The sequence below is a fragment of the Monodon monoceros genome, unplaced genomic scaffold, assembly GCF_005190385.1.
Source record: "Monodon monoceros isolate NGI ecotype Baffin Bay Population unplaced genomic scaffold, NGI_Narwhal_1 Super_Scaffold_18, whole genome shotgun sequence".
In the NCBI taxonomy this organism is placed as follows: Eukaryota; Metazoa; Chordata; class Mammalia; order Artiodactyla; family Monodontidae; genus Monodon; species Monodon monoceros.
The window spans coordinates 155,205,506-155,318,426 of NW_021703774.1; the positions used below are offsets into that span (position 1 = coordinate 155,205,506).

General features: G+C 47.3%; 4 protein-coding genes across 10 annotated transcripts in view; 2 read left to right on the forward strand and 2 right to left on the reverse strand.

Annotated features, from left to right (window-relative positions):
* FNDC5 (fibronectin type III domain containing 5) overlaps positions 1 to 5,405 on the forward strand; it is a 7,988-nt gene extending 2,583 nt beyond the window's left edge. Inside the window, exons 1-5 of one of the 2 annotated variants that reach the window (XM_029230829.1) lie at positions 86 to 158; positions 1,724 to 1,839; positions 2,311 to 2,509; positions 2,872 to 2,961; positions 5,052 to 5,350. In XM_029230829.1, coding sequence (XP_029086662.1) covers positions 86 to 158; positions 1,724 to 1,839; positions 2,311 to 2,509; positions 2,872 to 2,961; positions 5,052 to 5,350 — 777 coding nt within the window. Of the gene's footprint in view, positions 1 to 85; positions 159 to 1,723; positions 1,840 to 2,310; positions 2,510 to 2,871; positions 2,962 to 5,051 lie in introns of those variants that run through there. The other variant, XM_029230831.1, reaches the window with a different exon arrangement.
* A 5,523-nt stretch (positions 5,406 to 10,928) lies between these two features.
* On the reverse strand, positions 10,929 to 42,691 carry S100PBP (S100P binding protein). 4 transcript variants are annotated; one of them, XR_003794294.1, is made up of 8 exons: positions 42,583 to 42,691; positions 36,523 to 36,639; positions 34,911 to 35,752; positions 34,173 to 34,258; positions 32,568 to 32,671; positions 29,145 to 29,172; positions 15,736 to 15,823; positions 13,397 to 13,533 (listed from the first exon to the last, which is right to left on the reverse strand). XR_003794294.1 is itself a non-coding variant. In XM_029227313.1 (7 exons), the coding sequence occupies exons 3-7, from the start codon at positions 35,748 to 35,750 to the stop codon at positions 13,392 to 13,394; spliced, it is 1,260 nt and encodes a 419-aa protein (XP_029083146.1). In that variant the 5' UTR covers positions 35,751 to 35,752; positions 36,523 to 36,639; positions 42,583 to 42,691; the 3' UTR covers positions 12,826 to 13,391. The 4 variants fall into 4 exon arrangements, 3 of the variants coding, with proteins under 3 accessions (XP_029083148.1, XP_029083146.1, XP_029083147.1); XM_029227313.1 differs by lacking the exon at positions 29,145 to 29,172 and having other exon boundaries at positions 12,826 to 13,533; XM_029227314.1 differs by lacking the exons at positions 29,145 to 29,172; positions 42,583 to 42,691 and adding an exon at positions 42,306 to 42,321 and having other exon boundaries at positions 12,826 to 13,533.
* On the forward strand, positions 42,275 to 70,488 carry YARS (tyrosyl-tRNA synthetase). 3 transcript variants are annotated; one of them, XM_029227306.1, is made up of 13 exons: positions 42,275 to 43,109; positions 46,241 to 46,387; positions 46,524 to 46,699; positions 54,099 to 54,228; positions 55,680 to 55,760; positions 58,660 to 58,752; positions 61,423 to 61,558; positions 62,036 to 62,121; positions 65,235 to 65,370; positions 66,141 to 66,238; positions 67,100 to 67,293; positions 67,836 to 67,977; positions 69,649 to 70,488. In XM_029227306.1, the coding sequence occupies exons 1-13, from the start codon at positions 43,053 to 43,055 to the stop codon at positions 69,757 to 69,759; spliced, it is 1,587 nt and encodes a 528-aa protein (XP_029083139.1). In that variant the 5' UTR covers positions 42,275 to 43,052; the 3' UTR covers positions 69,760 to 70,488. The 3 variants fall into 3 exon arrangements, with proteins under 3 accessions (XP_029083139.1, XP_029083140.1, XP_029083141.1); XM_029227307.1 differs by having other exon boundaries at positions 43,046 to 43,109; positions 46,181 to 46,387; positions 69,649 to 70,284; XM_029227308.1 differs by lacking the exons at positions 42,275 to 43,109; positions 46,241 to 46,387 and adding exons at positions 49,394 to 49,565; positions 49,731 to 49,762 and having other exon boundaries at positions 46,530 to 46,699; positions 69,649 to 69,882.
* Positions 70,489 to 73,209: 2,721 nt separating this feature from the next.
* KIAA1522 (KIAA1522 ortholog) lies at positions 73,210 to 99,152 on the reverse strand. The gene is given in 8 exon segments (XM_029227305.1): positions 73,210 to 73,259; positions 73,498 to 73,660; positions 73,662 to 76,033; positions 76,119 to 76,235; positions 76,812 to 76,935; positions 77,228 to 77,283; positions 77,369 to 77,539; positions 98,921 to 99,152. Coding segments are annotated over 8 exon segments (3,255 nt in total). The 3' UTR covers positions 73,210 to 73,239.
* Positions 99,153 to 112,921: the final 13,769 nt, after the last annotated feature.

The window sequence follows — 112,921 nt, forward strand, 5'->3', positions numbered from 1 at the left end:
GAGGATGCCCGCCCGCGCCCCGCGCAGGGCGGGCCGCGGGCCGGAGCGCCAGCGCGAGCGGCTGCCGCACGCCGGAGCCGCCGCCATGCACCCCGGGCCGCCCCGCGCCGCGCTCCGCCTGTGGCTGGGCTGCGTCTGCCTCGCGCTGGTGCAGGCGGGTAAGGGGGTCCGTGCGCGGGGCGCGGGCGGGCATCCTCGGGTCCCTTGCTTGCTCCCTGGGGACCCCGTCTCAGGCCCGCTCACTGCTCCCCTCGCCCCACGCCCCAGCCCCTTTCCTGCTTGCTTGACCCCCCAGACCCGACCTCCAGCTCTCAAACCCCTTCCCACCGCCACTGCCCTGGGATCCACGGTCTTGGGATTCCCCAGCCCCCTCATCCCATTGCCCTGACCCCAGGCCTTTCCTTCAGGAGCCCTAGCTCCTTTCTCTGACCCAGGGAGCAGCTGAGGACACCGGTCCCCCCACCTTGGGCCTCCCTCCTTGACCCAAAGCCCTGCAGGCCAACTCTGCAGGTTGAGCGGGATGGGGTCCCACTGTGTGAGGGGGATGGGGACCGGCACCCGAGGGCACGGGGACAGGTGGGGTGGACCCTGAGCCTGGAGTCTGGCCTGCCCCTGGGGCCTGGCCTCCTCCTCACCCCGCCCCTCCTGATGCCCTGTCCCCGTCCCTTCTGGCTGCTGCCACCTTGCTCATCTCTCCTCCGACCCAGCTCTCCTTGGCTGCTCAGTGCTGTCTCCCTGCTTCCGTCCTGTGTCTGTCTCTGATACCCCACTTGTCTGTTCTCTGGTTCTGTGTCTGCTGCCCCTGTCTGTGACCCTCTGTCTCTCTCTGCCTCCACGTCTGCCTTTGTCTCCCCAGGCCCCAGACCTATGAGGTGAGGGGTGAGGCTCAGGCTTAGGTCTTCTTCCCCTTTAAGCGCCTGCCTCTTGGGGATACAGAAGCTGTGTGAGTCCGCTGCCCCTCTCCTAGAAAGTTCTTCCTTCCCTGACCCCCACCATCCTCATCCCTCTCCTCTCATCTGGTCCCCTTTGTCCTCTCCTCCCATCCAAGAGGCCCTACCCTGTTCTCTTGACTCCACTGAGGGGCCGTGCTCTGAGTGACCCCATCTTCCTCTGCCGCCTTCCCACCTGCCTCTTGGGGCTGGCGGGGTGTGGAGAAGAGGCCTTTCCCCAGGCTTCATCCTGCCTGGGTCTCCACAGTACTGGGGCTTCTTTTCTTGGTCCTCACTCCCATCCCAGGGCTCACCCAGCTAGGCTCTTCTCGACCTCTGGGTCTTTCTCCTTCCCTCAAGGTCACTCACTTGACAGTGCAGTTCTGTAGAAAGAGCACTGGACTGGGGAGCCTTCTGATTGCTTTGCACCAGACTAACCTTGAGCTCCTGCAGCCTGGCCACCTATGTCTCCCCCATGCCTGTCTCCCCACCTCTCATTCCTCCTCCTTTAGACCTGGCCCTGGCCAGGGCTCATCAATTTTGGCTTGAAACCTAGTGGGGCCAGTTGTGGCCAGCAGGGGTTCCCACCCTGTTTACAAGGAGCCTGGGGCCTCTCAGGCCTGGCTCTTCAACCACTAAGGAACTGAGACCCAGGTGCCAATCCCACTGCAAGGCCTGGGTTTCTTCCTTCCCACCTCATGGCCATCCCCAGGTTATCTTGTCGTACTGACGAGACCATGGGCCTGGGCCTCACGACAGGGGGTGCTCAGGCTCAGGTGCCTCCCCACCCCCAGATAGCCCCTCGGCCCCAGTGAATGTCACCGTCAGGCACCTCAAGGCCAACTCTGCAGTGGTGAGCTGGGACGTCCTGGAGGATGAGGTCGTCATTGGATTTGCCATCTCTCAGCAGGTAACCCTTGAGGGTCCCTGGGAGGGAAGAACACATCAAGATAGAAGTGGTGGACGGGGGAGGAAGGGGTGCCGAAAGATAAAGGAAAAAGGAACGAGGAGCAAGAGAGATGGGCAGAAAGCTGCACACGTGGCTGGGAAGGGAGGCCCCAGAAGGGAATCCTTTGGTTGGAATCTGGGAATTAAGGGCATGATTTTGATCTTAAACAGATCTGAGTTTAGGACCTTGCTCCAGTTCTTGCTAGTTGTATGGCCTTGGGCAATTTCCCTAACTTCTGTGAACCTGTCTCCTTACCTGTAAAATGAAGATATCAATACCTACCTGCAGAGATGATGGGATGCTTGAGTCAGATTGTGGATGTCCGGGGTTTAACATGGTAGCCAGGTGAGGCCTTATCACCGCCAGAGAGGTGGACAGACGTGGGGTGGGGGCCTGGGCACTGAAACCTGGGGCCCGGCTTTTGCTCCACAGAAGAAGGACGTACGGATGCTGCGCTTCATCCAGGAGGTGAACACCACCACCCGCTCGTGCGCGCTCTGGGACCTGGAGGAGGACACCGAGTACATCGTGCACGTGCAGGCCATCTCCATTCAGGGCCAGAGTCCGGCGAGCGAGCCCGTGCTCTTTAAGACGCCACGGGAGGCTGAGAAGATGGCCTCGAAGAACAAAGGCAGGCCCGGGCCACCGTTAGCAAGGGACGGGGTGCGGGGAGGGGCGGTCAGGGCTAGCGCGGCGGGCGGCTGGAGGAGAGCGTGAGCCCCCCATCCTCCCCCAGCCCCTGCTGCCTAGCCAAGCAGCCCCTGAGAGAGGGAGGTCCACTCTGGTCCCCCAAGCTATGGGATACAAACTTTCAGCTCTGGATTAAGTCTAGTCGGTGCCACCCAAGTAGCCATCAGCATGTTCTAGAATCTCTTTTTGTTAGGTGTGTGGGCACCTGTAGAAATAAGCCCTTAATATTTTGCACTTGGCCCTAGAAATGTGGCTGGCAGGGGCCCAGGGAGTCCTGGAGCTATAGTGTCTCTCTCCACACAGATGAGGTGACCATGAAGGAGATGGGGAGGAACCAACAGCTGCGGACGGGCGAGGTGCTGATCATCGTCGTGGTCCTGTTCATGTGGGCTGGTGAGTCTGGCCCCAAGCCCTTCTTCACTTCACCTCAGGGAAGTGGAGGACCCTCACCAGACCCTTTACTCACAGAAACGAAGGGTGAGGGGCTTGGAGGCAGTGAGAGGACTTAGGAGCCTAAGCTCTGCTCTGGGGGCCAGATCTGATCCCTTCTCTAACTGACCTCTCACCAAAAAAATAGCAGTTCGGTAGCTGCCTCGCAGGATTATATGAGTGATTGCCGTCCCTAATGAATGGCCAAAGCCCCTGGCCTTCCAGCCCTGGCTGCAGCAGCCTCTCCGTATTCTTCCGGGTTGCTGTGCCTCCAGGTGCTTCAGGCCTGGGCAGCTCAGGCTTGGGAAACCCTCCTAACCCACTCATCCTTCTTGACACAACTCGGAGACCGCCTGCATGAAACCTCCCCAACCCATCCATTAGAATGTTCCTCCTGCCTCGATGCTCCCGCGGCACCCTGTGTGCTCCTCTCTAAATTTAGCCCTTCTTAGCTAAGTTAGTTGGGTTCCTGTCTTTCTCTTTTCCCACTTGTCTGTGAGCTCCCTGGGGATAAAGACGATCACCTTTGTACTCAACTCAACCAGAATTTACTGAACAGCCACTCCATTCCAGAGAGTAGTGCTATAGTCGTGACTAAGGAGAGCCATGTGCTTGTAAGGAACTCAGTCTGGGAGACGCCAGGCCCGTACTTAACAATAATTCAACGTGATGAGTGCTATAATAGAACCATGTATGGGAGCAGAGGACGGGGAATGAATTAATTCTGGGGCTAGGAGTAGAAATCAAGAAAAACACAGAGAGGAGGTGAATGGGGATTGAGCTTTGAAGGATGAGTAGGAGTTCACCAGGCAGCCAAAAAAGGAAGGGTATTCTGGGCATGGTGTGTTCAAGAAGGAAATTAAGCTCAGTCTGACTCTGCAGCTGCGACCCAAAAGAGAAGATAGAAAGTGAGGGGTAAAGGATGTTGAGGCTGTCAAGTGGACTGGAGTCCTTCTTGAGGGAATTAAACACCATGTCGAAGTTATATGAGCATCGTGGTTGAGAGGACAGGCTCTGTTTTAGAAGCATATGGAAAAATAGGTTCCGTAGACACAAAGAAAAGCAGACACTTGAAAAAAAAAGCTGGAAAAACAAAGGATTGTACAAAAGGGGAGATTTGCTTATGGTGCATTATTAGACTTGGCACAGACAGTATTCACATCATTGTAACAATATAGAATAGTGAATTAACTCGAAATTGTGAGGTAATTCTGCTAGGATGATGAGGAAGGTAGTAGAGGGAGTGGTTAGGCTCTATATGCCATGGTGGGACGTCAACAGATAATCTCTAAAACAGATCAGGTAATAGCACTATAGAGTTTCCTGTTACCTAGTGGTTAGGATTCTGGGCTTTTACTGCTGTGGCCCGGGTTCAATCCCTGGTCGGGGAACTAAGATCCCGCGAGCCGTGTGGCGCAGACAGAAAAGAAATAGCACTGTAAATCAAGTATAGAGGTAAAAATGGGGAAAACACCTACGAGAGTTGGAGGTGGTTGCCTTAATACTATTGGACTTGCAAAAAATATTAGTTTGATAGCGATAAACATTTAGGAGAGTGCAGGCCCTGGAGTGCACACCCCCATTCCACCGTGTGACCTTGAGTGAGTTATCTAAGCTCTTCATCACTGCCCTCCCTCGTAACCTGGGGATGGTAATAACCAGTGCTCTCAGAGAGCTATGAGGGCTCAGCGAGATGGAATGTCAGGGCCCAGCACAGGGCCTGGCACATGCTAGACAAATGCTATTGTTGCTCTTTGCCCTAAAGGAAAGGGGAGCCCTCTGAGGTTTAAAAGAAGGAAAGGGAGGAGACAAGATCAGAAGCATGTTGTAGGAAGATCAGCCCAGCAGCAGTGAAGGGGCTGGTGGGGAAGGGGACAGGTGGACACAGAAGCCAGAGGCCAGAGGCAGCCTCTTGCAGCAGTACCGGGCTCCAGATGGTGAGAGGCCATCTGGAGCCCGATACCCACAGGAGCTCAGCCTGGTCTAGTGGGCATGAAGTGGAGGGGCAAGGACTGGGGCTCTGGCCTCTGACTGCTCTCCCTTGTCCCCTGCAGGCGTCATCGCCCTCTTCTGCCGCCAGTATGACATTATCAAGGACAATGAACCCAATAACAACAAGGAAAAAACCAAGAGTGCATCAGAAACCAGCACACCAGAGCACCAAAGCGGGGGCCTTCTCCGCAGCAAGGTGAGGGCAAGACCTGGGCCTGGATGGGGGCCCCGTGGCTGGCACCCTGGTAGTCCCCGGGCTGCAGAAGGGGTCAGCTTGGGGACTACCAATGGGGCCTGGCATGGCTGCAGCTGGACAGAGCCAAGCTTGGCCGCTGCCCGTGTGACACAGGGGACACTGTAAATTGATTTTGGATCCTCTCCTTTTGCAGGGTGCCAGGAGCCAGTAGGGGTTTAAAAAGAGGGCAGTGAGTGGGGAGGGCAGAGCTCCCAGTAGGTGCGGGACAGCAAGAGTAGGGGTTCTGGGCTCATTCATGCTCCTGCTGTGCTGTATGACCTTGGGCAGGTGCTTCACCTCTTTGTACCTTCATTTCCTCTTCTGTAAAACAGATATGAAAACCTTTTCAGTGCTTGCTTTGAGCAGCTCAGAAGAGAGACATAGAGAACGGAAGAGAATCTCATGGTTCTGACGATGATTATCCAACAAACAAACATCTGGCTCTCTCTACATTTCCTCCTTCCTCCATCTCCTTACACCCTCTGGCTTACTGTCCTCTCTCTTGGCTTCTCTCTGGCGCTCTCCTGAAGCCTCTTATTAATCCACCATCTCCAGAAGCACCTCAGCAATGTCAGTGGCTGAGGCTACGCTCAGAGGCAGATCTGCAGGATGTGAGAGAACCAGCCAGCGGGATGCTCGGCTAGGGCCCAGGACCCAGTCCCGGCCACTCAGCTGAGTGAAGCAGAAGGCTGGGTTTGAAAGGCAGAGAGATAAGACATCCAGGCAGGGCTCCTCCTTTCCTTCCACCTGAGACAAGAGCCTGGCTTTTAGGCTGCAGCCCTGCTGCTCCCTTCCTTCTGGTGTCTTCTCCCTGTTTCCATCCTTGCAAGAAGTCTGTTCAATTTAGCCCTGGCCGCTTCTCTCATTTTTTTTTCCTCCCAGTTTCCAAACAAGCCCTCGGTGAACATCATCGAAGCATGACTGCCTGTCTGCGGGGAGAAGGATTTCATTTTTCTTCTCTGCTGGTCCCCAGGTCCATGGGCACAGGGAGAAAGAGGACTGCCATGGGGGGAGGCACAGCTAGCTGCACAGTTCTCCCTCTGCCCCCCCCATCCTAGTCTGGTGAAGAAGGCTGAACTGCAAACCCAAATTCTGCAAAAAATAAGCCACAAAACTAAAAGGCCTGGCCCTGTTCTGGAAAAGGCAAAGCTGCATGAGACACAGCCATCTTTCTGCCTCCTCGCCTCTCCTGGACTGGCTTCCTCTTTGAGAAAATGCACAAAGCTCCTGGGAGATGACAAGCACCTAGACTGACAGAAGCTGTGTCTTTCAGGGAAGCTGTGGGGCTGCCTGCCGGGCAGGGGCCTGGCTGCCATCAGGCCTTTGCTGGATCCAGCCATCAGGGACTTGTTTGTGGCGTGATGCACAACTTTGCGAGTGTGTAAGATGTTATCTGTTCTGTCTCTTTTGGAAAACACAACCGAAGGGCTTCACTCCAGAGGGCAGAGGGATTCCCCGAGCTGGTTGCCTGTGTCCTCTGTCTTCTTTGGCCCTTATTTTGACTGTAAGATCATCAGTCTGGGGTCTGAAGGAGACAAAGTGGGAAAGAGACCTGGAAGGTACTGGCTCCATTTCTTTAGGAAAAGTCTCTTGGAGTTGCAACAGTGCTGGCTTGCACAACTGAAAAGGTACATCCACATGGGACACCCTGGGGGCTGCTAAATCACCCCCTCTGGGGTGGACGCTGCTGGAAGGCAGGCCCGAGCCATTCACCATGGACAGTCAGAGCAGTCCTGACCTCTGGGGTCTCCATATCTTGCCGTCTCATCCAGGGTTCGTGAAAGCTACCCAGGGTCCTCATGTCCTTCCCTAGAGCCTGAGTGGTGTGAGGTGACGGGTCTCTCCCTCCACTGCCTCTTTCTGGTTTAAAAAACAAATGGTGCTTGCTAAGGAAGGCAGACCCTTCCCTAGGACTGACAAGTCGCGGCTGCTGGATGCCTGCATAGGAAGAGACGGACCTCTGCGTCTTCCATTCGTGGCTAAGGACAACAGTGTGGGCGACTGCGCTTGGCACAAGCCTGGCACGCAGTCGGCGCCCAGTGAGTACCTGCTGAACTGAATGAGAAGCGCGGTGACCGCCAAGCCAGAGAGCTGAAAGCCATTCCCCAGTGACCGCCCCTGCTTTGCGGTCTACAAGAGCTCTCGGGGCTGGGGCAGCTGCCACTCTGCTTTGCCCGAGTGTGGAGCACAGAGAGGGAGGAGAGACAGGGTGAAAGGCAGATGTCAGCAACACTAAGGGCTTCCTCATGGGAGGGCATGAGGCTCCACTCATTGTCTTGTGACTTCCATCCCTGCTGAATGGGGCTGCAAGGCCAAGGCTCCTTAGGGGAGAGGTCCTTACCTCTGATCCAGTTAGAGCAATAACCACTTTTTAAATGTAAAATAAAAAGATATGAAAAGGCACATCCTCGTCTTCTGGTAAATGCCCAAGTGTTGCCCTCTTTTTCTGGCAGTTGGCAGCAAATCAGGACGTGTGGAGGAGGGAGTCAGTTCTCTCCATTTTGGCCTGCAGCTTCTTAGGGACAAGCCTGCCAGCCAAGCTGGAGTTGGAAGGGAAATCTCGAACAGATGGGGGGTGCACGTGTAAGAGGAGAAAATAGTTGCTCTATCATCCCATTACTGAGCCCCCCGCCCCCCAAAACCGAGCTTGGGCTGCCTCACCGCATAGGTATGCAGGCTGGAGCTCAGTTTTTAAAACAAAGGGTTTTCCCCTCTGGATGGGGTTGGTGCTTTTCCTGGCCAAAGGGAATGCAGTCCCGCTTCTCCCAGCATGAGGGGGAAGTAAAGAGGGACTGCAGAAGCTGCTCGCTGCAGCTCAGGATCCACAGCATGCTGTTCGGGGATGTTAAAGGAACATCACTCTGATCCCGCAGCAGGCTGAAAGGTAGAGGAATGATGCCATTAGCCAATGAGCAAACCAGTAAATGGGGCACCTTGAACATTTCTGTCCAGAGCCGGGAGGAGCTTAGGAAATGTCAGGTGAGTGGGGCTTAGGGTAGGCTGTTCTGGAAGGTTCTGAGAGCAGAGGGGAGCAGGTCTTACAGGCTGGGTGGGAGAGTGGGTAATCGATTAGCACGCAGAACTGCCAGCCAAACCTCAGAGAGGTACTTCCCAGGTCCTCTGTGCCTGTTTAGTGCCAGATGATGGAGAAACTCCAAGTCAGCATCAGGTACAGACAGCTGTCAGTGGGGTCCAGGGAGTGCCGCTAATGGGAGTTTGCTGTCTTTACCTTATCTGTGCCTGTAGCACATCTTAGGGAATGAGGGGAGTGGAGTGAACAACACGCCTCACTAAACACCGTTCCCTTTAATCACCTCCCTAAACCCCCAAGTTCTACAACAACTGAACTCTTCCCGAATCAACTAGTGACACAGTGGAAGCCTATGGCTGTGACTTGGGCTGTGGTCCTTTCTTCATCCCTCACTTAGATCTGCAGATTCCCCACAGCTTGGGAAGGGCTCAGGCAAGTTGTCTGAGACTGAGAGACCTGCCCTGCAAGACCACAGCAGGTCTGTGGGAGGAACGGTGGACTGAGGCAGGAGACCCTCAGGCCAGTTACTTCTCTGATGGGGCCCTGGACTCCTTATCTGTCAAAAACCAAGGGGTAAGAACAGAGGATTCCCAGACCCCACCCACCACCTAGAGTAGGAGCCAAAGGGCTTCCTTATGGGACAGGAGACAGACCCCAGGGTCTACGGAAAGGAAGGAGGACTGGTGCTTCTATGAGGCACGAGTCTTTCTTCTCTCCAGTCCAGTCCCCTCAACCCCAGCTTTTCAGCGTAGGCCTCCTTTCGAACCCACTTTTATGATCTCTAGTTCAACCCTTTACAGAAATATTTAACATCTCACCACCCCAGTCACGTAATGTTTCAGACTTCTACTTTCTTCACCCTCTTTAAACCTATTTGACAGATTTTGGATTTTGCTTTTAAAAAGTAGCGACCAAGAACAAAATGCTTTTGTAAATGGGACACCCCACCCCCCAAGCTCCATCGGTACAATACTCCCAAACCCTCAAATGTTATTTGAAGCCGAATTGAAGGAGATCTTTGTATACAAATAATTCCTTAGTGATACAGCATTTCAGAACTAGATGGCTTTAAAGGTTGTCCAAAAGATTACATTCCACCGCTTCCCAATGGGTGCTGGGAGGGTCAGATTTTTCTGTCTGTGGCATGTTCCAGTTGTCATAGGGGGAAGACAGGTGGGGAGGAGTGACAGGGCGGGAGCTTTTAATTAAGGAATTCCACCGTTGGCCAGTTGATACTTCCTGTGACAAGTGGACATTTTTTTCCTGACAGGTGCTCTGGCCTACAAAACAAGCATACCCTAGAATCAGCTTAGGAATAATTGTTTTCTCTTAGAAAAGCAGGAAACTCTGCTTTCTAGTTTTAGGTGGTTGGGACTTTTTCTTCCCATAAAAGTTCACAACAGGCTGTTTAGAGAATGAGCTTTTAGAGAAGGTCCATTTCTCCTCCTCCTCACTTCTCCACAACATAAAACGAACTGAGGGTAAAGGACGCCACCAGCACAGAGAATCCAGCCCAGTCTCTGAAACCTTTGAGGCCTACAATAACACATTGCTAAAAAGGAAATAAGCAATTACTGGACAAAGGAACACCTACACCTGAGAGGACAAAATGGATATGTGTATGTATAGGTCAAGGGACCCTCGGATTCAGACAAGAATATTAAACAGCTGAGTATTTAGAAAATTTATATTGAGGCTTTCACCTGGACTGAAGGCTACATGTTAAAAACTTACAGGACAGGGCTTCCCTGGTGGCGCAGTGGTTGAGAGTCTGCCTGCCGATGCAGGGGACATGGGTTCGCGCCCCGGTCTGGGAGGGTCCCACATGCCGCGGAGCGGCTGGGCCCGTGAGCCATGGCCGCTGAGCCTGCGCGTCCGGAGCCTGTGCCCCGCAAAGGGAGAGGCCACAACAGTGAGAGGCCCGCGTACCGCAAAAAAAAAACAAACAAAACTTACAGGACAGTAGGACAGAGAAGCCTATCCAAATATGTTGCTACTTAATGTCTCAGCACAAGCTGAGACTGTAAAGCATTGGCTAATACAGGTGACAAGCTCTTACTGCCTTCCTTTTCATCTTTGCTCCTGGGGTGAGTCTAAGAAGCTTAGGTTCACAAAAGTGATCTAACGCTGTCTCCCACATCTACCCACACTTATCCAACCTTCACCCCAGGTTCTAGGAACAATTTCTGGAGAAGTTGGGTTAAGAACAACTATCAATTCTGGTTTCTCACATCCCTTTCAAAGGGAGAATGCCCCAGGTAGCTCAGCTTCTTCCTTATCAGTGCTGGCTCTGGAGAGGCAGAGAGACACAGGGGTCAGCCATCAGCCACAGGAAGGAATGCGAGGCAATGCCTGTGTGACGGGGCTGAACCATTTTCCCCCTCTGCAAAAACAGCAGCACAGTGATATTTAAGGCTCTCCCTATGTCACGCTCCTGATGTGCACTATATGTAGCTGCAAATCCCAATCAATTTCAACATTTCTTAACTGCTGGAACGCCTTTCTTAACACTGTAATTTACCCTCAAAAGAACAGGGAGCACACACCCTCGCCTCCCCGGTACCACATTCTACTAACTGCCGCCCCTCCCACACCCCACTAACCCACCTGCACAAAGAAGGAAGGAGCCCTCCTTCAGAGCCCGCAATAGACGGCCACGGTACATAAGCCACCGACAAGAACTTTTATTTCTTCGTAATGACATTAAACACAACTGCTACAAGGGGAAATACATGATAAAGAGGAGGCACAAAACTTCACTTTCATAATTGATCCTGACAACAACCAAAGTAAATTGGGGCCTGCATTAGATGCAAAACTAAGGTTATTTCAGGCTCTTTATATACAAGTAAACTATGTAAACAGCACATTCCTACTCTGCATTGTCAAGACCCCCGTGGCGAGAATGTCATCACAGATAAAGAAAGCTAGGTAGGCAGTTAAATGCACACAACGCTTATGTAAATAAAACAGGGCAAGAATTCTACATGAAAATTAGACTTAGAGGCCAACACTAAATGTGAGATATGTAGCTTTTAAAAACAGATTAAAACTCCAGATTCTACCCACTACCATCTTTAAGGTGAACATGCCTGATAATGAGTCTTCTTTGGCTTTGTTTTTCTTCTTAAAGAATACCATGTTAACCGCCAGGGAACAGTTCTCTCCTCCCCCAGTCCAACAGATTTAATTAAGCTGCTAAAGCTTGAAAAACAGAATTATTTGAGCAAAGAGGAAATGTGATTGTCACATTTTCTCGTTAACCCATCACTCATTTGATTTGGCAAAGGCGATGCTCCCATTACACATCAGTCTTAAACCCTCCTGTACCAGGGAGGCAAGAACATGAGTCTTAGACTTTTGCCTAAGCAAAAGGCTGTCCCTTTACTCCTTGGTTATCTGTGGGGAACAAGACAGCTGCAATGCTAATTATTGCAGCAACAATTAATTCTAACTATGCTATAGTTCCAAAGGTGGATGTTTGTCCCACTCCATCAAACTAATTTATGGAAACCTGGAGAAGTGACTGATAAAGGAAATGCCAACTGAAATAACAGATTTTGACTCTTGCCTTTGAACAGAACTTCTCCTTTGCATTTTGGTCCCAGACTCTAAACCAAATGTCGAAGGAAAAGAGAATCCTTGACTGGATAGAAATAGTTAACACTTAGGGATATCCATCTAAGTTTACTGGTAACTATGACCAAGTTTCTCCCAAGTCAGTTTCTAAAGTAGGGTAGGATGTTTAAGATGGGTTACTTGCATACAAAGATGGGGCTGATGGAACAACAAAACCAGACAGAGGCAATGAGCCCAGTATCACAGGCTGTGCTATAGCAACTAGGTACAACCGTCACACAGAGTGAACAACAGCACAAATGCCAGACTGCAAAATCTCCCAATAGATGTCTAGAGCTGTCTGTAAAGAGAATAACAAACTCCTAAGACATCCGTTAAGATAGCTGCATATAGCATTACCCTTAAGATCAGGTAATGCTTTGTGCACAGGCTTAATCAAAACTATTTTAGATTCACTTTAGTAGTTTTGTAAAACTGTACATCAGAGGTTTGACCAAGTAAGGAGATCCTGGATCAAAAGGCACCTCTTATTAACTAATAATGGAGACAAAAGACAGCTTCTCCAAAGTCTCTCCCACAGGATGGAAGCTCACTAACACGTCAACTCATACTTGAACTGGAGTTCAGCAGATGAAACTGAAGACCAACTGACACCTCTCAATAGCACTGCTTTCTGGCCTGTCCTAGAGTCAAGACTCTGGGTGGGTGGCTCTTCAATAAAGAGCACAGTAAGGCTGTTCTTAAGAGGCATATCTATGTCTAACAGGATACAGGAATATGCCGGTAGAGCCCTAAGTTCACTGGGGAAAAAAGAAGGAATATCCTTGAAGAAAGGCAGAGAAGGCAGACAGTCACAAGATCACAAATCAACAGGGGTTGTTAGTCACCAGTCTTCTGTTAGAGTTAAGATGTACACGATTTGTAAACACTATTGTGCAAAATAAATTTAATGAAAAACGAAAAAAAAAAAGCCAAAACATAAAGGCAGCTAGTAGGTACAAAAAGAAGAAAAGATTTACACTTCTAATTTGTCCTTTCAACTACTTCAGATGTCCTGGATTACCAACTTTAAAATACTGACAGGTATTCGGAGATTCAAATAAAAAAGGTAAGAGGCGTTGTTAAAAGTGACTTGTATCCATTTATAAGTCATCAGCAATAATTAACACTGGCTTGCAGCCTGATAAAGAATCCCTTCCTCATAGGAGATTAAAAGATGATTTCTTTTGGGCACCAGAAGTAGACTTCACCTCTGCATAGAGGTGGGTGTTTTGCTTGATTCTGGGTGTTTTGACTTAATGCCGGCTTTCAGGCGGCAGCCACCTTCAATTTAAATTAAAAAATTAAAACTATTATCAACTCAACACTGCTTAAATGCATACACACACATAAACAGGAAGGACCTTATACAAAAAATTTCAAGTCAGCAATGGGCATTTCCTAAAGGTGACGAGTTCTTTAAATTAAAATGTTGTGAAAAATAAATTTCAAAATCTACAAAGCACAAAACAGCAGAAGATGAGACGCTGCTCTGGACAGGACCCTGGATAGGGACCTTCACTGCTGATGGGAGGAGACAAATGGACTGTACGGGAAATCTGGTAGACGCTGGAACCGATGGTGGCTTCGCATGTTCTGGTCAACCCACTGAGTCAGACTGTATCTTTGCAGAGACTTCTGTCGGAACCGGGCGTAGTTTCTATCAGCAGAGAGGGAAAATAAAAAAAGGACAAATGAGGGTTTCAGCTGGAATGGTCATTTGTATACAAAAAAGGCCAAGAAAACTATTTAAAGAATATTGTTACTTTTGGAAATTGGATATTCATTTTATATTTCGATTCTCATAATTTTAGAAATTTTATATTATTTTCCTTATATGAAAGTCACACTATAAGTTCTATTTCCTTCCAATTTCCAAAGCCACCTAATTCCCATACAGGTATTATGGTGATATGGTCCATATACATGAATGTTCTAAGAAAACCCAATGTATAATGTATAATAATGTTTAAGCAGGAAAAACCCATTTTCTCCCTCTGGAAACATTTAGAACAGGATCTATATTTTATTGCTTGCATCAGACCTGTACCTCCAACAGGACTTCACTGTCTGACACAGCTCAAGGTTGCTCAGGACACAGCAGTTAAAATTAGAATAAAATTCCCAGAGAAGGTAAGCATCACGTGAGAATCACACTGCAAGTTTAGAAACTGAACAGACTCAAAGTTTCTTGAGAGCCTCCTTTAGTCATGTACTGGGCTGGGGTTCTGAGCAGGACCCTCTGAGATAATTTCATCCCGTTCTCAACTCCAGCTTGTCTAATAACCACCTGGGAAGCTTTAATGTAAAGATACAGATTCTTGGCCCCTCTCTCCACCCTTAGACTTAATAACTTAGAATCCCTTGAGTCAAGCCCTGGACATCTGTATTTTTAGACATCTCCATAGGTGATTATGGGGAATAGCCCAGGTTGAAAATAATTTTAACAGTACCTGGTGTTTATCTAGCCCTATATGCAAATACTTGCTGAATTCTTTAAACATCTCACACCATTTAATCCTAATGACAATCCTACCAGAAAAGCACTCTCATTAACTCCTTATACAGGATAGGAAACTAAGCCTCAGGTAAAATAACTTCCCCAAGGTCGTAGAGTGGAGTAAGTAGAAGAGCCTGGATTTGAATTCACATCTGACTGCAGAATTTAATAACTATTACACAACACTGCCTTTCCGAGTACTGCTGTCATTTTGGCAACTATAGAGAAAACACTAAGTTTAAAGGCCCTGATGTGGGAGCACGTCTGACATACTTGAAAAATAGCAAGGAGAGACTTCCCTGGTGGTGCAGTGGTTAAGAATCCACCTGACAATGCAGGGGACACAGGTTCGATCCCTGGTCCAGGAAGATCCCACATGCTGCGGAGCAACTAAGCCCGTGCACCACAACTATTGAGCCTGCGCTCTAGAGCCCGTGAGCCACAACTACTGAAGCCCGTGCGCCTAGAGCCCGTGCACCACCAAGAGAAGCCACCGCAATGAGAAGCCCAAGCACCGCAATGAAGAGTAGCCCCCGCTCGCTGCAACTAGAGAAAGCCCGCGCACAGCAACGAAGACCCAATGCAGCCAAAAATAAATAAATAGTATGAAAAACAGAAATAGCAAGGAATCCAGTGTGACTAGAGCAGAGTGAGCAAAGTGAATAGTAGAGGAGATGAGGGTGGTGAGCTAACCAAGTCAGCCTAGACCAAAACATATAGGCACTTGTGATCATGGAGATGGGAAGCCACTGGAAAACTCTGTGCAAAGAAGAGAGAATCTGACTTATGCTTTAAAAGAATTTCTCTGGCTGCTTAAGTTGAGAACAGTAGACAGGCAAGGGCAGAAGTAGGGAGACCATTTAGGAGACTTGCAACAATCCAAGTGAAAATGATTGAGAAATGATCAGGTTTTGGATATATTATACGTAGAGCTTATAGAATTTGCTAATGCACTGACTATGGAGTAAGAGAGAAAGGAATCACAGATGACTCCAAGGTCTCTGAATAATTGGATCAAGTAACTGAATAAATCTGTAAAACCACACTGCATCAAGAAACCAGAAGATTTCAGGACTAGAAAGGCTCTTTGACATCAATTAGTCCAATATCTTAATTTTACTGTTGTGAGGACCAGAGAAGTGAAGTGATTTGATCAAAATCACATAGCTAGTTAAAAAGGGCAAAGCCAGTATTAGAACCCAGGTTTCCTGAATTTCAGTCCAATTCTTATTCTATTACACTATATCACTTCTTTCTCTACCCCTGGAATTAAACAACAATGACAGCCCTACCAAAGCCCTACCACATTTCTCCTGTAGCAAAATTCTACCCTTTTCTTCCTTCTTCTAAACACCCACTCACCGCCTGGTGAGGTCCGAAGGATGCTGCCATTTGGGGTTCTGCATGTGATGAACCTGACCCATCAAGGCACACAGCTCCCCCAAGGTACCTGTGATACAGAGAGATCAGTGGTTAGGAAGCAGCTCAGTGAACTACCATGTCAGCCTAGGTCAAAACATGTACTTTCAGGGAAGGAGAAAACAGGCACTGGTCCTAATACTATCTATTTATGATTATCACAAGCAGTCAGCGCAAAAACTATAAGCCAGAGAAGAGAGCTTGCTCTTGGATGATATGATGATGAAGAAGCAGCAATAATGACAGCCACCATTCATTCATTCAACATTAATTTATTAGCTCCTATAATGTGTGAGAAACTTTACTGGGTCCTAGAATATGGTACAGACAAGACACTGGACCTGCCCAATGAAGTTTATACAGAAGATGGGCAAAAACTTTGCAAAAACGGGCAAAAACCAGTTTTCGAAAACTTTGATATGTAGTGACAGGAGAAATACATGCTGCTATGAGTACAGAGACTGGGGAGTGGGGGTTAGAGAAAGTCCCCTCCAGGGGAAGTAAATTATAAGCAGGGATCTAAAGGATGTATAGACGTTAGTGGGAGGGGTGGGAGGTAGGGGTATCCAGTAGAAATAGCTAATATAAAGGCCCAGAGACACAAGACAGCAAAATACATTCAAGAAACAAGAGAAGTTGAGAATAGAAGGCGGGTAGGGGCTTTTTGCTTAACAAGAAAAATAACTGGAGGCAATTTCTCAAACACCTGGGAGCCAGGCAAGGTGCTAGGCACTATACATGTTATCTTACTAATTCTGAAAAAATATCTTGTAGGGAGATAGATTTTTTTTTTTTTTTTTTTTTTGCGGTACACGGGCCTCTCACTGTTGTGGCCTCTCCCGTTGCGGAGCACAGGCTCCGGACGCGCAGGCTCAGCGGCCATGGCTCACGGGCGCAGCCGCTCCGCAGCATGTGGGATCTTCCCAGACCGGGGCACGAACCTGTGTCCCCTGCATCGGCAGGCGGACTCTCAACCACTGAGCCACCAGGGAAGCCCGGGAGATAAGATTTTTATTAAAATCATTTTAGAGATGGGAAACTATGGCTCAGGGAGGTGAACTTGCCTTAAATGATTATTAAACTGGACTAAAAACCGGCTCTTGTTAGATTCCATGCTTTTGCCACTATTTAATAATGCTTATTTTGCACTTACGGGCTGAGAATTCGGCTGAAGCTCACAAAACCAAAAATTGTGGTTAGAGAGAATAACTCCCCTAGACCAGTGGCTCTCAAATTTTAACGTGCATCATCATCAGCTGCAAATATAAAACAGGTTGCTGGGCCCCAACCCCAGTTCCTGATTCTGTAGGTCTGGAGTGGGACACGGGAATTTGCTTTTGTAACAAACGCCCAAGTGATGCTACTGCTGCTGCTGGTCTGGGAACCACATTTTGAAAACCTTTGCCCTAGACAGTGGAGACCCTTCTTTCAGCTGGTTTACATACTTCTCATGATCGTATCTATTCTGCTCTCAGGAACCAAGAGCTGTCAAACTAGGCGACAGACCATCTTTTCATGTTCTGGTAGAAGATATTTACTTAACTTTTAGGACCAGTATAATTTATTTGAAGCCTCAAGAAGCTCAACTCTGTAGAAAAAGTATATACTTTGGAGTTTAGGCAGACTTGAGTTAAAATTCCAATCCAGCCACTAACTAGCTCTGTAACCCTGGGTAAATCATTCCTCTTATCTATGAAATGTGGACAATAATAATATTTTGCTTGAACTTAAGTATTAGGGATATAGTACATAAAAGACCTAGCATATCTTCTGGCACTCAGGCAGTGTGCAGCAAGTGGTAGCTGTTATTATTATGGTGTTACAGCCTCGGGACTATGTTAGTTTGCAAAGACTCTTCAAAGCCTGTGACAATCAATCACCTATTTATAAGGAAAAAATGCTTATTAAGTGGATCAGTCTACATATAAACTATGACATGCTTTATAACACTCAGCAGAAATTCTCTAACCATAATGAGATGATACTTTTCAGCAAAAATTTATAGATTACATTAAATGTTTCTATGCAGTTAAAATAAAAAAGGACAACCAAGGGTAAAAGAAGACAACTGACAAAATGAAAAATGTACCTGAAGTGTACCTTATTCTGCAAAGATAAGTCTCCTCATCAAACAAAACAAAAGAGGTCAAGGACATGAATAGGTAATTCTCAAAACTAATACAAGTAATCAATAAACGTAATGAAAAGGTGCTCAATCTCACTAATATGGAAATAAAACATATTAATCTCACTTCTTGAGAAGGAAATACAAATCAGAAATGAGTTTTCCTGGGCTTCCCTGGTGGTGCAGTAGTTGAGAGTCCGCCTGCCGATGCAGGGGACACGGGTTCGTGCCCCGATGCGGGAAGATCCCACATGCCGCGGAGCGGCTGGGCCCATGAGCCATGGCCGCTGAGCCTGCGCGTCCGGAGCCTGTGCTCCGCAGCGGAGAGGCCACAACAGTGACAGGCCCACGTACCGAAAAAAAAAAAAAAAAAAAGAAATGAGTCTTCCCTTTAAGAGAGAAGCAGCTTTTGATTAGAAAATCCCTTGCCTGTTTGATTTGTTAAGCTAAAATCAACGGTCTCTACTCAAATTGCTTTTCCTTTACCATACTTTCATATCACTAGCATCCCCCTCCCCCTAGCCCCCACAAAAAGGACATTTCAATGGTGAGGAAATCAGCTTTCCAAGAATTTCAAGATACATTTTTCTTGCCAAAGCATCACCAAAGGAGGGCTGGCAAGATATGGAAAGTCTGGTGTCCAGTCTCAAATGGGACAAGATTATCTGCAGACCATGTCCTTCAGCTTACTCATCTCTTACCACGTAGACTCTATAAAACTGTCCTGACGATGGAGACTAAAGATATACCTATAAACCTCCTACAAAGAAACCTATTCACTTTAAACTAAAAGAAAAGACTGATCAATTAGGCCCAATGAGGCTTCAAGTATTCAACTGCTAGGCGTCATAATCTAGCAGCAGCAACTTACATATAGCATTTACCATGTATCAGGCAGTATCCTATGTGCTTTACATATATTAACATATTTATTCCTTACAATAATCCTATGAGATATTTCCTCCAATTTACAGATGAAGAGGCACAGAGAAGTAATTGGTCCAAGGTCACACAGCTAGTGACAGAGCCCAAATTCCAATAACAGAATACCATCATAGGGTTGAGTTTCCTGAAAAATTTTCTAGGACTGACATTTCACTGTGTGGATTAGAAAGCAAGAATCATATTGCAATATGTCTTGTATACCCAGTTGGTACCTCAGCACAGCGCTGAGTAAACAAAGGCTCAATAACTATTGTCTCGGCTTATGTACCAAGTAATGTTAGTTTTCATTAGCACTAAGAACTTAACTGATGTACCAGGGTAACCTTTATTATTAATAAGGGTTAATGATCTAGAGATAATGGGAGCTAATATTTATCAAGCATTTATTATGTGCCAGGCACTTTGCTAACTGCTTTGCATGTATCCTATCACTTAATCCTAACAACCACATGAGGCAAATACCATTATCTCCATTTTATTCATGAATAAACTGAAGCTTAGAAAAGATACTCATCTATCATCTAGTAAATGGGAAAGCCAGGATTCAAACCCATGTGGGGCTATTAATCCAAAAACCTTATTTCAGCTCATAGCTTCAATCTCTTCTTCCTCCAAATTTAGAGATGCTAACAAGAATAGAAACATTTAAATTTTCTCTTTTCATAGTTTCCAACAGATGGGCTTTCTTGGACCAACAATCAGTACCATGGGTTTATTTTAAGTTGTGGCTAAAAGGTGGTGAAGACTGTCCTTTGTTTTGTGGCTAAGAATGAAATTCATCTAAGAATGAAATTAGGAGGAAAAAACCTCAACATTTCAGAGATGAGATCAGCGGTTCACCGAAACAATCTATAAATATGCAGCTGTTATAAAGGAGGAGTAATGATAACGCTGAATGCTTGCTATGCCAATGGCCCTTCTGACAGGTCTTATACATCACCATACTTTGTACCACATGACCAAGAACAGAGACTCTCTCTGCTGGCTAATGACCTAAGATCTGGCCTGGCACCAACAGGTCATTAAGTGAATCAATTAGATACTCTCCCTTGGAATGTGAATGTGAGCTTTAATAATGAGAACAAGAGAGAGAACAGCACACAGAGGTAGGGCTCTAGGAGAGGACAGACACTTGAGATAGCTAATAGAGAGCAGCAGAAGCACTAGTCATAGAGAGAGATAAGATTAGAAGTACCAGAATCACTAACTCAGCAGGAAAACCTATTGAAAAGGAAACAAAGGCATCCATTTCTGAGGGGGCCTGGCTCTATGGTTGATTCTTTTTATTATGAGGCCAAGCTATGTAGCTGAGCCTCTAATCTTCATCTTTTCCTGTAAATCCTTAAACTCAGTTACTTAAAGGTAATCACAATGTCTTTATTCAATGCAATCAAAAAACTACCTAATACAGGGGAGGGAAGGAAAGAAAAAAAAATGTGCTACAGGGGTATAGGCTATTGCTTTTACAAAAAGATTAATAGAATAGGAATAGGGAATTCCCTGGCGGCCCAGTGGTTATGTCTCCATGCTCTCACTGCTGATGGGCCGGGTTCAATGTCTGGTCGGGGAACTAAGATCCCACATCCCACAAGTCGCACAGTGTGGTCAAAAAAAAAAAAAAGGATAAAAAGATTAAGTAGAAAGCCAGAATGCAAACATCCAGGCCAACAAAAGTGTGATGATCTAGTACAAATCTTGACTGATTTTGTCCATGCATACAAGGCAAAAAACAAAAGAAAGAAACAGGAATTATTATATAACTCATTTCTGCAGTGTTGTTTTGTACAGGGGATATTGAACAATGTATGAATGTTCTCAACAGTAATGGCAAATGTAGAAACAGAATTTACATAACCACTGCTGCTTATGGTCTTCAGTAAAAATCAAAGCAGACTTCCACTTCTAAGCATAATGAATGGGCATACCTCCACTGTAAGCAACTAGAGACTGGGCAAAATGTATGAAACAACTATATTCAGGCTGCTCAGAACTGTAATCCCTAAGGGAAGGGAAACAGTTGAGGTGAGACTCAAAACTTCTTATGAGTCTATGAGTTTATAATTTTTCAAAATAAAAAGTTTTTTTTTAATGAAGGCAAAACAAATATAAGTAAACAAAAGCAGAGAGACTTCACAACAACAGACCTGCACTATAAGATACTAAAAGAAAAAGGAAAAAAGAAAATATGAGATGGAAAGGAATCAAGAGCACTGGAAATGGTAAATATGTGAGTAAATACAAAAGCCCTTTTCTCATTTAAAAAGTGTCTTTAAAAGATAACTGTTTAAAGTAAAAGCAATAATCAGGGACTGCCCTGGTGTTCCAGTGGGTAAGGTTCCGTGCCCCCAATGCAGGGGGCCCGGGTTCGATCCCTGGTCAGGGAACTAGATCCCACGTGTATGCCGCAACTAACTAAGAGTCTGTCTGCAAGCCGCAGTGAAGATCCCACGTGCCACAACTAAGACCTGGAGCAGCCAAAATAAATAAATAAATATTTTAAAAAAACAAAAAAATAAAGTAAAAGCAATAATGTATTGAAGAGTTTATAATATATGTATAAAAACAGTAACAAAAAATGGAGATTTGGAAGGGTACTATTGTTAGGGCCTTACAGTATATGTTAAGTGGTATATTATTTGAAGGTAGACTGATTAAAGTTAAAGATCTGTATAGTAAACTATAGAGCAACAGTTCTCAAAGTATGTCCCAGGATCTGTGGGAGTCCTCAACACCCTTCTGAGGCTTCACAAGATCAAAATTATTTTCATAACAGCACTAAGATGTTATTTGTTTTTACTACTTGCAATCTCTCAAAAGTGTACTGGGGAGTTTTCAAGAGGCTACACAACATGATATGGAATGCAGATTCACATATGAGAATCTGGTAGTTTTCTATTAAGCTAGATGTTAAAAAAAATCTGCAAAAATGTAAATCAATGCATTCTTCTCCCTAAAATTTTGGTTTTGTTTTGAAAATTATAGTTATTTTTAATAAAAACATTATGTTAACATGCAATGAATTATCTTAAAATATATTAATAAATATTTTAACAATTTACCAGTTATAACTTTTAATATGGTTGCGTATAGATAGATACAATGCAAACAAACAAAAACATTTTGGGGTCCTCAATTTTTAAGAGTATGAATAATCTGTAAGAGTGTAAACAAGTCCTGAGACCAGAAACTGTGAGAACTACTACCCTAGAACAACCACTGAAAATAAAACAAAGAGGTATAGGTAATAAGTCAAGCATGGAGATAAAACGGAATACTAAAAAATACTCAAAAAAAACCAAAAACCAGGAAAAGATGAAAGAAGAAACAACGAACATATAGACAAATAGAAAACAAGTAGTAAGATGGTAGATTTAAATCCAACCGATAATTACATTAAATGTGACTGGACTAACACTTGAATTAAAAGACAGATTGTGAGACCAGGGGGAAACAAGACTCAACTATATGCTGTCTACAAGACATCCACTTTAAACATATAGATAGTTTAAAAGTAAAAGGATGAAAAAAACATACCATGCAAACACTAGTCAAAAGAAAGCTTGAATGGCTATTTAAATCAGACAAATTAAACTCTAAAACAAGGAATAATACTAAGAGTAAAAAGAGACAGGACATAATGATAAAGGGGTCAATTCTTCACGAGGACATAATATTCCTAAATGTATATGCATCTAATGGCAGCATTTCAAAATACATGAGGCAAAAATGACAGAACTGAAAGGAGGAACAAAAACATCCACAACTAGGGTTGAAGATATGAACTCTTCTTTTAATGAGAAAATCTGTAAGAATATAGAATTGATCACTACCATCAACCAACAAAACCTTATTGAAATTTATAGAACACTCTACCAACATCAGAATATATATTTTCAAGTACACATGGACCATTCACCAAGATAGACCATATGCTGGCCTATAAAGTAAGCCCCAATATATTTAAAAGGATTGAAATCACACCAAGTATATTCTCTAACCACAACAGAATTAAACTAGAAATTAATAATAGGAAGATAGCTGAAAACTCCTAAATATTTGGAAATTAAGCAAAACACTTCTAAATAACCCATAGGTCAAACAAGAAATCACAAGGGAAATTAGAAATTGCTTTGAACCAAATGAAAATGAAAACACATCAAATTTGTGAGATGCACCTAAGTAGCACTTAAAGGGAAACTTGAGACTTAGAAAGGTCTCAAATCAGTGACATAAGTTTCCACATTAAAAATCTAGAGAGGGGCTTCCCTGGTGGCGCGGTGGTTGAGAGTCCGCCTGCCGATGCAGGGGACATGGGTTCGTGCCCAGGTCCAGGAGGATCCCACATGCCGCGGAGCGGCTGTGCCCGTGAGCCATGGCTGCTGAGCCTGCATGTCCGGAGCCTGTGCTCCGCAACAGGAGAGGCCACAACAGTGAGAGGCCCGCATACCGCAAAAAAAAAAAAAAATCTAGAGAACAAGAACAAATTAAAGCCAAAGTAAATGGAAAAGAAATAATAAAGAGAAGAAAAGAAAATAGCCAACAACATAGAAATATGAAACTAAAAACTTACTTTGGGGAAAAAATTAGTAAAATTGATAAACCTTTAACTAGATTTGTTTAAGAAAAAAAAGACAAATTACCAATATTAGAAATGAAACAGTGAACATCACTACAGATCCTACAGTAATTAAAGGAATAATAAGGAAATTTTTAATGAATAATTTTATGCCAATAAATTCATCAACTTAGATAAAATGGACAAATTCCTTGTAAGACACAAATTACCAAGATAAAGAAGATAAAGAAATTCTGAAAAGCCCGGTATCTATTACATCTGTAGTTACAAACCTTGCCAAAAAGAAAACTCCAGGCTTTATTGGTAAATTCTACCAAACATTTAAAGGAAGAAACAATACCAATCCTGCACAAACTGAGAAACTGAGGAGAAAACAATTCCCAACTAAATTTATGAAGCCAGCATCACCATGATACTTAAACCAGAGGAAGACAGTACATACAAGAAAAATTGAAGATGAATATTCCTCATAAACAAGACATAAAAACCCTTAAAAATACTAGCAAATTGACTAAAGGATAATTCATCAAGACCCAGTGACTTTACCCCAGGAATGCAAGTTGGCCTAACAGTCAAAAAAAAGTAATAAATGTAGTACACTGTGTTACAAAATAAAGGAGAAACACAATATGATCCGAATAAATGCAGAAAATTCATTTGACAAAGTTCATCATTCATTCATGATAAAAACTCCCACCAAACTACAAATAGAAGGGGAACTTCCTCACCTGATAAAGAGCATCTATGATGAATCTACATCTAATATCATACTTAATGTACTAGAGATCTTAGTCAGTGCTGTAAGGCAAGAAATAAAAAAGGCTTATAGATTGGAAAGGAAGAAATACACTGTCCTTATTTGCAGATAAAGTCATGTTAACATAGAAACTTCTAAGGGGTCTATTAAAAAGTTACCAAAAGTAATAGAAAAACTTAGCATGGTTGTAGGACACAAGGTCAACATAAAAAATCAACTGTATATCTATATGCTAGCAATGACCAGCTAGAAATTGAAAATTAAAAAGTATCACTTACAATACCATAAAAAAAGCATAAGATACTTATGAATTAATTTAACAAAATATGTACAAGACCTGTACAAAAAACTGCTGAGAAATTGAAGACATAAATAAATTGAGAACTATATCCTGTTCATGGATTGGAAGGCTCAATATTGTTATGATATCAACTTTCCCCAAATTGTTCTACAGATTCAACACAATCCCAGTGAAATACCCAACAGGTATTTTTTTTAACAAATTGACAAGATGAAATTGATTTTAAAAAATTATGGAAATCCAAAGGACCAAACAATTTTAAGACTTACTATAAAGTTATAGTAATCAAGACAGTGTAATATTGACATAAGAAAATACACATATATTAATGGAACAGAATAGAGAAGTCAGAAATAAACACATGGAAAGAATAATTTTTTCAATAAATGGTGTTAGAACACCTAGATATTCATATTAAAAAAAAAGAACCTAACCTTTGCCTTAAAAAAGCCATAAAATAGTATAATCACTTTGGAAAACAGTTTGGAAGTTTCCAATACAGTTAAAAAAACACATACTAAATGACTCAGCAATTTCACTCCTAATTATTTTCCCTAGAGAAATGAACACATGTTCACACAAAAAACCCATATATGAATGTTTATAGATGCTTTATTCATAATAATCAAAAGCTAGAAACAGAAATGTCCATCAACAAATGACTAAACTGCGGTATATTCATACAAGGAAAAATTCAGCAGTGGATGTATAGAACATACATGCAACAACATGGAGTTGCTTCTTGTTGTTTTAAAAAACTACTCCAAGTAAAAGAAACCAAACACAAAAGAGCACATACTGCGTGATTCCATTTATATGTAACTCTAGAAAAGACAAATCTAATCTATAATGACCAAAAAGAAATCAGTGCTTTCCTAGAGCTGAAGTGGAGGCAGGGACAGATTGACTGGGATGGAACACAAGGGAAATTTTTAGGGGGGTGGGAATGTTCTATCAAGCTTGATTGCTGTGATGATCTCACAAGTGCATAGTTCTGTCAAAACTCACCAAGTACACTTAAAATGGGTACATTTTATTGCATGTAAAACATACCACATTAAAGTCGATTTAAAAAAAGAAAAAAAGTTAATGCATACTTCCAGATAAATATAACAGGTTGACTGCATGAGTTTATCTCTTCTTGCTCCTAACATCCCTCACTAAATTGGAAAAGAAAGGTCTCAAATGAATGATCTTAGCAACCGTCTAAAGAAACTAGAAAAAGAAGAGCAAATGAAACTCTGAGTAAGCAGAAAAAGGGAAGTAATAAATATCAGAATGGGGGCTTCCCTGGTGGCGCAGTGGTTGGGAGTCCGCCTGCTGATGCAGGGGACACAGGTTCGTGCCCCCGCCCAGGAATATCCCACATGACGCGGAGCAGCTAGGCCCGTGAGCCATGGCCGCTAAGCCTGCGCGTCCGGAGCCTGTGCTCCACAACGGGAGAGGCCACAGTGGTGAGAAGCCCGCATACCACACACAAAAAAATATATCAGAGTGGAAATTAATGAAACAGAAAAACAGAGAAAAATCAATGAAAAAGCTGTTTTTTTAAAAAAGAAAAATAATAATGTTGATAAAGTTTCAGCCAGACTGATTAGAAGAGAGAAAACACAAATGACCAATACTAAAAATGGGAAAGATGGTATCACTAGATACTATATAAAAGGTTAATAACAGAGTATTATTAACCTTAACGCCAATAAATTTAACAACTTAGATGAAATAAACAAATTCCTTGAAAGACTACCAAAGCTCACCCAAAAAGAGATACCAGTTTTTCTATACAAATTCTTCCAAAAAATTGAAGAGGTGGAAATACTTCCCAATTCACTCTGTGAGGCCACCATTACTCTGCTACCAAGACCACACAAAGAAATTACAAGAAAAGTACAGACCATATCCCTTATGAAGATAGATTCATAACAAAATTTTAGCAAATCAACCCAACACTATCAAGGATAATACTTTAAGACCAAGTGCAGAATGCTTAAGACCAGGAATGCAAGATTGGTTTAATACTGGAAAATCAAATAATACAATTCTCTAACATTATATGATTATCTCAGTAGATGCAGAGAAAGTATTTAATAAAACCCAATACCTGTTTCTAATAAAAATGTACAAATATCAACTGAATTTCCATATACTAGCAACAAACAATCTTGGTAAAGATGGGAGTAACTGGAATTCATACACTGCTGGTGGGTATATAAAATGGTACCACTTTGGAAAACAGTTTGGTAGCTTCTCAAAAAGTTAAACATACCTACTGTATGACCCAGTCATTTGAAAGCATATCCATACAAAGATTTGTACATGAATGTTTATAACAGCTTTATTTAAATAGGCAAAAATTGGAAACAATCCAAATGCCCATCATTAGATGAATGGATAAACAAATTGTGGTATATCTATATAATGGAATACTACTCAGCAATAAAAAGGAATAAACTACCAAGAAAATGATTAACTGCAAAATAATTATGTCTTAAGAAAGAAGCCAGGCTCAAAAAAGAGTATACAGTGACAGCAGCTCAGCAGTTGCCTGGGGAGTAGAGGGAGCAAGGAAAGGCAGGAGGAAGGAATCACAAAAGGGCACGAAGAAATTTTGGGGTGTTACAGTATGTTTATCTTGATTGCAGTGATAGTTTCATGGGTGTTTACATAGGTCAAAATTCAACAAACTGTATACTTTAAGTTTGTGCAGTTTATTGTATTTCAATTAAAACTCAAGAGAGAAAAAATATCTTGAGAGAGGTAAGAAATTCATAAAATAAGAACATAAAAAAAAGAACAAAACAGGAAAGAATTCTTAGAAGTCATAAATGTGAATGTAAAAATAAAGAAGTTAATAAGAATAGAAAATATCCCAGAAAATAGAATAAAGAGACAGAGACAGAAAAGGGAAAGAAAAGGTAAGAGACATAGAAGATCAATCCTTGGAAGTTCAATATCTAACTATTCGGAATTTCTTAAAGAGAGAGTAGATTATACAGAGAAGAAACAATTATCAAAGAAATATAAGAAATTCTCAGAACTGAGAAATATATATCCAAATTAAAAAGGCCCACTGAGGACTTCCTGGTGGTGCAGTGGTTAAGAATCCATCTGCCAATGCAGGGGACACGGGTTCCAGCCCTGGTCTGGGACGATCCCACATGCTGCAGAGCAACTAAGCCCGTGCGCCACAACTACTGAGCCTGTGCTCTAGAGCCTGTGTGCCACAACTACTGAAGCCCACGAGCCTAGAGCCCGTGCTCCGCAACAAGAGAAGCCACCGTAGTGAGAAGACCGCGCACCACAACAAAGAGTAGCCCCCACTCACCACAACGAAGAGTAGCTCCCACTCACCACAACTAGAGAAAGCCCGCACACAGCAATGAAGACCCAATGCAGCCAAAAATAAATAAAATAAATAAATTTATTTTAAAAAAAAAAGTAGAATGGTGATTACCAGGGGCTTTGGGGGAGTGGCAGGGGAAGGCTAGTTATTTTTTAACGGGTATAGAGTTTGAGATTTGCAAGATAAAAAAGTTCTAGAGATTTGTTTCACAACAATGTGAATAAACTTAACACTACTAAACTATACACTTAAAAATGGTTAAGATGGTAAATTTTATGTTACTTTTTTTTACCACAATTAAAAAAAAAAGACTAACGGGTCATGTCAGAAAACATAGGAGCCCGCTTGAAGGATTTCTCATTGGTCAAAACTGGGACAAATTGAGCATCAAAAAGAATACTGACTATAATTGATTAGAAGACATTGATTTTTTTAAATTCATGAGATAATAGTGATACTAAAAAAAAAATTGAAATCTTCATACAAGTATGCTAGCTAGTACTTGTAGAAGAAACAATATATTTAGAAAACAAACATTTTCTTTGCAACTCTGTGTAGTAGCTGATTCCAGCAGAGATCACCAATGAATGCTCAAACCATTAGGTGAACAACTGTTGTGGAACAGGATATTCAAATGGTACCAAGGAATCACCCCACAGATGACTTACTAATTACAAAGGGGAAAATGTACCTTAGAATGGAAAGATATGGCAGTTAACACTTTAACAAAGTGATCAAACTTAGCATCACTCTTAGTAGAACAATCTGTCATTAGGTGGTGCCTCCTTATCTGATATGGGATGAACACACAATGGTACCTATGAATTATTCCAGTTTATTTTAAACGCTTAGTCTGAATCTAATCCCTCCTCTAGACCCAACTTCCAGTTTACAGGAAATACAGGGGATGGAGGAACAAGTTAAACAACGCCACAAGGAAACAATCAGACACAATTCAGAAGGTGGGACAAACTACAAACCAAGTGACCTAGATTAAGAAAGACTAGAGAGACAATAACTAAACACATGAACCTTGATTAGATCTTGTTTGAACAATTTACAAGAAGACATTTTTGGGAAAACAGGGGAAACTGGAATATGGACTAGATATTAGATAATTTTAAGAAATTATGATTAAATATAAATTGCCAAGAAACATGTGAAAAATGTTTAACCTCATTAATTATTAAAAACAAAATGTTAAAATTTACCTGTCAAATTGGTGACAAAAATTAATACAATTTTTTTGGGCAGGACAATCTGGTAACGTGTAACGAAAGTTTTAAAAATGTTTATATACTTTACCCAGCAATTCCACTTCTAGGCATTCATCCTATAGAAATAAGAGTTGTACATAAACATCTATGAACCAGAATGTTCACTGCAGCATTACTAATGAAAATGGACATAAGCTAATTATCAAGATGGAATAATAAATGATACTTCATAATCATTAAAAATCTTAATTTGAGATATTTAACATGGAAAGGTCCCTAATACATTAAGTAAATGGAAGAGAGTAGTTATTTTTTGTGATCCTAGAGGGCAGAACTAGGAACTACCATTGGAAGTTATAAGGAAGCACAGTTTGGCTCAATGTAAGGACTAATTTTCTAACAATTAGAATTTTCTGAAAAGAATCTAAAAAAGAATGAACATATGTGTATGTGTAAGTGAATCACTTTGCTGTACACCTGAAACTAACACAACATTGTAAATCAACTATACTCTAATTTAAAAAAAAAAGAATTTTCTAAGCAATGAATGGCCTGCTTCATGAGGTGATGAGTTCTGCACTATTAGACTCTAAGCAAAGGCTGAAGGGTCACTTGGCAAAGATAATACAGAACAGATTTATATGTTAGGAGATTAAGGAGATCTTAATGGTCCTTTCCTACTCTAAGAATTTATAATCCCATATAAAGTTATCCATTAGCTGGGATGTCAGAAAGGAAGTGGTTGGTATTTCTTTGTAAATGCTATTAAAGACCCATGTGGCACTAAACTAAAAAGAGATTATACCTATATTACAATAATAGAGTTGAAGAATGATTTACATTATTGTATTCTGTTATCAATAATATATACATTATTGATAAAGTAAAAGAAGATGATTGATTAACCTAATGGAGAGGATTCAAGCTGAATTGATAGGAACTAATTTTGAACCTGCCCCCTATTAATTTCTCTGTGTCTAATAAGGAACCTGAAGTGAAATAGTGAAATAGCACTAAACATCTCAAAAAGAAGGGCAGGAGACGCTCTGCTCCTTCTTTTTGATTCTAGCTGCCCAGTAATTCATATATAAAGAGAGGAGAGAAAGAATATGCCCACACCCCCCCCCTGCAATATGGTTTATAAAATCTTTAAATGTTGGATGTATGACTATTAGGCAGTGGAAAGTGACACAGCATTTAGTATCACATTTGGTTCCTGGAAGGCAGAAGCAAGCACTGGAGGTCTATGAAGGTTTTAGAGTAACTGGTAATGTTGAAAATTCTTAGATGTAAAAAAGAAATCCCCTAAAAGATGCACTTAAAAAACCAACCAACCAAACAAACAAAAACCAACCTTTTATTATGGAAAATTTCAAATATACACAAAAGTAGAGAATAGTATAATAAGCCTCCCCCTCCCCCCCAATCACTCAGCGTCATTTATCAACATTTTTTGTAAGGCTGTTTTCTCTAATCTTTCAGGTTGAGTTCTTTCGTTTTGTTTTGTTTTTAGATTTAAAAGCAAACACCTGACATCACACTATTTTTACCTATAAAAACTTCAGTATGAGAAGATACACTTCCTTGCTAATAATACTAAATATTTAATAAATGTTAGTTGCTATGGCTAGGTACTGTTCTATGCATTATACTACTACTTACACGTATAATTTTCCCATAAACTAAGCCTCACTGTTATCTCCATTTTATAAATGAGAAAACTGAGTTTTTACTGGCTCAAGGTCACAAAGCCAGTAAGCAGTGGTGCTAGGATATGAACCCAGAAGTTAACTCTAGCCCAGACTTTGTTTTCCCGACCACTAAAGCAGGCTGACTTTTCTCTATTCTAGTTATTCTAGCCATTCGTTATGGCATATAGATTGTTGTGATAAAGTGGAAGAGGGACTGCTGAATGAGGAAGAGACTGGAAAAGATGCAATAATATGAGCAGCTGCTCACTGCTCTTCTTGTGAAATTTTCTTTTCTAAATGCCCCAAATGAGAAAGAAAAATGTGATTGGATATCATCATTGTCAACTGCCTAGGATACAAAAGAAAGTAAGTCACCTCATAGAGGGAAAGCAATGATCAAGTCTCTTCCACAGAGGTTGAATATAGACGAACTTCTTTTAATTTGCCCCTCTAATGAAAGCGGGGGGTGGGAGTGGGGATGTCTCTAGTTCCACAAGTCCTTTAGTTCAAGCAAAGTGATCTCACACATAAGGCCGAGTAATCAGTATGAGCAGTATTTGACTGCTTAATGAAATCTCTGGGTAAAAAATAAAAGGACCCCGGAATATAAAATTCTTCTGGCTGATGTCTCAGAGTTCTAAACCTTTTACTCACAGCCTTATAAAAAGAAAAAAAAACTACTAAGTAATTCAAGATTTGTCAAAGAAAGGGGAGTTCTCCTTTGATCTTCAGCCAAAAATTCTTCTAAAACCCTCCCTACTGATTTACAATAGATCTTAGAGTAACCGAACTACATCATCTTCTCTGTGGAGCCTACCAAGGGCATCCTCCTTCCCCATCTTCCGCTCTGCCCAAGCACAAACAGAAGAGCTCCTTCCCTGCTCCTACTGCATTTTATACGTAATTCTACTAGAGCACTAATCAATACTGCAGTGTAATTATCTTTTCCTCTCTGGATTATCAATTCCCAGAGGTCCGAGACCCTACCTTACTCTTTACATTTCCAATCCCTAATCTTCAAACTGAGCACCACTGAAAGTACTCAAGAAAGGTGTGCTGAATGAATAGAGAAATAAGCTAAAGATGATAGAATATGGAGTGATCTTTATAAGAAGGAACTGTTTTACCAGTATTTTCTAATCTCTACACCTTCAGTACAGTTCACAAGCTTCCCTTTAGGAATTTCCCCATCAGCCAATAGTTCAGGATGAATGAATGAAAACATGGACTATAGTCTCTTGAAGGCTGGAGAAAGAATTCAGCCGTTTTGGTTTGCAACAGCTTTTAATGAACTAGGGAGAACTCAGACTGAAGGATCTGGAAGATAGTCAAAGCCTTTCAAGAGCTTTTATTCAGATGCCAAGATGGTATTTGAAATGCCTGCTTTTTACATTTAAATGCTGAAGGCAACAGGGAAAATAATTCCAAATAAAAAACCACTGATTACCAAGCAGTGCCTGGTCGTCCACTACTAATTTTTATTTTTTATTATTTTTTTTCCTACTAATTTTTAGACAAAAAAATCCGAAGCAAAAAAATCCCTAGCAAAAAAGGTCTGGTTACAGCCCTCAGCCATGGGGGAGACACTTTTCATGTACTGGTATGAGTCTCCTTGGACCCCTCTCTAATACTGGTTAGCCAAACCACTTTGAGGATTATCTGGTTAGGCAATCCCTTGAAGTAAAAATCTTTGGATAAGAATTTATCTTTCTCACCAATTTACAAAAATTCAAGACAATCTCTCAGTTTAAGCTATATTACACTGGAAAAAAAAAGTCTCATCACATTTTTTATATGTCATTCTTTGATTACTGTGTTACCTTGGTTAGAGTCCACTGGGTCTTCTATATGAGCAATGACATTCCTGAGATAACTTTGCTTCTGCTTTTCTAGATCTGATGGTGAAAACGTCGGAATATTAGTCCTTGAACAAAGCAAACCAGGAGGAAAAACAATCAGTTAGAACCATGAATATAGTGCTTTGTACAGAGAAGACATATACAACTGATGGATTAGAACAACTAACTCTCAAAACACTCTCTAAGATCCAATGACAAAAGACAGTGTTAGTCACGTAATATGAAGCTGCAACCAAGTATGGAGTTGAGAGAAAAAAGAATAGATATAACCTGCTGTTAACAAGGCATAGGGACTTCCTTGGTGGTGCAGTGGTTAAGAATCTGCCTGCCAGTGCAGGGGACAGGGGTTTGAGCCCTAGTCTGGGAAGATCCCACATGCCACAGTGCAACTAAGACCGTGCGCCACAACTACTGAGCCCGCGTGCCACAACTACTGAAGCCCGCGCGCCTAGAGCCTGTGCTCCGCAACAAGAGAAGCCACCCCAATGAGAAGCCCATGCACCGCAACAAAGAATAGCCCCCACTCGCTACAACTAGAGAAATCCCGCGCACGGCAACGAAGACCCAACGCAGCCAAAAATAAATAAATAAATAATTAAAAAACCAAAACAAGGCATAGCAAAGACTGCCTACTCCATAGAGACAGAAAGCATTTGTTGAGTAATTCAAGGTTAGTCAGGAAATAGCTAACTTCATAGAGCCACAGAAAAACTGAATAAGATAAAGACCAAAAAGAACCAGCTGGATGTGGCAATTAAAACATTGGTGACCTTGGCAAGAACAATTTCTGGCCCTCACTCATGCTGATTACACGGTACTAAGGAGTCTGTGGATGAGACAGTGAGTTTATTACTGTTCCAAGTAGCCTTAATTTCCACTGTATACAATTCACAAAGTTCCTTCAAGTCACCAAAGCAAAACAAGAAAAAAACCCCAGAAAACTGGGATTAGGGGTGGTAGGAATAAATTTAGTATCTGTGTAATCAAAAATTTTAAAAGAATCTCGTTGTAAGGAAGCCAATCTGACTCAACCTAAAAAAACAGCTTTGCTAATTGAAAAGGCCCATGTAGAGATACTGCCATCTCCTGGCAACAAGAGAACAGATTGAAAAGGTGACCCAGATCGGCAAACTCTGTAAAATTTTCTCCCCAAGGACAGTTATATGCAAGTTGGGAGAGATGACTAAATGATTTTCTACATAGTTATATCTTAACATTTTTGTAAAACTTATTCTAACTTCCTATATCTGTGACCAAGTTTCCCCACGCGCAGGGAAAGAAATCTTACATTTATACAGTGCTTTCACTAATATGTCTTTTTTTCTCTTCAAAATAACCCTGTGAGGCAGCAGGGAAGGCATCATTAGCCTCATTTTATTGACAAAGAAACCAAGGTCAGAGAATATTTGACTTGTTCAAGGTCACACAGTTATTGGTAGTCCCAGAACTTCAAGTATGCTTACTTCTGGTGTAGGGCTTTTCCCCCACACTAAGGAGAAACTCAGGAGAGGAAGAAAGCAACTGAAGAGAACCAACAGAAACCAGAATACTTCACTATACCATTACCTTGTTTTGGTTTGCAGAACAGGAATGACTTTGCCTAGTCTTTTTTCATGGACCTTCAGCTTCCCAGAATCCTTGTCAAGAACATCCTGCGTTTTTTCAGAGCAGAAAGAATGAAGAAGCAAAGATGGCCCTTAGTTATAACAAAACATCATTTATGGAAATATTCTTGAACTAACGGCTACATAGGCATACTCGTGAACCCTAGTGTGTACCAGGCACTAAGGGAGGTGCTTTAAATGAGATAATGACGGTAATCTCAAGAAAAAAAAAACCCTAAGCGGTATGGACTGTTACACCCATTTGACAGATAGGGAATCAGGCTCAAAGAGGTTAGGTAAATTGTCCAAGATTTTTCAGCTCTTCAGTGGCTGACTCAGAGCTGTTTTATCTAATATATACAGCGTGGCAACCAAAGATTGAGACTTAGGCTGAAACCCAAAGAAAGGAGAAATAATAAAATCATCATCATCTTAGTCTATTCAGTAAATGGTTAATTTAGTACTATGTACCAGTTACTGTCAATAAATTATTTAATTAATCTTTACTATACTGTAAAGTATCATTTGCTCCAATTTATAGATAAGAAATTGTGAGGAAACAGAGAAGCTAAATAATTTGCCCAGGGTCACAGTGCTAGTCAGGATTCAAACCCCAATTTATTTGAATACAAAGCTCTGCTATACAGCTTCTGAATGAAAATAATTTCATTCCGCTCTTCACCTTGAAAAATATACTTACTTTGTTTGATGAACTGGAAACAACCGGAAACCTCATTTCAAAACTTGATTTATGTGATCCATTTCTCCAGGCTGACCCCGTATTAGGAGTCTCTGAATGGTCCAAGATCTGAGAGAATACAGGTGTAGGTTTCTTACTGTCAGACATATTTTTATCAGAGACAGTTTGTTGAAAGTTACTGTTTGAAGAAGGGAGTGGGGGCCCATCATAGGCAGAGTTACTGAGGCTGATCCCTTCAGATTCTGTGCAAATTGTGCTCTCATTTAGGCTAAGACCATCTTCTCTCATCTCTTCTCCAAGGGAGGAGGGTTTTTCAGTAACTTTGGATGTATCAGTCTTGTCCTTATCAAGTACAACATTACAAACTGTTGGATCAAATGGTGCAACTGTAACTTTTATAAGATTCTTTTCTAGTGCAAAGCGTCTGTTCAATGGTTTAGTAGGAGTTGGTCCATGACCAACTGATGTATTTAGTTGAGGTAGTTTGAAGAGGCTAGTGGTCTCAGCTTCTGGTCCCAAGCTGTACAATGAATTTTTCTCTTGGGGAGTATCAAGTGGAATTTGACTCCCTTTCCCTCCCTTCTCAACATTCCTGCTGTCGTCGTTAGGCAAGCCTCCTCCCCAAGAAAAGTGCTCATTTGATAGGTCATCATCCTTCAAGAGTTCCTGAATCTCTTCCTCTGTGAAACTGAAATGGCCATCATCTTCCCCATCAGACAGCTCCAGCAAGGAGTCATCCAATCCGTCCTCATCCAAGGAATCCCAAGAAAATGGGGCATTGTCTTTAGGCAAAAGAGAGGTACCAGAAGACTGTTCAGAGGGCACTAGTGAGCACGGCATATCTGGAGAAATAAAAGGCAGTTTCGCTGAGGAACAGGAAATACCCTTATATCAATTCCAATCTGCTCTAGAGAGTGGTGGTGTCTTAGTATTTCAAATTCTTTGCACTATGACTTGTAACATGAGAAAGTTTTAAGATATTTAAGCTTACCAGAATCATGGAAATATATATCAGAACAAAGAGATACTTTTTTTCCTATCAAAGTGGCAAAAATTAAGATGACACAGTAATCTAGTTTGGTGAGAATGCGAGAAACAAGGATCCTCACACACTATCAGTGACAGTATAAGTCAGTACAATATTTTGTGGAGAGAAATTTGGCAACAGCATTTGACCCAGCAATTTCACTTCTGGAAATTTATCTTGCAGAAGTACCTGTACAAAGGCACATAGATACATTTACAAAGATGTTCAAAGTAGCATTATTCAAAACATCCAAATATTGGAAACAACCTAAATGTCCATCACCAGAACTGTTCAGTAAAATCATGGTACACTCATGTTATAGAATACTTTACAATTATTTAAAAACACAATGAAGTGGATCTGTATATACTTTACAATTATTTAAAAACACAATGAAGTGGATCTGTATATACTATCATGGAATAATATCTATAACATACAAACAAAATAAATATGTATGTAAAATGTTTGGATTTTCACAGTTTACACTTTTTAGAAAGCAAACATGTATTACTTCTGAAAATGAAAAACAAAAAACAAAAAAAACTTTAAGCATACAATAAGATAAAGAATTGTCTTTCATACTGTGTGGAGCTGCTGGTGTGATCTCTGCCTTTGCCACGAGACCAAATGGAAAAAGGGTTCAGCTCCTGCTAGCTGTTCTTTTCAGGAGAGTTGTCAAAATGATTGACTCCCACCTTCCTGCAGGCACAAAGAAAATTAGAGGATCTTCTCATCACTTTCAACTCTGCTAATTACAAAGTCAACTGCATTATGCTTTAAGGTGCTCCATCTATTAATTTTGATCTTGATTTTTTTTAAATACCACAAAGTTGGATTTCGAGTCAAGAACATCAAAGAAAAATCTTTAGAGGAAAAATTATGCAACTAAGGAACTAATTTTCCTCCTCCCAACAATTTATACTTTCTTAAGAATATCATTTGCTCTAGTAAGATGAGTACTGTCTTGAGTCCAAAGACCTGGGTTGTTGTCCTGGTTCTGTCAATAACCAGCTGTGATAATTTGGGCAAGCCACTTAACCAGGGACTTGTTTCCTCATTTACAAAATAGGGAAGGGATGGAGAACAGGGATTAGGTGATGTCTAAGATTCCCCCAAGATCTAAAAGTTATTATTATGACCATACATATAAAAGCTATAATCATGACCATACATAATACATACAATATATGTGTTATGACCATACATATATACATATATAATTATGATCATACATTTTCAATACATATATAAACACAAAGAACAGGTCTGGAAAAATACAACGCAAAATTGATGACTGTCATAACCTGCGGGGGAATCCTGAGAGGACAAGGGGAGATTTTAGTATTTTACTTTTTTACTTGAATATTTATATATTACTTGTATAATTAAAACCTAGTTCTTAAATAGCTAATGACGGACCTAATCTCTAATTATTTTCTAGATGGCAAAGGTGACAGAAAGCTGATATTTACATATCACATGTCAACAGCTAAGAAGCTATAAGAAACAATCACCAAACTCAATAATTTGGAAAATTCTTGTAGCCTTTTAACTGTGAATTCTCCCCCAACCCACTTCCCTCCCTGAATTTTAGTTTTGGTTCATGCACTCTTTCAGGAAACATTTTCTGAGCTACTATCCTCACACAGCACTGAGCTAGATAATTTGTCTCTATAAGATTTCTAAGAAATAAAGATATGATTTCCACCCTCAAGGAATGTATAATCTTCCTACAGAGACAAAACTGAAAGTTACGTACCAATATGAGAAAATACAAAATGCTATGGACAATAAAGTACTATAGAAAGAGGGAATTCCCTGGTGGTCCAGTGGTTAGGACTCCATACTCTCACTGCCTAAGGCCCAGGTTCAATCCCTGGTCGGGAAACTAAGATACAACAAGCCGCAGGGCGGGGTGCAGCACGGCGGGGCGGGGCGGGGAGAAGTACTAGAGAAAGTTAGAAGGAAATGGGAAGGATTACAGAATTTTAGAATTAGGAGGGACTTATGTAATGTATAGCATGGTGACTATAGTTAACAATAGTGTATTTTTTATTTTAAAGTTGCTAAGAGAGATCTTAAAAGTTCTCATCATTAGAAAAAAAATTCCTAACTGTGTGAGGTAATGTATGTTAACTAAACTTATTGTGGCAACCATCTTGCATTACGTACATATATCAAATCACGTTGTATAACTTAAACTAATACAATGTTATATGGCAATTATATCTCAAAAAAACTGGGGGGAAACAAGTTAAAGAAAAAGGCTTGTCCATCTTAGAGATGAGATGGGACAAAAAGGGAAGAAATATTAAGCACCTGTTAAAAACTACAAACTGTGAGACACATTTTACAACTCTAACCCCTCAATATAACTCTATAACACAGATCTTATCAAAGAAACTAAGCTGTTATATTTAAACTTAAGAGTTGCCATGGCTTTTTATCTTATTTTACCAATATTTCAGCGATTGGGAGACAGTTCTAGGCACTGAAGCAGGTGTCTCTATGAAAAGTAATTTCTCTGGCCAGTGACTGGGTTATATTATAGAGTCAAGTTATTTCTTTAGGCAGCAGTAAGAAAAAAGTTTACTTCTGGAAAAATTTTTCTTTTACTTAACGAAGTTTGTGGGTGTCAAGCACAAGTATCACAGGCACAGGGGTTAAGGAGCCACATTTCCGAAACTGAAGCTCTTTCTGCGCCACCACCCCCACTCTCCAACTCTTTCCAAAAGGTCTAGTCCTGGGAGTTCCCAGGCAGTCCAGTGGTTATGATTCCGCACTTCCACTGCAGGGGGCACGGGATCCCAAATGCAGCATGGTGCCGCCAAAAAGAAAAACAAAACAAACAAACAAAAGGTCTAGTCCAAGCACTTGCTTAATCAAATGAAGAGTTCAATACATTTTCACTTTTGGGAAACTAAAGTTCAGAGGCATTTAGTATACCAAGTATACAGAGTTAATATGCTAGAACAAGGATCCAAACCCAAGTCTAATTCCAAAGACAATGTTTTTTCTTGTTTTTTTCTACCACCCTTGTGATAGACTTGCCCTGGATCAGTAAGCAAATGGCAGAGCCTTCTACATTCAGTACACTCTCTAATATACTACGAAGGATGCAGACATCAAAAAGGGCTTTTGGTCCCTTGGCAAAAATAATTTAAGCCACCTTATTTTGCACAGGCTTCCCTTGATTTCCCAAGTGGAATGAAATAACATGAGAAATAACTGTGAATGTGGCCAAACCTCACTGGAAGAAAAACATCACTACTTGCAAACTTTACTGTGCACACAAAGGACCACTATTCTTCATAACCACTGAAAGCATCAATTCCTATGCCACATGACATCCACAGGCACAGAGCTGGCTCTTCTGAGCTTCTCTCATAGAATGTTCCAATAGGTCTAGGAGCAAAAGCATGCAGAATACCATATACATATAACATTTAACTGGCACAAATCATTCTCTTCACAATTTTATTTCCTCATTTTTTTTTTATTTCCTCATTTTAAAAAATACTTTTTATTATAATTTAAAACATATACAAAAACAGCGTAATAGTATGAATTCCCACATACGCATCACACAGCTCCAACTATCGACCCATAGCTAACCTTGCCCCATCCACTTCCCCCTTTACCAGATTATTTTGAAGCAAGTCCCAGGAATCACATCATTTCATCTGTAAATAACAAGAATTCCTCATATAAAATATCCAGTTCATATTTCCAGCTATTTTATAAATGTCATATTTTTTAAGATAAAAAAAAAAACAGTATCCAAATAAAGGCCATATATTGCAATCGGCTGATAGGTCTTGTGAGTTTTTTAATCTACAGATTCCCATCTTTTTTTTCCTTACAATTTATTTGTTAAAGAAACAATAACATAAATTGTGTATGGATACATATATATACATCATTAAATAGGAATAAGGAACACCAAGTTCAGGATAGTGACTACCTCTGGTGGTGGGGAGGGAAGAGGAATGGCAAGGGGGTGTGAGTAGGTTCAATTCTATCTGTAATGTTTTATTTCTTTAAAAAACATTAATAAGAAAAGACCTAAAACAATAAAGCTAGGTGGTGGGTATAACAGTATTCGTTATTGTTACATGGTATAACTATAATTTTTATATGCTTGAAATATTTAATAATAAAAACATTTTAAAATTAAGAAGTCAGTGGGGAAAGATACAATGATTACATTCTGAAGTTTCAAATGTCCTCCCTTGTAAAATAGGGACCATCACAGTACCTACCTCATAAGGCTGTTGCAAGAATTAATGAGATCATGAACATCAAAGTACTTAGCATACTACAGGCACAACGTAAAAGCTAAATTAGTAGTGGCTGGTTATTATTTTACCCCACCATCATCATCTCCCTGACCCCTGAAGAGTCAGTCAGTCTTAAGATAAGCACAGTAATGGTAGGAAAAGATTGTTAAACCGACAGGAAACTTCCCCTGGTCCCTGCTTGTTAAGAAATTACTCAGTATGCTCTAATCCCTTCTAATTTAACCCAGCATCTTGTCAACCACACTGTCACAATAAATTGGTTAAAGATGAGGCCGTATGGACATTTGAAATATCAGGCAAATTCTGCAAATTAACGGTCACTGAAGTGAGACACTGGACTAAAATTCGGAGACCTCTGTATTTCACTTGAAGTCTCTGAACCTCAATACAGATGAGAACACCATTCTGAAAAATGGGGGATAATTAGTCACTGTTAACTTCGAACACAGATTATCATGAGGATCAAATGAGGGGATGTTTATGAAAGCATTCTAAACCTAAAAGCCTTATACTAATGAAAGCTGATATTTAATAAATCTGCAAGGGAGGAAAAAAAATATCGGATAAAACTGAAGTTCTAAAGTGAAGTTCCACAAGACAGCCTTAGTACTTCCCTGTCTGCCATTCCACCATCACCTGCCTTTCTTGGCACTTGCTTTGTAGTGATCTGAAATATGAGGATCTCCTTATTTTTAAAGGAAAAATATTTTCACCATCTCTCAAGTCTATCTCTTAATTCTCTGCTCCCCATCCCTTCTGTGACCCTATTCTGTCCTTCCATGTCTCTCTCACCTGTCCACCCCCCTCTTCACACTTCAGTTTACCACCCTCTCCCGCTGTTCTCTAACCTCCTGGTTGCAACTTCAGAAACTGGCTCCCTTTCTATTTTTATCGTACCTAAGAAAACCTACTGCCTTAAAGCACAAAGCCTTATTTTATTAAGGCCACGAAAACTGCAACACCAGACACAACCCCACATCCCTCTTTCAAGGCTCTAAAGCCAAGACCATTACCAAGCTGGATCTGACAGGTATGGCCAAGGGAAAGGATTATTTCCAAGAGACCGGACTTCCCCAATGACCTTTGATTTCCAACCTTTCCTACATGCAATACATGTGAGACATACAGCACTAAAGGCACTCAGTAGGCTTTATCACTCCGTAAAACGGCCATAAAGTTTAATCAAAATCAAACTGAACTGAAATTATCTGTGAGAATTCTGCAACGCGCTTTGCCGTAAACAACTGCAGGACAGAAAAACGACCCAGGGCTGGAAATCTCTGCTTGAGGTAACGTTTCGCTTAGATAAGGGTGCCAGGACATCATCCCACATGGGCATAGAGACAAAATACTTCCCAGCTGCAGCAACAGGTTTCTTTTTAAAAAGAAAATGTCTTTTAAATGATTTAGATAGGTTTGCTAAAGCTTGAAGCCTTTAACAAATCCACAGGAAACTGGAGGTCAGGTTGGGGCAGCAGGAACACAACTCAATCACTTCCTCTCCGGGGCCCACCCTGCAGTGCCAACTGCCCGCCCTCCAGCCCAGGAAGGAACCAGTACCGCCTCCAGTCCTAGAGCGCTAGGAGGAAGGGGAATCGCAGTTCACCCTTCGTAGGATACGGCTTGTCCGCCCCCAGCTCTCCCTCAGAAGCGCTGCGACACGGCATCGCCCTCGGGGCTGGGACTTCGCACTTCCCGCCTCCGGCTCCCCTCCTCCCAAAAGACCAAGAGTTCCCGCCTCCCGCGAAAGGCGGGAGAAGCGCGGGGCTTGCTGCCCACCCCTCCCCCAGCAAGAGCAAAAGCGGCCCGCCAGCAGGCCAGCGCAGTGCACCCTCACCCTGCGGATGGCTGCCCACCCCACACCTCAGCTGGACCCGGGCCTCCGCTCCCCCCTGGGGCGGCTCAGCCTCTCCACCCCCCAGCCCCCCGCTCGCAAGGCGCGGCCGAAAAGACCGCGATCTTCTGCCTACCGACACCCTCCCGGCCCCGTGGGGTAGAGGGCAGAAGCACTCCCTCCATCTCCACCTCCAGCCCCCCCGCCCCCACTGGGTAGGGAGAACGGACCTCACTCCCCCTCTCGGGTAACCAGACGGCCTCCCTTTGCCTCGGCAGAGTGAGGGGCATCTATCGCCCGCCGACGTGGAGGTGGGGGGCAGAGACACTCCCCCCCCCCCACCGCCATCACCTCAGAAACGACAACAAGCCCTTCTCCCGCCAGGGTGAGGGCCTCTCAACCCCTCAACGGGGCGGACGGCTTGCGCGGCCCTCTGGAGAAGCAACAGGCGACCCCATCCCCCTCCCAGCCGAGGAACGCCGACCCCCTCGTCCCTCAGCTGTTCACCTCCACAAGCCGGGCCCAAGCCTAGGTGAACGACTGCACCTCACTCCGCCCCCTGCGCCATTTTATCGACCCCTCCCCGACCTCCCCCACCGCGAGGCTGCCAGGCCAGCGCCAGGGGGAGGGCAAACAGGCAGTGATTGGCAGGAAACCGCCCCGCCTCTCAGAAGGTTGTGCCCCGCGCAGGCGCCGCAGCTCCGCCCTCCGCACCGCTTACCCCACCTACTGGCTCCACCCCTTTTCGTCTCATCGACCGGCTCGACTTTTCGCTGCTCCTGACTCTTTCCTGGCTGCTGGTAGGAGGACAAGGGTCCAGGCCGAGCAAGCCGAGCGACGAGTTCAGCTGATGCAACCTAACTGGACCTGCGTGACAGTTCCCGGCACGCGGCGGCGGCGGCGGCGGCGGCGGCGGCGGCGACCGAGAAAGGGGCGCGAGTGCTGGGCTCAGGGCAGGAGACGGAGGGGACAGAGCCATGGGGGACGCTCTGAGCCCTGAAGAGAAGCTGCACCTTATCACCCGGAACCTGCAGGTTGGGCCTTGGGGTTGGAAGTGCGACGTTGGGGACTGGGGGCCGGAGGTCCAGTGATCCTGAGCCCCGCTACGGCGTCATAAGTGTGTGAGGCCGGGGACTCCGCGCCGAGGCCGCTCTGAGAGAGATTGCAGTCCTCACTGCCCGTCGGTCAGTCCCACAGAAATCACAGTAGGCTCACCTCCAGTGTGCAGTTACTTGTGTTGAGCCAGGCTTCGAATCCAGGGCTCCCACCCCACCCACCCTATTATGTGCCAGGCGCGGTGCTAGGCGCTGGGGGATACGACGGGAGGACCCTGCCCTCCCAGAGCATGTCTGGAGGAAATCAGACGTTTAAAATGACCCATAATCCAAACATTTAATTACAGTCGAAACAAGTACTGGAAGGTACTTTACGCGGAGATCTTTCTTGAAAGGAAGTTACGGGGGAGGACCGGGGGCAGTGTCAGGGAAAGCTGAAGAAGTGACCTCTAAACTGCGCCCTGAAGGATGCGGATCACTTCTTCACTCCACATGTGTTCCTGCTCGTTCCAGACACTGCAGGAGTAGAAGTTAACCAGAATACTGGGGGCTAAAAACGTGTCAGGTAGAAGGAACCCAGGGCAAGATCCAGAGGGAAGAAAGAACCCTGTGGTTCAGAGAGAAGGCTAACTTGGCTGGAGTAGAGGAAGCAAAATGCAGATCAAGCACTAGGAAGTATTTATATTGCTCATTCCCTTGACTCAGGCCTCTACTGTCACGCTGCCTGGAAGGCCTTTCTTGGCCACGTTATTTAAGTAACAAACCACTGCCACCAGAACTGCCACATCCCTTGCTCTGCCTTTTTTTGTTGTTGTTTCCCCATAGAACTTACCACCATCTGACATCCTATACATTTTACGTGTTTGTTTAGGAGGCATAGGCAGGGACCAGGTCATGAGGACCTTGTAACTATGTTTAACATTGGGGTTTTAGAAAGGGCAGTGGTTACATTAGTTGGGCCACAGCTTGCTTTTCTCTTTTTATGAGATACAAGTAACATATCATAAAATCCATCCTTTTAAAGTGTGCAATTCAGTGGGTTCGTTTTTTTCGTTTTTTTTTTTTTTGCGGTACACGGGCCTCTCACCGTTGTGGCCTCTCCTGCTGCAGAGCACAGGCTCCGGACGTGCAGGCCCAGCGGCCACGGCCCACGGGCCCAGGCGCTCCGCGGCATGTGGGATCCTCCCGGACTGGGGCACGAACCCATGTACACTGCATTGGCAGGCGGACTCAAAACCACTGTGCCACCAAGGAAACCCAATTCAGTGGGTTTTGATATAGCAACAAGGTTGTTCAATTATCACCATTATTGCAGAACATTTTCATCATCAAAAATAACCTGTACCCATTAGCAATCACTGCCCATTCCTCCCACCTCCCCAGCCCTAGGGAAACATGAATCTGCTTTCTGTCTCTAATTTGCCTGTTCTAAACATTTCATATAAATGGAATCATAATATGTGGCCTTTTGTGTCTGGCTTATTTCACTTAGCATAATGTTTTCAAGTTTCATCCATGTTGTTGCACTTATCAGAACTCTATTCCTTATGACGGCTGAATAATATTCCATTATATGAATATACTACATTTTGTTTCTGCATTTGTCAGTTGATGGACATTTGGGTTATTTTCACTCATAATTTGATCTTAACCAGAGATTCTTGCATGCTTCCCCTTAGGCAGATCCTTTGTTTCCTAACCTCTCTCCATAAAATAAAGAGAGGTTGGGAAGAAATGACACACAAAGCTAGTGGCATTGACTTACTCAGGTTTTAAAGGGTAAGTGATATGACCTTTCCTTGAGTAGTGAAAACTCTCCAAGTATCCAAATAGTCAGCGGCTCAGAGGATCAGCCTCCAGCTGGCTTGGAACACAAGATTTTAACAAATCCTACTAATAGGTGATTCAAACCAGCAAAACAATTTTTGTCTTTCATGGCTTCCAACAGCCCCCCACAAACCGTCACCTGAAGAAACACTAAAATCTCTTATCAGCAGCATACTAGCCTATTAGGATTTTTCCAGTATTGTCTTAGGGCAAAATGAAATTATTATTAAAGTATTTAAATAGGTGAATGAGTTAATCAAATTTTGGTTTTTAAAGACCTCTCTGGCTTCCTTTTGGGACATGGATTGGAGAGAACAAGAGTAGATATGGGAGACCTGTTAAGAGGCTATTACGGTTATCTTGGTGTGATCTCTAATGATGGCCAAGACTAGGTTGGTGGTGTAGAGGCGGAAAGAAGTAGGAGGACTTAAGAGCTGTTTCAGAGTAACTTACGCAACTCAGTGAATGATAGTACCATTTATTGCACTGGGGTGAAACTAAGTGAAAAATATGGTTGGGGAGTGAGGTAAGAAGGTGAAAGCATGAGTTTAATTTTGCACGTGTTGTGTTTGAATGAACTGGGTTGATAACAAGTACATGTATATAGGTGTGAGCAGGAGATTTGGTAGTTACTAGTTCATAAGTAGTAATTGAAGCAACTGTAGAGGATCAGTTAGGGAGAATGTAGAGTAAGAAGAGAAGAGGTAGGGCCCCAAGGATTGCTATTATTTAAATGATTAGGAAGAAGAACAGCTGCAAAGAAATCTGAGCCCCAGCAGCCAGAAAAGTAGGAGGAAAACTAAGACAGTAAAATAGAGAAAACCAAAAGAGGAGATTGTTTCGGAGGGAGTGAGGACTAAAAAGTATTCACTGAATTTAGCAACACGGAGGCCATCTGTGATCTTAGCAAGAGCATTTTCGGTGGTGTGATGCTGTGTAGAATTCAGACTAGAAGGGGAGATAAGGAATGGAGAGCAGAATAAGAGACACCTTTCAAGAAATTGGCTGTGAAAGGAAGGAGCATGAGCTAAAAGTAGATGGAGGGGAAGGTATGGTTAGAGACATGCTCCATTCCCCTAACATCAGTGTCTGCACTGGAGTGGTACTGGCAAGAGCACCGGCTTCATTTGGCTGTCACTCAGCAGTGAGAGCCTGGCTAGACCTCCCTGCTGGCTCTGAGCCTGGACCCTCAGTGAAACATACCTTTGTTTTCCTTGTCACAGGGTAAAGGATGAGCAAGGTGGGGCACTGGCATTAAACCAGCTCTTCTGCTTCCACAACAGGAGGTTCTCGGGGAAGAGAAGGTGAAGGAGATATTGAAGGAGCGGGAACTTAAAGTTTACTGGGGGACAGCAACCACAGGCAAGCCACATGTGGCTTACTTTGTGCCTATGTCTAAGATCGCGGACTTCCTGAAAGCAGGATGTGAGGTAAGAACTAATGTTATAAAGCAAGCAGTTGCCCTTGGGCAATGGCCAAAAGAGAGACTTAACAAGACTTACCTCACTTGTTTGGAGGTACTTGGACAAATTCACGTTTTGATGGCCCCTTATCTCTTATGCCCAGGTAACAATTCTGTTTGCGGATCTTCACGCGTACCTGGATAACATGAAGGCCCCATGGGAACTTCTAGAACTCCGAACCAGCTATTATGAGAATGTGATCAAGGCAATGCTGGAGAGCATTGGGGTACCCTTGGAGAAGCTCAGGTTCATCAAAGGCACTGATTACCAGCTCAGCAAGTAAGTGCTCAATCATCCACCCTCCTTGTGGCTCTGGTGCTCCTAGCTAGTTACAGGCCTGGGGAGTCAAGGATTAGAAGTTGTTGGGCTCTACCTGTTAAGAACCATTAAAAATTGTATACACTTTGTCCTTTTAATTCATCCATCAAAAATCTGCTGACTAGTAAATGCCTCGGTACCATACTGTTTGCTGGAAATATAAGTGTAACCACAACAAAGTCCTTGGCCTTGCAGACCTCACAGCATATGGGAGAGTGGTGAAAAACTCAGTCTTACTTTCTCCTTCCAGCCTCAGCAAATAATGATAAAAGAAATGTGAAAGAAAAATTTATATTTGTAACATTAACATACATATAATTTTATGTCCTAATTTTTTAATCTACAGTTTCTTAAGTAACTGTCGCCCACTCCCCCATCCCCTGCCCGCTGCCTCATAGTTTCCACATTCTTTAATTTTTTTAACCTCTCAAATAAGCCATGTATCACTCTAATGGTCACTTTTGCATTTAAACCCTTAGAACAACTTTTTAAGGTAAGCATTGTTCTATCCTATTTCACAGATAAGGAAATAGATTCAGATTTAACTTTCCCAAGTTCATGCAGCCAATAAGTAAAAGGACCATGATGTGAACCCAGATCTTGCTTACAAGTTGATTTCTTTTTTTACTTCATCTAACTTAACTTTCTTTACATTCCCCACTGTTGGACATTTAGAATTTAAATAAAGCATATACCTCAGAGATATTGCAGGTTTGGTTCTAAACCACCTCAATAAAGTACATATCACAATAAAGGGGGTCATATGAATATTTTGATTTCCCAGTGCATATAAAAGTTATGTTTACACTACACTGTAGTCTGTTAAGTGTGCAGTAGCATTATGTCTAAAAAAAAATGTGTGTGCCTTAATTTAAAAATACTTTGTCATGGGCTTCCCTTTTGGCATAGTGGTTCGGAATCCACCTGCCAATGCAGGGGACATGGATTTGAGCCCTGGTCCGGGAAGATCCCACCTGCCGTGGAGCAACTAAGCCCATGCGCCACAATTACTGAGCCTGTTTTCTAGAGCCCATGAGCCACAACTACTGAACCCGCGCACGAAGAGCCTGTGCTCCGCAAAAAGAGAAGCCCATGCACCACAATGAAGAGTGGCCCCCGCTTGCCGCAATTAGAGAAAAGCCCGCATGCAACAACAAAGACCTAATGCAGCCAAAAATAAAATAAAATTTAAAAATAGATTAATTAAAAAATAAAAACACTTTGTTGTTAAAAAAATGCTGACCATCATCTGAGCCTTCAGCAAGTCGTAATCTTTTTGCTGGTGGAGGGTCTTGCCTTGGTGTTGATGACTGCTGACTGATCAGGGTGATGGTTATTGAAGGTTGGGGTGGCCGTGGCAGTTTCTTAAAATAAGACAACAGTGGAGTTTGTCACATCGATTGACTCTTTCACAAACAATTTCTCTATAACTTGCAATACATTTTCACAGCATTCTACCCTCAGTAGAACTTCTTTGAAAATTGGAGTCAGTCCTCTCAAACCCTGCCACTGCTTTATCAACTAAGTTTATGTAATCTTCTAAGTCTTTTGTTGTCATTTCAACAGTCTTCATAGTATCTTTTTAAATTTTTATTTATTTTTTTATATAGCAGGTTCTTATTAGTTATCCATTTCATACATATTAGTGTATACATGTCAATCCCAATCTCCCAATGCATCCCACCACCACCCCCACCACCACTTTCCCCCCTTGGTGTCGATATGTTTGTTCTCTACACTTCATAGCAACTTCACCAGGAGTAGTTTCCATATGAAGAAACCACTTTCTCCTCCCATCCGTAAGAAGCAACTCCTCATCCGTTTAAGTTTTATCATGAAATTGCAGCAATTCAGGCTCCACTTGTAGTTCTCGTTCTCTTGCTGTTTCCACCACATCTGCAGTTACTTCCTGCACTGAAGTTTTGAACCCCTCAATTTCACCCCTGAAGGTTGGAATCAACTTCTTCCAAATCCTGTTCATGTTGATGTTTTGACTCCTTCCCATGAATCACAAATGTTTTTAATGACATCTAGAATGGTGAATCCTTTCCAGAAGGTTTTCAATTTACTTCTCCCAGATCCATCAGAGGAATAACTGTCTATGACAGCTGTAGCTTTACGAAATGTATTTCTAAAATAATGACACTTGAAAGTCGAAATTAGTCTTTGATCCACAGGCTGCAGGATGGATGTTGTGTTAACAGGCATGAAAACAACATTAATGTCATTGTGCATCTCTATCAGAGCTCTTGGGTAACCAGATGCATTGTCAATGAGCAGTAATGTTTTGAAAAGAAACTTTTTCTGAGTAGTAAGTCTCAATGGTGGGCTTAAAATATTCAGTAAACCATGTTATAAACAAATGTGCTGTCACCTAGGCTTTGTTGTTCCATGTATACATCACAGGCAGAGTAGATTTAGCGTAATTCTTAAGGGCCCTAGGATTTTTGGAATGATGAATGAGCACTGGCTTCAAGTTAAAGTTACCAGCTATATTTGCCCCTAACAGCCTGTCCTTGAAGCTTTGAAGCCAGGCACTGACTTCTCTCTTGCTATGAAAGTACTAGATGGCATCTTCTTCCAATATAAGGTGGTTTCGTCTTCATTGAAAATCTGTTGTTTAGTGGAGCCACCTTCATTAATTATTTTACCTAGATCTTCCAGGTGACTTGCTACAGCTTCTACATCAGCACCTGCTTCTTCACCTTGCACTTTTATGTTATGGAGATGGCTTCTGTCCTTAAACCTCGTGAAGTCTGAAGCTCGCAAAACTCCTGTTGATTTCACTATGGCAAAAAATTTCAGCTTGTTGAAGGCTCAGATGATGGTTAGTGTTTTTTAACATTTATTAATTAAGGTATGTACATTTTTTTAGGCATAATGCTATTGCAAACTTAATAGACTACAGTATAGTGTAAACATAACTTGTATATGCACTGGGAAACCAAAAATTTGTGTGACTCACCTTATTACAATATTCATTTCCTTGCAGTTGTCTGGAACTGAACCCACAATATCCCCAAGGTATGCCTACAATATGAAAGATCACTGATCACAGATCACCATAACAAATATAATAATAATGAAAAAGTTTGAAATATTTAAGTTACCAAAATGCGACACAGAGACATGAAGTGAGCAAACACTGTTGGAAAAATGGCGCCGATAGACTTGCTTGATGAAAGGAGTTTGCCACAAACCTTAAATTTTTAACAAACACAGTATTTGCAAGGCACAATAAAGTGAAGTGCAGTAAAACGAGGTCTGCCTCTACTAAGAAATTCACCCAGAATGCAGCCCAGAGAGATGGACAAAAAAACTGTAAGCATGGTTGAGATGTGGATAAGAACTTTTGTTTCCAACAATCTGGCAGACTAGGTACTCTGACCAACCTTCCTGCTGAAAAGCATTTTTTTTTAATTAATTTATTTATTTTTGGCTGTGTTGGGTCTTCGTTGCTGTGCATGGGCTTTCTCTAGTTGCAGCGAGTGGGGGCTACTCTTTTGTTGCGGTTCACAAGCTTCTCATTGCGGTGGCTTCTCTTGTTGCAGAGCATGGGCTCTAGGCGCACGGGCTTCAGTAGTTGTGGCTCTCAGGCTCAGTAGTTGTGGCTTACGGGCTCTAGAGCGCAGACTCAGTAGTTGTGGCGTACAGGTTTAGTTGCTCTGTGGCATGTGGGATCTTCCCGGACCAGGGCTCGAACCCATGTCCCCTGCATTGGCAGGTGGATTCTTAACCACCACGCCACCAGGGAGACCCTGAAAAGCATTTTTAAAATGCTGGATAAGGGACTTCCTTGGTGGTCCAGTAGTTAAGAATCCACCTTCCAATGCAGGGGACGAGGGTTCAATCCCTGGCTGGGGAACTAAGATCCCATATGCTGCAGGGCAACTAAGCCCGCCGGCACTTTAGAGCCTGCATGCTGCGACTACTGAGCCCGCTCCCTATGGAGCCTGCATGCACTCCACAACTAAAGAGAAGCTGGCGTGCTGCAGCTAAGACCTGATGCAGCCAAATAAATTAAAAAAAAAAAAATGCTGGATAAAATATTTTTAAAGCTTCCTAGATGCTTCAAATAAATGAATTGGCAAATTAGTCAAGAATACTCAGTGGCGGGCTTCCCTGGTGGCACAGTGGTTAAAAATCCTCCTGCCAGTGCAGGGGACACGGGTTTGAGCCCTGGTCTGGGAAGATCCCACGTGCCGCGGAGTAACAAAGCCCGTGCGCCACAACTACTGAGCCTGTGCTCTAGAGCCAGTGAGCCACAACTACTGTAGCCCGTGTGCCTAGAGCCCGTGCTCCACATCAAGGAAGCCACCACAACGAGAAGCCTGCTCACCGCAATGAAGAGTAGCCCCCACTCGCTGCAACTAGAGAAAGCCCGCACGCAGCAACAAAGACCGAACTCAGCCAAAAATAAATAAATTTATTTATTTTTTTAAAAAAAAGAATACTCAGTGTCCAGAAACCAAGTGAAAGTAGAAATACAAAGAGATTTGTATTTCAGTTTATCTAAGATGCTTTCAAAAATACTGCTAATTAGAGACTTCCCTGGCAGTCTAGCAGTTAAGACTCTGCACTTCCACTGCAGGGGGCACGGGTTCAATCCCTGTCAGGGAACTAAGATTCCACATGCCATGTGGCACAGCCAAAAAAATAAAATAAAAACAACAAAAAAAAATATTGCTAATTAATCTATGACATGCCTTTATTTTAAAAAGCCACCTAGATTTCAGAGATGCTAAATGTTTAAAAAAATGTGTCTTAGAATCTGTAAAATACAAGAAGAACACTTAAGACTACATATACCTTGAGGGAGCTAGTTGAATTGTATGTGCTTGAATTTTGATTTTTGTGGCCTCACAGACCACAATGGGAAAAAAAAAAGGAAAAGATAAAACTAGAGTACTAGGCCAAAAGGTCCAATATTTGAGTAATAAGTGTTCCAGAAAAGAGAACAAAGAGTCAGAGGGAAGGAAATGAAGTACTAATTTAAGGACAATTAAAGGACATGAGTTTCCAGATTGAAAGGGCCTGTTGAGTGCCTAATAAAATGAATGAAAATAAACCCACACTAAAGTACATTGTCTTGGGACTTCCCTGGTGGTCCAGTAGTTAGGACTGTGCACTTCCACTGCAGGGGACACAGGTTCAGTCCCTGGTCTGCGAACTAAGATCCCACATGAAAAATAAATCAATCAATTAATAAATAAATAAAGTGAATTATCTTGACATTTTAAAGCACTGGAGACAAAAAAGTATTATACAAACTTCCAAAGGGACAAAAGAAGTGACATACAAAATGTCAGGAATCATAATGGTTTTGTGTTTCTCCAAAGGAACAGTGAAAGCTAAAAGGGGATGAAGCAAAACCTTTAAAATTCTGAAGGAGAGGAATTTCCAACCTAAAAATCTGTACCCACCCAAACTACCTTTCAAGTGTAGTGGTAAAATACCTGAAAATATGTATTGAAAAAAGATTATTTTCATGTTTTTGTTGGCTATTTGTGTTTCCTTTTCTGTTAATCAAGTGTCTATGCAAGTGTTTTGGCCCATTTTTTAACTTTTTTTTAAAGAGTTCCTTGTGTGTTCTATATACCAAGTCCTTTTTCATTTATATAGCATGAGTATAGAGAATTAACTACTGGAACAGAATAAAGAGTTCAGAAATAGATCCTCACAAATATGGAAGCCTGATATATGCCAGAGCTGGCATTGCAGGTCAGCAGAGCAAGAATAAACTTTTTAAGCAAAAATGGTGCAGAGACAATTGGTTATCCACATAGGGAAGAAGATGATCCCTTCATTCCAAGTAGATTAAAATTTTAATTGTAAAGGCCAAACTACAAAACATATAAAAGGCAATGTATAGGGCTTCCCTGGTGGCACAGTGGTTGGGGGTCCGCCTGCCAATGCAGGGGACGCGGGTTCGTGCCCCGGTCCGGGAGGATCCCGCATGCCGCGGAGCGGCTGGGCCCGTGGGCCGTGGCTGCTGGGCCTGTGCGTCCGGAGCCTGTGCTCCGCGGCGGAAGGGGGGGCCGCAACAGTGAGAGGCCCACGTACTGCAAAAAAAAAAAAAAAAAGACAATGTATAAAGCTGTCCTATGATCGCAGGTCAGGGAAAATTAAACCAGACACACTAAAAGCACAAATCACAGGAAAAGATAGATGAATTTACCTTCACTACAGTTAAGACCTTCAGTACATCAGAAGTAAGATAAAGTAAAAAGACAAGCCACCAACTGGGAGAAGATGTTTATAACATATATAACTGACAAAGGAGTAATGTCCAGTATTATATGTCAAAAACTGCAAAATCAGTTGTCAAAAATGAATCAATCCAGTAGGAAAAACTTAAATAGGCATTTCACAGAAGAAACCAAACAACGAGTACATTTTTGGAAAAATGCTTAACCCCCTTGGTTATTATTCAAAGAAATACAGGTTAAAATTACAGTGAGAAACCATTCCTGCTTACCAAATTGGCAAAATTTAAAATAGTGAGAGTGTTAAGTAATAAAATTGATTAAAAGCCGCTCTGTAAAATAGTTTGACATTATCTTGAACTGAAGTTCAAGATGCAAATTCCCTATGATCCAGAAATTCTACTCCTAAGCATATATAAAGGAACTTGCACATGTATACCAGGATACACATATGAGAATATTTATAGCACATTGTTTAGAGATACAAACATAAAACAGGAAAGAGATACAAAAGTTCAGGCTTGTGGTTGGTTACTCTGGAGAAGGAAGAAATGGGATTGTGGAGGGGTGCACAGGAGCTTTACAAGTGATAGGTCCCTTTTCTTAAACTGAGTGATGGGTATTCTATTCTTAATATTGTTCATTATTCCTTACATGTGTTTAAGTTAAAAGAAATTAAAAAAGACAAGGAAGATAGACTGAAGAAATTCTGATGTTTATTTAATAGGCATTCCAGAAGAAGAGTGTAGAGGGGAATGGCAGAGAAGCCCTATTTCAAGAGATAAGCAAAGAAAAAGATTAATTAAAGCCATCTTCAAAAAGGAAAAACAAAAAAATAAAGTAGTATTTATTTTTTAAAAGAATATCCTTTTTTCTGGCTGTGCCACATGGCATGCGGGATCTTAGTTCCCCAACCAGGGATCAAACCCGGGCCCCCTGCAGTGGAAGCTCGGAGTCTTAACCACTGGACCGCCATCGAAGTCCCAATAAAGTCATATTTTAAAGGAGAGGATGGACTGCTCACGTTTTAGAAATTACCAGGCAGTATGCTGTCTGAATGTCTTAAGATTGAGAGAGTAAATTAACACCGCCCTTTAGGATTAAACTGAGACCTGGGCCCCGTCTTACAGCTGTCCCCTCTTGTCTCTTCTCAGAGAGTACACGCTAGATGTGTATCGCCTCTCCTCCGTGGTCACACAGCACGATGCCAAGAAAGCAGGAGCTGAGGTGGTGAAGCAGGTGGAGCACCCTCTGCTGAGTGGCCTGCTGTACCCAGGGCTGCAGGTACCTGGGAGGGATGGAGTTGCCTGATGACCTTTTCTGCTCTAACTACTGGTCACAAACCTCTCTCAGCCCCAGTCAGACCCACATACTGGCTGTTCCTTCACCTTGCCGTAGGCCTTCCTTCCTGTCTTCCTTTCTCCCACTGCCCCTCCCCCAAGGCTTCCTAGACCACTCTTTTTTTTTTTACTTTATTTAGTTATTTTTGGCTTCATTGGGTCTTCGTTGCTGCACGCAGGCTTCCTCTAGTTGCGGCGAGCAGGGCTACTCTTCATTGCAGTGTGCGGACTTCTCATTGCAGTGGCTTCTCTTGTTGCAGAGCATGGGCTCTAGGCGTGCAGGCTTCAGTAGTCGTGGCACACGGGCTCAGTAGTTGTGGCTCCTGGGCTCTAGAGCGCAGGAGCACAGGCTTAGTTTAAAATTTTACTTTTACATTACTAAAATTTTACATAGTAAAATTTTACTATGACTTGTAAGAAAGCCTTCATTGCGCAGGCTTTCTCTAGTTGCGGTGAGCGGGGGCTACACTTCATTGTGGTGCAGCATGTGGGATCTTCCCGGACCAGGGCTCGAACCCGTGTCCCCTGCATTGGCAGGCAGATTCTTAACCACTGCGCCACCAGGGAAGCCCTTTACCAACTTTTCTAACCTCATCACTCACCACTTCCCACATCCCTTGGAGTTTGTGCTTTTGCAGACTGAATCACTCATAATTTGCCTAAACACTTCACACCTCTGTGCCCTCTCACATTCTCTTTCCTCTGCATGGTGAAAAGCATCTATATATTCAAAACCAAGCTCAGCCCACAATCTGATTCTAGGAAGCCTTCACCACCACCAGTCTGAACAGAGATAATAATTTCTTTCTTCGTGTTAACATGTTCCTTAAATGAACATGTAAGTTAGCCCTTGGCATGCTGTATAGAAATTACGTATTCACGTGTCTCTCTCCCCAGCTAGTTAATTGGCTTCTTGAAGGCAGAATCTGGGTCTGATTCATCTCTGCATCCACAGGACTGGCACTAGGCCTGACATCTAATAAGTGATAGTAACTGTTTATCCTAGTTCAGTCTTGCCCCGTTTTTCTGAGCTCTCACAGGACTTCCTTTTTATGCCAGTTATTTGACACTTGTCACAGGCTGCCTTATTCATTGGGTACTTTTGACATGACTATGATATGTCTTCTCTCCCTTCCTCACTGGATTGTGAGCTTCCTGAGAGCAGAGACTCTTCTTATTTTTTTACCCCATGACATCCACATCGAATATTGTTCACTGCAGGCATTCAGCAAATGTGTATCTAGCTCTTGAAGCCAACAGGAAGGCTGAGTGCTGCTTATTTGCTTCCTGGTTCTACCTTCGGAAAATTTTAGTGGTTTTCAAAAGTTTCTGATTTCTTGGACCCATACAGAGGAAATACAGTAGGAGTTTATGCTCATGTGTTTCTTTCCACAGGCCTTGGATGAAGAGTATTTGAAAGTAGATGCCCAATTTGGAGGAGTTGACCAGAGAAAGATTTTCACCTTTGCGGAGAAGGTTAGTGTCCTCTTTTTCCTATCTTTTTTTCTTTTGACCCGCAGAGGTGTGCATTGAAGTTTCTTCAATGTGCCAGTGCCAGCAATCATATGGTATGGTAGGTATTATTCACCTTGTTTTGCAGATGAGAAAGCTGAGGATAGAGAGAGTAAGAAAGCTGTCCAGTATCACACAGTTAGTGACTGAGCAGGAATTAGCATTCAGATCTGTCTGACTCAAAAGCCTGTGCTCTTGCTGCCACCACCAGGAAGCTGCCCCCAAAGCTGCTGGATTTGCTTCTTTTTTTTTTCTTCTTTTTTGCTTCTTCCCTAATAGCTCAGTTTCCAGGGAAAGCTAACACCAGTCAGAACTACTGTTCTTTCCCAGACCATTTGGTCCATATTGCTCTGGATCTTAAATAAACGACTCATCTCTGAGATGAGGTTTAACAGGGTTTAAAGGAGGAAATTAGCACAAACCCATAATACTTCTTTTCTGGGAAAGAACTTGAGTAAGTTGAAAGGGGCTATTGAGAAGTGGTTGGTATTTTTGAAAGCTGCTCAAAACCTCTTATTGGTAAGGGAGTAGAGAAAACACTGCTAGTAAAAAAGTAAATTCCTGATGGGTGATTTGATGACTCTAAAATGTTTCTACCCTTTGTCCAAATAAGTATACAAATATGTCCTCAAGATATAATTTTATTGTATTTATTTATTTTTTTTTTTTGCGGTACGTGGGCCTCTCACTGTTGTGGCCTCTCCCGTTGCGGAGCACAGGCTCCGGACGTGTAGGCTCAGCGGCCATGGCTCACGGGCCTAGATGCTCCGCGGCATGTGGGATCTTCCCGGACCGGGGCACGAACCCGTGTGTCCTGCATCGGCAGGTGGACTCTCAACCACTGCGCCACCAGGGAAGCCCTATAATTGTTTTTTAAACAGTCAATTTTCATGTATATTTACCCCCACTTACCCTTTCTGATACTCTTGATTTCTTCCTGCGGTTCTGTGCCTTGTGCTTCCCTCTGGGATCATTTTCCTTTAGCCTAAAGACCCCTTTGTGTTTTGTGTTTGCAATGCAGGGCTCTTGGTAATGAGTTCTTTGGGCTTTCTTTTGTCTGAGGACATCTTTCCTTTGCTTTCTTTTTTGTTTTTGTATTTTTTTCCCTTGGCTCTCAATGGGTATAAAATTCTAGGTTTGCAGTTATTTTCTTTTAGCATTTTAAGGAGTTGTCCTGTTGCCTCTGGCTTTTATAGTTTCCATTGAAAAGTCACCTGTAAGTATCATTGTTTCTCCTTTGCAGATAGTATATCTTTTCTCTGGTTGCTTTTAGTGTTTTCTCTGCCTCTGATTTTTAGCAATTTGACAATGGTGTTTTTAGCTTTAGTTTTCTTTGTATTTATCCTGCTTGGATTTTGCTGAGCTTCTTGAGTCTATGGGTTGATATTTTCATCACATTTGGGAAATTGTCCCCTACTATTTCCTTTAAATATTGTTTCTGTCCTCTTGGGAAATTGTCCCCTACTATTTCCTTTAAATATTGTTTCTGTCCTCTTGTGTCTCTCCTCTTGAGACCCTAATTTTACACAGATTAGACCTCTTGATCATGTCCCACATGTCTCATAGTCTGTTCTGTTGTTTCCCTCTGTGCTTTAGTTTGGTTATTGTCTATTGATTTTTCTTCATGTTCATTAATCCTGTCTTCTGTTAAATCCATCCAGTATTGTACTGTGCCATTTTAGAACTTCCATTTGATCCTTTTTTATAGATTCCAATTCTCTTTTATAGTTCTCCATCTTTTATCCATTTTGTCCATCTTTTCCTCTGTTTCCTTTAACACACCAATCGTAGTTATTTTGACATCCTGATCTCCTTATTCCAGTATCTGGATTATCTGTGCGTCTGCTTTTATTGACTGTTTCCTCTTGACTGTCAGTCATTTTTTTTCTGCTTCCCACTTCTAATACTTTTCAGTGTATCAGAGACACCGTAGATACGCTGTAGAGGCTCTGAATTATATTTATAGAGTGCATGTTTTCTGTTTAATTACTGACTTGTCACCTTGATTCTGTCAAGGGTGGGTTTTAGGCTTTGTTAGAATAGGTCTATTTCAGTTTGCTCTTACTCCTATAATATGGACCTTATCTTAGTATGTGGCCTTTCTGGGGCCTCAAACTGAAATCTTAGGGTATTCACAAAGCCCTCTCTGCTTTGATTGGACCTAAACTTCAACTTCTGTCTCCCCAGCACTGTGGAGCCCCTAAAATTTGTTCAGGTCTCCAGCCTCCCAGAGCCTGTTCTCTGCTGGGCTTCGTGCTGTCTCTCCGAATGAACGCACAGCTATGAGTCAATCAAGAAAGCAATGGAGAACTTTGACCTAGATTTTCGGAGGGGGCTCCCTTCTCTCTGGAACCCTCCCCAAATCCTAGCCTCCTGGTAGCCCTGAATTCCAATCTCTATCTCCTCTGCTTAGTCAGACTGCTGCTCTCTGCTTGGTCTCTTTTTTCTCAGCACTCAGTTTGAAAAAAATGCCCTCAAGGAGAAAGCCAGGGTGGATGTAGGGTCACCTAACTCCCTTCTCTCAAGATTTGTAGCCCTACACTTGTTGCTGTCTAATGTCTGCAAATGGTTATTTGCAGCTTATAGAAATGGAATATTTCTATATTTCCAACTTTTAGAGTTGTTTATGGCGGTAGGGTAAGTCCAATAGCCTCACAATGTAATACTAATAGAAAAACAGTAGGAAAATAAAACCCTTGTTAATATTATGATCACCACTGAAAATTTATATATTCAGTAGAAAAAAAAGATTGGCACGAATATATCAAACTGTTATGTGGCAGGCCAGGTTAGATGAGATCAGGGCACCGAGGAGGAATTCATACTAATATCTGCTTTCGTGTGTTTCTTTCTAACCCCCTAGTACCTCCCTGCACTTGGCTACTCAAAACGGGTCCACCTGATGAATCCTATGGTTCCAGGATTAACTGGCAGCAAAATGAGCTCTTCTGAAGAGGTAGGTTGCCAGCTCTGACTTGAGTTGAGAAATCTTCAAGAGATGAAGAAATTGAGGACTAGAAAGAATAGTAACCTGGCTAACTAAAATTCTCAAATATCTGAGCTATAAGAAATCTTAAGTTATCCAATTAATTCCAGTGGTTCTTGAGTATTGAAGGACCCAGGGAGCAGTCCTGATGAGATCCAATCATAATTTTAAGTTTTACTGCTGCTGATAAAAAGTACAAGCAAAAGGACTTCCCTGGTGGCGCAGGGGTCAAGAGTCTGCCTGCCAATGCAGGGGACATGGGTTCAAGCCCTGGTCCGGGAAGATCCTACATGCCACAGAGCAACTAAGCCCGTGAGCCCCAGCTACTGAAGCCCACACTCCTAGAGCCTGTGCTCCGCAACAAGAGAAGCCACTGCAATGAGAAGCCCATGCACCACAACGAAGAGTAGCCCCCCGCTCGCCACAACTAGAAAATGCCCCTGCGCAGCAACAAAGACCCAACGCAGCCAAAAATAAATTAAAAAAAAAAATGTACAAGCAAAAGTAGTTTCTTCACCCATAGAACTGTGATAAAAGTCAGCCTTATTAATGAGAAGGCTGTGGTTGCATTTCACCAATTAGCATCTTTTTAAAAAAATATTTATTATTTATTTATTTGGTTGCACTGGGTCTTAGTTGCAGCTGGCAGATTCCTTAGTTGTGGCTTACAGGCTCCTTAGTTGTGGCATGCGAACTCTTAGTTGCGGCATGCGTGTGGGATATAGTTCCCTGACCAGGGATCAAACCCAGGCCCCCTGCATTGGGAGCTCAGAGTCTTTTTTTTTTTTTTTTTTTTGCGGTACGCAGGCCTCTCACTGCCGTGGCCTCTCCTGTTGCGGAGCACAGGCTCCGGACGTGCAGGCTCAGCGGCCATGGCTCACAGGCCCAGCCGCTCCGTGGCATGTGGGATCCTCCCGGACCAGGGCACGAACCTGTGTCTCCTGCATCGGCAGGTGGACTCTCAACCACTGCACCACCAGGAAAGTCCTGAGCATCTTTTTATTTTTCATTTAATTTTTATTTTATATAAAAATTTTATATAAAAAGTTAGAGTATAGTTGATTTACAATGTTGTGTTAGTTTCAGGTGTACAGCAAAGTGATTCAATTATACATACACATATATCCATTCTTTTTCACATTCTTTTCCCGTATAGATCATTACAGAATATTGGGTAGAGTTCCCTGTGCTATACAGTATGTCCTTGTTGACACCAGTTAGCATCTTGATTCTTAGGGTGATGTTTAATATAATGATTTTGATAAATATGATGTCTTTTAACATTTAAAAGTCCTGCTTGGGGAAAGTGCAGTTTTGTTCTGATCACTAAGGCACAGAATAGAAGAATTAGTGGAACTCAAAGATGTGAAAGGTTGGGTTCTGAGTTCCCAAACATGGCTGATCTTCAGAATCAGCTAGGGGACTTTTAAAAAAGAGAGAGAGAGAGAGAGAGAGAGTTGATTAAGGCCCTGTCCTTAGAGATTCTGATAAAGTGGTTCTGGGAAACAACTCAGGAATCTGTATTTTCTTTCAAAGCTTACTAGTTGATTCTGATTGGAATCATTTTTGGACACTCATCTAGTGCTTTAAGTCTGATTTCTAGATCTTTGTCTGATCATGAATTGGTAAATATAGGCATAGAAACCGTTATTGTTATTTTTAAAGGAATAGACTCGTTCCTTTTTCTCTCATTAAAATGCCCTATGTGTCAGTTGTTTCTCTGACAAAGTCTATCACTCACCCTATTTAGTAACGTTCACCGTATCTTCATCCTGGAAATCAGTGCCAGCAGCAGTTCCTAAATGTGACTGCCGCAGAATCACGTGCAGAGCTTTTTAAAATACAAATGCCTGGGCCAACCCCAAGAAATTTTGGTTTATTAGGTTTGGGTGGAGCTGGTAATTTGTGTTATTTTAAGCACCCCAGGTGATTCACATACAGTCGTATGTTGACCAGAGCTTGGTAACCACTGGACACAAATGGGCGTTGAGTTCACTCACTCCAAAATAAGAAACAAAGCCTGTTACCCTAAAAAGGACAAATGGCTCTAGATAATACCTAATACCTGGTGTTGGTGATGGCTGTGAAACAAGTATTCTGACACACTGCTGATGGCAATGTCACTTGATATATGCCTGTCAGAAAACAGCTTGGGGCCTAGCAGTTTTTGGTAGCTATAATCCTAGAGAAGGCAAAAGGACCTCTGCAGAAATGTTCATCATAGCATTGTATATAGTTTGTAAAAATGAGAACATAATCCAACAGTTTAGAAATTGCCAAATAAATTATGTTGTCACTAATAATTGGGAATATAATACAGCATAAAAATTACAAGCGAAGACTAGGTAGCCACTCAAAAGTACTTATGATACAGTCTCAAGAGAAAAAACACAGGAGGTTTATTCTCCAGCTACAAATTTGTAACGATTCCATATGCTGCAAATAAGGCCTGGGAAGAAGAGAGAAAAATTAAAATATTTTTATTTAGTATTGTGAGTGGTCCTTCACTCCGATTAATTCTGCTTTTGTTAAAAGTCATTTAATGTTTAAATCTTTGTCCAAAAAAATTAAAATACAGATTAGTTGAGCATATTCTCATTTTGAACCACAAGAGGTCCTCCTTTCCTTCCTGGCTTCTAGGAGTCCAAGATAGATCTCCTGGATCGGAAAGAGGATGTGAAGAAAAAACTGAAGAAGGCCTTCTGTGAGCCAGGGAATGTGGAGAACAACGGCGTTCTGTCCTTCATCAAGCACGTCCTCTTTCCCCTCAAGTCTGGTAAGATACTGCCTGTTTTCTTCTCGGAGGCCAGGCTGAAATAGCAAAACCAGTGCTGTGATCATACTTGCGGTTTGTCACAGAGTCTTCCTCCAGGGGCTGGCTTCCCCGAATCTCTGCTCTGATTTCTCATATATTAATGTGTGATTGAAGTGGGGATATCGTTGAGTTATCTGTGTGTTTGTTAACAGGGTAGGTTCTAAGTGGGGTGTCAGGGTGAGCAGGGGTGGTAGAAATGAAGGGGTCAGGCAAGTGGACTAGAGGAATACAAAAGAGACGTAAGACACGATCGTTCCCCCGAGCTTGGATGCTAGCTGGGTATACGACATTGCCACTCATCCAATTTAAAAACAATAAAATGCCATATGATGAAGTTCAAGATATATGGCAAAAACTACAGATACCCATACATTTGGGCCAGGAATGCTGACTTGCCATTATCAGTGAGTTTGTTGGCATGGATCCTTTTTCTTACAGAGTTCGTGATCCTTCGAGATGAAAAATGGGGTGGAAACAAAACCTACACAGCTTACTTGGACCTGGAAAAGGACTTTGCTGATGAGGTAATACCAGAGGAGGAGTAATCTCCACTGAACTCATTCTGACAAATCTCTCCACGTGGCCTCGCCAGGTTTCTTGTTATGTGCCACAGGGCTCTGTCATCATGCTCTTGGGTCCATATATTTTGTATTAATGGCTTAGATTCATGTGGTTCATGGATTAGATTAGCAAATGGCACAAAACTAATATATTGGTGTCCTAATCACACTCCAAAGGACTTAACCTGGAATGAAGGGCCGACAAACTCAACAAGATGAAGCATTTCAGGGACAGGTACAAAATCAAGGTTCAGAAAAGAGACACAACTATAAAAGAACAGAATAGAGAATACTATTCATTTCGACAAACAATTTAACAAAAGACTCACTAGGTTCACATGTGTTTGGCACCATGCTAGGGGCTGGCATTACAAAGAGGATTAAATCCTCATGAAGCTCATAGTCCCTGGGAGAGGCAGACATGTAAATAAATAATCATTTACTGGTTACTGTACCAAGTACACATGGTCCAGAAATAGAACAGGAGGAAGTGATTACCTGGCTGTCTGGGAAAGCTTTATGGAGGGGACAACATCCAAACACGGTTTCACTTGAGGATTAGGAGTTCATGAGGAAACCTGTGAGGGAATGCATTGTGCACAGATGTGGTAAGATGAAAAGAGCATGGTGTCTAAGGAATCACAAGTGCTTTCGTCTGACTAGAGTCTACAAGGTGATGGGGGGGCACTGCGGGAGAGGGAGGCAGGGCCAGATCATGAAGGGAAGGAGTGATAACAGTGTGTATGGGGAATGAAAGGAGAGGTCTTGACTGACTGAATTTGGGCTGAATCAGCAATGTGACGGGGCTGTCGGAAATGTTCATGAGGTCTTGGCCTCAGTCATCAGAAATGTAGAGTCTGGTACCAGGGAGTTGATCGTCCATTCAGTTCTACATTGTTCTGAGTACCTTTGGGGTTGTGCATTCAGCCCTGGACTTCAATTGTGTGAGGTTTATTTGACAATCTGGGGTGTCTTGGTGGGGAGAGGAAGGATGCCATGATAGGGAACAGACTGCAAACTGTGTCACAAAGCACAGCTGAAAGAACTGGGCATGTTGAGCTGGGAAGCAAGTATGTGTTCACCCATCCTTGAACACAGGAAGGGCTTTCCTGGGAGAGGGGTGAGTTTCCTTCTAGTGGCACCAGATGGTTGAACTAGGGTTGCGGGTGGGGACCACAGGGAGGCTTGTTTAGGCTTGAAGAACTTTCTAGTGGCCTCAATGGTGTGGTGATGGGCAGGGCTGCCTGGCCTGACCTTGCATTCCCCATCACTGAGGTGTTCAGGCAGAGGCCAGAGGACCACTGGAGGCAAGGTTGTATGAGGGTTTGAGCATCAAGTGGAAGAAAAGACTCAATGACCTCTGAGGTCTGAGGGCCCTTAAGGCCCATTTTTTGGACATTTGGCAGCTATTGCTCTGAAACCCTTCTGTCTGCCATCTGAGGCAGCCACAGAACCCACACCGCATTCCTCAACCCTGTGAACAGTCCTTTGTGGGACTGATGAGACGGAATAGAAGAAACACTTCTGAAGAAAGAGTCTGACAGCGTAACCAGCAGCACTTTCTGTGATGGTGGACATGTTCTGTCTGTACTAACACAGTCGCCACTGGCCACATGTGTCTGTTGAACCTCACAATGTGACCAGTAAACTGAGGAACTGAATTTTAACTTACATTTAAATATGCACATGAGGCTTGTGGCTAACATATTGGACAGTGCAGGTCTAATACTTTTCTATTAAAAATGAAACATTCGGGTGCTTCCCTGGTGGTGCAGTGGTTGGGAGTCTGCCTGCCGATGCAGGGGACACGGGTTTGTGCCCCGGTCCAGGAAGATCCCACATGCCCCGGAGCGGCTGGGCCCCTGAGCCACGGACGCTGAGCCTGCGCGTCTGGAGCCTGTGCTCCACAACGGGAGACGCCACAACGGTGAGAGGCCCGTGTACCGCAAAAAAAAAAAAAAAAAAAAGAAACATTCAGGACTTTTCTGGATGGCACAGTGGTTAAGAATCTTCCTGCCAGTGCAGGGGACACGGGTTCAAGCCCTGGTCCGGGAAGATCCCACACGCCGCCGAGCAACTATGCCCGTGCGCCACAACTACTGACCCCACGTGCCACAACTATTGAAGCCCTCACACCTAGAGCCCACACTCCACAACAAGAGAAGCCACCGCAGTGAGAAGCATGCCTACTGCAACGAAGAGTAGCCCCCGCTCGCCGCAACTAGAGAAAGCCCATGTGCAGCAACGAAGACCCAACGCAGCCTAAAATAAATTTATTTTTAAAAAAAAATGAAACATTCCCGAGGAAACGAAGGAATAACCTCAGAAACAAAAACATAGGCATTGTTTTATTACATGTATTCATACCTAGGGGACGTCCCCTCAGAATATCTTAGAAGATCCTTTGGGGCCAGATTTGGGATGTAAAAGTGGTAGTCACAGGACATGAGAAGAAAAAATGGAATTACTGAGCTCCTACCATGTACTAGCACTACTCACCATTTTTACCCATGTTAAGTGATTTAATCCTTATTCTGACTCTAGCAGGTAAAGGTATTGTTATTTTCATTTTTTAAGTGAAGAATCCAAAGCTCAGAAGGGTTAAGTGCCTGGTTGGGGGTCAGCCAGCTAGCTGGGACTCACCCCAGGCTCTAACTCCAAAGCCCTGTTCTTCCTTCTTGCTCACTCAGCTCCCCCCTCAGGCTGTCTCTAGCTCCTAGCTTCCCTATGTGAATGTTTCCCTACCTGTAAATAACATGTGCTTTACGCCACTACTCTGAGCATAAATGGAGGGACTAGAAGTAGTCAATTAAAAACATTCAGCCTCTAAAAACCCCCAAGTTAGTGTGAAATTCAGTGTCAAAAGACCTGGGTCTTGGACATATTAGATAACCTTTTGAACCTATTTCCCCTTCTCTGCTCTACCAGCTTCACAAGCTTGTTCTGAGGTTCAAATAAGACTCTGCTCAGAAAACACCCTGCATCCTATATGCACATTATTCTTAGTAGATTCAGGTGTCCTGTGCCCAGTTCACCTGTTCCAGTGCCCCTTCTCACCTGGCCTTGTACACTTGCAGGTTGTGCACCCTGGAGACCTAAAGAATTCTGTTGAAGTTGCCCTCAACAAGTTGCTGGATCCCATCCGGGAAAAGTTTAATACCCCTGCACTAAAGAAACTGTCCAGCGCTGCCTACCCAGATCCCTCGAAGCAGAGTAAGGCCAGCTGGGGAGGGGTCGGGCTTGAGGGGGTTGGGTGTGACATCATCAGGTAGAGAGCCTGTCAGTGGGCCTCAGAAAAGGGTCTGTCTTCAATTCAGGCCCAAGAAGCCGGTGGTGGGGGCATGGTCTGAAGTGCAGGAATGTCATGCCCCGTTGACTGGTGGAATGGAACTCCAGTCATCTTGAATTTGGTTTGGTGGGTACTGTAAAGTGATTACATCCTGCTGTACCAACACTGCTGTGAGTGCTGGTTTGAGACATGTACTTTGATCCTTTCACAAAATCCGCCTCTTCAGTAAAGGAGACCAATTGGGTTAGACCATGAGGGTAACAGCTGCTTGGGCAGGGTCTGCGCAGCATCTCAGGGAAGCTCATCTCTAGATTTGCCCAGTTCCCTTCCACGTGCTCCTAACTGGTTCTTAGTTGGCCAGCCACGCATCCACGATGCTGAGATAACATTGACAGTCTTGTGTGGCCCTGCCAGAAAAGGAGGAATGGCTGAATATATGTGGAATGCCTGAATGGTGGCAAAGCTACACTTGGCCCCTCCCCTCCCCTCCAGCCCAATACCTGAAGGAGAGAGAGATGAAATCTGGCATGTCACTTCTCAAAGGCTGCTGGCTCTGTTTTAAAGAAGGTATAATTCAGTGGGTAGATTTTGGGGATTCTGCACTAAGTCCTGCTAGTGTCATTTGGGGGCATCAGCAGCTGACCTGTTATGGGAAGGAGGAGAGTTCTGAGCCTTGGGTTCTTCTCATCTCCAGAGCCAGTTGCCAAAGGCCCAGCCAAGAATTCAGAACCAGAGGAGGTCATCCCATCCCGCCTGGATATCCGTGTGGGGAGAGTCATAAGTGTGGACAAGGTACTCATTTTCCACCACGTCCCGGAGAGGCAGACGGGTCAGGTTTGTCTGCTTCCATCTGGAGGAAACCTGGCCTGGGATGGGAAGTAACATCCCTGAGGTCATATTGCGAGTCAGAACCCAGGCATCTAATTCCAGGCATCAGGCCTTTCCCTTTGCTATCTCTGGACCTTATTCAAACAAACACAGCCAGGAACTCAGAATACGGAGGGATGTTAGTCAGAAGGAGCTTGTTTATCTACCAAATCCAGTCTGATTGACTCACCTGGTCTCTCCCAGCTTGTCTGGACTAGCCACAGGCCTTATCTTGGATCAGCTGCTTTGTCCTTCCCTCTCCCCGCCCCAGGAAATGGTGAAGGGAGGACTTCCTTTTTCCAGAGGCAGATGGCTATGCAACCAGTGGCCTGGGACCAGTGGTCTGGGTATTTTTTTCTCCCAGTATTGATTTGCTTTTCACCATATTAGACTAACCACCAAAACTACCTTGAAATAGCTGCTGATGCTCTTGTTTCGGATGGTGAAGCCAGCAGCTGCCTCTTGTCTTCCAGTCCCCCCAGGACTGGGATTATCTGGTGCACACATGGCCATAATGGTGGCCACCCAGGCAGTTCCGGCCATTTTAACCTCTGTTAGAGGTTCCTTCCACTTCTAACAAAAGTAATTAGGCTCGTGTTACTCAAATCTGCCTCTTTGGGGCCCCTTCTCATGTCTGCTGCCTGGGATCTGGAGAGTTAGGGCTAAGAGGGTTCCTCCAGGGCCTCAGTAAGGAGTGGATGCCTGTTTCTGGAGTCAGAGGGTTCACCAGGCCCCATGATCTATTCCATTATGATGTTCTCTGAGCCTGATCTCTCCTGCTGGCAGCATCCGGATGCAGACAGCCTGTATGTGGAGAAGATTGATGTGGGGGAAGCTGAACCACGGACTGTGGTGAGTGGCCTGGTGCAGTTTGCGCCCAGGGAGGAACTGCAGGACAGGCTGGTGGTGGTGCTGTGCAATCTGAAACCCCAGAAGATGAGAGGAATCGAGTCCAAAGGCATGCTTCTGTGTGCTTCTATGTGAGTGCGGACTTGGGGGGTGGGGAGCACAGGGCCTGGGGAGGCCCGGAAGAGGGGGGATTAGCCCACATGCTGCCCTTCCACATGCCAGGTGGAGGCCCTGAGAACACTACCCAAAAGATGATGCATGGAGGGATTATTTATTGTACAAGAGCCGTGGATGAAGCACTTTACCTAAAGTTAACTTTATTAAAACAGGAATTGAAGATTCTAAGCTGTGTGCATGCTCAGGTCTCTCTACTAGTAAGAGGTGAAACCAGGATTCAGACCCAGTTCACTGGCTGTTATGTCATATACTTCCTCTCCTAAAAGCCCAGATTTTGGAGTCTCTCCTGACATAGAATTTCAGTTCAGCCCTGGTTAACCCAATGCGGGTGATATCCAGAGACGTAGCACAGCAGTGAAGTACTCCGAGGGCCCTGGCATTGAGGGTTCCCTAGATCCCATTAGGCCCCTAGGAAAAGGCCCCAGTGCATTGGCCTCCATGGCAGCTGGAGACAGTCCATAGCCTCACTCTTATCTTGTCCTGTGTGTCTTCCCAGAGAAGGGGCAAGCCGCAAGGTTGAGCCTCTGGACCCTCCTGCCGGCTCTGCTCCTGGTGAGCGAGTGTTTGTGAAGGGCTATGAGAAAGGCCAACCAGATGAAGAGCTTAAGCCCAAGAAGAAAGTCTTTGAGAAACTGCAGGTAACAATCTGCACTTTTTCCCTCATACCAGGGCCGCCTGGACTGTCTCCAGATTGCTCTGTTCCTGAATCCACACCTGCCCTTTTCCCAGCTGGGCCTTCCTGCGTCTAAGCCCCTCTCTTCCTTCTTCATTCCAGACCTGTCAAATTAGGTGCCTGAGGAGCCTGTGGGCCCTCGCAGGTACTGAGCACTGACAGACTGTTTGAGGCACTGTGTCAGGGACATGAGACATTTCCTCATTTGACCTTCCGTCTGTGATAGATTATCCCCAATTTATCTGGCAGGATACCTGCCAAGGCCACACAGGGTCACCAGAAATGATGGAGCCAGGATCAGAGCCCTCCCGGGGTCCCTCCTGCCCACCTTGATCTGAGCGCACTCATTCTCTTTGCTTCAGGGGCATTGACTCACATGGCCTGCCGCGAATTTTCATTCATTCAGCACCCTAATATATGTGTCCGGCACTGTTCTAGGTGCTTGGGCTACATCATTGAGTAAAGCAGCAGAGATTCACTCTCCTCGTGGAACTAACACTACACGTGTGGCTTTTCCTAGTTAGTTCCTTGTTTCCTCAACTAGACAGTATTTCTGGAGGGCGTTTAGAGTGGTTTCTGCCTCTTCATCCTCCTGCAAGTGGCAAATGGCTTTGTCCCCTCCCTCCTTTCCTAGTTTTCCAGGCCAGTTTTTTGAATCCACTGTTTTTTTCTAGCTATAAAATAAATTTTCATTGTAGAAGTGGCTAAAATGTAGGGGAAAATGAAGAAAATAAAACATCCATAGTCCTGCTACCTAGAGATGCTGAAAAATGTCATTAGTGATTATTTCCTTCTGGAATTTCTCTATGCATAGTAATAATATATTTATAGTTTGAGTCATACCATGTTTATTCTTTTTTTAAAAAATATTTATTTGGCTGTGTCGGGTCTTCCTTGCGGCATGTGGGATCTGCTCGTTGCTCTTTGCTGCAGTGCGGGCTTCTCTCTAGTTGTGGCCTGCGGGTTTTCTCTTCTCTAGTTGTGGCACGGGCTCCAGAGCACGTGGGCTCTATGGTTTGCGGTACGCGGGCTCTAGTTGAGGCACGTGAGCTCAGTAGTTGTGGCGCGCAGGCTTAGTTGCCCCGCAGCATGTGGGATCTTAGTTTCCTGACCAGAGATCGAACCCGCATCCCCTGCATTGGAATGCAGATTCTTTACCACTGGACCACCAGGGAAGTCCCTCTTCTTCTTTTTTTTTTTTTTAATTTAACTTTAGGGCTCAAAGATTTCCCCATCTTCTTAAATACTGAGGGGCGGGGGAGAACCATACACACACACACACACACACACACACATATACATACATATATACAGTATTATATCATAATGATCATAATTTACCCCAAACCTTATTAGACATTGAGGTGGTTCTCAGTTTTTCACTCTTAGAATGCTACGATGGATGTCCTGGTACCTAGTTCTTTGTATTTATTCATGATTATTTTCTACAACTAAATCCCTAAAATGGACTTACCTTAGGCAAAAGATAGAAATACCCTGAAATGAAAGCTTTTCGCAAACTGCCCTGTTAGAGAAGTTGAGTCAATTTACACTACTAGTAGTATAAGAGTCTTTGTTTTCTTGTAGTCTTGCCACCATCACTATAATCACTTTTGTTGTTGTTTTTCTTGTCCAGGCTGACTTCAAAATTTCTGAGGAGTGCATCGCACAGTGGAAGCAAACCAACTTCATGACCAAGCTAGGGTACATCTCCTGTAAATCACTGAAAGGGGGGAACATCAGCTAGCCAACCTGGCGTCTTCCTCCCTTCTCTCATCATCCTGAGTCACCTGCTGTCTCCTTAATTTGCTCCATCCGTCATCCGCTTACCCATCTCCCAGGACACTGAAGCAGGAAGTTTGGGACTCGGTGAGGTGCAGCTCAGCCTCCCCAGGATCCAGGATCATCCTGTCTGGCTGCAGGGAAAGGCTGACCTCCCGGGTAGTGATGAGCACGGGGCAATGCAGGGAGTGCAGCCCTACCTTCTTCCCTTGGCAGCTGACCTGACAAATCTGGTTTCAATATGATGTTAACTCAGAAAAAGTTTATGCCATAATCCTTGTAACTGGAAAAATATTGGTTTCCAGTTTTCTTAGCGTTATCCCAGCAGCTATGCCTCTGGCTGGGATCTGGTGCCTGAACTGGGCTAATTACAGCCTCTCCCCAACAGGAAACTGTGGGATTTGAAAAGGGAAGGGAAGGGAAAACAGAGAACCTAGTGGTCTACCAAGTGGTTGGCACCTTTCCCGAATGCCTGCCAACCCTGAGGCTTGTCGCTGGGGGCAGAGCCTGCCCCAGGACTCCTGGATTGCCCTTTGATCCTGCTGGGGGGACACTCCCTAAACCAGCTGCGTGTTATTGGATGGCACAGCCTGGTTCTTTCTTCAGGGAGGGTGCGGTGCTTCTCCATAAGGCATCTCAATCAGGACCACTAAGCATCATTGTCATAAATTCAAATAAAATGTCTGAACAAGGGTGTCTGGACAGGACCTGTCTGTGAGCTGCACCATCTCAGGAAAGGAGAACACAGTGTGTAGCAGCTTCTGGGCCCCTCACCCAGCCTCGGGCTGTTTGTATCTTGGACTTTTGACCCTGTAATGGGAGCGGGGGTGGACTAGGCTGGATGGCAGACACCTTGACTTCCCCTTTAGCAGTGTTAAAAAGAAGAGGCTCACTTTAGGGTCCAGAACATTGTCCCTTCTAAATGTGGGCCCAGACCACGACCTTGACCCACCCCATTAAGAAGCAGCAGCCACAGCCAAGTTTTAATCATTTAATTAATTAACATCTTCGAATGAAACCCACACAGAGCTTTTTCCATGTGTATCACTCCAGCTTCAGAGCAGAGGGAATAGATTGTTTGTACAGACATATCAAAGACTCAGAAACTTAAAGATATATATATGTGTTTGTGTATACACACATATATATATATGTGTGTATACACACACACCAACACACACACACACACTTCTCTAACATTTTTATGGAAATTAAAAATCAGAGGCTTTTGGTCTCCACGTGCACTAGGGCAAACTCATTTACCCAAGAGGACAAAAGGATTTGCCTCTTGGAGATCCTCCCTTCTCCTTTCTACTCTGTTCCACCCAGTGGGAAAACAAGCTCAGAGGAGTCTTAACTGAAGACAAGGGGCTCCAGTAACATAGGAAGGGGAGGGAAAGAAACACAGAAGGTGGGCTCCCTCCTACCTCCAGCAGCTCCGAGGCTGCTGCCAGGGCCTGGTGTCATGGAAGCTTTGGCCTGGTCTTGGTTCCTGGTTCCTGGTTCCCGGGGGGTTGAATCAGGAGCTCTGAGCAGAGGAGGGCTTACTGACTGTCCTCTTTCCCCAACTCACTGGGCAGGCACAACACATACCCAGCAGCAGCTCTCCATTACCCAAAGGGCAGGGAAGAACATTGGTTTATAGCTACAGAGAGAAGAGAATAGTGAGAGAGGGCCATAGGAACCTGGGATCTCAGACCACATCCCCTGTGTTCCCAGCTTTTTTTCTGGGAGGGGGTCAACCTCTCTCCTGGGTGGAGGAGAAGCAGCTAAAAGCAAGGTCCCTTGCCCGGCTCAAGCCTGAGTCACCGTTGAGGAAAGAGGATCAAGACCGAAGGGGTGACCTGGTGACAGCCATGCTGCAGTGGAAGGAGGCACTAGGGCCACCCCCGTGGAGCCACCGGGGCCAGTGAGGAAACCAGCTTACCGAGATAGGTGGCACAGGTTGAAAGTGGGAAGGTCAGCAAAATTCCTGGAGGAGAGATCAGTAGCAGAGGCTGATGTCTAGGGGGGAACCACCCAGCCCGCCCCTAGGAGTGCTGAGTTCCCCCTCATTGACTAGGGAAGAGTCTGTCATAGAATGCACCTTTGGCTTCCCATCCTGTCACTCAGCGTCAGCTCTCCCCAGTGGAACCACCTGTGCTGAAAGGCAGCTGCAGAAAGGACATGCTCAGAGCAGAGCAAAGGTCAGAGGATATAATCCATAGGGCCGGGTCTGGGCCCACTGCCCAAATAGGCTCTTCCCTGCCAGACCCACCCCTCCATCCATGTCCTCAGTACTTCCTGTCGAGCTGACAGGAACCCAGCTTTGCCATGGCCTGCGGCTCCGGCCTCTGAAGAGTCGTGTCCACCCACCCCAACCTGATCAAGTAAAACAGGGCCAAGTGCCCCATGACGTGACTCTCTACTCTGTTCTCCCACTCTCTCAGGACAGAGAGAGCCTGTGGACCTCCCCTCTGGTTTTTTCTCCCCCACCCATTTGGGCCCTGGCAGTCTCCCACTTCCTGTCCCCTGCATGGAGCACCTGGCAGAACCAGAAGGCAGGAGGCTGGTTGGTGGTAAGTTGAGGCACAGGAGGGCTAACCCCCGCTGCACCTTTTGTGCTTTGGAATTCCACAGCCCCACTCCTGCCTCCAGCCTGGAGAAGCCTGTGGGAATACGACGACTTGCCTACCTCCAAGAACTAAGAAAAGTTGCAAACTGGATCGGAGGAGGGGGACAGATTAGTCCCAGCCATGGGCTGGCTACTGGGGACTGATGCTGCTGCCATGTAAACAGGCCCCTGGAATGTGGCTTCGCGGGCCCTGGAGGATGGACATGCAGCCACTTTTCAAAAGTGCTTTGATTCTGGACTACAGCATGTGCATGATTTGGACATTTTAAAAAAAAAAGGAAAAAAAAAAAAACCTCAAGTGAGGTGTTCTGTTCCCAATTCTGTGGCCTTGAGGCCAGCAGGGGGCACAGACACCCACTCCCACCAGCTACCTCCTTCAAGATGAGGCTAAGGCCACGACTGAAGCGGCAGCTGCCAGAGGTGAATCCATTCAGGAAAAGGCATGAGAGCCGGATGACTTGGAGGACAGGAGCCACACCAGGCTTGCGTAAATATTGAAGGCCGTGGAGGTTAAGGCTGCAGGCGTCCTCCCTATTAGGTTAAGTGTCTGCCGTATCCTCTCAGCCTTGGAGCCGCTCAGGTCCCTGAGATTGTATTCCTGGGATGGGTCAGCAGTGCCAGCAAGGTGCCTGGTGGTCAGACCAGCTCTTTCTGTGGGTCTGTGGAGAGAAAAGAAGGGATACTCAGCAAGGGACCCCCTAGCTTGGTTCTGACCACTAAGAGCCCAGGGCACATCCTCACCCCCTCACTTTACTGACCACGACAGCAGCACTGAGCTGGACATTTTACAAACGTTCCCTCTGCCACTATAATGTATCGTTGCCTCACACTTTACAGTGAGGAACCCGAGGCTAGGATGGGTAGATAAAATGGCAAAGTTGGAATTCAAACTTCAAATTTCAGTAGGTCTGACTCCAAAGCCCAACAATCCATGCTCCTTCAGTGCAGCTCATCAGAGGTGACAGGTCACCCTTCCCAGGCACCCCGAGACCAGAATCCAAGAGCAAATCCCTAACGGCAGGACTTCTGATACCTGTTTCCCATGACCAGTGATGAGACCCACACCCCACCCCTCCCTGCCCACCGTACCTGTGCCAGGCAGGCCCAGCTTCTCCTCTGGACCCACCCGCTGCAGCACACCTCCATTCTCTGCCAGCTCCTCCTTAGTCCTGTCCTCGGCATGGGGGAGCCCATTGGTGGGAGGAGCAGGAAGGGGCTCAGCCCGAGGAAAGCTGGGGGAGGTGGGGGGGGGCAACTCCCCCAGAAGGCTTGCGGGCCACAGGCGGGGGGGCCTTAGGTGGCTTCTTTGGGGCCTGGGGTGGCCGTTGCTCTGAGACGCTCCGAAGTTCAGCTATCAGGTTCCGCTGGAGGTCAGCCTGGGTCTCAGGGGACACGGGCCGCTCCAGCTGCAGCTTCTTGGTGCCCTTGGAGAAGATGAAGCTGGCCGTAGAGGCAGGGGACCGCGGCTCTGCCTCAGGTGGTCCATTGGGCTGGGCACTCACAGGGCCCACGCTGGCAGCCAGATTGGAGGACTTGAGCCGAACAGCAGCGTGGAGCCCTGAGGAGGCAGGCGCTGGGCTGGCCCGCCCTGACAGGGCCCTTCGCAGTGGCTTCTGGGGGGCCGACGGCCCTGACGCTGGAGTCGGAGCCACTGTGGCAGTGCCTACAGAGCGCAGCCGAACCATCTGCAGGAGTGAGGGTGTGACCAGGGGTGCACCAGCATCCTCCCTGGGAAGGCCCCCACCCTTGCTGCAGCCCCCTGGTTCCCTCCGAGGGACCTTGGCCTGAAGCCCTGGGACAGAACCAGCAGCAGATGGGGCCGGCAGAGCTGGAGGAAGATCTGGGGTACCACAGGGCTGGCTCTGGAAAGAGACAGTAGCTAAGGAGGGCTCCGGGGGCCGTGAAGGGTCTGCAGGCTCAGGGCTGGCCACAGAGAAAAAGGCCTCCTCGGGTGGAGGGAAGTCAGCCATGGACAGGTCCTGCTCCTCCGGTGCAGGAGGTGGGGGTGGGGGCCAGGTGGGATCTTGGAGGGCCTCCTCAGCAGTCTCCGGGGCAGACAGGGCCTCCTCAACCACCTCTGGCTTCTTAGTGGGTGGCGGAGGGGGGTGATAAGATGGGGGTGGGGATGGTGGGGGTGACTGGTCTTTGGAGGCACCAGGAGCTGCCTGAGGTGGGGTTAGGGATGTCTGGGGAGTAGGTGGGGACTCAGGGCTGGCAGCAGTGGCAGAGATGGGCCCAGGGACCACAGCAGGGGCAGCTGGAGCAGGGGCAGCTTGGTTTGGGCTCTTGGGCTTAGAGGGAGGTGGCGAGAAGGGGGCAGGCACCTTGGGGTGAGGAGGTATGACAAACCTGTCACCCAGGGCAGTCGACACGTGCGGGCCAGAGCGGTCTGAGGGCGCCGGATCAGAGGAGGAGGAACATAGAGACGTGAGGGAGGAGGAGACCGAGGCCCCGGGAGATCGAAGGGAAGTGACACGCTCTGGTTTAGGGGGTTGGGCCTTGCCTGGGGAAGCAGGGGCCCCTGTTAGACCCTTGGGAGGGAGGGTAGGGGTACCACTTTGGCTCGAGTATCCACTGGAGGGTGAGAGTGTCCGTTCTGGGGAGCGTGGGGGACGCCGGGAGCCACCTGGAGACAAGCCAGGCACCCAGCTGCCTGCTGAGCTGGATGGACAGGGTGCTGCCCCCACCCCTTCTGACCCGCCGCCAGTGGTGGGCGGCCGGGGCAGCTGTTGCTGCTGCTTCCGCTCGGGCTTGGGAGGCAGCCCCAGGGGCCCATCATGTGCTGCTGAGCTGCGCTGATGGAGCGAATGGGTCCGGCGGGGAGGTGGCGGGGGCCGCTTCAGCTTCCGTAGGGACACACTCCGGCCGGACAACTGGCCACCGCTCCGAATGCTAACAGTGTCCGAGGCCTCGGCAGTGCTGCCCCCGCTGGGAGAGCCCCTCCCGCTGCCCCCCAGCGGAGGGGGCGCCACGTTACTGTTGGCCACAGAGCTCTCTGGCCGGCCCTCTGAGCCACCCTTAGAGGAGAGGGTAGAGCCGTCAGACACAATGGTCTCAGAGGACTGAGAGTGGCTCCAGGTGTCACTGGAGGAGGAAGGGTGGCGGCTGCGGGGCCGCGGGCTGGAGACCGAGGAAAAGTGTCCCAGCGAGCGGATGGAGGCCGGGCTGGATGAGAGCAGGCTGCAGCGGCTCAGCGTGCGCAGGCTGCAGCGGCCCAAGGCCACCACGTCCACTGTGGGCGGCAGCACGGCGTGCGGGATCAGCTTCGACAAGTAGGTGGCCTGGGGCGAGATGGACATGGCCGGGCTCAGGGGTTCTGGAGGCCCTGCCCCTCCGGTCAGTCCGGGCACTGCTAGGGACATGGGCCGGGTCAGTGGCAAGGGCCGGGCCCCCGTGGACCGGCCAACGAGCGTGTCATCCCGGTAGATGCGGTCGATGTGGCGCTGCAGCATGGCCTCTGCCTGGGCACCGGCTTCGGCCTCCGCCTCCAGCGCCTGCAGGGACACCCTGGCCCCTGGCCCTGAGGCCGGGCCTGCCGGATGGCCATCCACCGTGGGGATGCGTACAACGTCCCGTGGACCGGGAGGCCGAGGAGTACCTGGTGCCTCACGTTCATTCCGCAGGCCTGGAATGGACAAGGAGGGCGTGGGATGGTCAGCAGAGGGGGCGGCCAGGGCTGCCCGCCCACAGCCTCCTCAGCAGGCGCTCACCGAGTTCCTTCTGCACGTGCTGTGGCAGTCCCAGCACCGTGCTCCGCCGCTCCCGCCGCCGCCGCCCTGACTTTCCAGATGATTTGGGAAATGAGTCATGCGGTCGGAAGGTGGAGCCTGCGGGCAGAGTCCAGGGAGAGAAACTGTTAGAGCAGGTCTGGGGCACATTCTGCAGAGCACAACTTTTATAGAATATTAATAAGAACTCTGTGAGAAAAGATTTCCACAGTCAAGTAGGCATGGGCAAAGCTGGGTTAAACAAAGCTAGACACTTTTCTGCAAGCCTTCTGGAAGGCTTTACTAGGTCAATAATGATGATTTCCATTTAGCGAACACTTATTAAATGTGTTAGCATGCTAAACACTTGGCATTCATTCCAATAAGGTACGTATTCTTATCCTCATTTTTCTAGAACATCAAACAGAAGCACAGAGAGGTAAAGGGTTGGCCCAAGATCACACAGCTGTAAATAGCAACACTAGGCTCAAAACCAGGTTTCTCAACTCTTCACTGTCCTGCTTTTCAGTTAATGCTCATTATGAACCTCCAAGAGGACACAGGGTACTATGTTTCCTGAATCCACTGAATCACAGTCTTGGGAAACACTAGATTAGGAGGAAAAGGGAAAGCTGCAGGTGCTGGGTGCCCACCACCCCCTCTCCTGCCCAACAGTCCTGGCTGGTGAGTGGATACCTTTGCGCTGGATCATCTCAGAGCGGACGGAGAGAGCGTCCTCTGCCGTGGAGCTCTCAGCCGTGTAGGACGTGGTCTGGCTGCAGGAGGAGATGCTATCGTCATCTGGCCCGGTCCGGGAGGACTATTGGGGGAAGAAGGATCAGCCCAGAGGCGTGAGTGGGGCTTACCTTTGCCTCCTCAGGCTCCCCTTTGTAACTTCTGACTCAGATTCACCCCCCACCGACCTGCCCCAGGATCACCTAGCACTGAGCAGGCATCAGCTAGAGCTACCCTGGACCAGCCCTCGGGGGCATCTCGTCTAGCCGTTCATGATACAGAAAGGAAACAGACCCAGAAGGGTTCAAAGACATACTTGTCAGAGGTCAAGAAGGGAGAGAGGAATACATCAAGACTGAGCTGGGGGCAGGGCTCACCTGGATGCTCTGTGTGTCTCCATGGTCCCAGGTACCCTTGTTCAGTTTCTGTTTTTCTGAAAGGCATCAGAAAGGTATGTTGAGCTAGGCCCCTGACTTTGGGAGCTGAAAGTAGCGCTGGAGAGAGGAGGAGGAGGTTACCTTGGTGCTGGAGGGAACGGAGCCCCTCCTGGGCCTGCGTGTGCAGCTCTTCCAGGTGAGGCGGTCGCCCACTGGGGAAGAAGACATTGTCCTGGTGCTCATCCACTGCAGACCCTAGCCCCTGGCCTGGCCCCACACTTAGTCGTTTGTCACTCTCAGCCTTGGCAGAGCCTGCTGGGAATGGAGGAGGAAGGAAAGTGAGGCCCAAAGGTATCTGGGCCCTGGGAAGGCACAGGCACTGCAACAAGGGCGCCCACAGTCCCCAGAGTGCACAGGGCACCTGCACATACATGCAGTGCGTACTTCCCCCAGTCTGTACTCACAACCCACAGTCCTGGGGTATACACTCAATATACACAGCCCCCAAGTACATACACAAGCTATAATCCAAGTGTACATATATCTGAGCACCCACACCACACAAAGGGCCCCATATAGGGCACCATACCCAAGGCACACATGCCCACCATATATGCACACAACACCCACAGGCTTCATTCAGTATGTATACAAACACATAGCATCCAAGTAAAACCACATCTGTGTACCCACACCAAGAGCACACCCAGCCGTCACATATACACATGACACCCACAGTCCCCAGTCTACATACACAAACAGTACCCAAATATACACACAACTGTCACTCAGGGCCCCATGCAAGACACTCCAGTGTACACATAGCCCATAGCAAATACATTTCTCTTGTCTCCAGATCCTGAGCTACACTTTACAGGAAGACAAACCACCTCTTTGTACACCCCACTGGCCCAGGTCCAAGAAAAAGACACATGGGACACTAGGAAGGGGGTGGGCACTAGCAAAGGTCATAACCAGATTCCCAGGAAGTCCTGGGGTGTGGGCTAAGCCAAGGATATGGCCACTTGGGTCCCCTAATCACCCATGCAGCTGTCCCTTACTGGAAGGATAGGCTGGGGAGGGGAGAAGAGGGACCCCAGCCACTCCACTCCCCCTGAGGCAGCTCCAGCCTCTCTTTGCGGAACAGTCCCAGGTATCCCCCTCTCCTGGAGGCCCAGGGCCCTGGTGCAGAGGACCCAGGGGTCCATTACAAAGGATATTGTTACAGGCCCTGCCCATGGAGGAGCTGGGCATCTAATCCTGGGAATAGGGGCTATGTCAGCACTTTGCAGCCCCAGCCCCCCTTTAAACGGAACCCACAACATAAGCAAAAGCTCTGGCAGGGTCATGTGACCTTGGCAGCACCTTGTGGAGGGACAGGAACAAAACAAGCCCTTTAAAGGGCCACGCCCCAAGATCAGGATCTTCAATTCAGACACCTGAACTGTCCCTTCCGCCTTCCTCAGCGCATTCTTCAACAGCCAAGCTCCCGCCCAGGGAATCCTCAGGAATCCCACAAGGTCAGAGCTAGGAGGTCTCTCAGTGACCCTCCTCTCCCCAACCTCCTGATCTTACAAGTCCACAAAGAGGCTCAAAGAGGAAAGGTCTTGCCTAAGGTCACCCAGCAAATCAGAGTCAGAGCCAAGACTAAACTCCAGGTTTCCCGAGGGGACTCCTGAATCACACTCAAACTGGGGGCCCTCTGGCCCCCACATCTTAATCCAGGCCTGAAAGCCCAGTTCCTAGGAGGAGGAGGGCATAGGCCCCTCCCCTCAAAACTTCATCCCCAGGCCTCTAAACACGATTTTCCTGATCTGCTCCCCAACTTCCAGGGGTACTACTTTCCTTTCTACTCTGCTCTCCACATCCCATCCTCCCACATGCACACTGATTTGACCCGGGAGGGGGTGCACTACCTCTTGGAACTGAGGTATTGGGATGTACCCAGTAAAGCATGAGTACCCCTGGAGGAAGGCAATCTTGCCCGAGGACTGCGGGCTTCAAGGTCAGAGACACCTAGAGCCATCCTCTGAAACACAAGCAGAAATCAAACAAAGGCAGTAGGAAAGCTGCTGGACAAAGGCACCGCGGCGGACAGGGGAGTCTGGCCTCATTACCAGCCCGCATCCCCCACCCCACCGCCTTCCCGGGCCTTGATCCCCCATTCTACGTAGGGGTCTGGCAAATGGGGGTGTCGAAGACCTCTTATCTCCCCCACAGCCACACCCACTCACCCTTCTTCTTGAAGAGCCCGAGGAGCGCCGGGAGGTGGCGGCCCAGGAACACCACCATGACTGCCGATGCCACTCGGACCGTCCCCTACGTTGACCTCTCCAGAACGCCCGGCGATGCCTTCACCATAACCCAGCGCTGAGGGGATGAGTCTGCCCGCCCAGCCGCAGAGCGCAGGCTCCAGGCAGAGGAGGGGGAGGGGCTACTCTCCAGGTCCTCCTCCCACCTTCACCACTGCTCCCGCCCATCCACCGACCCCGCCCCTCAAGTGCAGGGCAGGAGCAGGCACCTTCCCAGACTCCGACAGGGAAACTGAGGCACGGAGTCTCTGGGTGCTCGGCTCTTGTGCAAAGGATGACTAGGAGGGCCAAAGATACTCAATTCCGGGGGCAGCCCACTACCCCTGTCCCCAAGTCCTTTTCTAAACAGTCACGAGCCAGAGCTAAGGCAAGGGTGCCGGCTGCCAGATGGTGGGTGGAAGAGCCACTAGACTAGACTTGGCATGGTGCCCACCCCCAAGTCCTCCTGGCTGCTGAGGGTGATTCCCTGGGGAAGGGGCTCACAGCATGGAGCAGCCAGGCAGAAGCCCAGGACTGCCTGGGCGGATGGCAAGGACACTGGCAGAGGTCCCTGGAGGAGCAGGAGCCAGCCCAGGACACAGTGCTGGGAAGCCGGGGAGATGCCCAGAGCAGAATCACAGTGGCTGGTGCTAACAACCCCTCACGTGTATGTCCAGCCCCAGACGTTCCAAAGGATTATCTTCCCACTTCAGTAATGTAACATCAACAGCCAGAAAAGCACTGTGAACTCGCCAAGGTCACACAACAGAGACAGGCCTTCAACACAGACCACTCGCTCCTCCAGCCCAGGATTCTTCTCACTGGTCTTACTCTGTGACTCAGCGACTCTCTTGGATCACCAGGCAGGGAGAACAGAATTAGCCATAGGTGAGGGCAGTAAGAGTGGGGGGCAGGAGGGAAGATACTTGGAGGGAAGTCAGGTCCAGGTTCAAATCCAGCTCCATCACATACAAGTCATGACCTCACATGGAAACAAGGCTAAGAACTCCTCTTTATAAGATTGTTGTATCCATTCATTTAATCAGCATATATTTATTAAACTAGTACTAGGGGCTACAGCTATTGGAAAACTTTTATCTTGTTCACCAGTATATCCCTAGTGTCTGGCACATACTATGAGTTCAATAAATATTCGATGAGGGGCTTCCCTGGTGGCGCAGTGGTTAAGAATCCGCCTGCCAATGCAGGGGACATGGGTTCGAGCCCCGGTCCGGGAAGATCCCACATGCTGCAGAGCAACTAAGCCCATGCACCACAACTACTGAGCCTGCACTCTAGAGCCCGCGAGCCACAGCTACTGAGCCCGCGTGCCTAAAGCCCGTGCTCCGCAACAAGAGAAGCCACCGCAATGAGAAGCCCACACACCGTGACGAAGCCCACACGCAGCAACAAAGACCTGACACAGCCAATAAATAAATAAATAAGTAAATAAATTTTTATAAATAAATATTTGATGAATACACGAATGAGGTAAACTAGCAAAATAATTTTAGATAGTGAGGGCTGAGGAGATGTGACAGGAAGCGGGTGACTTTAGGGGGCATCAAGGAAAGGCTATTGGAACTGAGACCTAAAGAAGAAGCCAACCAGGGCAAGTGCTGGGCATAGAACCTTCTAGAAAAAGGCAACAGCAGGGACTTCCCTGGTGGCTCAGTGGCTAAGACTCCATGCTCCCAATGCAGGGGGCCCGGGTTTGATCCCTGGTAATGGAACTAGATCTCACATGCTGCAACTAAGAGTTCGCATGCCACAACTAAAGATTCTGCATGCCGCGATGAAGACCCCGTACGCAGCAACGAAGATCCTGTGTACTGCAACTAAGACCTGGCGCAGTCAAATAAGTAAATAAATATTAAAAAAAAAAAAGAAAGAAAGAAAAGAAAGAGGCAACAGCAAGCATAAAGGTGTCTTGAGGCAGGAGTGGTGGGGTGGTTTTCCCAGAACAGAGAGGAGGCCAGTGGGGCTGGAATATGATGAGCAAGGGAGAGAATGGCAGATGAGAAAAGGCAGGAGCCAGGTCAGGTAGGGCCCCAGAGGCCTTGGCAGAGTCAGGATTTTATTCAAAGAGCCCCAAGAGGTCAGTACTAAAGGTTCAGCTGAGTATTGACGGTGTTAAAAGAGATTCCCCCTGGCAACTCCAAAAAGAGTAGTTGAGGGACTTCCCTGGTGGTCCCATGGTTAAGACTCCGTGCTTCCACTGCAGGGGGCATGGGTTCCATCCCTTGTCGGGGAACTAAGAGCCTGCATGCCATGCCACACGCTGCAGCCAGAAAAAAAAAAAAAAAAAAAAAAAAGAGTAGCTGAGACTGTGGAAGAGAAGATCTGTGAACTATAAAGTGCTGTCCCCCAGACTCTGAGGACACCCCTCTCTCACAGCACCTTTCTCTCTCTCTGAGTCCCTAGGGATCTAAGAATCCACAATGGCTCCCATGCTGCAAGATCCTCCTACTGGTCCTTCCCCATTTGCTGTGCCACTTCTCAGGGACCACTCATGCAGACACCTGAGCCTTTGCTCTCTAGAGAACAAAATTCTGTGGGGCTAGATAGTATATATCCTCAGATCACTGAAATCTAAATAACACTCTTAAGAAGTAGGCACATTTATTTTCTTGGCTGTGCTGTGAGGCTTGCGGAATCTTATTTCCCCAACCAGGGGTTGAACCCAGGCCCCCGCAGCGACAGTACTGAGTCCTAACCACTGGACCGCCTGGGAATTCCCAAGAAGTAAGCACTTTTATCTCCGTTTTACAGATGAGGAAATGGACACCAGAGAGGGCAAGCATTATAAAGCTGGTAAGTGGCGGGAGAGCATTCACACTCAAGACCACTTGAATCCAAAAGCCACGTTTTGCCCACTGTGCCAGCTACAAACCTGATCTGCCTCTGAAGAAGGTTTGGATGACCCTACCATCCCCCCAAATTTGAGGTTTCTTGACCACATCCTCCCCTCTTCCCTCTCTCTTAGGCCAGACCCATCCATCCCTCTTATTAGTCCCACTCAAACAGAAAAGAGCAGTAGACCGACACTTGTAGGGTGATTAATTCGTGCCAGGCACCATGCCAGGCGCTGGTGGAAGGCAGTCTCTACCCTCACAGATCTGACAACAGTCCTTCGAAGCAGGTACTCAAAGATACTCTCCTGGTTAACTGACCTGTGAGGCTCACAGAGCCAGGTGACTTCCCAAGCTCTGGCTGGTTCCAAAACTGGAGCCTTCAACCATGCAGGACAAAGGCATACTCAGCTTCTCCCAACCAGGGAAATTAAGGGCTGAGCTCTGCTAAGTCAGAGGGGGGAAACATCAGCTCATCAAGGTCCCAGGCCCATAGCTTGCAGTCAGGGTCACAGCTGCAAATTCCCCAGCAGGATCCAAGGCTCTCACACTTGATAACATCCGGTTCCCCCAGCAACACCCATACCCCCGACCCCCACCCGCACCTTGGCCAGAGCCTGAGGTCCCTCTGAGCCACCCCAGGCGCAGGTCTACACACCTGTAGCTTGTTTGGGGAGAGGCTCAGAAATCCGAGCCTCGGATGAAGAGCATGCACCTCACAAGGAAACTAAGGCCCAGAGAGCAGAAGAACCTTGCCTAAGGCCACACTTGGGAGTCCGTGTTCCAGGACTTTCAGCCCCAGCACAGTCCAGAGGTGCAGCCTGGGACTGAGGCTCACCACGCAGCCTCTGCCTCCCCTACCTGCTCAGGGGAGGAGGCTTCCTGGATCTGAGAAGACACCTTGCTCCAGGCCACGCACACCAGGAAGCACACCTGCAAGTTCCGGAAGGAGCTGAGATACAGACCACCAGCAGAAGTGTGCAGACCGCACCTCCAAAAAGCCTCACTGGGGCCATCCCTCAAAGGCGGGTGCTCTCACCACCACGTCCACAAAGCACACCCAAGCCTCCCTAGTCCACGCCCTCCCCACACCCGAGCGCCACTGCGCAGATTCATGCAGGGTCCTGCTGGGTGGCTGCGTGTACACGAGGGCAGATGCATGTACCCACTGCTCTGGGGCCCCCCTGAGCCTGGAAACAGAGAGGAATAGGAAAGGGAGCCCCTGCCCCCGCCCCCCAAGGCCACGTGCACCTGTGCGCATGCGTACGTACTGTCTTAGCAACATCCTCCACGGGGTGAGGCCTCAACCTGCCCCATTCCAGAGCAAGGGGCGGGGGCTGCGGCGTGCCCCCGCAGCCAGGCCGGCCTGACTCAGGGGAGAGGAATGAAGTGGGAGGGCACAGCTGCCCAGGTGGCCTTGCTCTGGAGCCAGGATTCAGGGTGTTTGGAGGCCCCTAAGTCTCAGCCCCTCACTTTTGTACTGGTGGGCAAACAAAGGCCCAGAGGGGACCCGGGCCTTCCCACAGGAGCAGAATCCAGAGCACGCGTAGATTTTATTCTCTTAGAGGCAAGACAAAAGGAAGTGAATACAACTCTCAGGCGAAGGCGCTTTACAGTTCTCTCAAAACACTTTCCTCTTCTACTGTCTCAAAGAAAGCGAATGAGAAACATGAGTTTCGGTGTGAGTTCCCTTCTTACAAATGAGCACAAGGCTGGAGGGACAGTGACTTGCTCAAGGTCACCCAAACAGGAAGTGGCAGAGCCCAGAACCTCGGTCTCACTGCAAACGCCTTAGTGACCCTAAGTCTCAGGAAGTTAAGGGGTCGGCGTGGGAGGGAGGGGGCCATAGCCTCAGTCACTGCCAAAAGTGGGGGAGCTCTGCACCCCACTTCTGCACGAGGGGAATCTCCCTCCTTCCTCTTCTCAGTGCGAAGCCCCAGCCTAGCCAGGGCAGAGCTGACAGGCCGGTTCTAAGGTAAATATTGGTGGGTAGGGAGCGCCTGGGACAGGAAGGGGAGGATCCCATCCTACAGGCGCCTGGGGGAACGGGCAGTAACACAGGGAGGAATTAGTTACCATAATATTAGTGAATGTCATAATGAGTTTCCGGGTCAGTATCTGCTGCCGACAGTAACATAATAATCTCTTTCGGCCAGGGTGAGATCCTGACTTTCCAAAGCCCTTTCCTTTGTTCCTTCAAGGCATGATTATCCTCATTTCATAGATGCCGGAGAGGCAGCCACCATGAAGCCAGGAGAGAAAAAGGCTGGGAGTCAGAAGGTCTGGATTCCAGGCTTTGGACAAATGAATCAGCCTCTCAGGGCTGCAGTCTCATCTGTAAAGTGGGACTAATACCCACCTCACAGAGTGCCTGGGAAAGTTAAAGCCACACAACCAAGTGTAAACACAGTGTTGTCATCAGAGGGAGCCTCTGCCTATCCAGGCATGGGGGCCTTTCCACTTTCACCGATCATAAGCCAGCATTTACTGAGTGCCAACTGACTGAGACACACATGGTCTCTCACTAAATCCTCCTCACCATACAGAGGCACTCCCCTAGGGTTAGTGACTTGCCCAAGGTCACACAGCTAATAATGGCAGAATCAGGATGTGAGCCCAGCTCATACTGGCTGCTGTTCTTCCCATGCCCCTAGAGGCCTCCTCTCCCATCCACTTCTGGAGCTCTCTTCAAATCTCAAGTGGAGTTGAGAACCACTATTAAGATAAGGTCTGATAAGGGACACTTAACATCAGCTTCCTATCAGCTCCTCAGTGACCTAGCCCTATCTAGCAGCCCTAACTGCCCCCTGTTTGGGAGGAAAGGGAATTCGGAGCCCACACCAGATATCCCATTGCCCTGGGAGTCAGAGGTCCTAGGCCTGAGCTCTCACTGCCCCTCAGTTGAAGCATGATCCTGAATCAGGCACTGCCTTCTTCTGGGCCTCAGTTTCTTCATCTGTGAGGTGGGACGGTTGGGGAGATGATCTCTAAGGAGCCCTTGGCATGTATGACTCTGCCGCTAGAAGGAGGGGAGTGGTCCCTCACTTTGGGTCAGGACCTGGGGCAGCAAGGGGGTTCAGCTTATCTCAGATCCCTCAGACCAGAGAGGGCTGGGCCAGCCCCTTATCTGGAAGCCCAGGGCTCCCACAAGCAAGTCTAGACATACAGTTGGCCACAAGTCTCCCCACCCCAGTAAAGGGGAGGAAACAGGAAGAAAGGGGGCAAGGGAGGTAACAGGAGCAGGTCTTCTCCCAGCTGCGGCCACTGGTGCTCTAGGTCCAGAGGCAGGGCGGAGTTTGACTCCACCAATGACTTAGTCCCTTCCCTCAATCTCATCTGCAGAGTGGGAACAATAAACCCTACCAGGAGGAGGGCCATGTGTGTAAGCCTGACAGTATAATGCGTGGGAACAGGAAGAGGACAGAGTGCTGGGGGTGCTCCTTGAGCTCCCAATTCACATCCTCCACCAATCCTCCGTACCTCCCAGGACCAAGTGCCTAGATGGCCTGGGGCTGGGAGGGTTGAGTTGGATTCCTGAAAACCAAGGCCAAACAATCCCAGCAGGTTACAATGTCTTTGCAGCAGTGAGGAGGCCTCTCCCTATTCACCCTCACCCTTCTCTATGGTCCAAGGGCACTTGTAACATGGGACCAACCCTTCCTTGAAAGTCAGTTTCCCCTCCCACTGCCAACGAGCTCCCTCTCTGAGCTCTTGGCGGCTTCAATGCTTAGTCCTCAACCCCTGCCCTTCCTCCATAGTGCTTCCTCCACCTGTGCACCATACGGAGTCCAAATCCCCCAGGGCCTCAGGCTTTCTTCACCCGGAGGACATGCAGGCCCCTCCGTCATAAGAGGATATCCATCTACACCTAAAATAATTAAGAGCACAGGCTTTGGAATCTGACAGGCTTGGGTTTGAATCCCTGTTCAGCAACCTCCTTGCTGAGTAGCCTTGGACAAGTGACTTAACTTCTCTGAGCTCCAGCTTTCTCATCTGTAAAATGGGAATAATAGCTTACAGCTTGTAAGACCATTGGAGGACAAATGAATTAATCAAGGTAAAGGGTTTAGCATAGCATTTAGCTCTGCTGCCACCCCCAGCCAAGCAGCCTCACGCATAGAGCCTTCACAGCACTCTCTGGCCCATACTCTCAACATCTGATTAATCCCAGGTCCTTCCTATCACTTCTGCCACCTCCTCCGCAGTGTCTCTGCAGCTGCCACTCCTCTCCACTCCCACAGCCCTCAACCTGTCCCCAGCCCTCACTTCATCAGCCTCTCCCCTGGATTACTGCAACAGCCTCCAGACTGTTCTATGAGCTTCCACTCTCACCACCCCACCCCCCAAACTGTCCTGCCTGCACCTGCCATCTTCCTAACATACCACTTTCATAGGCTCCTCACTTGCTCAAACACCTTCACTGGCTCCCTTTGGCCTGTAGACTCCAGCCCTCTCTGCTTGCCCTGCGTTCTTTCCCCCATCCTTTCACAGACTAATCAAAGGAGTAAGCACTCAAGCCCCAGTCCCATAACTGGACCTGTGTCAGCAGAGGCTGAAGCCAGGGAAGCCTTAGAATCCTCAGCACAAGTAAAAACAAAGAGATTGCGGTTTACATTCACTTTTTCTCCTCCCAGGCACAAGGAAGAAACCTCAACTACTTTGCTTTCCAGCCTCCACACTCAGTCTCAACCCCATGCCTTTGCTCACGACCATACCCCAGAGCTGAAATGCATCCCTGGGCAGGTTCTCTTGTCTAATCAACAATTCAGGACTAATTCCAACCCTACAGTTACTTCTTTAATACCAGCTCCCCAGTTTTCTAAAACTGACCACAACCCAAAAGCCTTTTAACATATAGCCTAGAATATTCCCTAGCCCCCCACGCTTTCTTCTATGTTGCCTTGACATTGCTTTCTGGGTTTTTAGGAACACCTTTAAAGCCTGGTTGACCCTTGAGTTGCAGCAGGAACTGGAAGAGCACAAGAGATGCTAGAAGCCCCAGGCCTCTTCTGTAAGGGCTGGCGGGCCAGAGATTGTAAACAGCCCTCTTAATCTCTCTCTCCCCCACCACAAATGGTCACAAGTCTGGATCCACAGTTGGTTCTCAGGAAACCATCAGATTAGAGTGGCCATACGAGGGCAGATAAAGATTCACCAGCCCCAGCCCCAGCCCCTTGGTGCCGATTCCAAGAGGAGAGACAGGTGGGCACAGCCTAGATTTCAGGATTACTGGGACAGGGAGACTACTGGAAGGTCCAGGAGTCTCTCATCAACCCAGCTTCTGAGGAACCTCAGAGAGCCTACCAGAATTTAATTAATCCTTTTCCTAATAATCATGATTATTCTTCAAACCACTGCAGGCAATGACCTTGGACAAGCCCACCTTCTCTATCAGTCTCTTTCACGACGAAATAGCCAGCCAGAACTGTAAGGGTCCCAAGAAGTCACCTAAGCTAAGCTGCCCTAATTTCACAGACAGGCCTCCCTCTAGGAGCCAGGAAGGTCCAGAGAAGTGAAAGCAATCTGCTCAAGGTCACAAGAGCCCATACCAGAGCAACACTGAGAACCCAGACACCCTAAATCCCAGCCTAGGCCCTTTCTATTGCCCCCTGCATGGAGGGATGAGATCATCAGGCTCAATTCAGAACCTCTAGGAATGTAGGCCATCCTGGGAAGTCATGGGTGGATTCTCCCACCACAGGAGGGAGGCCCCCCAAGCCACCTTCTCCAGGATTTTTTCATTCCCCAAAACCAGCAGATACCCGACTCTGTTGGAGACCCCTTATCTTGCGGGGTGGGGGTGTATCCCCACCCTGCCCCTACCCCATGTCTGGATTCACCAGGCGGAGGAACTAGGCACTTTAGACAGCCCCTCCTCCAACACCTCTTGGGACCCGGGGATACCCTGAACCGCCACACCCACTGGGGGGAACCAGGAATCCTGGCTCCCAGCCTTGGGGTTGGAGGCCTTCCCATTCTGCCCCCTCCCCCCGACTTGGAGGATGGAATGTGACCCGCGGACAGATCCCGCAGCACGCTGGGAAGGGCTGCGTTCCAGCTCGGTGGCTGCACTGAAAGGGGGAGATGCGGCAGCGACCATGGGGACCGCGGGTGGGGGGGGAAGGGGGACAGAGAGAGGCAGCGGCGGTGCGGATGGGGGTGGGGAGGGAGCCCAGAGAACCAGTCCGACTCCCGATCAAGCCAGATGGAGGCGGCTCGAGTCTCCAGCCCCTGGTTTCCTGCTTCTCCCCTCAACCTTTGTCTCCCCTCCTTCCTGCAAACTTTCAGCCTGTGCGGGCTAAAGCCTGGGGAACAAATGTGCGTGTGTGTGTGTGTGTGTGTGTGTGTGTGTGTATGTATAAGTGCTTTGGGGTCTGGCTGGTTGTGCAGTTTTGAACCTGTGTGTACATACGTGTGCCTAAGACGTTGGGCAACTGTACCTACACGAATGTGTCTGAATCTGCGACTGTGGTGGTGTTCGTGTGGCTGGGTAAACCGTATACATAGGTATATGTACCTGTATCTCAGGATCTGTGCCTCCCACAGGGATCGTGTGGGTGTGAATGTGTATGTGATTTTGTGTCTGCATGTCCATACATCTGAGTGGGTGTTGTGTATGTGACTGTAAATTGTGAACATGTACATGTGCCCGCCCGCGGGTATTCGTGCGTACATGTGTCTCTGTCTGCATGTGAGGGGTGGGGTCTGTGCGGGGGATCCCCGGCCCCCCAAACTCACACCCAACAAGCCCCAGGAGGGGGCAGCAGCGGCGGCGGCGGCTGCGGCAGGAAGACCCTCCTCCCCTCCTGCCCCGCCCCCACCCCCAGCCCCTACCTGCCGGCCGCTTCGCCGACCGCCCGAACCGCCAGAAGCTGCGGGCCCGGGGGCCGCTTGGGGCCTTCCTCTTGTGGTGTGAGTTGCCCATGGTGGGCGCGGGAGCCGGCGCGGGAACCCTAGCGCAGCCCTACCAGCCCGGCAGCCGGGCCCGCAGCCACAGGAGGGAGGCAGAGAGAAGCGCGGGCGGCCACCGCAGGCGCCCCCAGCCCCAGCTCGGCCACGCCCCCGGGCTCTGCGGCCAATGGCCGGGGTGAGGGAGGGGCCGGCAGGGGGCGGGGCCTGGCGCACATCCCGTAAGCTCCACCCCTCTGAGGACCTGGGAGACCTGCTGAGCCGCCCCGCCCAGTGCTCTGGGAAAGGCCGGGCCTGTCCAGGTGGGGCCGACGGATCGCTCGCTCTCCCAGGCCAGGGGCTGCCTCTGAGGACTGCAGTTGAACCAAGAGAACTAGGGGCCCAGGCTCCAGACAGGCGGGGTCTGGAGCCTTGCTGCTGCTAGGGCCCACCAACCACCACCCCGTGAGTGTCACGTGTCTGTGTATCTCCTGTCTCTGCTTGTTTGTACAAATACATCTATCTGACTGTATTTCTGTAGTAATGGTGTTCAAAATAACAATAGAACCCTTTTATATAGCGCTTCCTATGTGCCAGGCACTGTGATAACTGCTTTCATGCATTACTTAATTTCATGCACAAAACAATTCCGTAAGGTAGGTACTTTTATCATCTCCATTTTACAGATGGGAAAATTGAGGTTCCATGAAGTCAAATGATTAGCCCAAAGTCAAACAGCATTAAGCTACAGAGCCAGTACTCAAACCCAGACTGAGTCCAATACCCACTGCTCCAGGTTACCTACCCCACCACTTTATCTGTGCCTCTCCATGACCTTGAAGGAAGGCATGTAATTGGGCATTTGTATTTGCGTTCTTGAATGTGGCTGTGTAGTTGTGCATCTGTGACCCTGAACATGTGGTTTCCTCTCTGTGTCATCACCTGTGACTGCATGCCTGTATCCATATAACTGAGTCTGTTTACATAGGTTTGGATGTGTGCTTTTGTGTATTTGCCTATATAATTGTGACTCCCTCAAGCTGGCTGAATATCACTGCTTTTTGTGTATTTGAGTGTGTAATAGTCTGCTTGAGTGCATGTAAGTAAAAACGTTTGTCTATAAGACTGTAATTGCATGTGCTTTTCTGTATCAATATGACTGTGCAATTGTCTGCTGATATACCCATATCTATCTACCTTTGGGGAGTGGGGTATGTGTAAGTAATGGAGCATATAGGTAAACATACATGGAAGCACATGTCTGTGTGCATCTAACCCTAACTCTCTCTCATCTCCCGTTAAATAAGTCTTTGTTTTTCAAAGCCCAGACCAAGGTTCACCCCTTCTGAAAGCCTTCCAGGTTGCCCAAGGCCCCCACATCTTTATGTTCTCACAAGTGCCCTGTGTCCAGGGACCTGCCCAGGACCCCACATACTGGGCAAGGACTCTCCTTTACGATCACTCTGCCATCTCTCCAACAAGGGGCAGCATGGTATAGACAGAGAAAGAGCCCTGGGCTGGAAGCCCACGGCCCTCAGTTCTAATCCCCTTAAGGTTCATCCTTTCTGCCACCGGGGCAAGCCCCTCCACTGCACCTCACTGCCTCCTATGCCCAGTGGCTCCAAGACACCCTGTTCCCTCCCTGCAAAATGGGAGAGTTAAAGCTGAACCACACCCTCCCTGAGGCCCATCTCTTGTTAAGAGACTGAGGTTGACAACAGTGTAGTCCCTGAGGGGCTGGTATTTTATATATCCACCCAGAAAATACTTGTTGAGCATACACTGTATACCACGCTGTGTGCAGCAGGCTCCCTGCCTCGCACAGAGAAGAGGGTCCTAGTGGCAGAGCTGGATGAGACCTCAGAGATTTGCTGGTCCAATTCCCTTAATTTACAGGTGGGGAACCTGAGGCCCATAAAGGGGAAAGGTGGTATGGGGGGGGCAGAGAGAACACTCAAGGGTAAAGTCCAAATCCCTTGGCATGCATTCAGTGAGGACAGGCATGCAAAGAGCTTAGAAGGATGTCTGGAGTGTAGCAGGTACCTTGGCCTTCACAGGAGACCTTGCAGGAGCTGCCCCCGCTCACCAGTTCAGCCTCATCTCTGACCACACCCCTCTCATTCTCAGAGCTCCTTCCTCTTCCACCTTTGCCTGTCCTCAAGGCCCTGCTAGACAGTGTCCTCCTCCATGTCTTCCTTGACCCCCCCCCTCCTCCCCCAGCCCAGTTCTTGGGGCTCCCACAGGCATTAATGCTGTCCGCTGATACAGAACTGATCACACCTCAGGGCTCCCCAGCACCCTGTGTAACACCAACCCAGCACTTGTCTCAAGGCAACAGTTTGCTTTGGTATCTCCCTTTCCAACCAGAAAACAAGTTCCTCAAGGACACTGATCCTCTCACTCCTCCTAGTAGCCCCAGGCTCAGCACAGTGTCTGGCACACAGTAGGTATCCCTACATGTTGAACAGAAACTGGCAAAGGTGGTGATGATGGCACCTTGAGCACTAATGGAGGTGAAGAGGCACAGGCAAGAGAGTCCAAGGCACTCTCCCAGTCTTACCTTCTTTCACTACAAAGGCTATACTTGCTCCCGGATCCAGGAGGAAGAGTACTACCAACAAGTCAAGTGCATGGGAGAGCCTGGGAGAGCCTGGGGTAGGACTGGTGGGAAGAAGTAGATGGTATGGTAGGCATATGGACCAGAACTCCTGGAGCCACAAGGCAGGGCTTGAGTGTCTCGTGACCCTCCTGGAGGATAGTATTAAAGGCCTCGGCTGGCTAGGGGCTTAGAGGAGAGGGTATCCTAAAGCAGGCAGGAGGTCCTACTCGGAACAGACCCCACCAGCAGCCTCCTGGGAAGCATGCACTTTGCCAGAAGATTCAGGGTTTAAACCCTTGGCAGGCTGAGCTGTCTCCATCTCCCCTCCATGCCAGCACAGAGCACCCTGGGAGTGCAGCTGACAGCCTTTGGTGAACCGGCCCCCAGGACAGCAGAACACTAGAGCACAGAGTCCTGGGGAGTATAGTCATGGGGGAGGTGGACAACGAGTTCATCCCTGCTGCACAAGGAAGCTGCTTCCACCCACTTCCTCCCCCAAGTCAGCCACAGGACTGGAGGTGGCCGTCCATGGGTTCTCCAGATGGGAGGCAGAGGTGTGTACACCTGCTCTCCCCACCCCGCCACATTCACTGCGGCCTAAACAATATACAATGCCTCCTCTCATTAGTTTTCTTCAGCATGTGACAGGCCAGGAGCAGCTGAGACAGCTTTGAGGGTTCGGGGAGAGGGGAATTTCCGAGGGGCGGGTGGGGGAGGGGAGGCGCTCCCACTGCCCTCTGCCGACAACAGATTAGAGATTTTTCTGGCCACAGGGAAAGGGGGGGGGGGGGGGGGGAGGGCCCCCCAGCCTGAAGGGGATTTCCAGGAGAACCTGGGCCCTGTGCCACCGGTGCGGATCCAGGGCCTCCGCTGAGGAGGGAGGGGGAGAGGCAGCTGGACCCGGCCCCTCTCTGAAGGTGTCAGAGGTAAGGGAGGGGATGGATGAGGCCTTCTCGGCCTCGGCTTCCTGCTCCTTTCATCCCACCCCTGCTCGAGGCCCCTTTCTGGGATGGGATTTTCCATTTGAAGTCAGAACAAAGGAGTGGGGAAGCTGAAGTCAGCCTGGCAGGTGTGGGCTCCTGTTCCGCCTCCAACACTGGTTGGCTGTATGACCTTGAGCAAGTCACTTCCTCCTCTGGGCCTCAGTTGCCCATCTGTATGTACCATGAGGGCTCCCTGTGACATCTCAGGCTATCAGCTCTGAGTGCCCAGGATCTGGAGATACCCATGCTCTGGGGGCCCATATCAGATTACCCACCTATCACCCAAAGCCACTTAATGCCAGGCCCTGTGCTGGGCAGGGCAGAGGGAAAAGACAGTCAGCCCAGGGCCTGCCCTCAGGATGTTCAGAACAGTAAGGTATGGTGATGCCTGTGCCCACGGAATGCGACAGCCAGCTGGTCCCAACCCCCAACAGAAGCCTTGCCTGGTTCCAGCTCTGCAAATCCCTCAACCCCAGCTTCCCCTCATTCTTCCATTTTAGCTCACATCACCTCTTGGGGAAGCCGTCTTTGATCTCCCCCTGGGATCACTCTGTTCCCTCCTTACTCACACTTCTTGACCCTTAATTACTTGTTCAATGTCTACTACCCCCCTCAAACTGTGAGGTTCACGAGGACTGGGACCTTGTCTTTCATTCATCCTCAGGACAGAGTCTGGCACATAGTAGGTACTTATTACCTAATATTAAATACTTAATAAGTATTTGTGAAATAAATTAGTGAGACCCCCTCTCCCATCTGGACCCAAGGCAGACAATGCTCATCACTTCAGAGGGGCTTGGAGAAGGTGGACCCAGACTCCTTTATGAAAACCACTCCCCCACTGATGTATCCCACAGCAGAGGGAGCCCTGCCCATATCACATCAGTCAAGGCCCCAGGCTAAGGACACTGAGATGCCCCTCCCCAAGAAGAAGGTGACCAGAAAAGCATATCCTGGGACTTCCCTGGTGGTCCAGTGGTTAAGAATCCACCTTCCGGGCTTCCCTGGTGGTGCAGTGGTTAAGAAACTGCCTGCCAATGCAGGAGACACGGGTTCGAGCCCTGGTCCGGAAAGATCCCACATGCCGCGGGGCAACTAAGCCTGTGCGCCACAACTACTGAGCCTGCGCTCTAGAGCCCACAAGCCACAACTACTGAAGCCCGCATGCCTAGAGACTGTGCTCTGCGACAAGATAAGCCACTGCAGTGAGAAGCCCACACGCCACAACAAAGAGTAGCCCCTGCTCGCCGCAACTAGAGAAAGCCTGAGCACAGCAACGAAGACCCATTGCAGCCAAAAACATAAAAAAGAATCCCCCTTCCGATGCAAGGGACAAGGGTTCAATCCCTGGTCGTGGAACTAAAATCCCACAGGCTGCAGGGCAACTAAGCCCGCGCACCGCAACTACTGAGCCTGTGTGCTCTAGAGCCCGTGCGCCAACTAGAGAAGCCCGTGCATTGCAACAAAAGATCCCGCATGCCGCAGCTAAGACCCGACACAGCCAAATAAATAAACGGATAAATAAATATTAAAAAAAGAAAGAAAAGCATATGCTGTTCAACTCCAAATCTCTTGAGCACCCTGCTCTAGAGTCTGGGGGCAATAATTTCCCCAGGAGTATCACAGAGATGATTACACTGGACCAGGCCTTGAGGATGAATAGAAGTACTGGATAGAAAAGGGAAGGGAAACACATACTAGGTGGGGAACAGCACATGCAATGGCACAGAATGTGGAAATACATGGAGTGTTTATTGAAAGGCAAACAGATACCACCTGGACCTCAGAGAGGCAAAGTGACCACTAACCAAAGTGCCTTTGGGTCCTCACTTTGCTTTAGAGCTACACAGGCCCCTTCCTCAGCAGGGAGAGTTGGCATTATTCACCCTGCATCCTCACCCACCTTCCTATGACATCCAGACCACTGGGTCCCGATGTCATGTCCATCTGACTGGCCAAAGGTAGGCTCTCCTTCCCTGAACATAGCTCCCACCCCCAGTTCCCCCTTCCAGCTTGCTCCTCCAGACCATTCTCAAAACTCATAGAATTCTAGAATGAGAAAGGGCCACTAATGGTCAGAGGTCATTAAACCCCATCTTTATTAAGACAGACAGTGTCTTGCCAAGAATGGGGCAGGACTTGGCAAAGGAGAACTCAAACGCAGGATTCTCTCCATAACCCCATGCCCAGCACAGCTCTCCCTGAGTGAGTGGCCAACGTTCATGGGGTTAAATCTGCTGAGCCTGGCAGGGTAGCTCCTAAATTCTCACTATCAGTATCGGAGCCATCCCCAGCGCCCACCCCCCCAGCCACTGCCCACTGCCTGAGAGAAACCTTCGGGAGGGCTGTATACTCCTTTCCCCAAGGTTGATCCTAAGCTCTACAGCAGTTACTCCCCTCGAGTCAGAAACACATCCAACCTCATATTATCTTGTTTGGAGAGTATGGCCTCTGGAGACAGATTGAGTGGCTCTGTCAGTGCTACGCTATGTTCATCATGTCCATGCAAGGAAGAACCTTGCCCGTCTTGTCCCAAATATTTGCATTACCCTGACCAGTACATGACACTATCTAGTAAGGAATATGTCTTTTTCAAATGAATGAAGCTGAATGACCTTGACCAACTTAATTTCACCCTCTGGGCCTATTTTCTCATCTATAAATGGTTGTAACTGACCACCTCCCAGGTTGTTGAGGACAAGGGAAAACATTCATGAAAATGCCTGGCCAGGGTCTGGCACATAGCAGCCTTCATGTTCCCCTTCAAATTAGCCAGCACCCTGCCCTCCTTCCACACTCTGCTCACCTCCTCCAGGAAGCCTCCCCTGATTATCTGCCAGCCTCCAGTCCTGGCATCCATCCCAGAAACACTTCCTCCCCACACGCTTGTCTAGAGTCCACATGATATTTCTGAAATATATGGATGTCTGCTTGTTTGTTTGTCTGTTACTTTTTCTGTGCCTGAACCCTCCGCTGGACAAAGGTAAGACTCCACCTTCCGTGGATCCCCCCTCAGTAATCATCATCATCATGGGTATCTGAGGTGTAACCAATGAGCTGTTCTCCAAACATGAATCAGGATAAACTTAGCTAACGCTCAAGTCCTCAGCATCACAGCAGCAGCAACCCGCTGGCGTCTGGACCATGCTCCACAATTCACAATGCACTTGCATGTCTGTTTTCTAATTTGATCCTTGAAACACCCCTGTAAAGCCAGGATTTGTTATCTCTATTTTACAGGTAGCAGAACTGAGGCTTGGAGGGGTTAATAACCTGCCGGGGTCACATGGCCCGAGAGGGGCAGACCAGGGCCCAGGACAGAATTGTCCTGTCAGCTTCAAAGCCCATTCCTTCCAGACTGGGTCCTTACAACTCAGGTGAATAAACTCACAAACACAATAACAGCGACCCCTTACATTTCTATGGTGACTTCACTTTCAAATAATTTTCACATCCTCTTTTGTAAGAATCTTGGAAAGCTCACAGACCCATCAAGGATATGTCTAGCCGGAAGGTTAGCCCAGTGAGAAGGTCCCCTCTCTTCAAGAGACAGTAATGGAAACAGTGAGGCCACAGAGAAGTTGCTTGCCCAGTGTCACAGGGCTTGCTAACCGCTGGGCCAGGATGTGAACTCTCATTAACTTGCCTGACTCTGATACTCCTCCTACTTTATCAAGTTCCCTCACTCTTCTCTGGGCCTCTTCCCATCTGTACAATGGGTTGGATGAGAAGATCTCTAAGCCTTACCCCCTGGTCTATGTCCTTGGGAGAATCATGAAAGCAGGACCAGTTTTGGAAGTCAGATGATTTGAGTTCAAATCCCAGGTGGGCAAATCAATTGCTCACTGTCCCTGAGCCTCAGTTTTTCCATCTTCAAATGGTCGTAAATGATAATGGAGGTAATGGATGCGGGGCGGGGAGGTGGGGGGGGTTCTGGCACATTCAGAATAATAAATAAATGTCAGACTTCCTCTCTTTCCTTTCTAAGTCTGTGCAGGGCAGTGCGGGGAGCACGGGGGTTCTGGAAAACAGAGGCTCAAAATCTATCCCAAGCTCAGTTTTCCCTTTTATAGTAGGGGACTCAGATTAAAGAAGCCAAGACCTGCATCTATGGGTCTTTGGTTCAGCAACTGGGAGCAGGGAGATAATGACCTCCCTAGCAAAGGCCCCTGACCTCCCAGGAATTTTCTGTGTGTGCCTCCTCCCCATCTCCCCCAATCTTCATTCTAAACATTTTCCCCAGAAAGAGTTAAGCCTTCTTTGGGCTTCCCCTTCCTGACCAGCAGTGCCAGTGGAGATTAGAGAGATTGGATTTATTTCTCTTAATAAACAGAAAAGAAGTTTGGCCAGGCAGGTGACAAGGAAACAATTGGAATAATAGGAGGTTGGAGCAAAAGGAAGCAGGACTTCCTCCAGACACACCTACGGCCACCCTCAGACCTGGGGAAACAACAGCCAGGGGCTGGGAGGTGTTGCCCATGCACGTGGTCCCAAATCAGGTCGACCTGCTGCCCAGAAAGCCCAGTGCTACCCAATACCAAACACAAGGCAGGGGGAGGCCTGCCACTGACCCAATGACCCTTAACCCAGACTGTCGGAGCAGGGACCTACAGAGTCAGCTTTTCCAGCCCCTGCCCCCAGGCTGATCTCCCAGGGGAAAAGTGTCCACTGCCCTGGGGTATGCCACTAGCCTTCTATCTCTAATCCTGACAGTCGGACCACAAACCATCCTGCTGCAATTCTGACCCATGCCCCCTTGAGTGTGATAGGGATGACTTCAGATTGAATCCCAGTGGGGCAGCCCTGGGACAGACTTCATATATTGTGGGGACTACAGAGCCCTTGGAAACACCCCTCATGCAAACCTTCCCATGGGGCCTGGCCCAGTCATCTCAGCCCCAGCACCCAACTTCTATTTGTGGCTGGGCTGCAGGGGAGCAGGGCCCATATCCAAAAGGAAGATCAGGCCGGATGCAATCACACAAGAGGCCTTTCACCCTCTTCCTGACCCCTAAAGTGTTCCATCTAATTATCCTCCAGAGGAGGTGGTTAAAGGACACTGGGCGGGTAAACAGGCAGAATGGGATTGGCCTGCACACACCGCCATTTCCTCACCTCTAGCACTGAAGCAGGAGCACAGGAAAGGTAGACTTCCTAGGACGGCTGGCCCCAAGGGAGCCCCACCCTCTTGCAGAGACTCATGCCCTCCACCTCAATCAGGAGACAGAAACAGAGAGGAAGATGAGGGAAGAACAAAGCAAGCGGCCAAAAGAAAAGTGATTCCAGTAGGGATGGGCCAGATCAGCCACCCCTCCCCTCAGGCTGCCCATCCATCAGGCCAGAGGGAGCCTAGAGGCAAGGAATTAGTTGTAGTACTTCAGGTAACCACCGCTGCCCCAGGTACCGCCTCTCCATTAACTTGGGCCTGTTTCCCCCATCTGCAAGCACACTTCCAACACAAGACCGTTTCTACCAAGGCGGGGAGAAGGAGTGGTGGGTGGGGCAGTTGGCTCAGATCCTGAGCTCACCACCCCAGGAGGTGGATGTTTGCGGTTTGGCCCAGGTGAGTGGTGAGGGGGGCCAGGTAGGAAAAGCTAACACTGCTAAGAACCTAAAGCATGTTATGCTCCGTGCTGGGTCCTCTGTGGGGCTGGAAACCCGGATCCACCTCGACGACTGAAACACCTTTTGAATGCAGTTGGCTTTCCAGACCCAGAGGGACCCCCCCACCAGAGATGCAAGGTCACGTGCCTCTCCCATTGGCCCCAGGCCAGAGTCAAGACTCTGACCCCCTGACTCAGCAGCAGAGGGCAGAACCTGAGTGAGACTGGGGGAAGGGGGCACCGCCTCACCGTCCCAAGAGCCGGGCGGCCGACACTTCCTGCTTAAGCCAGGGGATTCCTGCCCCCTTCGGGGGGGTCCTCTCCATCTCGAGCGGGGTTGAGCCCTGGGCTCTTCGCTCCCCAAGCAACGGCGCCTAAGGAGTCACCACCTCCGACACGCCGCGGACCCCCAGAGGAGCCACCCAGGCCGCACCCTCGGCGCCGCCCGGCGCCTGCCCAGGTGCCCGGTCGCCTTACCTCGGCCTTTACCCTTGGCCCTCCTGGCCTTGTCGTCCGCCTTCTTGGCCCGGGGGGCGGCCGGTTCGGCGCCCTCTGTCCCTGCCGCCTTCTTGCGCCGCTTGCCCCGCAGCCAGCTGAAGGCACGGCGGAGGCCGGACACGCCGGAGCGAGACTTCTTCCTGCGCGGGGGGCCGCCCGGGCCCCCCGGCTCTTCGGCCGCAGGTGCGGCGGGGGGCGCGCGGGCCGCCATGGCTTGGCCGGGGGACCCGGCGCGAGGGTCAGGCCCCCTGCGGCGGGGCGCCCATGGGCCGGGGTCGGGCGGGCGGGCAGGCGGCCGCCGCGCGGAGACGCGCCCGCAGAAAAGTTTGGGCGGCGGAGGCAGAGAGGGCGAGGAGCGGGGCGGGCGGCGGGAGCGGCGCGGGCGGGGCCGCGGGGCGGCGGGCGGGGCGCGGAGGCCGGCCGGGAGGCACGGAGCCGGGAGGGAGAGGCCGCGGGGCGGGGGCGGTGCTGCCTTTGGCCCCTCCCCGCCTCCTCCGGCCCTCCGGCCCGGGTCCGGGAGGTCGGGGACTCGGGGAGGGCGAGGTCCGGTGCAGAGGGAGGGTGGTCCCGCGCCCCCAAGCCGCGCCTGCGGGCTGGGGCCGAGAGGGCGGGGTCGCGGGGCGGAGCGGGTCCGGGAGGGGGCGGTACCGAGGTTCCGCTTCTGCGGGGGCACTGAGGAGAGCTGGGTTCGAGCAGAGAAGTACGGGGCGATGATGGGGGTGCGCAGGGAAAGGGGGGAGAGAGGTGTTGGCGTTGGACCCCAAGAGAACCTGGTGCCCTGAGTTTGGTCCGGGACGAGATGGGGGATTCTGGAATTCTTCTTCTGCAATAAGGGAATTCTGAGAATGTTTTCCAGGACCTGGGCAGTACTGGAGGTTTTGCTCTAGAGACAGACGTCAGACCCACCCGAGACCTGTGACCGACAGTGGGTCTTCCTCTCCCATCTGGCGACTGGGAGTCGCCCCTTCGCTCCTTTCCCCTTCCTCACCCCACCTTCACCCTTCCTCACCCCATCTTCCCCCAGCCTCCATCTGTCGTCGGTGTGGAGCTGGGACCCATGCCTCCTGGGTTCCTGCTTCATCCTTGGGTGACTGGGATGAGGAGAGCCGTGCCTCAGTTTACCCTTGGGCCAGGCAGGGAGTCCCCAGAGCACTCCTGCCTGGGTCTGAATTTTCCACTGAGATGCTCAACACTGATTAGAGCTGATCTTGGATTAAACTCACAACTTTATAAGGTGCTTTGAGATCCTCTGCAGGTGACAAGTGTGACTGAGGAAGCTGGTAGGGAAAGGAAGCCTTTAAGAATCATGAAAATGCTGTGCTTGTTTCCTCCAGACCTCTGGCTCTTTATTATAGCTGATCAAGCACTTTCATATCATCTGATCCCACAACAAGCTCTGAGGGAAGCAGGGCAGGGAGTGATACCCCCATAGTACAGAAGGGAAACTGAGGCCAGAAGAGGACAGTGATTGCCCAAGAGCACAGAGGTGGTCAGCAGCAGAGGAGCTAAGATCGACAACCTAGGTCTTGTCTCTGCCTGGTCCCCAGGAGCTAGAAATTGCCCTAGGGTCCAGCTGTGGGTTCAGGGCTCTTAGACTCCCTCACTGGGTCCCCAGAAAGGCATCATGATTACCCCACCGGTTAGAATTTGTCTTCATTACCCAAACTGACCCTGGTCAAATAGCTTTCTCCTGGTCCCCACCCAGCCCAGTCAGCCCTGCTGTAGTATAGACAACACTCACTATATTATAGAAGGATTAGAGTGTGCATTTTGACCTCTCTAACCTGCCTCAGCCCCCGAGTGCCCCCAGGGGCTCAGCTGTGGCAAACTTGGGCCATCACTGACACCTCCCCCCTACCACCTAGGGGACCTGGGGCAGATTACTGTCCTTGCTGGGCCTCAGTTTCCCATCTAACCACCATTCATTTGGTTTCTGCCCAGCCTAGCACTATCCCTAAGGACCCTACCTCTCCTTCCATTGGTGAGTATCAGAGGAAAATTGTTATAGGCAGGGCTGAGACTTGGAGAGCGAGCGATGCACAGGGCCTTGGCCTGTTGGAGAGTCTGGATGCATTGGTAGGGAGGAAAGAGGAAAGCAAACATGCTCTGGCTTTTGGAAGTGGCGATCAGGAGAGGAATGTTGGGCAATCTTGCCCCCCACCAACCCTTTCAGCACCTCCTTTCTTCCTGGTGGCCAGACTGGGTACACAGTTTGCAGAGCCCAGTGCAAAATGAAAATGCAGGGCCTTTATTCAAAATTTATTAAAAATTTCAAGAAGGCAACGGCAGAGCATTCAACCAAACATGGGGCCTTTCCGAGAGCAGGGCCGTGTGGACTATGCCCACGAAGTTGGCCCTGCCAGTGGCTCATATAATTCCTCAGCAAAAGCTCCCCTAGAAGCACAACCCAGAGGAGTCAACTCACAGATTGGGTCCCCTGATTAGGAGAAGAGGAGAGGAAAGGGGAGTGGGGAGAGGTCAGGTCTGTGTTCCCCTCACTGCTCCTAACTCTAACACCCAGACATTCTCACCTCCCATCTCCAGCCACCCCTCAGACCAGCAGCCCAGCTTTCCTGCTTGTCCCCTGGCCTAATGGACTGGCCTGCTTCTGCGCCCCTCAGGGCTAGCTGGGAAGGGCTAGCCTGCAACACTGCTCTCTGGATTCATGATTGCTCAGCTCAGCTACATTTCTTTGCTGGCCCTCTGGGCAGCTAAGGAAACTGACTTCCCAGCAGCCGCTGTCGGCAGGGCCCAAAGTCCATCCTGGAGCCAGGCTGTCACCTGACCAGGAAGGAAGCTGCCAGCCTGTCCCCAGGGAGGAACCAGCAATAACCAAGCTTGGGGCTACAGCCCCTGAGGCCATCCAGCTTTGCTCCCTCTGTTTTTGTTTTTCTTTTTTTCCTTTTTCTGGCTGTGCCACATGGCTTTCAGGATCTTAGAAGTGCAGAGTCCTAACCACTGGAACGCCAGGGAATTCCCTGCTCCCTCTGTTTTTGGAAAACCCAGGACCACCCCATGTTGCCTTCACATCCATCCTACACTTCCTGACCCCCCACCCTTGGGAGACCTGCCTCCCATAGGCTCCAGCTTTGTCCCCTACTAGGCCTGGCCTCCACCTACAGACTCCAGACTAAGCAGCCACGCCAAGGTATGGCTGAGCCTCCCTCATTTTACAGGGAACACCAGGAAGGGAAAGAGTCTGTAAATCACGCAGCTGTGGGTGGGAGCACCTTTGGCTTCCCTCAGTTCTTAGACCAGTTGGAGGGCAGAGCAGTTCTGCAAAATCAAGGATGTTGAGAGATTAATAGTCCTCGTATTCCATGGATAAGAAAGCGTAAATAGAGGGGGAGTGACTTGCCAACAGGCACACAGCTACCTCTGGGCAGAGGTGAAATTTAAAACTGATTTGTGTTGGGGGGGGCGGGGGGGTTCTAATTGATCACTTGCTTTGTGCCCCTGCCCCACCCCTGCTGCTTTCAAGGGTGGGCAGTTAAGACCCTGGAAAAGCAAAGTATTTATCCTGGGGCCGCAGCTGGGCCTCCAGGAACCTCCAGAAATGTTCTGCTTAACTGCAAATGCACCTGTATGCATTTTTTCTGGGGAAAGGGTCCACAGCTTTAACAGATTCTCAAAGGGGTTCCTGTTTCAGAATGAACTAAGAATCTACACTTTGATCCTTTTCAGTGGGAGAAGATAGAAACGGGCTCCTTGTGTCTGATGCCCTCTCTTTCCTCCCTAACCTGGGGGCGCGGGGAGACCCTGCAGGTCTCATCCCCACAGTGGACACTCCTGTGGCCCCTACTCTGTGGCTCCTGGCATCTGTGGCAGCGTATCAACGTTTCAAACAACCTCCCTGCTGAGGTCTTCTTTGATCCTCCCAGCATCTCTTAGAATCAGGCCCCAAGCCTAATTCCACCCATTTTCCCTGCTGGGTTGAGAGGTGAAATAATGCCCAAGGTGTTAGTGATGTGTGTGGAATGGAGATGGAGTCTTGTGGGCTCTCAGCTCTGAGTTGCTGCCAGCTCCTAGGAGGCTGAGGGAGGGAAGGAAAGAGAGAGAGGAGGGGGAGACAAAGAGGAAAGGTTGCTGTTGCCACTGCCCAGTCTCCACTGTGGAATGAATTCTGATTCCTTGCATTCTTTCAGCCACTATCTCCTGAGCACCAGCTCCGTGCTCCAGGCTTCCAGACTGACCAGCTATTCTGTGATCAGACTGTCACTCTCTGAGCTGTACACAGCGTAGAAAAGTGGGTTTCAACCTTTTTCTTTTAGCAGTGGAACTTTTATTTTTCCCTGCAAACTAAAGCCCCCTGAATTTTATCTGACAGATAAAACAGATAAAAGCAATGCTTTATACATATGAATTTATTTTTATAAATCAAAATGTATTACCTTTACTTAACACAAAATAAATCAGGAGGAACAATGCCAACATTTTGATGGACTAAAAATTTGAAATCCTGAGTTACAGGTGTGGTCATTGTTTTAACAGAGAGCCAGCGTTCAGTTTATTTCTGCAGCAGTTTCTCTCAGTAATTAGAAAATACTACACTTCATAGACAAGCAAGGGCAAATGGTAAGAGTTTTAGCATCTTGGTAGAAATGTCAGGAGAAGCTTTATCTGAGGTCTGCACAGAAATGAGTTATGCAGCCAGCCCAGCCTAATGGCTTGTTAAAAGTTAGCCTAACGAGTTTCTCATCTCGGTCCTGCCACTAACTTGGTGTCCTTGGGTAAGACACTTGCCCTCTCTGGGCACCAGTTACCCCATCTGAATATCTGATTTCACCTAGAAAAGGAGAGTGTGAGTGGAGGTACTGGAGTGGGTTGGGGTGTGTGGGGTGATGCATGGAGCATATATGGAAACTTCATTACTCATCCTCACCGCCCACCCCCATCCCAGTGCCAGACCTGAAGAAGGAGCCACAAAACCACTGAACTGCCCAAGTTCAAAGGCAGAGGCGAGTTGCCATGGAGACGTGCTTTGTTTCCCAACTGTCTGGCTGCATCTGACAAGCACAAAAGCTGGCCAGATGGACACTGACCTAGGCTGAGAGAGCCAGGATTTCCTGACCCCCAGATCCACAGGGCTCACTGCTGTCCAAGGAGGGCGGTCAGTTCTCACCCCCAAAACAGGGGCATGACCAGCCTGGTCTGCCAGTTGATAAGGCTTCCTGTAGGGAGCTGCTGGGTGGGGCCTCCAGGTGTTTGCAGACACCTACTCCACCAGTCCTGGGCAGCAAGGCTGGCCCTGTGCCCAAGGGCAGGGCTAGGAGGGAAGTACCCACACTCAGGGCCTTCCGGAAGCTGGGAGAGGGGTCAAGATGTATGGGGCCCATGATCGGAAGGAAACAGCTGGGTGTGGATCCTCAGCAAGACCCTCCACGCCCACCACGCACACAGGGCCTACACAAACACGCCGAGACACAAACACAGGTTGACAGACCCACATGCACACCAGTTTACCCTGGCATACTCGGATACATGGGCACACACCAAGACACAAACCCAGATACACACTGATACCTCTGAGTACCCATAAACGCCCAGGTACACTGAGACAGCCTGATATCTAAACACATGCAAACACACACAGGTACAGAAACATACCCAATTATACACAGACATGCTAACACACACACATATATACACAAATGCTCACATTCCCAGATGCACAGACACTCATACTGTCATCCACTGATACAAAAACAACACACACAGATAGCCACTGGCCCATAAATCAGAGAGAGATATACAGAAGGCCTAGTCACATAAATATAAACAAACAGTTACAGATGGCAGCACCGATGCACAAAACCCAACACACATTCAGGCAAGAGGAAGCGAAGGGAACTAATACTTGGTGAGGGTCAATTCTACATAGGCAGTGTGAAAGGAATTATATCTGTAGGATCTTCTTAAAATCCTTCCAACAATCTGTGAAGTTGGCATTGTTATCCCCTTTTTACAAATGCGATAACGTAGAATATATGTATCTATAAAATGCCCAAACAATGCAGCAATAAACAGGGTAAAATGTGAAAGTGCCTCTTCACACATGTTCCCCACCTCCACCTCACCACGGTTAGTGTTAGTGGGCAGTATGCATATATTTTTTTCTACGCGTTTACATACAAGCATTTAAAAATATTACAAGTCTGAACATTTCCCACAAAACCAACTCAGAGTGGTTAAGAAATGTGACCAAGGTCATAGAGCCAGTTAGCAGAATCAGGGTTTGGATTTAGCTCTGGCTCACTCCAAAATACTCTTTCTGCCGCCTCAGCCCACAGACAGCCACAGAGACACAAATTCACAAAGGGGAGGCCCAGGGCAGGGGGAGGGGCTGCACCTCAGGGCTGGCCCAACAGGCTTTCTGTCTGATTGCTCTGGGTTCCCCGGGTGGTTCTTCTGGCTAAAGGCGTTGCCCCTATAAATTCCTGTTAAGGGGCAGATGTCTTCCTGGGATAGGAACCTTTGAATCATTGACCCCAGGTGAGCACCAGGCAGGTGACTAAGTGATGCAGGCACAGCTCCAACCCCAGCTTCCCCCAATCTCCTAACCTCTCAATCCCTTCTCCACACACCCCAGAGGCACCTTTTCTGATGCTATATCTGGATCTTGTCCCTCTGGCAGCTTAAATCCCTTCCTGTTGACTCCAGTGTAAATCCCAGCCTCTTGGACACCTAGGACCCTTCACTCTCCAGCCTGACCTCCCTCTCCCCATTTTTGCATCTGGCAAAGTACTTGTCCTTCGGGACCAGCCCAAGTGCTCCTCTTGTTGAGCCTTCGCTGACTCCCCCGTGCGGATTCACCCCCACCCCACAGCGTGCTCAGCAGACACCCGCCATGACTTACAATCATCGCTGTCGAAGCATCTCCGCTGATGGGCTGACCAGCTTCCAGGGCTTGCCCTAAGTGCTTATATAATTGCCTCCCTTAATCTTTACAACAGCCCTAAAGAGATAAGAAGTATTGTTCCCATTTTACAGATGGTTAAATGGAGGCCCAGAGAGGTTGAGTCCCTTCTTTAAGGTCTGATTCTCTCAAAAGTCAGTCCTTGGCCACATCACATACAAGCACATTATAGCAAACATGTTTCCATTGCCCTCTCAGCTAGAAGCCCTAGAGAGCAGGTTTCCTCATCTCTTCCTGGCCTCCTTCATCTCTGAACCTCTGGTGCTGGCACAGGCTTGGACAGTGGGGAGGGGCTCAGTGAACGGTTGTTGAATGAGGTCCCCATCCATTTGCTGTGACAGAATAAGAGAGGATAGGAGGGGAGACACTGGGGTACCCTGGGAGGACCCCTGCTAGATGGGATTCCCCAGGAAGTCACTGAAGGCAAGAGTTCCCTCAAGATTGGGATGTGTCTGCCCCTAGATCTCAGGGACATCTGTGCAGACCCTGCTAGGGGAGCAGGTGTCCTCTGGCTCCTCCACATGTCCCTCCCGTCAGGAGCTCTCAGTCAATCTGTTATTAAATATTTACTGTTTCCCACTCCGCTCAGCTTGGTGCCAGGCCCTGGACAAGGGGACCAGAGAACAGGGAACAGGGAACTATACAGTTAATGATCACCTACCAGGTGCCATGGAATCCTCCCAACAGCCCTGCAGTTAGGCTCTCAACCCTATTTTTGCAGCTGGAGAAATGAGGCTCAGAGTAGGGAAGACACTGGTTCGAGGTCACACAGCCAGTGAGCCAAGATCCAGAGTCAGCTGTGTGGGCATTTGTTCCCCTGCATCCTACCCCCCACCTCAGAGCCAGGGAGCATGTGGGCTGACTCAGAAAAGACTCAAGGAGGCCATTTTTGAGGTGGGGCGTGGCTGGAACCCAGCCTGCCCTGGTGGACATTTTACAACAGCTTGCATTTGTCCAGCACTTTCCCTTCCATTAGCTCATCCAGCCCTCCCCAACATCCCCTCGGGTGCCTATTATTATCTCCATTTGACAGATGAGGGATGGAGGCTCCGTGAGGTCAAGTGACTTTCCCAAGTTTGCACAGAGCATGCAGAGCAAAGCAGGGGTAAACTTTCAGACCTTAACCCTCCTCCTGTGTCTCCCTGCTGCCTCCACTTCTGCCTCCTCCCAGCAGTCCTCCCTGCTGCCCCAAGTGAGCTCTCTAAACCGAACCGTGGGCAATTCCCTGGCGGTCCAGTGGTTAGGGCTCTGTGCTTTCACTGCTGAGGGCCTGGGTTCAATCCCTGGTGAGGGAACTAAGATCCCACAAGCCACATGGTGCGGCCAAAAATAAAATAATTAATTTAGGGACTTCCCTGGTGGCTCAGTGGTTAAGCATCCGCCTGCCAATGCAGGGGACATGGGTTTGAGCCCTGATCCAGGAAGATCCCACATGCCACGGAGCAAATAAGCCCATACGCCACAACTACCGAGCCTGTGCTCTAGAGCCCGCGAGCCACAACTACTGAGCCCACATGCCACAGCTCCTGAAACCCACACACCTAGAGCCCATGCTCCGCAACAAGAGAAGCCACCACAATGAGAAGCCCGCGCACCCCAACAAAGAGTAGCCCCGGCTCGCTATAACTAGAGAAAGCCCAAGCGCAGCAACAAAGACCCAACACAGCCAAAAATAAATTAAAAATAAATAAATAAATAATTTTTTTAAACTTAATTAATAATTTAATTTAAATAAATAAACCCAACCATGAGCCTCCAGCTCTAAGGGCCTGGCCATTCTCTGCTCTCTCATACCTCTCACTGCCGCACCTTTGCCCGTGGCTGGTTCCTTAGCTCTCCCTGACTCATTCACCTTCCAAGCTCCTACTCAGCCTGCGAGTGCCAACTCAAATGCTCCCTTCTCTAGGAAGGCTTCCTGGATTGTAAGGATTTGTTTGTATGGATTTCTCCATACAAACCTCTAATAGATCTTATTGTATTAAATTGCTTGTCTCCCTCCTCAGACTATGAGCTCCTTAAGGGCAAAGACAATGATTTTTCAAGTCTGTCTTCCCTGCACATAGCTTTTCATTGAATGAATGAATGACATCCCAAGGGCTCTAACAGAAATAGGGACATTGGGACTTCCCTGGTGGTCCAGTGGTTAAGACTCCACACTCCCAATGCAGGGGTCCCAGTTCGACACCTGGTCAGGGAACTAGATCCCACATGCCGCAACTAAGAGCCCACATGCCGCAATGGAAGATCCCACACGCAGTAAAGAAGAAGATCCTGCGTGCCGCAAATAAGACCCGGCGCAACCAAATTAATTAATTAATTAAAAAGAAAAAAAAAGAAATAGGGGCATCAAGAAGAGAAGCTATTAATAAACATTTGTTATTATTTTTATCCAAAAAAAAAAAAAAAAGAAGAGAAGCTAGTATTTAGGGAGGAAAAAGAAGGGATGGGATTTTGCTTTTGGCCATTTGGAGTCTGAAGAGCTACTAGGACATTCAGCTGGACATACCTATTAGGTAGGAGTTGGGGTGGGGTGGGGAGGAAAATTGACCAGGAAGAAAAGATATTAACAGCAAGTGCCAGTAACTGAATACTGACTAGTGCCAGACCCAGTGCTGAAAACTTTTTTTTTTTGGCCACGCCCTGCAGCATTGGGATCTTAGCTCCCAGACCAGGGAGGAGCCCATGCCCCCTGCAGTGGAAGCTTGGAGTCCTAACCACTGGACCACCAGAGAAGTCCCTCAGTGCTGAAAGCTTTATGTGCCTTATCCCATTTGATCCCCAAGAGATAGGTAATATCAACTTATTTGATGGAGGAGGAAGTTGAGGCTCAGAGAAGTAGTTTTCCAAAGTTGCATTGCTAATAAAAGGCAGAGGCAGGATTTGAACCCAGATCCACACGATGCCAAAGTCCACGCACTTAATCCTGCCTCCATATGGAGACTATGGAGGATTGAGTTTATAGAACACATACCTTTAAGGGAGAGAGTAGGAAGCTGAGATCAGAGAGGGAACCATTCAAGAGCTAGAAGGGAAACCAGCAGGGTGATATTTGAGGCCAAGAAAAGAGCTCCAAGAAGGGTCAGGTCAACAGTGCCTACTGTCCCTGAGAGATCAAGGTTGGGCAAGGGATTTAGCAACTGAGAGGCAACCTTCCAGAGAGCTGCTTCCACGTGCTTCGGGGAGTCCATAATAGGACCTGCCTGAGTGGGAGGTGAGAAAGTGGAGGCGGTTGGCTAGAAAGAGAAGGAGAGAACAGGGAAGAAAGGGAGCATCCCATCGGTATGCAGGCCTAGGAGGGCGGGGCAAACAGGTTGGGGCTGGCCTGGAAATACTGGGGAAGGGTTGCAAGCAGGTGGTGGGGGGGTGAGCATATGAGCACTGTGGGTTGAGTCAGCAACTAGCCTCAAGGACACCCTCAGTCTCTTCCTTGACAGCCCCATGATCAAACCCTCTCCTCCATCCCACCCCCATCTTGCAGGCCAAGCTACAGTAGCCTCATTCATCCTTTCCTCTCCCTCCCCCACCCTGTCCTCACCGCTCCCCTGAGGTTGTTCAGGACCAGCCATCCCCACCTCCAATCTGCTGTCTCACCCTCCCTGGCCCAGCCTGGTGAGGCAGGCAGGGAGGAGCTTCCAGGCAGGAAAGGGCTGAGTCACTCAGATCTTGATACCCAGCTGAAAGGGGCAGGAAGGAAGAGGGCTCCTCCCCAGCAAGCTCTCCTGGCCAGTCCTCACTTTGCCAGCTGAGTGGGGCAGGCTGGGAGAGGATAGCCCTTGTCACATTAACAGCCAGCATTTGCTGAGCTGCTTCACCCACTCCAGCTGGGGTCCTTTGCTTCTATGCTTGCCTTTAAAAAGTAGGGTCTTGGGCTTCCCTGGTGGCGCAGTGGTTGAGAGTCTGCCTGCTAGTGCGGGACACACGGGTTCGAGCCCTGGTCTGGGAGGATCCCACATGCCGCGGAGCAACCAGGCCCGTGAGCCACAACTACTGAGCCTGCGCGTCTGGAGCCTGTGCTCTGCAACGAGAGGCCGCGATAGTGAGAGGCCCGCGCACCGCGATGAAGAGTGGCCCCCGCTTGCCACAACTAGAGAAAGCCCTGGCACAGAAACGAAGACCCAACACAGCAAAAATTTAAATAAATTAATAAACTCCTACCCCCAACATCGTCTTTAAAAAAAAAAAAGTAGGGTCTTGCCTGAAAAGTAGGACCTGTCACCTCCCTTTCACAGCTGAGGAAACTCAGAGAGACAAAGTGACTTGGGCAGGGTCACACAGATGGGAGGGCTGGTCCATTGGTGTCCTCATCCCGTGCTCTGGGCACACAGGAAGGGATGGTGTTTGGAGACAGTGGACAAGGGGGCTGAGGGGCTCAGGCATACCAGTGGGTGACGCCTGCAAAAGCTGGGTGGAGGGAGGCACTAGGCCCATGGTCCTGCCAAAACGGCCCCTTTCCCAAGCCCCAGTGGAAGGCAGACCCTCCTTCCTCCCCACTCCCTGCTCTGCCCTTGCTGTTGTTGGCTCAGCTCTGAGGCACCCCTATCTCATTCCTCAGCATCTTCCATCCTCTCCTCACCGTGCCATGCTGAGAGGAATAGCAAGGACCTTGGCAGGCGGTGTCCTACCGTTCTGCACTCTGCCAGGGCACAGTGTTCCCATTGTCTTGAGCAGTGAGAGGTGTCCAGGTCCTGGGGAGGAGCGGGGGATCATGCCAGGCCTCTACTCTCTCCTCAGGCTGCTCAGCAGCCTTCTCTGGGGCCCAGGCTGTTTGTCCACACAACAGTGGACAAACACTGAGTTTGAGTGACATTGGGCAAGTCACCTCCCTCCTCCTGAATGGGGCAGCCCATGTAGATAATACAGAAAAGCAAGCCAATCAGCATTCTCCCATAGACCTGGACCATCCCTGATATTAACTTTTGATTGATTCAATTGCATTTAATGTGGCTAGAGTCACAGATGTGCCACTAGCTGTGTGACCTTGGGCAAATTTCTAGACTTCCCTGAGTCTCGGTTTCTTCCTCTTTAAAACAGGAATAACAATAATAACACCTCCCTACCAGAGTGGTTGTCGGGGTTGATTTAGATAATGCCTAAAGCAGGTACCACATAGTGTTTAAAAGAAAAAAAAAAGAGAGATACTTAGTATTATTGGGAGATATCTGATTACAAACTGAATTCATGCTCAAAGAGAATCTGGGAAATGCAGAAAAGTACAAAGTTGTAAATCAAAATCACCTGTAATTCCACCCAGAAGCACCTTTTTTGTGATGATTTTCTTACACAGAGTGGAGTTGCCCTCCCTCACCCTCCAAGAGAATGACCCATGTGCTTCCAGGGAGGATGGGTGGATAAATCTGCATTTTCTGCATCCTCTCTGGGCCTCCGGTTCCCTGTCTGGAAAGAAAAGGGTTGAAGTAATCAGGGAAGACAAATAGATTTAATTTCATATGCTAACTGCTGCCTCAAATGGCTCTGGGTTCACAGTGCCGTGATCAATTAATCATGTCTGCCATGGACGCAGGGGATGCAGAATGGAGCAGTGGTAGTATATGTACCCTGTGTAGCCACTGTGTAGAGTCTAAGAAATCCCGAAGAACCACTTCAGTTTTTAACATTCTAAGAACCTTTCCCCCTTTTCATTCTACTTTCTGTTCCAGATCCTGGCTTCCTCTGGGGAATGGGGAGGGAATCCTTGCTTCTTCTCCCACCCAAGGCCTGTCCTCAGCATACTTCTGGGGTCTAGTACCCAAACTAGCTCCTACTTAACATTCTCCATAGTTGTACCTTCTCTGCAGAGCCCAACTAAGGCTCTCCCCCAGTCAGGCTCCAAACAGGGGAGCTGGGGAGGGAGGAGGGTTTGGGTGTTTTCCTCACTAAAAAGGAAATATGCAAATAGCATGCCTTCTAGCAGTCATTCCTCACCAGTCCAAGCTTGGGCATTTGAATATTAAATGATCCCATGCAAATGAGCACATCCTCTCTCCTTAGCAGCCCTGCAGTTCTTTGGGCAATAGGGCTTCAACCCAACCTGAGTGGATGGGTTCAGGGTCCAGATAGCCCTCTCTGCAGGTGAGAAAGGACAGTGCCTGAAGGACTCAAGTGAAAGATTTACCAGTTCCCATTCCGGCGTGAGGGCTCTGTGAGGCGGACCTGAGCTCAGTAAGGGGACAGAGACTCAGAGAAAGCTAGGGACTCTCTAGGGATGGGGATGGGCTCCATCAAGGGGGAGGTTCTCTGTAAAAGAGAAAGGACTCAGGGGCTTCCCTGGTGGCACAGTGGTTGAGAGTCCGCCTGCCGACGCAGGGGACACAGGAAGATCCCACATGCCACGGAGCGGCTGGGCCCGTGAGCCATGGCCACTGAGCCTGCGTGTCCGGAGCCTGTGCTCCACAACAGGAGAGGCCACAACAGTGAGAGGCCCGCGTACCGCAAAAAAAAAAAAAGAAAAAAAAAAAAAGAGAAAGGACTCAGTGATGAGGAGCGGGACGGATGGTGGGAGTTCACTGAGGTGGATAAATCTCAAGAATCTGAGGTGTGGTCCCACTGCCCATCCCTTTCTCCCCCTCCCAGTCCTTCAGGCTTGCCAAGGGCTATAACCTGAGGGGCCAGTGGGGTGGTCCCTGAGATCCCTGAATAGGGCCATCCCAGGGTTCCAAATGTCTTTCTGGAAGCTGCCTCCAGCCTAAGGACCCCAGAGGTGGGAGGAAGCTCCCAGGAAATGAGAAAACCTGGGAAGGCTCTCTTGTCCCCCATGGCCCCAGGCCAGACCTCCCTCTCACTGGCTTCTAGGGCCTTGCTCTCGGCCCTGGCTCCCTAGCCCCTAAGGCCTCACAGTTTGTTGCTGAGGACTGTTTGGTGTTGCCTGCCTGAGGCCCCATCTCACTCACTGAGCTCCGTCCTCCCCACTGAGCCCCCAGGCCCCTCACTGAGCCCCCATTCCCCTCACTGAGCCCCCATTCCCCTCACCGAGCCCCATCCCTTCACTGAGACCCCCCATCCCCCTCACTGAGCCCCATCCCCCTCACTGAGCCCCCATCCCCTCACTGAGCCCCCAGGCCCCTCAC

Excerpts from the sequence above, each read along its gene's own strand:
- S100PBP (XM_029227313.1), bottom strand. The coding sequence starts at position 35,750 with ATGCCGTGCTCACTAGTGCCCTCTGAACAGTCTTCTGGTACCTCTCTT. Across the intron at positions 32,672-34,172 it reads GTTCTGCAAACCAAAACAAG|GACTAATATTCCGACGTTTT; the intron begins GTAATGGTATAG and ends GCTTTGTTCAAG. Across the intron at positions 13,534-15,735 it reads CCTTCGGACCTCACCAGGCG|AAACTACGCCCGGTTCCGAC; the intron begins GTGAGTGGGTGT and ends CTCTGCTGATAG.
- YARS (XM_029227306.1), top strand. The coding sequence starts at position 43,053 with ATGGGGGACGCTCTGAGCCCTGAAGAGAAGCTGCACCTTATCACCCGG. Across the intron at positions 46,700-54,098 it reads ACTGATTACCAGCTCAGCAA|AGAGTACACGCTAGATGTGT; the intron begins GTAAGTGCTCAA and ends GTCTCTTCTCAG. Across the intron at positions 67,294-67,835 it reads ATGCTTCTGTGTGCTTCTAT|AGAAGGGGCAAGCCGCAAGG; the intron begins GTGAGTGCGGAC and ends GTGTCTTCCCAG.